At 35.1% G+C, this 143,214-nt stretch overlaps 13 protein-coding genes across 14 annotated transcripts; 8 read left to right on the forward strand and 5 right to left on the reverse strand.

Annotated features, from left to right (window-relative positions):
- Positions 1-7,002: 7,002 nt before the first annotated feature.
- Positions 7,003-7,599, reverse strand: LOC130963540 (uncharacterized). The gene has a single exon (XM_057889644.1). It carries the CDS (start codon positions 7,597-7,599, stop codon positions 7,003-7,005), a length of 597 nt encoding a protein of 198 aa, XP_057745627.1.
- A 6,772-nt stretch (positions 7,600-14,371) lies between these two features.
- On the forward strand, positions 14,372-23,585 carry LOC130960432 (uncharacterized). Its single transcript, XM_057885826.1, has 27 exons — positions 14,372-14,685; positions 14,823-15,051; positions 15,182-15,327; positions 16,377-16,493; positions 16,706-16,852; positions 17,015-17,697; positions 17,931-18,052; positions 18,134-18,225; positions 18,354-18,573; positions 18,681-18,744; positions 19,304-19,452; positions 19,542-19,615; positions 19,699-19,863; positions 19,953-20,024; positions 20,229-20,330; positions 20,417-20,506; positions 20,751-20,826; positions 20,948-21,044; positions 21,154-21,223; positions 21,360-21,539; positions 21,649-21,771; positions 21,847-21,930; positions 22,050-22,234; positions 22,329-22,467; positions 22,570-22,629; positions 22,823-22,927; positions 23,080-23,585. The coding sequence occupies exons 1-27, from the start codon at positions 14,596-14,598 to the stop codon at positions 23,191-23,193; spliced, it is 3,795 nt and encodes a 1,264-aa protein (XP_057741809.1). The 5' UTR covers positions 14,372-14,595; the 3' UTR covers positions 23,194-23,585.
- A 3,414-nt stretch (positions 23,586-26,999) lies between these two features.
- Positions 27,000-29,724, forward strand: LOC130961563 (thiamine pyrophosphokinase 1-like). Its single transcript, XM_057887508.1, has 6 exons — positions 27,000-27,205; positions 27,296-27,392; positions 27,836-27,908; positions 28,102-28,203; positions 28,380-28,629; positions 29,285-29,724. The coding sequence occupies exons 1-6, from the start codon at positions 27,064-27,066 to the stop codon at positions 29,404-29,406; spliced, it is 786 nt and encodes a 261-aa protein (XP_057743491.1). The 5' UTR covers positions 27,000-27,063; the 3' UTR covers positions 29,407-29,724.
- Positions 29,725-33,900: 4,176 nt separating this feature from the next.
- LOC130962265 (DNA mismatch repair protein PMS1) lies at positions 33,901-40,273 on the forward strand. Its single transcript, XM_057888433.1, has 11 exons — positions 33,901-34,228; positions 34,675-34,998; positions 35,469-36,746; positions 37,116-37,378; positions 37,450-37,576; positions 38,102-38,170; positions 38,321-38,394; positions 38,597-38,662; positions 38,923-39,026; positions 39,459-39,640; positions 39,818-40,273. The coding sequence occupies exons 1-11, from the start codon at positions 33,968-33,970 to the stop codon at positions 39,956-39,958; spliced, it is 2,889 nt and encodes a 962-aa protein (XP_057744416.1). The 5' UTR covers positions 33,901-33,967; the 3' UTR covers positions 39,959-40,273.
- A 347-nt stretch (positions 40,274-40,620) lies between these two features.
- LOC130963541 (transcription factor MYB44-like) lies at positions 40,621-43,964 on the forward strand. The gene is made up of 2 exons (XM_057889645.1): positions 40,621-40,663; positions 43,636-43,964. The coding sequence occupies exons 1-2, from the start codon at positions 40,621-40,623 to the stop codon at positions 43,962-43,964; spliced, it is 372 nt and encodes a 123-aa protein (XP_057745628.1).
- A 3,483-nt stretch (positions 43,965-47,447) lies between these two features.
- On the forward strand, positions 47,448-49,735 carry LOC130961507 (sm-like protein LSM4). The gene is made up of 7 exons (XM_057887437.1): positions 47,448-47,648; positions 47,928-47,969; positions 48,169-48,267; positions 48,363-48,440; positions 48,545-48,584; positions 48,811-48,978; positions 49,374-49,735. Exons 1-7 carry the CDS (start codon positions 47,646-47,648, stop codon positions 49,394-49,396), a joined length of 453 nt encoding a protein of 150 aa, XP_057743420.1. The 5' UTR covers positions 47,448-47,645; the 3' UTR covers positions 49,397-49,735.
- Positions 49,736-50,552: 817 nt separating this feature from the next.
- Positions 50,553-53,377, reverse strand: LOC130961535 (uncharacterized protein OsI_027940-like). The gene is made up of 6 exons (XM_057887471.1): positions 53,171-53,377; positions 52,312-52,498; positions 51,775-51,931; positions 51,642-51,679; positions 51,491-51,548; positions 50,553-51,003 (listed from the first exon to the last, which is right to left on the reverse strand). The coding sequence occupies exons 1-6, from the start codon at positions 53,173-53,175 to the stop codon at positions 50,876-50,878; spliced, it is 573 nt and encodes a 190-aa protein (XP_057743454.1). The 5' UTR covers positions 53,176-53,377; the 3' UTR covers positions 50,553-50,875.
- Positions 53,378-67,838: 14,461 nt separating this feature from the next.
- On the reverse strand, positions 67,839-69,289 carry LOC130963542 (uncharacterized). The gene is made up of 3 exons (XM_057889646.1): positions 68,726-69,289; positions 68,243-68,620; positions 67,839-67,853 (listed from the first exon to the last, which is right to left on the reverse strand). The coding sequence occupies exons 1-3, from the start codon at positions 69,287-69,289 to the stop codon at positions 67,839-67,841; spliced, it is 957 nt and encodes a 318-aa protein (XP_057745629.1).
- A 6-nt stretch (positions 69,290-69,295) lies between these two features.
- Positions 69,296-70,590, reverse strand: LOC130963543 (uncharacterized). The gene is made up of 2 exons (XM_057889647.1): positions 70,419-70,590; positions 69,296-70,314 (listed from the first exon to the last, which is right to left on the reverse strand). Exons 1-2 carry the CDS (start codon positions 70,588-70,590, stop codon positions 69,296-69,298), a joined length of 1,191 nt encoding a protein of 396 aa, XP_057745630.1.
- A 3,821-nt stretch (positions 70,591-74,411) lies between these two features.
- On the forward strand, positions 74,412-75,005 carry LOC130963545 (uncharacterized). Its single transcript, XM_057889648.1, has one exon. The coding sequence runs from the start codon at positions 74,412-74,414 to the stop codon at positions 75,003-75,005; it is 594 nt and encodes a 197-aa protein (XP_057745631.1).
- A 39,066-nt stretch (positions 75,006-114,071) lies between these two features.
- On the forward strand, positions 114,072-115,717 carry LOC130963546 (uncharacterized). The gene is made up of 2 exons (XM_057889649.1): positions 114,072-115,531; positions 115,663-115,717. The coding sequence occupies exons 1-2, from the start codon at positions 114,072-114,074 to the stop codon at positions 115,715-115,717; spliced, it is 1,515 nt and encodes a 504-aa protein (XP_057745632.1).
- A 6,831-nt stretch (positions 115,718-122,548) lies between these two features.
- LOC130960879 (ABC transporter C family member 4-like) lies at positions 122,549-135,702 on the forward strand. 2 transcript variants are annotated; one of them, XM_057886378.1, is made up of 12 exons: positions 122,550-122,797; positions 123,012-125,237; positions 125,340-125,660; positions 125,831-125,917; positions 126,093-126,722; positions 126,867-127,031; positions 127,484-127,778; positions 128,416-128,630; positions 129,048-129,353; positions 134,759-134,822; positions 134,937-135,176; positions 135,287-135,702. In XM_057886378.1, the coding sequence occupies exons 2-12, from the start codon at positions 123,123-123,125 to the stop codon at positions 135,385-135,387; spliced, it is 4,539 nt and encodes a 1,512-aa protein (XP_057742361.1). In that variant the 5' UTR covers positions 122,550-122,797; positions 123,012-123,122; the 3' UTR covers positions 135,388-135,702. The 2 variants fall into 2 exon arrangements, with proteins under 2 accessions (XP_057742362.1, XP_057742361.1); XM_057886379.1 differs by lacking the exons at positions 134,759-134,822; positions 134,937-135,176; positions 135,287-135,702 and adding an exon at positions 131,399-131,645 and having other exon boundaries at positions 122,549-122,797.
- A 455-nt stretch (positions 135,703-136,157) lies between these two features.
- Positions 136,158-140,127, reverse strand: LOC130960880 (probable E3 ubiquitin-protein ligase BAH1-like 1). The gene is made up of 6 exons (XM_057886380.1): positions 139,938-140,127; positions 138,553-138,794; positions 137,273-137,515; positions 136,678-136,815; positions 136,372-136,430; positions 136,158-136,263 (listed from the first exon to the last, which is right to left on the reverse strand). The coding sequence occupies exons 1-6, from the start codon at positions 140,125-140,127 to the stop codon at positions 136,158-136,160; spliced, it is 978 nt and encodes a 325-aa protein (XP_057742363.1).
- Between the last annotated feature and the right edge of the window lie 3,087 nt (positions 140,128-143,214).

Genomic DNA, 143,214 nt, shown 5'->3' on the forward strand with positions numbered 1-143,214 from the left:
TTCAGTGCAGGGCATTAAATGCCCCATCATTTCGAAGTTTGTGAAAAGACAGGTATGCCCCTGCCTTTTGGTGCTTTTTCTTCGATGGTTACATTTCTCTCCCTATTTTTGTTTTGCAAGCCCTTCACAGTCCCATTGTCTCTCTTTTGTTTTCCTGCGCCACTGCTGTTTCCTTTTCTTTCTTCTTGCTGCTCTTAATCCTCCTCCTGCTTTGAGTACTCCCGCTCTTGCTTGGACTCTTCTTTGTTGCTGATATTTTTCGAGATTCTTCATTTTTGGTACATCTTTTTTACGGTTTTCTATCCTTTCTTAGTTGCTTTCCTCGATTTTATGTGTTTCGTGCGTTTTTCTTGTGTGCACGTTTGGGTTTTGTTCTTGCTTTCTTTTCTTTTTAGAGGGGGCGCCACTAAATTTTGCTGGGGAGTTTCATGTTCTGGGTTAGTGTAGGGTTATTTGAAAGAGGTGTTTTGAGGGACCTTAGTTTTGCTTTTGCTTTGTGTGGGTTCCCGATCTTCCGTTCTGACTGAGTGGTGCCCCCGCTGTAGGTATGGCCGAGCGTCCTATTCTCCCGAGCCCGGCTCAGCGACCACTAGCCGACTTCATCGATCATTACGCTTGGGTGTCCTCTGACGTGAGGGACACCCCTCCCAGGTTACGAAGGAGGGTCTTCAAAATTTGCGCCAGGCAGAGCTCTTATGTGGGGGTGGTCCCGAGGAGGAGCTCTACCAGGTTTATGTTCCTGCTGCTCGGGAGCGCGTATGCCAAAAAATCTTGATGGCCCCCGAGTTGCTGATTGGATGTGGGTCTATGAACCCATGTTCACGACTTTAGAGGTTCGACTGCCCTTCACCCCTTTTGTCATGGGTTTGCTTAACCACTGCGATGTTGCTCCATCACAATTGTATCCAAACAGTTGGGCTACCATCCGCTGTTTCGAGATGGTCTGCGAATATTTGGAGCTGCCGACCCCTGTAAATGTCTTCCTCTATCTTTTTCTCCTCACAAACCCTTCTCGCCAGAAGGCGAAAAAGGGATACATGTCATTTAGGGCCCAACAAGGTCGCAGGATTTTTGTCCTCTTCGAGGATTCTTATCATGGCTTCAAGTCCACCTTTTTTAAGGTTAGGCCCATTGAAGGTCATCAACCCTTCTGGTTAACCCTTGAGAGGGATAGACGGATCCCGATGTACTGGAGTTTCGGAGCGGGATCTGATTACTTGATTAAGATTTCTTATGATGGACTGAGTCTAGAGGATCGTAATATCGCTGACATCTTGTTGGCAATTTTTGGCGAGAGAAACCTTAACCCCCGTATAGTTATAGGGGATCGGGAGGCCGATCAGTCTTATGTTGGTGAGTTTTTTACTTTTTATTTCTTATGCCTTCGTTTTCCTATTGCTTATACCTTTTCCTTTGCTTCTTTCAGTTTCTATGGCTGGCAGGAAGAAAACTTTGGCCAACTTGATGAGCCTTATTCAAGGGAGTGAGGAAGGTGGTGAGGACTCGTCGGTGACCCCTTCGGCGAGCTAGGACCATGAGGTTGTTGGGGATGGCAGTGGTCCGGCCGTCGTGGTTGACCAAGGTCAGCCTGCTAAGGTTGAAACCTCTATTCTGAACCCCCCCGGGGAAGGCGAGTGTGGAGGCAGAGGAGATTCTTAATGATGATTTGGGGTTTGGTGATGACTTGCAAGCCGCTGACAATTCAAAGAAGAGGAAACGGGACTCTGGAAAGGCGCTTTCGATCATGGAGAAAAATTTCGATGCTGGGGGTTTTATTGAATCTCAGCTGCTCCCTGGCACGGAAGAGTTCTTCCACAAAGCTGACCTTTCTGGGCAAGCGAGGTGGATTTATCGTAGCCTTCTCCGAGTAGCTGCCATTGCCAAGAAGGTGGAGCCCGTCTTGGGGAATTATCACGCTATGGAGGTGAAGCTTCAGGATTCCCAGAAAGATTTGACGGACTCGAGATCTCGAGAGGAGTCTTTGAAGAAGAAGTTATCTGAGTTGGAAGGGAAGTCCAAAGAGCACTATGAAGAAATGAGTAGCTTGATGGAGCGGGATATTGCTTTGATGAAGGATCTGAACACTTCTCGCGATGAGACTGTCGAGGCTAAGAAAAGGGTGTAGGAGCTGGAGGAAAAACTTAAGTTGGCGGAGAGCTCGGCAGAGGCTGCCCGCAAGGAGATGATTGTTTTGAAGAAGAAAAATAGGGAGCTTGCACAGGGGTCTCGGGAGGCCGTGAAGCTGACCGAATAGGGGGATTAAGCTTCAGGTGACTGTGCTTGCTCCCGACCTTGATCTTACTCAGGTGGGTGCCCTCAAGATTGTTGAGGGCGGGAAGATCGTCGATCTCTTGAAGCCTTGAGGTGGTGGTTTCTCCTGTTTCTTACTTTGTAGTTTATGTTTTTTGGTGTCTGGGCCTGTATAAGTGCCTTTGCTTGTAATGAACATTTTCCTTTTTATGAATGGTTTTGTTAACGCTTTATCGCTTGCTCGGACCGTCGCGGCCTTGTTTTTGTTTGTTGTTTTCGTTTATCCGGGCCGTCATGGCTTTTCTCTTGCCTATTTTTCCTATATATATATTTTGCCATGTTGGTTCTTAAACTCGGGTCCCTTTGGTTGTCGGGGTGATCAGTCTCGAGCTTCCGTTAGGTCGACCGTTCGTTTATTGTCATTATGCTGCTTCGAAAATCTTGAAAAAACAAAGTTCATTGTGTATATTCATGCAAAACTTTAAAACATAATAAGGATGCAAAATGTACATATGCGTAAAATGGGAAAGAAACTTAGAGGGGTTGAGGCGGATATGGTCGTGTTGTCGGACCGCTCCGTTACTTCCCTTACGAGTAGAACCTTTTTAGGTTTGCCATGTTCCATGTTCTTGGGACCTCCTTTCCGTCGAGTTTTTCTAGCTTTTATGCGCCTTTGCCGAGTTCTTCCTTTACCCTGTAGGGTCCTTCCCAATTCGCAGCCAATTTGCTTTCTCCTGGGGTCGGTGGCCCTATGTCGTTTTGTAGTAAGACCAGGTCACCCCGAGGTTCCTTTTCATGACTCTGCCGTTGTATCTTAGGGCTATCCTTTGCTTTATTGCTGCCTCTGTTAGGTGCGCCATTTTCCTTATTTCATCGATTAGGTCTTTCTCAACTGCTTCGCTTCCTCCTCCTAAAAGTAGCCTCGGATTTGGCTCCCCTATCTCGACTGGGATGACTGCGTCGACCCCATATGTGAGTCGGAAGGGGGTTTTGCCGGTAGATGACTGGGGAGAGGTTTTGTAGGACCATAAGACTGATGCTAACTCGTCTGTCCATGAGCCTTTTTTTCCTTCGAGTCGTTTCTTCATCCCCTTCAGGATGACTTTGTTGGCTGCTTCCACTTGCCCGTTGATTTGAGGGTGTTCGACGGAGGAGAACTTTTGCTTAATTCCTAGTCCTGAGAGGAACTCCTTTAACTTTTTGTCGGTGAACTGTGTTCCGTTATCCGATATGACGGACTTCGGAATCCCGAACCTTGTGATAACTTACCTCCAGAAAAATTTTTGACAATTCGCTACAGATATACTGGCTAGTGTCTCTGCTTCTACCCATTTGGTGTAATAATCTATGGCCACTATTAGGTACTTCACTTGCCCTAGCCCTGGTGGGAATGGCCCTAAGAGGTCGACTCCCCATTGGGCGAAAGGTCGGGGAGCCATCATTAGGCTGAGTTCCTCGAGAGGTGCTTTGTGGAAGTTGGCATTTTCTTGACATTTTTTGCATTCTTTCACGAACTCTTGGGCGTCCGACATCATTGTGGGCCAGTAGTATCCTGTCTGGATGATCTTTCTTGCTAAGAATCTCCCCCCGATGTGGTGGCCACAGCATCCTTCGTGAACTTCTCTTAAGACATAGTCCGTCTGGTCAGGGTGCAGGCATTTGAGTAAAGGCTGGTGAAGTCCTTGTTTGTACAACTGGCCTTGTATGATTGTATATTTGGGGGCTTTCCTCTTAATAGTTTGTGCTTCCTTCTCATCTGGGGGTGTTTTCGCATGCTCCAAATATCGGGAGATGGGGTCTATCCATGAGGGTGGGTTTGGTGCCTGGGTTGTGCACATGACGATTGCAGGTTTCGTCACCAGCCCTTGGATTAGGGATCTGTTCCCTGTTCCGGGTTTGGTGCTCGCAAGCTTGGAAAGGAGATCGGCTCGGGCGTTTCTCTCTCTTGGGACGTGCTGGATTGTGACTTCTTTGAAGCTTTTGCATAGTTCTCTCACCTTTTCTAAGTATTTTTGTAGCAACGCGTCTCTGGCTTGGTAGTTGCTGTTTACTTAGGAGGTGACGACTTAAGAGTCGCTGCTGACTTCAACTTTTGATGCGCCGACTTCTTTGGCTAGTATCAATCCTCCTATCAGTTCTTCGTATTCAGCTTGGTTATTGGAGACCAGAAACTCGAACTTGATGGATTGCTTGTAGACTATCCCTGCCGAGTTTTCGAGGATGATTCCGGTGCCTCTGAACGTTTGGTTGGATGCTCCGTCAACGTGGGGCTTCCACCGTGCGTTCGGTGTGTCGGGAGTTTCCCCTGTGACTTCTACAAGGAAGTCTTTCATAGCTTGGGCTTTGATTACTTGCCTTGGCTCGTATCGCAGGTCATATTAGGACAGCTCTATTGCCCACGTCATCATTCTCCCTGCCAGGTCGGGTTTTTGGAGAACTTGTTGGATGGCTTGGTCAGTTCTCAAAATGACTGTGTGCCCTTGGAAGTATTGTTTTAGCCTTCTGGATGAGATTAGTAGGGCGTAGGCTAACTTTTCCAACTTGGTGTACCTCATCTCTGCCCCTCGAAATATTTTGCTGATGAAGTATATTGGCCGCTGGGTCTTGTCCTCCTCCCGTACTAGGACTGGCGCCATTACTTGCGTTGTCACGGCCAGGTACAGGTATAGGGGTTCACCCTCTCTGGGTTTGCTAAGTCAGGAGGTTCTGAGAGTATCCTCTTGAAATGGCCGAACGCTTCTTCACATTCCGGGGTCCATTTGAAGGTGATTCGTTTCTTCATTAGATTGAAGAATGGGATGGCCCTTTCAGCTGAGGCCCCGAGGAACCGAGATAGTGCCGTGAGTTTCTCGGTGAGTCGCTGCACATCTTTGATGCATCCTGGGCTTGCCATTTTGAGGACGGCTTCGCACTTGTCTGGGTTGGCTTCTACCCCTCTCTGTGTGATCATGAACCCCATGAATTTACCTGCTTCCATGGCGAATGCGCATTTAAGCGGATTAAGTCTCATGTTGAATTTTCTTAGTGCTTTGAAGACAGCCTGGAGATCGTCCATTAACTTGCTCGGCTCTGCGGTTTTTACCAGGATATCATCAACATACACCTCTACCGTTTTGCCGATGAGGTCATGGTAGACTTTGCTCATTAGCCTTTGGTAGGTGGCTCCTCCGTTCTTCAGTCCGAAGGGCATCACCTTGTAGTAATAGGTGCCCCCGGGTGTTATAAATGTTGTTTTATCTTCGTCAGGTCGGTGCATCAGGATTTGGTTGTTGCCGGAATAGGCATCCATGAAATTGAGGAAACGATACCCCGCTGCCGAGTCAACTAGGGTGTCAATGTTTGGGAGGGGAAAGGAGTCTTTTGGACATGCCTTGTTCAGGTCGGAGTAGTCGACGCACATCCTCCATTTTCCAGTGGCCTTTTTGACTTGGACGACATTGGATAGCCACGTTGAGTACTCAAGTTCCTTGATGAACCCTGCTTCAAGCAGTCCTGCTGTTTGTTTTGCGACTTCTTCTGCTCTTTCTTGCGACATCTTCCTTCGCCGCTGGGCTACCGGTTTGGCCTCGGGTTTTATGGCCAACCGGTGAGACATGACCTCGGATCTAATCTCGGCATGTCTGATGGGGTCCATGCGAAGAGGTCGCTGTTTACCCTTACGATCTCTATGAGGGGCCCTTGAGTTCATGGGGTAGGTTCCTGTTTATGAAAGTGAATTGATCTGCCAACTTCCCTATTTGGAACTTTTCCATGTCCCCTTCTGGTTCAGGTCTTGGTTTGTCCTCCACCCTGACATCCAGCTCTGCCAGGAACATGCCAGCTGCCTTCTTAGATTCTTTTTTTAAGGAGAGACTGGCGCTGTCGCAGGCGACTGCCGTCTCTAGGTCTCCCCTTATGGAACCGACTGTTCCTTTGTCCGTTATGAACTTCATTATTAGGAACTTGGTGCATATCACAGCTGAGAATTCATTGATAGTTTTCCTCCCTATGATGATGTTATAAGCGGTGGAGTCTCTAAGGACTACGAAGTCTGCCATAACCGATTTCCTGGTGTCACCAGTTCCCAGGCTGATTGGGAGAGAGATCGTCCCGTCAGGTTTGATATAGTTGTCACCTAGTCCCATGACCCCGTATTGGTAGTTTTTGAGGTCAGATTCCTTGAGTCCCATGGCGTCGAAGACATTTCTAAATAGGATATTAGAGTCTGCTCCTGTGTCAACGAGGATGCACCTAACCAGCCCTGTCCCGACCATGGCTGTAACCATTTATCTTCTGAGCCAAAGGATATTGTGGGGTGCCTTTTGCAGGTGGCAAGGCCATCTGTCGATATGGAGAGCACCCGGGTGTCTCTTCTTGCTGCCGACTTGGATTTGGGGGGGTTGTCCCGTCTGACTACGATGTTGACCACAAAAGTTGAGGGGTTAGTGGCATCCCCTGGGGGTTCTTGCCTTGGCTTGACAGTTCGGCTCTGATCTTCCTCGAAGCGCTCTCTTTCCCGCCTCCTCGGCTCTCTGATGAGCTGGGAGAATTCGCTCAGTTTTTCTTCTCTGATGGCTTGTTCCAAGGCATCTCTGAGGTCAAAGCAGTCTTGTGTTTTGTGACCAAACCCCTTGTGGTAGTCAAAATAAAAGTTTTTGTTGCCTCCCATTCTCTCTTTCAGGGGTCTAGGTTTGGATAGGATTCCTTTGTCTGCAATTTGTTGGTAGACTTCTACTATGGGCGCTGTAAGTGGCGTGTAGTTTGTGAACCTTCCTACTCATGGAGGTTGCTTGTGCTGTTTGGCTGAAGTTCCGTCCTGGGGGGCTCCTTATATCTGTCGACCTGGGGGGTTTGCCGAGGTGGTGGGTTAGGGGGCGGTCGTTTGTTGGCTGCTATGACCTGACTTACTTCCTCATCATTGATGTATTCCTTGGCGACACTCTGGATTTCCTGCATGGTCCACACAGGCTTGGTCGTGAGGTGTTTCCTGAAATCCTCGTTTAGCAAGCCGTTTGTCAGGCAGAGGCTGGCGACCGAGTTCGTGAGACCGTCAATTTCCAAGCATTCGTTATTGAACCTGTCTAAGAACTTTCTGGTCAGTTCCCCGGGTTTCTGGGTGACTCCTAACAAGTTGATCGGGTGTTTGGTCTTAGCTATACATGATGTGAACCGGGCTAGGAAGCTTTGGGAGATATCTGCGAAAGCCGTGATGGACTCTTGCGGGAGGGCATTAAACCACCAGATCACTGGGCCGGCTAGCGTTACAGGGAATGCCCGGCATCTCACTACGTCGCCTACCCCTTCTAAATTCATTCTTGCTTCAAAGGCGGTGAGGTGTTCCTGAGGGTCTTTGGTCCCGTCATACCTCATGTTCGTTGGCTTATCGAAGTTTTTCGGAAGCCGGACCTTGAGGAATGAGGGATGGAAAGGGGGTGTATCCCATGATGATAGGTTCTTGCCGTCTCTTGGCTTTCCCCTTCTGGGATTCCCCCCGCCCTTCGGACTTGTCCTGGTGGGGTCGGGAGGTCGCCTGCGTGTATGTCTTATCACGCTTCGTTGGACTCCCTTCCCGGCTTTCCTGTCCTCGGGGGGGAGATCGGGTTCGCATGCGAGATCGGCTGGCTTCGCCACGGGAGCGACTGGCGTCTCCGTGGGGTTGGCTTCTCGCTGCTAGCTCTCGCTCTAAGTTTTGTACTCTGTGCCTGAGTTCTTGCATAATCTTGGCGCTATCAGCTCCTGTTCCTCTGAAAGGACGCATTTCGGGGGTCTTGGTGTAAATTTGTTGGTCGGGCTAAACGGAGGAGCGGGGGCATTCGGCGGTGCGGGCCGTCGAACTTGCCCGGCTCAGGCGAGCCCCGCCACCTTCGCGAAGCTCCTTCAACGTGGGGAGTCGCTCCATATCTACAGGGTCCCCACAGACGGCGCCAATGTTCGTCACCTGGAGACTTCGGGTCCTGGGTAGGTCGGGTGCTTAGACACGGGGGAATGGATGAGACCCTGGATTGAAGTGGAGCGAGGATTCGGATGTCGATGACGCCAGAGGAACCGTGTGGAGCGAGGAGGGGGCGGCCACCTGCAAGGACACTCCATTGAGCAAGTCAGTGTTCGTACGAGTTGGTAGCCAAATTAGGTAAAATGATGTGTACCTTGGGAGGAGTGCTGTCCTCTCCCCTTATATACCGTGCTGGGTGGGTCTAAAGGTGACCTGGCCTACTGTCCAGGATACTTTGTGCTATTCCTACTCACGTGGGGAAGCGTTGGCAGTCCTAACCGTCGGGTCCGGTTCCGATGACTCCGTCCCGACCGTTTTAGCTAGGTGGGGGTTTGGTCCGCACAGGAAGTGTGGCCGTACGCCGCCCGGGTCGGGTATCCGAGAGCCAACCTGTCGGGTTCCCTTATTAATGGTTTAGGTTTGGGTCGGAGGTGCTTCTCCGACCCGGCGAGTAGGTGGATTGGGCCTAGAGCGGTCCGTAAAATTTTGCTTTGGGAACAATATTTATAATTATGTTTTGGATGAAAACTTGGTTTATAATTATATTTATTAGATATTATAATTACAAAGACTTTAATGTTTGTGAATATAAAAATTATAATTTGTTTATACTTTTAGAAATTATAATAATTAAAAGTAAAAAATAGGAAAGATTTTTTTATGCCTTTATATATATTATTTAATAGTTAAAAATAAAAAAAAGAGGTTATTTGGCGGGCTTAGCCCGCTGGCCCGCTAGCCCGCCGTTAGACGAAGGGGGCTAAAATTCTAAAATTGCCTCATTAGGCGGAGCGGGGCAAGTCAGCCCGCCAGACGGGCTTTTCCGCTTGCCACCCCTACATCTACATGTCCTCACATGGTATAAATAATAAATATAAATAATTAATGTATAGAGTATGCAATAATTTTGTATAACAAATTTAAAATCTTATGGAAACGTCAACACTAATGATCACTGCACTTATTGAACCATAAATTAAAAGTATTAACTAATGAGAATCTACAAATTGCTTTTGAAATGACTTAATATATTATTATCCAAAAGAGAATTACACTTAATAAACATACTCATCATTGCATGGTACTAATGTTGGTAGGTTAAGGAAATTAAAATACTTTAATATAAGATGAAAGAAATGAAATTACCCTTTTGCCCAGATCCTTGGCATTTTCCACACCTGCTCTAAAAACTCTGCATGTGTGACTCCTGTAAGTTTATATATGCATTTCAAGACACATGCATATTTCATCTATATTCACAAGATAGACTTGAAGATTCCCATGCATATAACATTTTTCAATAAAAACCAAATAAACGTTTTGTTTTATTTCCCAATTCACCCACTAATTCACTTTTACCACTTCTAACATTCTCTTATTTATATGTCCACTTAATGTCATAATAGGGAATGGTTCTTTTTAGGGGTAAAGAATGAGATATGTTGTTTTCATTCTCATATTTAATTAATTTTCAGTATTTCACATCCATTTCCAAGGTTATTAGCATTTAAATTTAAATTAACATTGACAATTTATTGGCATTGATGTATTAAATGAATTTTTTTCTATTTTTTACTAAACTAAAAAGAATCTTTATTTTTAATTATTTTTTTAATAACTTGTTGGTATTATTTTTATGTATTTTATTTTGTTCAGTCAATCATATATTAAATGCCACTCAGATATGTTCTGAAAACTTGTCTAAAATTATCTATAGGCCCTAGAGATTGAGTTATTGATATAAGATGGATTTAAGAAAAAAAAGCTTCCAATTATAATCCAAAAATTATTAGAATATATACTTTATGAAAAAACTTATAGTTACTATTTTATATGATTTATTGGAAGCCACGGTTTAATTTTTAGTTTTTATACTGAAAAAATTTAAATAATATTTATGTTATGCAAGAATATATATTATAACTATTTGAGAAAAAAAAAACATTTTGGGATTACTAAAGAATGAAATAATAAAGCAATTGAACGAATAAAAAAAGGTGATATCGATAAAAAAAATTAACTCATCACCTGTAATAATTATCCATCCTATAGTTTAAAATTAACAGATTTTTTTAATAACTTGTAAGTTGAGTAAAATAATCCAAAAAAAATTTCAAATACTTTTTTCTATTTCTAGTTTTTATAATATTTTTATTTCTTCTTTTTATTTTAAAATAAAATATTTATTCAATTTTATTTTGACATATTTAATAACTTAAATAAAAAATCAAAAAATATATTAATAAAATAATAAAAATTATAATAAAAAATTTTATTGTTTAACTTAATTCATGATATCTATATAATATCTTATTTATATATTTATTTTTATATGATGTTAAAAACATTTTACATATACATTACATATATATAACATATTCACAAAATTATTTTAGCCTTTTTTTGTTACTTTTAAAGTTTAACATACAATGGTACGTGATGATTGCAAAATAATATAAATATTCTAATATTGTATATATTATTTAATTTTTAAATGAAATATATATAAAATATCATAAATAAAATTAAAATAAAAATAACTTAGATATATTTTTTAAATTTTTCAAAAATTCAGAGATAAAAAATTATATTTTTTTACCCAATATAATAATATGTTTCTCATGAAATAATTAAACACTAAAAAAATGCATTTATAATATCGAGAATTTAAAGGATGAATTTTGACTCTTTTAATATTCTTACCAATTTAAGAAAGATTGCCCATTTGAGGATTTCTTTTTTTTTTAATGAAAAGTAATGCTGGATGATAAAAAATAAATAGTATAATTAATTTTTTGAAAAAATGTATATATTGTATATGATGTTTTTATCTTTTAATATAAATTTTTTTTACAACTTTTATTTTAACATTATTTTATTAATTTCATGCTAATGGAAGAGTAAGTAGAGTGAGTACATGTAGCTTTTACTATTTATCTGACTTTTTAACATAAAAGATTAAAAAAAAACTAATTAAAACCTCTTATCAAAGACAAATAATTAATTATATGTTTTTAAATTATAAAATTTTAATTGTATTCTTAGTGTTCACAATATAAAAATGGTAACACTAAGAATACAAATTAATGATTTTATTGTATATTTGTATTATTTGTTATCTGACTCAATTGAGTTTGTATTACAGTAATTTGATTAAAAAATAAGCAATATTCTGTAAATTACAGTTACTGCATTAAGTGAATTTTAGTTGTTACGATTAGGTTCTGTTATTGATATTCCAAATCAGTGTTAGATGTGCACAATTCATCAGACACTGAAATCTCTGGATTGTAGTGAGATATAGCAACAAGCCAACAAGACATTCTTCTCTCTCAACTCTTTTGTTAAACCTACGCTTTATCAGAATCAACGCTCACCGCACCATGATAAATGGTGCAGTGTTTGCAGCAAAAGCATGTAAAATGTTGTAATATTATTGATTAATTTGGTTAACTGGTTTTCTTACGAGTCAGTAAACATTATTGGTTGACAGCATAATAATAACCAAACTGGTTTCCTTATGAGTCAGATAACATTATTGGTTGACAGCATAATAATTTATGCCCTAAAAACCTTGCACCGAAAATACTTCAATAATCATGTATACCATTCTATGAATAGATTTAGAGTGTATTTGACAAAAACGTTGAGGAGGAAAGAAGCGCATTTGAGTTTGAAAATATCATTTTTATGTTTGATAATTTTTATCTTTCTGAACGCAGTAGAAATAATTCTGCCTCTGATATAGAAAAAGTTAAAATTTGTAACTTTTGCGTTTCACTTTATAGTTGCTAATTATCTTTAAAAAATTAGGTGGAAGTTTTATTTTTTTTTGTCAACCCTACCCTTTTTTTTCTTCTATACAAAGAATATTAGTAACTATTATCTTCACAGTAGTTTTTTGTAGTTCTTCCTACTTTTTTCATAGTTTTTAGTTCCAATTTTTTTCATCAAAATTGTTCAGATTTGTTTCAATCGTTAGCAAATTGAATATTTTAATTTTTTTATTATTTTTAGTACTCATTTTTATATTTTAATTTTTATATTTTTTATTATATTTTTTATTTATATGATAAATATTTTTATATTATTTATGTAGTGTTCTGATTTCTCTTGTTATATTTTTATGAGTTTTTTTTATCATTTATCGTACTATTTTTTATATGTATATTTTTTATGATTTTTTATTTATTTTATTGTATTTCTTTTATTCATACGACAAATGTTGTTAACTTTTTTATATGATATTTTTATTATTTTTTGTTCATATAAATTCTTTTTTTCTATCATTTACTGGATTGTATTTATGCTGTGTATGGATTTTTTATTTTTTTATTTGATTTTATTCCTATGAATTTTATTTATTTTTTTTGTTCATACGATATATGTTGTTGGTTTTATGAATTTTTTATTATTTCTTATCTATATAATTTTTTTTATTCTTTGATGTACTCTATTTTTATTTTGTATTAATTTTTTATTTTTTATTTTGACTTTGTAAAATTTATAATTGTAATTATTATATACTACGTTTATTAATAAAATTTTATATAATATAAACTATGATCCTATAAAAAAAGGACAAAATAAATAAGAAATTAATTATAAGTAATAATAGGGCCATAAATAATGAAAATTTATAGTCCAAAATAATATTAAATTAAAGAGTACTAACAGTACTAGAAAAATTATAGAATATTTTTTTTGTTTGACATTATAAAATTTATAGTACTCTATTTCATATTTTTATTTTTTATTGTATTTATTTTATTTATATGATAAATATTTTTATATTATTTTTGTTAGTGTTCTGATTTTGCATGTATATAAAAAATTATTTAAATTGATGTTTCTTTTAGTAATTTTCCATCTAGAAGTGATTTTGAGTAGTATAATTCAATTAATATTTATTTTGTTATAATCAATTTTAACATAAAAATTGTCAAATATAAATTATATTAACCCAAACTTACTTTTTATCAAAATCAATTTTACAAAATCAATTTTATGAAAGTTCCCATTTACAAACTATAATTCAAACACATACTTAATTTTAACATTAAATATTTCGATTAAATTCGTTCTCATTTTTCGTTTTGTGTTAAATAAAAGGCTTGACTATTAAAGGAAGAATAATATAGACACACAAAAAAAAAAATATTCACCTGGCTATGAAATATACTAATACTAATATAAAACTGATTTTGTTAAAGAAAATTTTTTCCAATTTTAATTTCTTCATTTATAAAGTTAAACTTAAAAATTGTTAAGGACCTAATTCAGAATAATCTCCCGACTTAGATATTCGAGGCCGACTTCTTTCTAATGGTTCAAATCGGTTCCTATAATTTTTAACTTGTATTTTAATTCAAATATTTTTCTGTCTTAACCAAATAAGGTAAGATTATCAAAAGCTATATGAAGGGGAGCCAAAGACTCTTTTATATATGTTACTTCTTTTATACGCTCTGTACCTCTCAAATCTATTTTAATTTGGGGTCGAAATATCTTTATAAATACCACCCGTTTCAAGAAAATGATCCAACAGCGGTTTGGACTTGCAAATCCTTGATCCATCACAATTTATATAAAAAATTTCTAGTACAAAATTTATGCTTATAAAAAACAAATGCAAATATATTTTTCTGGTTATATTATATTATATTATGTTATATTATATTATATTATATTTTTATTGACAATAATGGGAGGTTTAAAATTTTAGGTACATTGTAAAATATTCACTATTAAAGTATTACCCACTCTTAATAATTTTTATATTTAGTTAAATTAATTAAAATATATAAAAAATATTATATATACACCAAAAAAAACTATTATATGTTTATATATAAACAAATATATTGTTTAATTTTTTAATATATATTTTATATTATATAATATATAATATATATAGATAACTGATTGATTGTAAATATAAAAAGTGACAATAATTATGGTCAAAATGTAACAAAATAAAAATGATAATAGCAGAAAAAAAAATTGAGGAATAAGGAAAAAATTAATTGCAAGAGTTAATGATATACCATGTTTGCTTCATCTTGAATTTCTTCGTTCACTATGCCTCTTCATTCACCATATAAAATAACCACAGATACAATCACACCCAAACTCTCTTTTTGATAACATTTTCTCTCTCTTTCTTTCTTTCTTTCTCTTCTTTCTTCTCAATCATTCTTTTCCTCCAACAACAACAATAACAACAAACACAAAGTCATAACCCCAATTCTCTCTTTCTCTCTCTCTCTCTCTTGGATCACAGAAACCAAACACACACAACACATCGCAGAAACAACAACTTCGTCGATACCAGAAAGGGTGAATCACCACCCTCTCAAACCCAACCCAAAACCATGGTTGAAACTAGACGCAGTTCTTCCCAATCCTCAACCAAACGCACCCTCTCTTCGCCTTCTCCTTCTAACCCCAACAAACGATCAAAGGTCTCCCCTTTTTCTTCAATCTGATTCATAGCAGAATTTTCAATTCCACCCTTTTAATTTTCTTTTCCCTTGATTACAAAATTATATTAAAAAAGATATTTTTTTTTTGTTGGGTCTGAATTTTCGTGATTATTTAGGTTTCTACCAACACCACAGAGGATGCATCGTCCACGACACTTCCTGTTGCTGCTGCTCCTCCTGTGAACGAATCTGGACCCGGGAATGATGATCTACCCGAGACGGCGTCGTTGAAGGCCGTTGATGCTTGCAGCGATGATGTTTTGCCAGAAACTTTGTCGTTGAAGGCCACGCCTCCTTCTGTGCCGGCGGCAGAAGGGGATGATTTGGTGACGCCTCAGTCCATAGGTTAGAAAGTTGCAACCTTTTGGTTTCTTTCGTGGGAAGTGAATGATTCTTTTGCATGCATGTGGCTATTGGATAATGAATCTGTGGTAGAATTTGGAGTGAATTTTGTGTTGAATTTTGTTAATTTTAGGTGAGGATGCGGTGGATGGAGAGAAATCAAGTGCTGCGGCGGCTTTGGCGGCGGCTGCTGCTGCCGGCCGAATGAAGAAGCGGTCAGTGAAATCGAAATCAGGACCTAAGACAGCATGGGGGAAGCTCCTTTCTCAGTGTTCTCAGGTTTGGTTCTTCGCTGTGAATTGAGTGTGCAAATTTTGCTATGTATCTTTTTTTTTTTTTTTGTCTCTTGGAGTACTTGAATGGTTTTTGCATTGTGGAATTGGAATGCATGGTTAAAGTTGATCTATTGGAGTGATTTTAACGGATATAGAACTGCTTTGTCTTGAAATTTTACACTTGACCTGCAAATTTGAATGATTGGTTGATTTTGCAAGATACTTTCTGCATTATGGGAACTGATGACTGAAGTTTCAAAAAATGCTTCTAATGCTGCATGCTCAATTGCACTGACCGTGGTGCTTATTGCTCCTCAATCACATGTTGTTTGTGAAACTATACCTGCTTTCCTTGTTTTGTTATATTTAGTATGCATAAAGTAAGGAAGGTAGTGCAACTTTGTAGATAAAAGAGGGTATCTGGTGTAAGAGCAACAGATAGAGAGACAGGAAGTAATTATCCCAAAGTGGAAGGGGTGTTGTTGTATGTACTAAGAACTAACAAGGTCAGTGTAGTTATCCATAGGTTATAAGATTGGAAAGGCTGGTGTTGTTTGTAACTAGTAATGGCTAGAAAAGGTAAGGGCTTAAATTTGATCCTTGGTGCAGTCCTATAATGTTGAGAAAAATCCTTTGTTAAACTACTTTAAAGTTCTATGCAGATATGATCTATGATAAGGACACTATGGATGGCAATGTTTGATCTATTTAGTGCACCCTACCTAATGAGATATGGCTTGGTTGTTGTTGTATTGTCCTGGCTAGAGAAAATTTTGTTTCTTGCAATATCATGCCACAGTTAGTCAATACTATGTAGGATGGAATCAATGTCAACTTTGCGCCAAAGATTTTGCATTACTTGATAAAAGCAATGTTGCGTGTGATTTCACCATAAAATATATAGGTGCTAGACATGAGTAAGTGAGACATCTACTTTGAAGATAGTATCTTCTGCTTTTTTGGGCTTAAAATGTGGAGAATTCTGAGCTGATTGTGTTTTCATTAGTCATGTCAATCTAGAACTAATCATATTTGTTTTTCATTCTTCTCCAGATTCCTCACCAGCCTATGTGTGATCCTATCTTCACCATTGGCCAAGGTCGTCAGTGCAATTTATGGCTTAAAGATCCAACTGTTGGCAATATTTTGTGCAAGTTGAGCAACATCGAGGTAGAGGTTCCACTTTCTGTTTTGTGCAATTTAAAACAGGCGGCTAAGTTGCTAATGATCTATCTGCTTTGCATTTTGGTTATAGAAAATGAGTCATTTGTATGATGCAAAAATTCCATTTCATATATCGGGAGGGAAGAATGATTTGTGTAATTATGTTAGATGGGTAATTACTATTTTAGATTACTGATCATGGTTGTTACTCTACACAGCGTGGAGGTTCACCTGTTGCATTACTGGAAATCACAGGAGGCAAAGGTGCTGTTCAAGTTAATGGTAAGACCTATCGCAAGAATGCACGCCTTATATTAAGTGGAGGTGATGAGGTGGTCTTCGGTTCTTCTGGCAAGCATGCTTATGTATCCTGTTCATATGGTTCCTATGAATTATATATCTGTTTTTGCCTCTTATACTTTGCACCTTCACTTACAATGCTCTATATCATTTTATATAACTGCCTTGTTTCTGTCATTCTTGAAGATATTCTATTGTGTTTTATGCGTTCCTTAGCGTGAATTCAGATCTTTCAGCAGCTCACAAATAATAATGTTGCTACCACTGGCATACCTTCTCCTGTGAGTATTTTAGAAGCTCGGAGTACTCCAGTGAATGGAATGCAAGTTGAAGCTAGATCTGGGGACCCTTCCGCTGTTGCTGGAGCATCAATATTAGCCTCATTATCTAATCTTCATAAAGATTTAGCTCGCCTTCCGCCTGCTGCTAAAGCTGGCAAGAATGTCCAACAAAACACGGATGCTTCATCACTACCTTCTGGCAATGGGGATGGTGTTCGAGACAATGAAGTGAAGGATACCACCAATACCGACGAGCAAACTGGAGCTGTTTCTGCTGAGAAAACTGTTCTTGCATCTTCTGCTATTGGTAATGAAAATCCTAGTGTTGACACCATGGAGGTTGATGCCAATGTGGATACAGATGCTGGGAAGATGGCTGCTGCTGCTACCTGTGAATTAAGGCCGTTGCTGCGCATGCTTGCTGGTTCATATCCTGATTTTGATCTAACTAGTAGCATTACAAAGATATTGGAGGAGCGAAGGGAATTAAGAGAACTTCTTAAAGATGTTGATACCCCAGCAATATTGGCATCAACCAGGCGGCAAGCTTTTAAGGAGAGTTTACAACAAAGAGTTCTTAGTGCTGACAATATTGATGTCTCATTTGAAAGTTTCCCATACTATCTAAGGTGCATCGTTGCTTCTCGTTATTAACTTTTCTCTCATTTGATTTCCTAATATTTTTTCAATCTTAACTGGATTATACTTTTACTCTGGTCACTTCTTAGATGTTGGCTAACAGCTTGAATAATCTATATTTACTCTTATATTCTTTTATAGCCTGTAGTTGCTGCTTAAAGATAGATGAGATCATAAGAAAATAAATTATGCATTCTTAGTTATGATGTTTCTATTTTTATAGCGACACGACAAAGACCGTTTTGATTGCTTCGACATATATTCATTTGAAGTGTAATGGCTTTGGAAAATTTGCCTCAGACCTCCCCTCAGTGTCCCCACGGATATTGTTATCTGGACCTGCAGGTAGTTCCTTCATTCTTGTTAATGCTTTGTTTTCCCCTTTCTGCAATCAAGAAGTGCTCTCATTATGCGATTCCTGTGCAGGTTCGGATATATATCAGGAGACTCTTGCCAAGGCACTTGCAAAGCATTTTGGTGCGAGGCTACTAATTGTTGATTCTCTTTCACTACCTGGTGTACGTTTTCTCAGATATTCTTTTGCTACTTCTTATTATCTGTTTGTATTGTTGAGATGATTTCTTCCTAAATCGCTGTTAATATAAACAGAATAATAATAGTTTTTGTTATGTGATTGATATTTCAGGGAACTCCATCAAAGGAAGTTGATTCTGCTAAAGAAAGTTCAAAGCCTGAACGACCATCTGTGTTGGGTAAGAGAAGTACACATGCTGCTTCTTTAAAACATAGTAAACCAGCTTCTAGTGTTGATGCTGAAATTGTGGGTGGATCCACAATAAGTTCTCAGGCTATGCTGAAGCAGGAGGTTTCTACTGCTTCATCAAAAGGCACTACTATTAAAACAGGTGTGCGGTTTTGTTGTTAAAAATTGAGCAACTATCTCCAAATTTACTTCCTATTGTACATATTGCATAGCACCTAAAGGTTAACATGAGGCTTAAATAATTTGCAGGTGATCGAGTAAAATTTGTTGGTAACTTCCCTTCTGCTGTCTCATCAATACAAACTTATTCAAGGTACTTTGTCTGATGGAAGAATTATTCTGAATACAATTTCAGTCAATCTGCATTTGATCTGAACTTGTGGAGAAGAGAGATCTTTTTTATCCTTTTTGTTGAGGAGGCTATAACCATTGAAAATCATTCAAAAGAGGATTAAAGGAAGAATATTGAATTTCTGATTGACAGCAATTTGTTTTGAGTGGCATGAGTGTACTTTTCTCTTTTGTGGATATTATTGCTTCTGAATTTGAAATCACTTTGAAGTGGTATCTCTCAGTTCAGTTGCAGCTTTGATATATATATATATATTCCCAACCCGGGGGGGGGGGGGGGTGTTGAGTTGGGTTATACTTTTGTTTGTGGCATTGCGTGATCATTTCACGGGGTTTGTGATTTATTCTGAATGCATAGTATTGGGGATGTTTGTTTACCTAAGGATTTCAGTTTCCATTTTTAAATTTCTTGTTTGGTGCACCCCTAGTTGTCCTTATCTAGAAAAACATTTTTTAAATATTTAGTTTAAAATTGTGTTGCGTTTGAAAATTAAGACTTAAGACTTTGCTATGTTGGACAGGGGACCAAGCTATGGCTCCCGCGGAAAAGTTATGCTTGCATTTGAAGATAATGGGTCTTCGAAGATTGGGGTTAGGTTTGATAAATCAATTCCTGATGGCAATGATCTTGGTGGTCTTTGTGAAGATGATCGCGGGTTCTTTTGTTCTGGTATTTCAATCTGCTTTTTTGAACTTATGATCCTTTAGCTACGTATTGGCTCTTGTGCATTAAAATTCCATTGGTGATTTATACTGCAGCAAATCATTTGTTGAGAGTAGATGGTTCAGGGGGCGATGACGTTGACAAGATTGCAGTTCAAGAAATCTTTGAGGTGAGCCTGGTTCTATGCTTGTTCCATTGTTTTTCTCAATGCCTGGTGAAATAATGACATCCATTTTGATGTCGTTTACATAGGTTGTTACCAGTCAGAGTCAAAACGGAGCAGTGGTGTTATTCATTAAAGACATAGAGAAGGCAATGGTTGGGTACACCGAGATGTTGAAAATTAAATTTGAAAGCTTGCCACAGAATGTGGTGGTAATTGCCTCTCATACCCAGCTGGACAATCGAAAGGAGAAGGTACACTTTTTTGCTGATGTTTGGTTGTATTGATCTCATGTTCAAGAAATCTTGTTTGCTGATTTTATTTCTGTCTTCTATGCTTTCAGACACAACCTGGTGGCCTTCTATTTACGAAGTTTGGGAGCAATCAGACAGCACTACTAGATCTTGCTTTTCCGGTAAATAATAGTAACCATTTCGCTTCATATAATTCTTTAAATAATGATGTAATTCTTTCTTGGAAGTTGCCAGTCTTGTCTGGGCTATGCCCTTGAATATTTTTTTTTGTGGCTTTATATATATATATATTAGCTTTTTGTCATGGCTCCTTCAGGAATTATTGATTATTGAACTTCTGTAATTTGGTATTTAACTTTGTACAGGATAATTTTGGTAGACTGCATGATAGGAGCAAAGAAACACCCAAAGTAATGAAGCAACTTGGTCGCCTCTTCCCAAACAGAGTGACTATACAGCTGCCTCAGGTATCACCATAGATTAATATTATTGTACGATTTGTTTCGTTGCCATCAACAGTTCATGGATCAGTTCTAATTTGAAACTTGTACAGGATGAGACCTTGCTTTCTGATTGGAAGCAGCAGCTAGAGCGTGATGTTGAGACTATGAAAGCTCAGTCTAATGTTGTCAGCATTCGCACGGTGAGCCTTCCAACATCTTCTGTCCTTTATTTAATATGCCTTTATATATTTATTTTGTTTTGTTTTGCTATTCTCCTTTTCTTGATTGAATTTGTTCAATGACTAGTATGTTGATTGTCGCTGTACACTAGATGCTCTGGCTTACCAAACAATCTGGATATTTTTTACTTGGTTTTATATAAATACCAAGTGTCATGTGTTACTATTTGCTATACTTACAATGTGATTCCTTTGTTGATATCAGGTTCTCAGCAGAGTTGGATTGGAATGTCCTGACTTGGAGACTGTCTGCATCAAAGATCAAGCCCTAACAACCGAAAGTCAGCATTCTTTTTAACCTTTTCCCCACCATTTTTATTTGAAGCAAATGTAGCATCTAAGTATGGAAATTTTAGATTTGCTGCCAAAATGCTGATTTTATGCTATTGTTCCTTTTACTAGGTGTGGAAAAGATCATTGGTTGGGCAATAAGTTACCAGCTTATGCACTCATCTGAATCCTTATCCAAAGATTCTAAGCTTGTGCTGTCTGCAGAAAGGTGTCATGACTTCTTTCCATCTTGATCCTGCCATCCTAAAATTTTGAGTAATGAGAAATATAACAAAATCTTTTAATTTCTAACCCTTATTCACACTTCATCGGTGCAGCATTAATTATGGGCTGAACATTCTGCATGGCATTCAAAATGAAAACAAGAGCTTAAAGAAATCATTGAAGGTAATTTAACACATTCTGTTGCAAATTTATACATTTTATCAACTTAATTGTGCGCAACTTGCTTTGCATTGTAACTTTTTCCAAAATATGCGATTGCCTATACTTAGTCTCTCTTGTATTTGTTCTTCCATGTTAGGATGTGGTTACCGAGAATGAATTTGAGAAAAAATTGCTTGGTGATGTTATTCCACCAACCGATATTGGGGTGACATTCGATGATATTGGAGCTTTGGAAAATGTGAAGGACACCTTGAAGGAATTGGTCATGCTTCCTCTTCAGAGGCCGGAATTGTTTTGCAAAGGGCAGCTGACTAAGGTAGAAGATTCTCTTTAGTTGCATCTAATGATTTGTCAAATACTTTTTTATGTAGATTATGTAATGTCTTCAGCATCTGATACAATTAATTTGTTATTTGTATATTTAGCCTTGCAAAGGAATATTGCTTTTTGGCCCCCCTGGCACAGGAAAAACTATGCTCGCAAAAGCTGTAGCAACCGAAGCTGGAGCGAATTTTATCAACATTTCAATGTCCAGCATTACTTCGAAGGTATTTGACAAATTGAAACTTCTATGTTCCTTTTGTGCTTAAGCAACACGGTGATATCATTTTTGTTGGTTGCAGTGGTTTGGCGAAGGAGAAAAATATGTCAAAGCAGTCTTTTCACTGGCCAGCAAGATTGCTCCAAGTGTTATTTTCGTCGATGAGGTTTGTATATGCCATGTGTATATTCCGTTGAAATTTTTCTTTCCTTTAGAGTAATTGTTTTATTTCTTTAAATATGAGCTATCCATGGTTATTTTTTATTTTATTTATGTTTTTGCCAGGTTGATAGTATGTTGGGAAGACGTGAAAATCCAGGTGAGCATGAGGCTATGCGTAAAATGAAGAATGAGTTTATGGTTAATTGGGATGGTCTGCGTACAAAGGATAAAGAACGCATACTTGTTCTCGCTGCTACGAATAGGCCATTTGATCTTGATGAAGCTGTTATTAGGAGGCTTCCACGAAGGTAAACATGTTATTTGTTATGTCAACATCTTTTTCATGTTGATGGTATGTGATCTGTGCTGAACTAACACAAGCTTTCGTAAAAAACTCTGTAGATTGATGGTTAATTTGCCAGATGCTCCAAACAGAGAAAAAATTCTCAAAGTCATTTTAGCAAAGGAAGATTTAGCATCGGACGTTGATTTGGATGCGTTGGCAAATATGACTGATGGATATTCAGGGAGCGATCTAAAGGTTATCTTTCTATCTGTCAATCGCGCCTCTCCTTGGTTTTCAGAGAAGTTATCAGATCTGGTTTTGTGTAAAATATTCTGATGGTTATGTTTTCAATGACAGAATCTTTGTGTCACAGCGGCTCACTGCCCAATAAGAGAGATCTTGGAGAAGGAGAAGAAGGTAGGCTCTTTTAAAATCTTTGTTGTCTTTCTTCCTTGTTCATAAATTGCTTTAGGCTCTATATTCTTTCACATGACTCGGTTATTTGAATATTTAGAACAACAGTTCTTGATAGCTCAAAAAGGACAATAAGTCTACATGTTTAACAAATTGTACTGGTATTTGACATGCTAATATGAAATTCAATTTTCAGGAGAGAAGTGTAGCACAAGCTGAGAACAAACCTTTGCCGAGATTGTGTAGCAGTGCCGATATTCGACCCTTAAAGATGGAAGATTTTAAATATGCGCATGAGCAGGTATGTTATACGAAATCGGTTACTTGATCTTTCTACAGTGATCACGATCCATCTGGATCATATGTCCTTGGCTTGCAAAGTCTCTTGGCCTGCAAAGGCTCTTGGCCTGCAAAGGCTATGTTATTTAACGTTTCGTTTATGCATTCATGAAGGTGTGCGCGAGTGTGTCATCGGAATCAAACAATATGAATGAGCTCCTCCAATGGAATGACCTTTACGGAGAAGGCGGCTCGAGAAAAATGAGATCATTGAGCTATTTCATGTGAAAGCCTCTCTGTATAGCTGCACTCCTTGCTTTAGGCTAATTCTTCTATCACACCTAAATGGTGGAGCAAGGTCAGTGACCAGTTGTAATGGAATTTTCCATCATTTTGGTCCTGCCCCCTTTTGTATTATATCATAGGTTTTGTTCTTTATTTTTTGCTTTCATCCCTCATCACCATTCTCTATTTTACCTATTCAAATTTTTTCATACTTAATTAGAATTATTTGACAATTTTCATTGGAGATAAAGCTTTACTTTTAGGTCCCTTTGCTGATCCAACTCTTCTCTCTTCCCCTTGTTCTTCCTCCCTAAAGGCTTTGTGGGGTGTTCTGTTTGTACATAGCAAACTTTTTTTTTTTCTTTTAAGGAATAAAGTTCTTATTTTTCATGATACTTGTGGTTTGAAGTGTGAAACCCCAATCCCCCAATGCAGAATCAAACACTAATCATTGTGCCTTGTGCTTATTCTTATGCAAATCCATGATGAAGGGTGAATATGATTTTTTTCTTCAATATTATTGGTGTAAAGCCAAATGCAAATTCAGACACTAATAATAGTGCATTATGCTTATTATTTTGCAAATCCATGATGGAAGGTGAATGTGGTGTTCTTCAATTTGATTTGAATGTTCTCAGTCTCTGTTCCTTGAGTGGATTTAGTGGGATGTGGCATAAATATATTATACGATTCTTTCTGTTTTGAAAGGTAAATATTAAGAATTAGTTAAGGCACTTGCTAAGGATATACTAAAGATAGTTTTTATATAAACAATTTTTGCGGTGGACTTGCTATGTAAGCTGGTTTTCCTTCATCATAGAAATTTGTGACTGATGAAACATGATGCTTGATTCCATTATTCTTGATATATTGATATCCCCATGTTACATTGAAAAAAGAAGTGTTTTTTCTACACTACTCGAAGAGTGAGATCTCAAAAAATGTGTCATCTCAACACAACTCATACTAAATTGTGCAAGACTAAAGTCTGTTATAATTTGTATAACGAAACCAAGATGGGCTGGTCGAGTGTTAGCTTACTAATCTATTTAACCAAGTGTTGAGGATTCAAACTTCATCTTGCATATGGAACAATTCTTTGGCCCCTTAAATGGAGTTTAGATTTGGAATTTCCAATGGATTAGCTTTTGACTTGGTAGGTTGGAAAATACTATAGGAAATCAAAAAATAATTTGTATAATGAAATTGGTTATTTGTGTTGTTTAAGTGTTTAACTAGTATTTTCAATTGTTAGAAAAAGGATGTAAGTCAATAAAGATAAATTTATAATAATGGATTTGAATATTTGATGGTTATTTTTTGTGTAAAAAAATATTTTTAAAATTACGTGTATCATATCATTAAAAAATAGGTATAATTAAATAAATATGTAAAATTATATTATTAGTTTATCAAAATTAATTTAAAAAAAGGGGTGATTAAAATGAATAGAAGACTGATGGATCATAGATAGCAATTGGCACATGGGATGGGAGATGGCATAATACGATAAATTCCAAAACAATGATTGGTTTACATCACTATATCAAAGAAAAAAGAAGCAAGTCTTAGAGGACCAACCGTTCCTAGTTATGAATGTCCCTTCAAAAGGGAGCATACCAAATCCTCAATAATGCAACAATACAAGTACAGCTATATCCACACAAAAAATCCTTATTTTATTTTATTTAATTTGATCATGCCAAATACAAAAATACTAATATAAAATAAACCATGTTTTTGGTACTTTAGTTTTTAAAATACTTAAGAATTTGAGTACTTTAAACTTTCATATATAAATATATAAATACCGTGTGAAAACTATTAAAGATGTGAGAGTTATAAATATCTAGCATTCCATCAAAAAATGTTATATATATATACACGTTATATACAAAAAATGTTAACTATAAGCTAAGAGTTTTATTATTACCAAAATAATTTACCAAAAAGTTACAGGTAAAATAAAAGTAAAAGTTTATCCCTATTATGTAACTATTTCCTTACGCTTACCAGGTTAAACTTTTAAGTTGTATTTACTTATGTTCATTTATACATGTCACTTTTAACGAGAATTAGTAGATTAATCTGCATTATTAATCCATCCTTCATTAATTATGTATAAACAATAAATATAAAATTAATCAAGATATTATATACTTTATCTTTTTAGTAAATAGTCTTAAGTTTAAATCTTATAAATCACAAGTTTTTTTATTTTAATAAATACCTATATAAAATAAAGATACCTTTTAAAAAGAAATGTGAATTAAAGGCTTGTTTAGGTGAGCTTTTAAAAAAAGATTTTTTTTCGAGTTATCTTTTTTTAAAAGATCTTATGAAAAAGTAAAAATAATTTTATGTTTGGATATCTCATATAAAAAGATCTTTTTATCTATCAATTATGTTTGGGTATAACAATATAAAATAACTTATTTATTTATTTATTACATGAAAAATATTTTTTTAAAAAAAAAAAGTAAATTACAGCTTTTCAAAAAAGATATATATTTTTTTATTTTTCTAGTGCTTTTACTTTTACTATTAGAAATTTGCCAAACACGCTAAAAAAAAAAAAAAAAAATTTTCATTGAAAAAATATCTTTTTTTATCAAAATAATGGCACCCAAACAAACACTAAATTAGCTCACAAATCACAATACTCAAAAAAAATTTATACACACAAAGTCAGTGAAGTTAAATGCTAATGGACTTCAGAAAAATTAAGAAATATAGCACTTCTTAATCTCTAAAGTTTAAATTTTTATTTTTTATTTTTATTTTTATTTTTTTATCAAATATAGGGAGACTCGAACCTGAGACTTTTTAAGTGAGTATAGAAAGACTATACCAATGAGTTATAGTTCAAATGACATAATCTTCCCATATTTATCTAAATTTTTTTATTTTTAATTGAAACTTTAAACACTAAATCTATACTAAACTTTAAATATGAGCCATTAATATAAAATATAATAAATAAAAAACTAAAATTATTTAATTAATAAAAAATATAACTCTCTATATTTAATAAAAAATATTTAATGGCCTAGAAGTAAAAGATTTCCATTCAATACAATGGGCTTGTTTGGGTGAGCTTCTAAGAAAAGATCTTTTTTTGAGTTATCTTTTTTTAAAAGATCTTATAGAGAAGTAAAAGTAATTTTATGTTTGGATATCTCATGTAAAAAAGTCTTTTTATCTATCAATTATGTTTGGGTATAACAATATAAAAGTATTTTTTTATTTATTTATTACATAAAAAACATCTTTTTTTTAAGGAAAAAAGATCTTTTAAAAAAAGATGTAAATTACAACTTCTCAAAAAAGATCTTTTTTTTATTTTACTGGTACTTTTACTTTTACTACTAGAAATTTGCCAAACACGTTAAAAAATAAAATAAGATCTTTTTTCATTGAAAAAAGATCCTTTTTAACAAAATAATGGCGCCCAAACATGCACAATAAATATAATATTAAAGTAATTTTGACTTTTGTAGATAAAGTATAACAATTATATTAGTTATATATTATTATCAGCTACTAAAATAATTATTAATATAAAATATATATTAAAAATAAATTAAATATTAATAATATTTAAAAAATAATATAAAATAATTAAAATATTTTAAATTTATATTATTTAAAATTTATTAATTATTAATTAAATAAAATAAGTTAAAAAAAATTTTATCTTATTAACTTTTTTTTTATCTTATTAACTTTTTTTTTTTAATCTTACTATCATACCTTTAAACAACACGTATAAATACATTGTTAACTAACTTTGATGGCTACCAATTTTGAAATTCAACACGTGAATGTGAGAGCTGAAAGAGAAGCCAGCGTAGAGAGAGAGGAAGAAAGAAGATGGAGGATTCTTTCATGTCTCACCGTTCAACGTTCCTTCTTCCACCGCAGAATAAAGACAACACCTCTTCTGTAACTAACTATGCTCTCGTCATTCTCAATCAGCGCCTTCCTACCTACGCACCTCTTCTTTGGGACCACGGTACTCTCTCTCTCTTTCTCTCTCTCTTCTTATTCCATTGTCGTTTTGTTTGTGTTTCTTTATTTCTCTGTGTCGTTTTGCGTGCTACAGCGAAGCTGAGAGTGTGTGCTGACGGTGGTGCCAATCGCCTGTTCGATGAAATGACTCAGCTTTTGCATTCTGAACAGCCATCTCTTCTTCAATCCAGGTTTCCCTTTTTTTTTTCCAAAATTTTTTGCTTGCATGAGTGTTTTGTTCAATTCAGAAAAGAGGGTATCCGAATTCAGAATCAAAATTGAAAATTGTAACTTTTTTTTATTTTTTTTCATGACACTTGCTTGCTCCAAAATAGTTAGGTACTTATTCTTCCTTTAAAGTGAGGTTTTATGTTCAGAGTCTTGTTAGTAACTTTGAGAGTTAAAAATGGAAATAAAATTGGAGTATTGATTTTTAAGAAAAATGGAAAATTGTAACCTTGTTTTGTCCTTTTATGTACTTCTGGCTACTGTGTCACTATTTTATTGGGGTAATAATTTCATTTTCTAACTATATGTATTTGGATGTAGTCATCAGTTCTATTCTAAGTGGTTTTTTGAGGTGTTTTGTTATATATTCTTTAGTCGGAGATTTAGGTTGCTGAGTTTTATATAGGTACAAGCCTGATGTAATCAAAGGTGACATGGATTCAATCCGGACAGAAGTACTCGAATATTATAAAAAGCTGGTATTTTGCTCTGTCTATTTGTTCTATTCTGCATTGGTCTTTTTGCCTTAGCTTTTATATGCATGTGAAGTAGTGGAATATGGTTTTAATGGTTCAACAAATTCCCATTTAAATTGGTCCTACTTATTACTTCCTTATATGTGATCTTTCCATAAATCATTCCAAGGGTCTTATGTTTGTATCCTGTCTGCAGGGAACTAAGATAATAGATGAATCTCACGATCAGGATACCACAGATTTACACAAATGTATATCGTACATACTTGACCAAACACCAGATATTGATAAATCAAAAGTAAGTTGCTCATCTGGACAGTTTTTTTTTTATACTTTTTAATGGTGCTTGGTGATTTTTCTGTTGCCAAATCGATAAGCAACTATTGCAATAATTGAGACTTATTAATTTTATGGGATTAGTCCAGCTGAGCACTCTTGACTTTTTCCCCACTTTTCCACTTGACATAATCACAGCTTTGCATTCTTGTTACCGGAGCACTTGGCGGGCGATTTGATCATGAAATGGGAAACATCAATGTTCTATGCCGTTTCTCTAACACTCGAATTGTCCTTCTGTCTGAGGATTGCCTCATTCACCTTCTTCCACGGAGTCACTGTCATAAGATCTTTGTTCAATCTTCCATTGAGGGTCCACATTGCGGACTGATTCCCATTGGAATGCCATCTGCGAAGTCTACAACCACCGGCCTCCGGTGGGACCTTAGTAAGTATATCGTTGTAATCATCAATACTCTTCCATGGTTTCTGCCTGATGACATGCTGATACAAAAGTCCGATTCTTCTATAGTCAATTCAAATTACTAGATTAGGTGGACTTTGCATATCCTGTATTTCTTGTGAATAACTTAATAAACACATACTGTATCTAACTTAAAGCGATCGGGCAGTTGTTGTCCACTTGTCCTTAAAGGCAGATCCTGAATGCAAACTTTGTGAATAAAATGGATTGGTATGGGGAGCTAACTTGGTTTTTTAAACCAGATATATGTAGTTAGTGTTAGGGTGTGTCTTGTTTTAACACATGTAAATGGTGATTCTACAACTAAAATTTTTTTATATAATTGCAAAAGCTGGAAACTATTTTATGAGAAGCTATTATTATCAGTTTCCACTTAATGGCATATATATTTGTTTCAAGTTGGATTAATCTATCTGGATTAGTTTTGAAATTTTATCCAAATTTGTGTAAATGCAAAAACAGCAAATATATTATAAATTTGATTTTTTGTTGTTGGATACTTAGATATGGCTGTGATGGTTCTGATTAATTAATATAGTCTTTTTTAATCACTGTTGTTAACTTGTTTGATAGTGGAAGCAGATGATAACTAACTAATATCTTATTTTGTCTATTTCAGATAACACAGAGATGAGATTTGGTGGCTTAGTAAGCACATCAAATATAGTAAAAGGAGATATAGTGACAGTTCAGTCTGATTCAGATCTTCTTTGGACCATTTCCATCAAGAGGAAACCCTAGTCAATGTTACTCATTCCACTGAAGCCAATTACACTTATATGAGCAGAGAAAATTCATGGATGAATTTTCTGACAAGCATAGAGATGAGTATTTACCAAGATGCCAAGGGGCATTGGGCATGTACTACTAATTAATGAGCATTATGGAAGCGAGCAATGTACTAAAGAAGATGAAGCAACTTTAGGTTGCCTTCTGATTTTCCACTTCAAGCTGTAAGTTTATTAAGCTATCAAATGTTAATTTCCATTCATTTGTGTCAATACCATTATTTTAGAAATTTGATCACCTTATATAAGGTCATTCAACTTTGTTTCATAACGGATTAATCCGATTTGATAGTTGATACAAATATACACGGGCATTAAGTATGCCACTTTTTGTTTTTGATATTGGTGTGGCAACGGGGATAATTAGAGAAGTAGAGGTTTAATTAGAGAAGTAGATATTAGACTGTCCAATTTGTAGAGGTACAGGAATCGGATTGTCCGATTTGTGTTAAAAAAATTAAAAATTGAGGTACAGAAATTGGATTTTTCAATTTGTGCACTTTTCACAATTTTAAAAAACATAAAAAAATTAAGATATTATGGTATATCACTACTTTTGCTTTCATATCCAAAAAATAAGCCTTAAGTATGCTTTGAATATTAGTGAATACTAAGATAAAATAAAAAATGAGAAAAAATTCAAAATTTTCAAACAAATTTCAAGATATTTTGTCAATAAAATTTTCGATTATGTTATGTGTACATCAAAATCAGTTAGCTATCAATATAAAATATATGTTGAAATACAAATACACATTAAAAATAAATTAAATAACATATTTATTATTTTAAATTTTTTTGTAAAATTTTATTACTTGAAAAGTTTTTGAATTTTTTTTGTCAAATAAATTAATTCTTCTATGGTTTTTAATAAAATATTTAATATGTATATTTAATAAATAAATTTTTCATAATTTTTATTAGAAGATAAATAGGTTTTTTTAAAAATATCATTATAATAGTTTGGTTTGATATTTTTTAGAATTAATTGACATGCTTACTCAATAAAAATTATAAGGCAAATGATGATACAAGTTTAATATATTGGATATATATATATTATTTTGTATTAAAAATATTTTTTTATTAAAATATTATATTTATACAAAATATTATTCATAAAATAAAGTATCCTATATTTGTATATATGTAAATGTGTTATGTGCCGTTGAGTTAACTCTAACTTGTATAACGAAACATGTCCAGATCGTAATCTAAATATAGTTATATTTTACTCTTTAGGGTATTTTGGATATTTTCTTTTAAAAAGATAGAATCATAATGTGATTAATCTAGTCACGTTAACTAAAATAAATCTTTTATTCGGTCTCATAAATTTTAATGTTGAATAATCTTGTCTTTCACTATTTTTTTTTTCCATTATAATTGAAGTCATCAACCATATAAACTATTAGATAAAATAGGTTAGGATTTAAGAATGATTAATATATAATATAACTCATCATCTTTTTTAATTACTATAAAAGTAGACATATTAGTCATTCAAATTTGTATATATAAAGTAATCAATTTGTTGACAATAGTTTTTTTAATGATAGTTTTAATAAAAGAGAGATTTGATAGCAAATGTAAATACGTTTTGGAATAAATAGAACAGTGTAATGTTATTGAAAATTAACTTGTTATTAAAAATTTGAAAAATAAAATATAAAATATTCTAAATGTATAATTCTAAATTTTAAATTTTAAATTTGAATTATTTATATAAAATTTATTTAATTAATTAATTAATAAAAAATGTTTAACTATGAATCCATTTTGATAATTATCAAAACCAAATAAGATAATTTTGTGTTATTTTTTGCTCCTTTTTAAAAGTTTTGTACAAATTGATGAATATAAGATAATGAATGAGTGTTTCGTCTAATTTGAACAAAGCATTTAAATATGTCTTTAGATTTTTTGCATTTAGTACAAGTTTGTCAAATACTTTCTTAAAAAAAATATCAGTTGAACTGTCTTAGTCAACTAAAGTTCTGTGCAAGTTGATGTTTACTAGGATAATTGTGATTATTACTAGATCGTCATAACAGGATAATATACTTATAGCATCTATTTTAACGAAGGTGATCTTAGATAGATAAAGGGTCTTGCTTCCTAGCTCCGACCTAGAATACCTCTTTCAGGTGTCTTTTTTGGAGAGATTTTTTAGACTTCTACTTGTAAACTCTCCTGCAATCATATGGCGGTGATGCTTAGTAGTTTTCTAGGTTTATTCAATCCTTCTTTTTTTAATCTTTTAATTTTTTTTGAATGTCTTGTATTTCTTGTATGACTTATTAGTTTCCATATATTTATCAAATTTGTCATCTTATGTAAGTTTTTCAATAACATTTTTTAAGATTATAACAATCATTAGTGTGATGGTCATAAATACAATGGTATTTGTAATATTCTGACTTGTCTCTTTTCTTATTTTGGATAATTCGTAGAGGTGGTAACTTTTCAACTATTAGACAAATATCTTTATAAACTTTACCTGAAAACATTCTTAACAAAATGTAAGAGTGGTGCCTCTTTGTCTTATTAGTATAGTCTTCGTTCTTTATTTGTTCTTCCTTTTTATCAATCTAGCCGGCCTCTTTGTTTTGATGAGGTTTTTTTAGTTGGTCAGTTTTTTTTACATTAATGTATTTTTCTGTCTTTTTTGGACCTCGTGAAGAGAGGTTAGATGTTTCTGTTAAATTAGTTATAAGAAGGGTGCATCTTTGATACCGTTTACTAATTCAATTATGGCTACTTCTGTTGGTACTTGGTAGGATCTAGATTTTTAGGCAGACTTTATTGAACAATTTCATATAGATTCTAAGGGACTCCTTAGATTTCTGTTTTATCCCTAGTAAACTTAGAACATGCTTAATTTTGTCTTTTGAATGAAAAAAGTGGGTAAAAAAATTTTTGGCCAAGTCATCGAAACATGTTACCGCTTTTGGAAATAGATTATCAAACCATTTTATGGTTGCTTTGATTAATGTGGTCGGGAATACCTTACACTTAGTTACATCAAACGCATCTGCTAAATACATACAACTCTTAAAATTGCTGAGATGGTGTCGGAGATCAGTTGTACCATTGTAAAGGTCTATGTCAAGGCTCTTGAAGTTTTTGGAGACTTTAGCGCGCATGATTTCTTTGAAAAAGGGATCACTCCCAAAGAAAATTGGATCCTTTTTCTCTCGATCTCTTTACAGTTGCAGCTCATATTCTCGCTGTCGTTCTAACTCGATTTCTAATTATTCGAATAGTCCTTGGTGCCATGAATATAATGAGGGTCATAATCTTTGCAGCATTTCTTCGAAAACTATAAATCTGAAAAAGCTTATTCTTTGTCCTCCTTGCTCCTATTTATCTCTTTCATCAGCAAAATCTTTATCTTTTTCAAAATATCGAGGTAAAAAAAAGTGTTCGATCATAATTGTAGTGATCTTTACGTTGTGATCCTGAGTCAGATGCCGTACATCCATCTTTTGGATGAACGTTTGTTATGGTTGATGGTTGATCTTCAGGTTTTCGGCAATGACGCCAGTCTTTTGAACATAACAAAATTTTAAAAAATTACAATTGAAAAATACTTTAAGATTGATGAATAACGAGGTATTTATAAAAAGAAGTGATCACTTAGTCATCACTCTTAAATTTATTCACTAGAAATAATAGATAGTTTCTTCTTTAGCCTTTGGGAAGTTTTTTTTTTTTTGTTTTTCATGATATTTCCCAATCCGGCAGGTCAAGTATTAATCCATTGCAGTACTGAACTCTATTTAAAGATTTGTCACTGGCCAATTAGTTTAGCCTCTGGAAAGTTATCCTATGAAATAGTAGTTGAACTGTAAGGTAGTGTTTGTTTTCAGGTACTGAGACAGAGACTGAGAGACTGAGACTCAGTATCGTGTTTGTTAGTTCAGAGACTGGTACTAAAATTTCTGTCTCTGTCTCGAAAATTTCAGTATTTCAGTACCTCCAAAAAGTAGGGACACAGGGGACTGAAATTTTTAGAGATGGAAACTGAAACTTTAATAACATTTTATATCTAAAATACTTTCATTTCAATTAATTAATTCTAATTTTACCTTTTGTGCAAATTAAATTAGAGTTTAATTCTTGTTTCAATTTCTGTCTCTCATTTTGCACCAAACAAAATACTGAAATTTGTTTCAATCCCTGTCTTCTAATCTCTGTCTCTCAGTCTCAGTCTTTCTGTCTCTGTCTCTCCACCAAACGCTACCTAAGTATCTGAAGTAAAGAATGACAAGCCAGGTCCACAAATCGACCGTGGATATCAAATAGATTAACCCATGTAGTTTTGGGATTGACCTTTTTGAATTTGAACCGCTTTAACCTTTGAGGCCCACTAAAAATAGACTAGCTCTTTTTGGATTATGACTCCAATTATTTAGACCACAGTATGAATAAGTCTCATGTCTATTTTATTATTTTCTTCAATTTCCCTGTCACTCACTCAGGTTTCATTCCCGCTGCAATTTTGGCGGCAAATGTTGAAGGAGCTTCATGCGACTGGAACATCGTCATCAATGGCGGATGAACCGCAACTCATCAAGCCCATAGGGAAGTCCGTCGTGCACAGAATCTGCGCCGGCCAAGTCATCCTCGACCTCTCCTCCGCCGTCAAGGAGCTCGTTGAGAACAGCCTCGACGCCGGCGCCACCGCCGTCGAGATAGTTCTCAAGGACTTCGGCGAAGATTCTTTCCAGGTCATCGATAATGGTTCCGGCATTTCCCCAAACAATTTCAAGGTGACAAGCTGCTTTTTGGTCTGGAGGTTTTGGGAGCTAGGGTTTTAAATGAAATTGAATTAGCCTTCGGATTGGTTTCTAATGTGAAATGATAATTCAAACTTAACTAATCCTGAAAATTAACATCTTCCCATCATGTTAATACTTTTTTTTTTTGGAGATAGATTACTGCAAATCGTTAGTCGAAAGGTGGTAACTTCTTTCAATACTGCTAGCCTTTCTATGTATGCAAATTTCGAGTTTTAAAGAGAGTAGCAAGGTGCCATGGTACTCTATGAAAAACAAGATTAAAGGATTGTGAGGAGTTAAATATTCTAAATATGGCAAATGTGTTAACTTTTGATAAAGCTAACGTTTTGTATGCATGTAACTTTTCAAGTGAAGGATTATGAGTTGTTTTGGATTTGAAGTAAGCTAATTTCAATGTACATGTTTAATGGTTGCAGGTTCTTGCTTTGAAGCATCATACTTCAAAATTGGCAGATTTTCCTGATCTTGAGTCTTTGACTACTTTTGGATTCAGAGGTGAGGCACTGAGTTCGCTATGTGCTTTGGGGAATTTGAGCGTCGAGACAAGAACGAAGAATGAGACAGTTGCAACGCACTTGACTTTTGACCATTCCGGTCTGTTAGTTGCTGAGAAGAAGACTGCTCGCCAAGTTGGAACCACTGTCACAGTTAAGAAGTTGTTCTCGAATCTTCCAGTTCGAAGCAAGGAATTTAGCCGTAACATACGCAAGGAATATGGCAAGCTGGTTTCTCTGTTGAATGTAAGTTTCTGTTTTCTGTGCGAAAAGAGTTGAAACAAACTTCAATTCATTTTCTTTTTATAAAGTCACTTATTTACTGAAAATAAATAAAACTTGGGTGGTGTTTGGCTTGTCATCTATTTTCATTTCTTATCTCAGCTAAAAACAAATCAAAAATACTGCTAGAGAACTACTTTAAGGATCTAGTAAGTATTAACTAGTGTGGTCGAATTAAAGGCACCAAGGCTAAAAACTGTAATGGTTAGGTGAAGTTTTCTGGTTGAGGTGAGACATGCCTTTAGCTTCTATTGTTAACTATAAAAAACTTAAAATGTTCGGTCATCTAACTTTCATGCCCTTTGTACCTTTTCATGCTTTTGGATTTTCTCTATAGTTTATATCTCCAGATTTCCTTCCATGTTTTGCTTGCCACGTTTTTCTTGATTCATTGAGTTTACTAATATGGTCTACTTCTAACAAGTACTCTTCAGGCATATGCCCTTATTGCAAAAGGCGTTCGCTTTGTCTGCACCAATACAACTGGGAAAAATGTAAGGTCTGTGGTGCTTAAGACACAAGGAAGTAACTCTCTTAAAGATAACATCATCACAGTGCTTGGCATGAATACTTTCAGCTGCTTAGAACCATTGACAATATGTATATCAGATGGTTGCAAAGTTGATGGTTTCATCTCTAGGCCTGGGCAGGGTAGTGGACGGAATTTGGGAGATAGGCAGTATCTTTTTGTGAATGGTAGACCGGTGGATATGCCTAAAATCAGCAAACTTGTCAACGAGTTATATAAAGGTGCAAACCCTAAACAATATCCCATTGCAATATTGAATTTTACCATTCCTACAAGAGCATATGATGTCAATGTAACTCCTGATAAAAGAAAAATATTTTTTTCTAAAGAAAGTGCCATACTGCAAGCCCTGCGAGAGGGATTACAACAAACTTATTCTCCAAGTAATGTCTCTTATTCTGTTAATAAAGTTGAGAAGCCGGATGGCAAAGAAGACTGCATTGAGTTGGGTTCTTCTCATAGGAAATCTCTTATCATAACAAAACCGTCATCTCCAAATAATAGTCTTCCTGAGGAAGAACATAATATTGATTGTGATGATGATGGTACTTCCCAGGATGGGCACAAGGAGAAGAATAATACTGAGTGCAACAATGATAAAATTTCTAATGATGAGTGTGAGGCTAGGCATATTACCGATTCCAACAATTTTGCTCAATCTGTTAGTGGTGGTCAGGGGTCTCATGTTGAAGCACTGAAAATTCCTAACACTGATAGAAGTATAGTGCGCCAAGAATTTACCCTCAGAGCACACATCTCTTTAAAGGATGACAAGAGTAGAAGACAGTTGACACACACTGGTAGTATTATGCCTGATCAAGTTGCGGATGTCTCAAGGCGAGTTGAGAGTGGGACCACTTCTAACAAATATTCGGCCAACCAATCAAGATATGTTCAGTCAACTCTTAACAAATTTGTTTCTGTGAATAAAAGAAGTCATGATGACATCATTACAGCCTTATCTGAAGTACCTGTTCTTAGAAATAAAGCTCCTCAGTGTCACCTCAGGACTGCAAATGCTGAAACAAATGACTCTATTCCTAGATCTGTTTATTTTGATCAAATTGATGGAAATGCTAAGGAGATTGAGATTGACTCTTTGCAGAAACTTAATCCTGATGACGTCATGCACAAAAGTGAAAATTCTGTTAGAGGTGACTGTACTGACGGAGTGTGTAAAATGGTATGTGGGTTTGCGGTCAAATTTCCAGCATTGCTCCAATTTCGTATGTCTAGACTTTTTAGTTCTTGAAGAATAGTATTGCATGTGATACTATATATTGATATTGATGTAGAAATTTCTATTTGGAGCACTTACGTTGAAGTTTCCTGATATATACTCCACACAGTATTAATGTCTTTGCCTCATATTCATTATGCATTTTTATGCTGCTTTGTCTAGGGGGAAGTTCTTTACTTTGATTGCTTTCTTTCTTTCCAATAAAATTTCTATTCTTATCCAATAAGAAAGGTAAAGATATAAGTAACTGAAAATAAAATTTTGTGATTCTCTTTTGATGTGATATTCATATATGCATGTGCTGATTTACAGGAATTAGATCAAGAGAATAATAAAGCTGAAAAAGCACCAATAGCTCCTTCTAGCTATGATTTGATCAAGACTACAGATCATACTTTAAACTCAGATCCTCCATTATGTTCAGCTTCTGTACGGTTAGATTCTTCTAAGTCTTCTCCTAAGAAGTTGTTCTCCAGCCTGCAATTTTCCTTTCAGGACATTAAGAAAAAGAGAGAGAAGAGGCTTGCTATGTTGCAATCCAGTGAATATAGATGCAGAAAAAATAGCAGCAAAAGGTAGAATGGTGGTATCCTTGTATGAAATATTAAGCTAATCTTGTACTGACTGTGTCTCATAATTATTCTAGTTGCTATGCCGCTGCAACTTTAGAGCTTTCACAACCAGAAATTGAAGATCAGAAAGAAAGGGTTTTAGCTGCAGCAACTATTGAGTTGGAAAGATTTTTCAAGAAGGAAGACTTCAGTAGAATGAAGGTTGTTACCGTACTTCATATTATTATTTTATATGGTTGTAATACTAATTACATGGATAGGTTGTTTGTCTTTTCTTTCTAGGAGGCTTGTCTTTTATTATACCAATCGATGATGTCATTAATTTAAAGGGTTTTGCCAAACGCACTTGTTTGGATTACTAAAGTAGAAATTTTGTATGCTTTTAATGTCAAAATCTTATTTTATTCCTATAAAAAGCTTTTCTAGTTTAGTATTCTTAACAACTGCTCTTAGAAAACTTGTCAGTAAAACCATTTTTTAAATGTGCTAGTGGGTTTTTTTTGGCTGTTTTCTATCTTCTAACTAGTGAAGTTTAACTGCTTGTTAAGTTTTTCCCACGATATTCGACCCAAGTCATTTTTGTATTTGGAGCATAAAGGGCTGCATGTCTATCCTGACCATGGCAAAATATTACATTTATTCTTCAGCTGCTCAGCCATACAAGCACTCTCAGATTAAATATATAATGTAGTTATTGATGATGTCTTGGACGTAATGCTTTGATAGGTGATCGGCCAATTCAATCTTGGATTTATCATAGCTAAATTGGATCAAGATTTATTTATTGTAGACCAGGTAATTTCTAAACCCTTTTTTTACCTTCAAATTGTTGAATCTGCTGTTCTTCGCATCCCCTTGAATGGTAAATCTTATGTTGATGATTCTTTTGCTATAATCGAAATTTCACTTTAGAAATCATAGTTTGTAATGAAAGCTTATTTTCAGCATGCTGCTGATGAGAAATACAATTTTGAGCGTCTCTCACAGTCAACCATCTTGAACCAGCAGCCTTTACTTAGGTGAGGAGTGTGAAGGTGATTTTAAAGTTAGAGAGTTTGATTCGGGTTGAAATATCATTTTTCAAGCACTACTTCTGCGAATGTGACTGAGGATATATTTCTTCACGTACACTACTCAGATTCCACAAAATAGAGTACTGTATTTCTTCTCTGTTCATTATCTAAATTTTTCCAAGGTCTGAACCACTTTGTCACTATGTAGGCCAATCCAATTGGAGCTATCCCCTGAAGAAGAAATAGTTGCTACAATGCATATGGACATAATCAGGTATAAATTGTCATGTTGATTCAATGATGATAAGCTGATTTTACTTCCTTCAGGTTTTTGTCAGAAGCCATAATTCATTAATAGAATCCTGATATCAATCCTGCATTAAACAGATTATGCTTTCAGTTTAATATAGCCAGTCTTGCTGCTCTATTGTCTCTTACCACCTACTCATTTAATTTTGATTGTCACGAGTTGCTGATGGAGTTGAGCTTTAGAAAAATTGTTTTGGTATTCTCTCATCAGTTACTCATTTTCAGGAAGAATGGCTTTACTTTGATAGAAGATCTAAATGCACCACCTGGCTGCCGTTATAAATTAAAGTCCATCCCTTTCAGTAAAAATATAGCCTTTGGAGTTGAAGGTAGGTTCTTTGGATTTTTTTTTTTTTTTGGATTTTAACCATGTCTATTGATTTATACGTTCGAAGGTAGGTCAAGGAAGCCTCAGCCCTAAAATCCTGTGTGCATTTGATATGTGATTCTCAGTCTGTGATATCATGATCATCATAATACTGTACTGATATTAGGAGATGGTTCATCCCAATCTGGAAATTTTTGCCTAATTAAAATGGCTTAAATTGATACTTGATTCAATTTGAGGGCATTTCTTCTTGTGCATACGTATTCTTTTTAGAGATTTCGATTAATCACAGTGAATTATATACTCTATGACATGATTTATAGACTGCATTTATTATTACTATTATTATTTTCATAGATAAAAAGAAAACAAAACAGAAAAATAAGGATAATGTTACTTGAGGTGATAACTGATAAGTGTTTTTTCCCAACAGATGTGAAGGAGCTGATTTCTACCCTGTCTGATGATCACGGGGAATGTGACATTGTTGGTAGTTATAAAATGGATACATCAGATTCTCTTTGCCCGTCAAGAGTTCGCGCAATGTTGGCATCGCGTGCTTGTCGATCATCAATCATGATTGGTGATTCACTTGGAAGAAATGAAATGCAGAAGGTACTAATAAGTGTTATTTTAGGCACTGCCCCTTCCTCTTCATGAAAAATTCACAAGCACACATTGGAGTAGCATGAGTAGGTTTAATGGGACACCAAATCAAAACAAAATAGAACTTTCAAATCTTTTCACACTGACAAACTGAGTCTGAATCTTGTAATAACTGTGTTTTTTCAGATACTTGAGCATTTGGCTGAGCTGAAATCTCCATGGAATTGTCCCCATGGCCGGCCAACGATGCGGCATCTAGTCGACTTGACAACAGTTCATAAAAGGTCAGAAGTCAGAACTGAAAATGCAGACTTAACAATGGACTGAATCTCTAAACTCCCATTGCCATATTGGTTTAGTTCAGGGAGTTATGTAACTTATTTTTTGTACAAAATACTTGTTTACTAATCTTTACTGTAAAATTTAATGAGGGGTCTATCTCGAGTTTTTTTTTTCTTTTTCTTTTTCTTTTTGACATTAGCATGCTTGATGCTATGCTTCTTAGTTCTTTGATGATAGTTTCTGCAGTAGCTGCATAACTTCTCAATTGGCATCTGTAAATGTTATGTTAGCTCTTCTGGCTTCTTTAAATCAAGCCGAGAGTTTATACAAACTAGAATGAGACCCACCCATGCGCGGGATGGGACGGTAAATTAATAATAATATATAATAAATATTAAAAATTATTATATTTTGTAGAATTAAATTAAATGTGTAAACTAAAGTTAAATTTAAAAGGTATTTTATTTAAAATAATTTGTAATACAAAAGATTTGAATGTTAGAGTTGTACAAAGTGATATATATTTTATTTGGTGATTTGATTTTTGCATTTGTTTTAGTTGATGGACTTGGTTTTTTTATGTGGCGCTTGTTCTCTTTTTTTTTTTATTGGTGGTTGTTAGAGTTGTTGCTTTCTTCTTTCTATCGTAGGTTATTAAGTTGTATGCACTTTTTATTATGTTGTTTGTTCCATCTTTGCATGTTGTAATGGGTGTTGAGATTCAGTGTTTTTTGTTGGAACAAATGTTTGGTAACACTGTGTTGTTGATAACTTTTTTTGAAGTTAAAATCATTTACTTTAACTTTAAATATAAGTGTAAGGTTGCACAAACTTTTCGATTGAGGTGGTGCTTCAATGTCATTACTTTTCTGGAATGTTATTAGATTCGAAACAGTTGTGCCTAACAATTTTTTTCTTTGCCATCAAATAGTACAAAAATTATTGTAATACTTTGATATGAAATAAGTATTGAGTTAGTAATTAATAATTTGATAGATGAGATTATGAAAAGTATATATAGAGTTACCTTATTGTTGGATATTGTGGTGTTTGATTACATGTGCCACAAATATAGTTGTCTCCTCTTCATTTAATATAATCATTTCTAAGGAAAGAGGTTCCTCTTCATTTGTGTGGTCGTTAATGTTTTTCATAGACGAACCACGCAAATTTTGATAAACCAATTGTCTGTTTGTTTGGTAATATTGTCCAAAGAATGAAGCTCCATTGAGTAAGTTTGAGATGTGTAATTCGGAAATAAATTTCTTGTGCTAAATTTGATGTTATTCGAAGGAATAGTGATAAGAGACTTATATAAGTAGGTCAAATAATATGGAATTTGAATATTTGTAACGTAAAATTTATTATGATTAATAATATTATTATGACATTTGTAATATGGATGTTGATTACATTTAATGAGTTATTTATAGAAATTAATTATTAGGGGTAATAAATTTATTGTATTGTTTATAACGGTAAGATATAATAAATATAGGGATATAGATTCAATGTCTTTGTAAGTTACAAATTTGATTAGACATTATTAATTTCTAATTATAGTTGTTTTTTATTTTTTTCTATATATATTTTGCTGATTTGGAAATAATAGGTGATTCGACAAAAATTGAGTGATTGATTCTAAAATTTTACCAAGTAAGCGACGTGGATAACATGACATTAGTAAGAGGAGAAACATGTCTTAAAAGTAACGTGGCTAAACTTATCCATCTATATTAAGAATAGATTCTTCGAAATTAGTTAAATTTAAATAATGAATTTTTTAACAGCCAAACTTATACAAGTTAATAAATATGATAACTCAAGATTTTGTACTGATGGAATAAATTTAAGAGTAAAATGTTGCTCCAACCCCTAATCATTGTTCTAAATAACAATTCATTCCTTATGATTGGAAAATAATAATGCAATTCTTCTGATGAAATTTTCATCCAAAATTAACGAACTTTATCTATGTGTAATGTTAACTAATTAAATAATTATATTTTAATGAACCATTCCAAGAAATAAAATACTTTTTGTTATGTTAGCAATATATTGTCGTAAAATAAAATAAGTAAATCTAAAAATATTTTAATGAAATATAGATACATAAATCTATAATAAATCATAAAATAGGATAAATAATTCTAAATTTTAATAAGTCATTATACCTACGATTAAATTGGTTGCTAGTTTTAGATGGTAGCAACCTCAGTTCTTTGATTTTTCTTAGAAGCTTAACCAACAAGTACCATACAATCCCATTTGCAGCCTAATATATAGAAACACAATCCCTAAAATTTAAAACTTGATCCTCAAATGTAGATACCCAGAAGCTGAAGTACCTACTGGAGAAGAACAATCCGGTACAAAAGCTTCCCACACAAAAAGGAAAAGCCCATTTAAGGTTTATTATGAATTTATGTATTTATGTTTATAATTAGTTAAGAGTTTAAATGTCTCAATAAAATTTTTTCAAGGGTTTATTTGTGCTACTGTACCGTAGCATATTACTATAAAGAGAAAAAAAATTGAATAAAAAAAAATTAATCAACTAGGGAGAAATTAGAGAGAATCAAAAGAGAGAGAATAATTTTATTGATGAAATTTCAAAAAAAAAAAGATACAAATTACTCAATTCATCGTTACCTAATTCTATCATAATTATACTATTTATAATAAATTATTCTCCTAATAAAAATTTTTTAATTGAACTATAGGCACATTTTTTACTCATTATAATTACTGACACAACAGGAGACATTTTGTTCCTTGAAATGATTCTTTAATATGTAATCAATTAATATTACACATAGACAAAATACGCTAACTCTAGATGAGAGTTTAATAGAAGAATAAAAAAGTCTAATGAAATTAATGGTTAAGAATTATATTGTCATTTTTAAATCACTTAGGAGTGAATGGTTATTTAGAGCAATGATTAGAGACTCATATGATATTTTACTCTATATTTAATTTTAAGGTATTGAGTTTAATTAATAAGTAATTTCAGTTCAATTGATATTTTTAAAAAATAATAAATTAATTTTTTAATCCATTAAATGTAATATTTATTCTACTATTTGAAAATCCAAATCCTAATTGCATATTGTTATAATGTTATATAATATTATTTTCCATTGTTAAATTTATATTTTTATTAAAAAATTCCTTTTATTTTTTTTGTTTATCTATTTCTCTCACTTGAATAATATTTTATAAATATCAAGAGACTTATTTTATTTCAAAAAGAAAAATTAAACTACCATTTCTATCTACAAAAGTTGAAAACGCTGATATATCTACCCATAAAAGACAAAAATTACCATTTGTATCCATAAAAAATAGTTTTTACAAGCAAAATTATCCAAACCCTAAAAAATTAAATAAAATTCATAAATTACCCTTCTTTCCACCACTATCATCTCCTCCTCCTCTCTCTCTCTCTCTCTCTCTCTCTCTCTCTCTCTCTCAGGAGCACCGCGCCAGCTTCTCCTCGCCACCATCACCATCGGCCTCGAACCAGAGCCTACTGCGTCAGAGACCCTCCTCTTCACGCTACCTTATCGCCGCCATAGCCAACCCTCTTCACTCTTTCCGCGTCGTAGAACCACCACCGTCGCTGCCTGATCCCTGCCGTTGTTATATCTACCTCTCCCCTAATTTCTTTTTGCTTTGTTCTTCATTACAGGTTCATGAACCAACCCATTTTTTTGCAGGCTCCGATGGTGCAACCAGCTCTCCCCACAGGTGGAGCATCAGGCCTTCACCCCCCGAAGAGGACGACACCATAATCAGAGCTCAAGCTCAGTTCGGCAACAAGTGGACCACCATATCCCGACTCCTCTCCGGCAAAACCGACAAAGCCATTAAGTACTACTGGAACTCCACCCTCAAACGCAAGTGCGCTTCCATGGGCTCCATCGATGATCCTCACTTTGCGCAACCACTGAAACGCTCCGTCAGCGTTTGCGCCGTCGTACCTGTGTCAATGAGGTCAATGGCGGTGTTGGAGAAAGCTTGGAGGATTTTAGGGTTAGAGTCATAGATCTTAACCTTGTTGCTTAGTGTTTTCGATCAACCCTTGAAGAAGTTGCAGCCTAGAGTGTGTGCAGAGAAAACCCAATCCATTCAGGCGGTGAAGTTAACGGTAGTGATGGCTGATGGTAATGGTGGTACTGTTGAGTCGCGATTAACACCGATAGAGGAGTGTGCGGCAAAAGGGTTAAGGTGACGGTTGAGGGGGAGGGTGAGACGGTGGTATGTGGTTGATGTTGGGATTGGGTGGTTGAGAACATTGAGAGAGAGAGAAGAAGGAAGGAGAAGATGATAGTGGTGGAGAAAAGGGTAGTTTAGGAATTTTATTCAATTTTTTAGGGTTTGGATAATTTTGCTTGCAAAAACTATTTTTTATGGATACAAATGGTAATTTTCATCTTCTATGGATAAATATGTCAGCGTTTTCAACTTTTGTGGATAGAAATGGTAGTTTACTCTTAAACCAAAATCAAATTTAAACTGCTAAAAATTGTACAAGATTGAATTAAGTTAAAGACTTAAATTAAGTCTCGGATCTTTTTCTTTTGAGATAAATACCAAATTGGTACCCGAAAGATTCTGGCACTAACAAAATGGTACCTCACTATTGTTATTGACAAAATGGTACCTGAATAATTTTAAAAATTGACAAGTGTGTCCTCATGCTCGTCGGACCACAGCTCCAGTGAGGACAATACTGAGCTGGCAACCGGTTTTTGCTGACAAGGTAAGTTTAATTTTAACTGGAATTTTGAATTACATAAATCATCATCCTAGGTGAAAAATTCCTAATTCATCAGATTCATTTTTCCCTCAATCAAATTGTTTCTCCTAGTCCCTAAACTGCTCTCTTCGTTCATGCGTACTCCAGGTTGCAAAATTGAAAGATGCATACAGTTACGATTCGTGAAAAATCTGCAACGGAGAGAAAGCAGCCATCAATGCAAGCATTCGACGTGGATGGTGGTTCAGATATAGTGAGCAAAGTCTACAAGGGAACATGCTTTTGTCCCATTCCAGTGGTTCCGTTGAAGTCGAAGACAACTAGCAACCCTGATAGATGGTTTCTACGATACCCTATGTGGAAGGTAAGCTTGGAATGCTGATAGATATGTAACGAAGTAATCCAATAGCTCTCCTTATTCGTCGTCTCTGGTTATTCAATTTTAGTGTTGAATCATTCTTTGATGAATGAATTTTTTTCGTTTCATGCTAAAACACACAAATGCGATGCGAGTATTTTCAATGGTTAGAAGAAATACAAGAGCAATGTGTGGAAGGAGAAGTATCTTCGGAGAATAGTAACATGGTGGGCAATTCAAAACCAAAAAAGAAAAGCAGAATCAATGTCAAGTGTGGGGATGGGCTAGAAATTGATAGGATGATGATGGTGATATCTATGGTTAATGAAATGAAGGAGCATCTTAGGAGGGTTGAATTGTTCCAGATTTTCATTTGTATGTTGATTGGGTTAAATCTGGCTTTGAGTGTGTTTTATTTGGCTAAGTAAGTAGACAGTGGACAATTTTAAGAGTATAACAATGACTGTCTTTTGCTTTGTAATGTTGAAAACATTGTAATTGAGATAATTCAATGGATGCTATTTTATTCTTGTTTTGTGACTGAATTATTATTGTTGTGATGTGAGCAAGCTATATAGAACATATGTAAACATTTAAAAATAGTTGTACACTTGTACCAACAGAAGCTGAATGTAGTCAAATTACTATGTGTTCATAACACGCAACAGAAGAAAAAAATATTCATAATGATCTAATAGAGAAAGAAGAAAGAAGATGAAGGTGAGAACGAATCCGTTTTCAATTTTTTATTACAAATTAATGTAAGAGTGACGCGTGGCTTCAGAGGCACGGTCATTATACAAGTAGTAGATAAAGATGTTTGGAATATTAGCATTAGTTTTTGGAAAAATTATTTTAAAAGGCTGTTAGAAAGATTTAATTATTAAAAAAGATTTTTAATACCAAAATTATTAAGAAGAGCTAAATTTTTTTTATAATATTTAAGAAGAAGAACCAAATCCTTTTATAAGAAGATAAATATATTCTTAACTATTTTTTTATTTTTTATAATCTTTAATATATACTATTTGATTCTCAACGCTAAATAAATATGTATGAATTTTCACTTGGGATTAATTAGTTGATTAATTTAGAAAAGGTTACTCTAAAAGACCGTTAGGGAGATTTAATTATTAAAAAGAATCTTTAATATTAAAATTATTAACAACGACCAAATTTTTTTATAATATTTAAAAAAAAGACCAAATCTTTTTATAAAGAGACAAATATATCTTTAATTAATTTTTATAATTTTTATATTAACAATTTTTATTTTTTCTAAAATTTTAGTAATTTTTATTATTTATTTATTTATTTATTTATTTTTTACTTTTCTAATCTTTTGTCCTTTTTTTCATTGGATAAAGATAAAAAAATAAAAATAAATAATTAATTAATAAAAATTACTAAAATTTTAAGAGAAATAAACTTTATCAACACAAAAATTATAAAAAATAAATAAATAAATAATTAAAGATATATTTATTTTTTTATAAAAAAATTTGATTCTTTTTCTTAAATATTATAAAAATGTAATTCTTTTTAATAATTTTAATATTAATTTTTTTAATAATTAAATCCTTCTAATGATCTTTTAAAATACTTTTTTTTAGTTTTTTTAGTGTACTCATAATCTATTGGCCTTTTTCTAAAAAATATATATATAAATTTTTTTTGAATCGTAAGATAATAAGATTTGAATTGAAGATTGACTTTATATATATGTACACACATGATCACTTACTGAAATTACAAATAATAACTTTGCATTCATATAATTTTTTATAAAAATCATTGTTAAATGTCATTTTATTTTTTTAAATAAACTTATGTCATATTAGTATATTACAGAATCCAAACAAATATATTTTTAAAGAAAAATAAGTGAAATAGTATCAAAATTATAAATAATCATGTCATATATAAAAAAACATAATAAATCAAATTGGATAATTTTATTTGAGTTAGAAAAGTAAATTATAATAATGTATCCTTGTCATGTTTGTAATCTTGGATTTTAAATCTTTATAAGTTTAATAATTCATGCTATGAATAGGTAAGATTAAAATTTATCATTCTAATTTTGATTTTTTTTAATTGTGTCGATTACATGAACTATAACTTCACAAATGTAAGAAAAAAATATAAAAATATATATATATATATATATATATATATATATATATATATATATAATACGTGTTATTCTTTTCATTAATTTATTAAGACTTAAAAATATTGGTTTGCTGTAATCTTATATAAATTATGAGATTTTTGTTTGTTTTAGTCCTAAACTTCATAAATTATGGAATTCTCAAATATTTTATTCTATTTTATTTAAAAGTATTCTTTATCTTATATTTTATTTTTTACCTAAAAAGAAAAGGTTGCCAAAGTCAAATCGGCATTGACAGATTTTTTTTTTTTTGGTGAAGTTTCAAATTGATGCTCAGAAACTCTGTTCCAAAAAAAACTTTCTTTTTAGCATCTCAAATTCAACAGCTTCATCCAACTCTCTCCTCCTTCGCTTGTTCAGCTCCTCGTATATTCAAAACCTTCAAAGCGCTCTCTGTTGCATAATCAAACCTTAAACCACAACCACCGTCGACATGGTAATTCACTCTCCCCTTTTTCTCTCTCTCACACTCTCTCAATATGTTTTCCAAAGTTCTTATTTTTATTATGGTATAAACCCTTTTCCGTAAACCCATTAACCCAGATCTCATTCTTTGATTCCCACATCCCAAGATCATAACTTGTACTTAAAAATCTAATCTTTCACCGAAAAACTCAATTGGGTCACTGTTATTAGGGTTGCATTCTGCGGTCTACTAATTTATTTTGCCTCTCGTTTTCTGATTGTTTTCTTTTCTTCTCCTTTTTTTTTTCAGCTGCCCCTTTCTCTTCTGAAGACTGCCCAAGGTCACCCAATGGTGAGTGTCTGCGAGGCCTTTGCTCTATGTTTACCTAATTCATGTGATACAGTGTAAATTGCAGAGATACTGTTTGATTTTGATACACTATCATGTTAGCGTTTGTGTCAGCAAATCATGTATCATTGTATATATGAGTTCTGAAGTAGTTATTTATGTTTTATATTTTGATTTTTACTATATGTTTCTGTTGGAACAGTTGGTGGAGCTGAAAAATGGAGAGACTTACAACGGGCATTTGGTGAATTGTGATACATGGATGAACATCCATCTAAGAGAAGTCATTTGTACCTCTAAAGTATTGTTCTTTTGCCCTTAGTTCTTGTATATTCATCGTGATATGTTGTGTGCTGTGAAATCTTTTATAATGTGTCATTGGAATTGGTTATGTAGGACGGAGATAGATTTTGGCGAATGCCGGAATGCTACATTCGTGGAAACACAATCAAGTATCTTCGAGTTCCTGATGAGGTTTGTAGCAGTGATTTTCACGTTATGTTGGAATTCGTGATCATGATGACATGATTCATGCATATGTTCATCCCCTGATGTTGCTGTATTGCCTGTTGTTTTAGGTTATTGACAAAGTTCAGGAAGAAACCAAGAGCCGTGGAGGTGAGCCTTTTTTTCCACATCTAGCTCATTTTTTGTAGTGATATTTAAGTCGTACGGGTGATCAAAGTGGGGAATAAACAAGAAATAAAGATAATTATCACTTCAAAGTTTAAACAAGTTATATTTACACATATAGAATGAGTTGAATAAGCTATTCATGTAGTCCTCTAGGTTTCTTCTAAAGAAAAATATGCTGGAAACTCCTTAATGTGATCACCTTTTTCAGATCGCAAACCGCCTGGTGTTGGACGTGGAAGGGGAAGGGGGAGAGAGGATGGTCCTGGTGGACGGCCAGCAAAAGGAATGGGCCGTGGCCTTGACGAAGGTGGAGCTAAAGGGCCAGGAGGAGGCCGAGGCAGGGGGGGCCCAGGTGGAAAGCCTGGTGGTAACAGAGGTAAATCATCCCTTACATCATTCCAAACTCTCTGCATTTCATGTAGCAACTTTTCATTATCTCACTTGTATCCCTCAAATTCGCCATGAACGAGTTCATGGGATCTGTGGTATTATCTGTTTACCTTATACTACTTCCACATATATGCTTACAAATCTTGCTTTCCCTTGTCTGGATGGTCAAGGAAAACATGATTTTTAGCGATCAAGTCATAATAGAGTGAAGTTAATGCATGTTTGATTATGGTGTATTTTGGTTAAATACAACTTATGATTGAAAGCTTAAACTATGTCTAAAATTCCTGAAACTTTCAGATATCAGATTAGGATCAGTTATAATACAAATTTCGGTATAGTCCTTGTTATCTTAATTTATGTTTCTTCTTCTTCCGACAGGTGCAGGGAGAGGTAGAGGTTGATACAACTGTTACATGGAACTACTTCATATGGTCCAGTTGCTAGTTTTAGAGGCATCGGATCCCTGCTCAACAGATTGCTGTTTGTGATTCCCTTGCATTCTTGGTGTAGGTTTCCAGTGTTTTTTGTTCTTGCATTTAGAGTCGCAAAAATGCAGATATTACAACTCACCAAAGTGATGATGGTGATAATGTTAATTGTTGAAATAGAATACATCCACCCCCATCATTCATATGCTTAGAAATGCTCCTTCCGATTGTACACTAAATGTTTGGGTGGTCCAACTTAAATTGTTTGTTCTAGTGATTTTGAGGCATGGTATGGATAAGTTCTTGAATTGATGTTCTACTTCTCTCATACTTTTGAGGCATTGCATGGAGATAAATTACACATTTTTCATATTAAAGAATACCTCAAAAGTTGATTTTATGGTACTTGATAAAAGTCACTCGTTTACAAACTATTTCATTATAAAACTAATATTTTGAGGATTAAAACGATGAATGAAAGTGAAACATGGTAATATTCAGACATGATTTTCGAGTTAATACCCTTATAATTTGAGGGACGATTTAGTTTGACTCTTAAAACTTCGATAGAACCAAATTGAACTCCAAAATTTGTAATCATAACTTGCATTAATTTATTGCGGTTTGAAATTCTTTGCTCATATTCCATGTGATTGAGGTCTGTTAGAGCAAACTGAAGTTTACCTTATATGGTCGTTTTCTTTCGTGAGAATATAAGAGGTCTAGTACGTTTCAGTCACATAAAACTTAAACAAAAAATTTAAATCTTGACAAGTTAACAATATGCTATTCATGAAAATTAATTCAGGAACTAACAAAAGTTATTATAAATTTTACCATTCAAATTAAACCAATTATAATTTTAAATCAATTTAAATTCAACCTCAAATTTTGAGTTAAATTGAATATCAACTCTTCTTAATAGCCACAAAATTTTTCTTGCGGTATGTTCTATCGAGTATTAAATTAGCATAATATCGAGAGTAAGATGATAAAGCAGATATCAAATCCTATTTCTGTTGAAAATGTTCAAAATTTTCCTATCCTAGAATCCAATTAATATCGGCCTTAAAAACATTTATAAACAATATGGTCATTGACTATTAGAGAAATAATAAACACACTCGGCTCCATCAACAGTTGCCATGAAAATTAATAGGCAGCATGATGAATAATATTATATAGATATTCTGATACCAAATTCCTTCATGAAATAAAAAAAAAGTCTCACTTGTACAATATCCTACTTCAGCTAGAGAGAATGAATGTTAAGTCGTTAACTATGCCAATAGCACTCACTACTCACCAAGACACCAATGTTTTAGGGTCAAGAAACAGGGGTAATATGATGTCTCTACTTCAAGAACTATCAATTCACACTACAATACTGAAATAATCTACTGCATGCTTATAAGCATCATCAGGTGTTGAAGATCTTGAACTGAAAGGGTATTATGTGCTTGGAGCAGCTTCTTTTTTCTCTGTTGAAGCCTCCCCGGCAGCATCTAGATCTCCGGCGGTGGAAGCTCCCTCTTTCTCAGTACTAGTCTCCTGTCCTCCAGGCTTCGACACTTCTTGCTCTATTATAATTGGCAAACAAATATATTTCAGTCGGCCAAATAAACGAATCCTAAAGCACAAAAACCCTAAAGTACCATACTTGAGGCCTTAAGAATGGGAGAACAATGCTACAATGCACCTTCTACAGCAATTGATCATGTTGGTTCATTTAGGACACTCCCTAAATGATACTAAAAATGACCATATTCTGCGGCCGATGAAAAAAGGTAGATCCACCAGTTTAAATCCTAAACGGCAACTGATTTCGGCCTCAAATATAGTATCATATGCATCAAAGTTATAAAACCAACAAAACCTTTTCTTCCCAGATGAATTAGGCAATTCAATCAGTTAATTCAAGTTAGTTTCATGATTCATTGGCTTCCCCTCTAGGGGATTAATACTAGTGAGTAAAGTTCACACATACCCATGATTTCTAAAATGATGATGTATAATAAGTACTTCACACGCACCAAATATCAAATGCCAATTTTGCAGCATACTTACCATCATCATCGTCATCATCGAAATCACCCATTGCATCATCGCCCATCCCACCAAATTTCTGCAGCATTCAACAGAATTAGAATTTAGAACAGATTACATCAAACAAGAACGGGTGTACAAACAAATGAATTCATCAAAACACATTGCATACCGAGAAATCCATCCCTCCCAAGTCTAGATCACCAAGACCTAAGCAAACAAACGGGATAGTCGGTCAGAAAACCACAGCCAATGAAACAGAGAATTTCAAAATTGCTAATAACATGATTTAGGCACGTCCATACCACCATCATCGTCATCTTCATCAACCCATTTATCCCAATCTACCTTCACATAATGCGGAGGCTTTCCTTTTCCTCGTAGTAACCTTTTCCACCATCCTTTCTCTGCCTTCTCCACCACACAGAATATGCCTCTCACCCCTACATTAATCTTGCTCTCCTGAAACCAATAGAATATGCATTGAAAAACAAAATTAGTTCTAGTGCAATTAACAAAACACTAAATTTCTTAGACAAATTTCAAAAACATTAAAGAGACTTAAACATGTTACATGTACTCCATGGAGATTACATCAACAACAAACATCATCCTAAAGTGCAAGCACATCATGGATAATGCAATACTTTAGTTTAGTTTCTTAAACTAATATCTAAGTAGATGATGATGCATAGACAAAAAGAATCAACTTCCACATCAACCATTTCAAAGAAAACTACTTTAACCTACATGGTCACACCTGATTATCATAAAAGAATTTTACACGGTAAATTTTATAGATATGTCATTGCTATCTATAAATAGGAAAATTTGAGTCTCACCTCTACATTAACCTTGTCAAAGAGATCCAACTTCAAGTCATACAGATGATCTTCGGCACCAGCAGTAGCCGAAAAGGTGAAAGTACCATCTGGAGTTAGGTCCACTTTCGCATTCTTCGAATCCGGCAACTGAACCGTTATATAAACCTTGTCCAGCCTTTGAGCCCACTTAACCTCAGGATGACGGCTGCACACAGCAAATGATGTAAAAAACACGATCAGAACACAAAAATCAAAAGGATTTAATTTGTATTTACTAAAAGTATAAATTCCTTTACAGTATCAATCACAATACTCAACTTTCTGATTCACTACACGAATGCTGATGCAAATGGAAGAATTTGATCCCTAAAAATGAAAATTCCCAAAATGCATGCAAGAAACCTAGATAGTATACTATAAATTGAACTACCAAAAAAGCTATTCATCCCAATAACATAAATTGCAGCACAACAAATTAAGATTAAAATTTAACTAACATCAACAAAAATCAAAATTATCAATATCAATGTTCAGCAACTTGACAATGCAAAAAAGGCATGTATAGCTGCTAGTAATTGAAAAACCATAATCCTATTTTTCCACACTCTTCATAGAAAATCACACTTCCTAAACTTGCCAATGAGTTATAATAAGAGAAAACTTTTACAATATAATAAAAAATAAACAAAGTAATGCAAACTTCAGTGGTATAAACCATTAACTAACATGTGTCCTGTTTCCATTTCAAAAACTATGATTACTCAACATAATCACTAATCATAATCAAACTTAAGATGCTAAGTTCAGAGGATTAACACTTTTAAACATACATATGAACATAAAAAGTAAATAAATAAAATTGAAATGAAAAAAGTACCTCATGGTTTTGTTAGAGAGAGACAAAAACCCTACGTTTGAGAAGAATTAAGAGTAAGGTAGATTTTGATGACAGAAGAAGGAACACAGAAAGTGTGTTTATGTTGTTTGTTGAGCGACACTTCTAGACTTTACTACACCTTCTTTCTCTTTCTTCTTCTTCTTCTCTCTCGGGTTAAGTACCTTCTAGAATATGCTCCTTGTGCTTACCAAATTTATTTATTATTATTATTATTATTATTATTATTTTCAAAAAAGGTATGTCTAGAACTAGATTGTTTTTTTCTTTCAGTAATGAAAGTTTTTTTTGATATCTCCTAATCCGACGTGACAAACACTAATTCGTCGAAACTCCATTTAAAAAAAAATTATTATTTATTTATTTACTTATTATTATTTTTTCTTTCAGTAATGGAAATTATTGTTGTATCATCGTTGGTCATGGATGACGGAATGTTTCAATTTAATATGGAAGTGATTTTTTTTTAATTGTAAAAATTAAATCTGAGATTTAAATTTGAGACTAGACAAAATTTTAATTAAAATCTGAGGGTCAGGAGTGATAAGTTCAAATTCTATAGTGTATAAATTGAAGGATTTAATTTATAAGTGGTTAATTTTTTATTTTAATAGTAAAATAAATTAGTGGGCCAGATTTATAAATAAAAAATTTAAATTTAAAATTAAAAAATTTGTGGGTCAGATTTATAAAATTTAAAAAATTAATATTCTAATTTCATGTGAACGAAAATTAACTTTTCGATTTTTTGGAATGTAATCTCCACGGCCGAGTGAAACACATTCATTTTTAATAAGTAATAACAATGTAAAATATAATTATCTTTTTAATATTAAAATTAAAAACTGCTAGAGCTACAATGATAGGTGTTACGGTAGGTAACCGGAGATTGACTGAATGGATGGCGTTGGCTGGCCCAAATGTGTGAAGGAGGAGGTTGCCGAATGAATATGCAACTCGGGAGGCTCCATCCGACTTGTTTGTACGAGGAGAGGGGGTGGTACCTGCAAAGACACTCCGATGCCTAAGTTAGCAAGAGTATGAGCAGGTCTAGAGAGTATTGGGCTTAGAGATACCTGAGGGATGTCAGTGTATTTATAGTGGTGAGCCAATAACCACCGTTGGAGTAGTGCCATATCTTTAGGGTGTTAACCGTCCCACTATCTTAGGGAGGTTAAGATATGGCTTTACGAAGTGGTTAGAGAGATTTTAGGGGCGGTTACTCATTTGAATGAGTGTTTATCTGCCAGCTAATCTCATGTCCAACTTCTTTAGAGTAAGTCGTAGTTGACACCGACTTCTTATATGAAGGTCGGTGTTTTGGTTAGGCTTAATCCTTCGGATTAGGCCTTTTATTTGGACATGGGCCTTTGTCATTGGGCCATGGTATGAACAGTGCCCCTACTTGAGCCCAAGATCTTCCTTAGGGCTTGGGTTCAAGTATTTAATTCGGGTTCGTAGCCGACTTTCTTAGAGAAAGCGCAGGTTTTATAAACCGACGTGATTTTCGTGACCTTTTGTTTCTGACAGTTACGTCAATTCAAGCGTCGTGTCCGTTGGGGAGGCATTTAGGGATTGATGGCTTTGGTAACGGTGCAATCTCATTAATGACTGCTCCGCTTTTACCATTATGCCCCTTAGCATGTTTATAAATACTTTCCCTCCCTTTCATTTTTCCGTTTCTGCAATCTTTCAAACTTCTTCTTTCCTTGTTCGTGCTGCATTCTTGTACTCGGAGATTTCTGCTTTTTCCAACCTTCACTTTTCGGATAAAGGTTAGCTTTGCTTCTTTCATGTCATGCCTTGTGTTTGCATGCTTTTGTTTTGTGGGTGGATAGGTTAGTCTGTAGATTTTGACTTCGTATCTCCTCTCTTTAGGGACCGTGTTTTTTGATTTTCTTTTTCTTTTTTCTTTTGTAGGTTTCTGTCACCTTTCATTGTATAAAGAAAAATGGCTTCTGTAGAGGTTCTTTCTCAGTGGGTTGATGTCACGGTCCTTGGGGAGGAGCCCTTGGTCGACGATGAGTTTATTACTCATCTTCGTACTCACCACAGGCTTTGTACTTCGGAGGAGGACGAGCCAAAATATGAGTTGATAGTCCCGGGTCCGGAAGACCGGGTTTGTTTTGGGAGGGCCAATTAGGCGGCTCCTCATTTTTTCTTTATGTATGAATGTATGATCACCCGCTTGGGTGTTTTTCTTCCTTTTTCGGATTTTGAAATATCTGTTTTGCACCACTGTCGAGTTGCTCCTACCCAACTTCACCCCAATTCTTGGGGTTTTCTGAAAATTTATCAGTTTGTTAGTCACGCTTTGGACTTCCCGACCTCTTTGAGGGTTTTCTTCTTTCTCTTTCACATGACTAAGCCCTTTAGTGGGCTAAATAACAAACAACAATGGGTGTCTTTCCGAGCCATACAAGGTCGGAAGATTTTCACCCTTTTTGACGAATCCTTTCATGACTTCAAAAATTATTTTTTCAAAGTGCAAACCGTGGAGGGTCACCACCCCTTTTTTCTGGATGAGCATTATTCCCCTCGCTTTCCCCTTTATTGGCTGGAGGCCTCCCCTTGTGAGAAGTATGGTCTAGATGACCTGGACGAGGTGGAGGCGGCCATTGTGGGATTTTTCCGAGAAGCGTGGGGGAGGGCCCCGTACCTGGATACGAGAAAATTCCTCCAGGGAACGCCGACCTTTGTGCGGTCACAACTAGGTAGTGCATGCATTCCCCATTTCCGACTTGTTTCTGCCGACTTGAGGTTTACCGACTTGTAACTTTGCTAACTGTTTCTTTTGCAGATATGGCAAGAAAGAATGCTCAGGAATCTTACCAGAGAGTTCAGGAGGCTAAGGCAAAGTCCCGGGCCAGGTCCGGTGGTGCCAGGGCGATCATCTCTCCTCCTCCTCCTCCTCCTCCTCCTAAGATCGTGGGCACTCCCTCTCAGCCCATTGTGATTTCTTCTTCAACCTTGTCTCGGCCACTCCCTTCTGCCCAACTTCTTCCTGAGCCAGAGAAGAAGAAGCGCAAGACTTCAGAGTCTGGCTCTTCCTTTGATGGTGGGGTTAAGGCGGATGCTCTTGCATTCGTCCGAAAGAACATCTATCCTTATATAAGTATGGATGATGTTTCTGTTCGAAACCACCTCACCACTCTGGCTGAGGAGAGTTTTAGGGCGGCGGGTGTTTGTGGCAAACTTTTGGACATCTTTGAGAAGACTCCCCTCAGCTCTTTGGGGGCAACCTCGAAGGTCGAGGAGTTGGAGGGGAGGCTTCTTGCTTACCAAGACCAGGAGAGGGAGTTGAAGGAGGAGGTAGCTAAGCTGAGGGCGGAGAGAGAGAGCCTTCGGGAGAAGGAGAGCAAGCTGTGGGCCCAATGCACTATGGAGGCAAGCTTGAGGAAGACAGCACAGGATAGTTATCAGAGTCTATTTCAAGATCTTGTGTCTGTGAAGAAGGATTTGCTGAATTCTCGGAATGCGTACGCCGAGTTGGAGCACTCTATCGCTGATGGTGCCGAGGAGTCTTGGAGAATTTTCCTGGAGCAAGTCAGAGTTATCGCTCCCGACTTGGATCTTTCTCCTTTACATTCTGATAAAGTCGTTATTGATGGTGCCATCGTGGATCCTCCTGTCCCCGTGGTTGTTTCCGAGTCAGAATTGAAGACTCGGGGGCAGAGGATTATTGAGTCCCCTCCTCGTTCTAAAGATGCTCCGAGCTCTTCAGTTGTTCCTCCGACTTCCTCTTCAACTTCTCTTCCTGGTCCCGATGGCGCTCCTCCTGACTCTGGTGGTGGTGATCCGTCTACTCCTCTGCAGAAATGACTTTTTTATGGCTATATAGGGGCTCGGCCTGTGAGTCCCCCCCTTTTTTAAACTCATTTATATGTTGTTTGGTGACGCTTTGAACAATTTCTTTTGGCCTTTTAAGGCCGTAAACAAAATATTTCGGTGAGTGCCCTTTTTGAATAAGGGTTTAGATTAATAAATACCCTTTTTTGGATAAGGGTTTAAGTTACCTTATGCGTGTATGCTTTTCTAATTTTGATTTTTCAAAACCCTCTTTGATCTTTCTCTGAAAACCTTTCCTATTGGCTTGTCTTGTTTTTCCGGGCCTTTTTGTTTAAGGGCTTTTAGGCAGCCTTTAAACTTTTTCTCAGGTTTTCCAATCTTTTTTTGTTATCCCTTATACTCGACTTTGCTTTAATGAGTTTTTTTGACTTAGGTTATTTTTGTGATGCGTTTTTCTTCTACTCGGAGTACTTCCGAGTTTGTTTTACTCGGGCTCTCATTTCGACTTATGAGTCGGATTGTTCCCGAGTTTTTACAATAAACTCATACAACCTCTTTACGCCGACTTGTACCTCGTCGTTTTATCCTGACGACCATCTAGGTCGGTTCATGGGATTTTCACGTTTTGTCGAGCTTAAGTCGGCGCGTTTCGTAGAAAGACTTAGAAAAATAAAAAAGGATATTATAAGAGATATTGCAAATGAAAAAGATCTTTATTAATTGGAGAGGTACCTTCTTGCTACTAAGGGTCTTGATAGCCTATTTTCCCTTAGTCTCTACTATGATGCCTCGTTAAAAACCCTTCTCCAGAAAAAAAAACCCTTTTGGGAAAAAATCATGAAGTTGGGAAAAGAGTACATCAGGGAGTAGAGTTCGCTTTTAACTGTAGTACCTTTTCATATTACAAGCATGCCACGACCTTGGTAGCTCAGTGCCGTTCAGGTCGGTTACTTTATAATAACCTTTTCCTAAAACTTCCTTGATTTTGTATGGTCCCTTCCAATTTGCGGCGAGCTTTCCTTCTCCTGATTTGTTGACTCCAATGTCGTTTCTGATTAAGACCAAGTCATCCGGGGCAAATGTTCTTCGAATGACTTTCTTGTTGTACCTGGTAGTCATCCTTTGTTTCAATGCCGCTTCTCTTATCTGGGCACCTTCTCGGACTTCGGGGAGCAAGTCGAGCTCCTCTTTGTGTCCCCGTACATTTCCGACCTCGTCATGGAGAATTACCCTTGGGCTTTGCTCATTGATTTCTATTGGAATCATGGCTTCTACACCATAGACTAGTCGGAAAGGTGTTTCTCCCGTGGCGGATTGGGGGGTTGTCCTATAAGCCCATAGCACCTGAGGGAGCTCTTCAGCCCAAGCTCCTTTTGCTTCCTGTAGTCTCTTTTTTAGTCCTGCCAGTATAATTTTGTTGGCTGCCTCGGCTTGCCCATTGGCTTGTGGGTGCTCTACCGAGGTGAACTGATGTTTGATTTTCATACCGGCTACTAAGCTTCTGAAGGTAGCGTCGGTGAATTGGGTTCCATTATCCGTAGTAATGGAATAAGGTATCCCATATCTTGTGATGATATTTTTGTAGAGGAACCTGCGACTTCTTTGAGCGGTGATAGTGGCTAATGGTTCTGCTTCTATCCACTTTGTGAAGTAATCTATTCCCACGATCAAGTATTTGACTTGTCCTGGCGCTTGGGGAAAAGGACCTAACAAATCCATTCCCCATTTTGCAAAAGGCCATGGAGAAGTGATACTAATGAGCTCTTCTGGTGGAGCCACGTGGAAATTTGCATGCATCTGACATGGTTGGCATTTTTTCACAAATTCTGTGGCATCTTTCTGCAAGGTCGGCCAATAGAATCCTGCTCGGATTACTTTCCTGGCGAGTGACCTTGCTCCGAGATGGTTTCCGCAGATCCCACTATGTACTTCCTCCAATACCTCGGCAGTTCTTGAGGTCGGTACACACTTTAGCAATGGTGTCGATATCCCTCTTCTGTAGAGGATGTTTCTCACCAAGGTATAGTGTTGTGCTTCCCTTCGGATCTTTTTAGCTTCTTTCTCCTCTTTAGGGAGGATGTCGAATTTCATGTATTCGACGAAAGGGTTCATCCATCCGAGGTTTAAACCAACTACCTCAAGTACCTCTTGCTTATCTTCTGTTTTTGCTACCGAGGGCTCTTGGAGGGTTTCTTGAATCAGGCTTCTGTTGTTCCCTCCTGGTTTGGTACTTGCTAACTTGGATAGGGCATCCGCTCTGCTGTTTAGATCCCGAGTTATATGTTTGACCTCAGTTTCTGCAAAGCGCCCAAGGTGCTCCAAAGTTTTTTCCAAGTACCTCTTCATATTAGGGTCCTTTGCCTGGTATTCTCTGCTTATTTGGGAGGTTACCACCTGTGAGTCGCTGTATATCATCACCTTTGTAGCACCGACTTCTTCTGCCAACTTTAATCTGGCGATCAAGGCTTCATATTCTGCCTGATTATTTGAGGCCGGAAATTCAAAATTTAAGGAAACCTCTATCTGGGTTCCTCTTTCATCTACCAAGATTATGCCTGCGCCGCTTCCCGCTTTGTTGGTGGATCCGTCTACATAGAGTTCCCATGTAGTTGGCTTTTCCTCTTGATCCCCTGCGTATTCTGCCACGAAGTCGGCGAGGCATTGGGCTTTGATTGCTGTCCGAGTTTCATATCTCAGATCAAACTCGGAGAGCTCTATTGCCCATTGAACCATTCTCCCTGCAACATCCGTCTTTTGGAGGATTTGCTTCATGGGTTAGTTCGTACGGACTCTTACTGTGTGAGCTTGAAAGTAAGGTCGTAGCCTTCGTGAGGCTATTACTAAGGAGTAGGCAAACTTTTCTAGCTTGTGGTATCTTAGTTCAGGGCCTTGTAGGACCTTACTGGTGAAGTAGACTGGGTGTTGTCCGACCTCGTCTTCTTTTATCAGGGCTGACGAGACAGCCCTATTTGCTACAGATAAGTACAGGACGAGGTCTTTTCCTGGTGTTGGTCGGGTGAGGATAGGAGGTTGGCTTAAAAACTTTTTGAACTCTTGGAACGCCTCCTCGCATTCCGGAGTCCATTCGAATTGGCATCCCTTGCTTAATAAGGAAAATAGTGGAAGGGATTTTAGTACCGATCCTGCCAGAAATCTGGAGAGGGCTGCAAGTCGGCCATTGAGCTGCTGGACTTCTTTCACACAAGTCGGACTTTTCATTTCTAGGATGGCTCTACATTTATCGGGATTGGCTTCAATCCCTCTTTGTGTTAGCATAAACCCTAGAAATTTTCCTGCCTCTACCGCGAAGGCGCACTTTGCGGGATTTAATCTCATCCCATGCAGCCTTATGGTGCTAAAGACTTGTGAGAGGTCGGATAAGAGGTCGACTTCTTTCTTGGTTTTTACTAGCATGTCGTCGACGTATACTTCCATCAGGGCCCCCAGGTGAGAGGAAAACACTTTATTCATCAACCTTCGATATGTGGCTCCTGCATTCTTTAATCCGAATGGCATGACCACGTAACAATAGTTAGCTCTGGGTGTGATGAATGATGTTTTCTCCTGGTCGGGCTCATACATCGGGATTTAATTGTATCCCGAGTAGGCGTCCATGAATGACAAGTATTGGTACCCCGAGCTGGAGTCTACTAGGGTATCAATACTTGGTAGGGGATAGGGGTCCTTAGGACATGCCCTATTTAGATCAGTATAGTCGACGCACATTCTCCATTTACTATTTTGTTTTTTGACTAGCACTACATTGGCTAGCCATGTTGGGTACTTGACCTCTCTAATAAAGCCGGCTTCCAGGAGCGCCTGTACTTGCTCTTCTACTATTAGGGCTCGTTCTGTGCCGAGCTTGTGTCTTCTTTGTTGTACAGGTCGGGACCCTGGATAAACCGAGAGTTTGTGGGACATGAGCTCGGGGTCAATCCCAGGCATGTCGGAGGCCTTCCATGCGAAGAGGTCGGAATTATCTCTTAGGAGTTCAGCCAGCCCTTGTTTTAGAGTTTCCCCTAGGTTGGCTCCTATATAAGTGTTTTTTCCTTCCTCTTTACCGATCTGTATCTCCTCGGTTTTTCCTCCCGGTTGTGGTCGCAGCTCTTCTCTGGCTCTTGTGCCGCCGAGCTCTATTGTGTGAACTTCTTTGCCCTTTCCTCTCAGATTTAGGCTTTCGTTATAGCATTTCCTTGCCAGCTTTTGATCTCCCCTTACCGTTGCTATTCCCGCTGAGGTCGGGAACTTCATGCAAAGGTGGGAAGTAGATACCACCGCTCCGAGTCGATTAAGGGTAGCTCTGCCGATCAAAGCATTGTATGCTGACCCTACATCTATGACTATGAAGTCTATGCTCAGAGTATTTGATTTTTCCCCTTTTCCAAAAGTGGTGTGGAGGGGCAAAAATCCCAGTGGCTTTATTGGCGTGTCCCCTAATCCATATAGGGTGTCGGGGTAGGCTCTTAATGCTTTCTCGTCTAACCCTAGCTTGTCGAAAGCAGGCTTGAAGAGAATGTCCGCCGAGCTTCCTTGGTCTACTAGGGTTCTGTGGAGATGGGCATTTGCTAGGATCATAGTTATTACCACTGGATCATCGTGTCCAGGGATTATTCCTTGCCCATCTTCTTTTGTGAATGAAATGGTAGGAAGGTCGGGTGACTCTTCCCCGACCTGGTAGACTCTTTTGAGATGTCTTTTGCGAGATGATTTGGTGAGTCCCCCTCCCGCAAATCCTCCTGAGATCATATGGATATGTCTCTCTGGGGTCTGCGGTGGTGAGTCTCTTCTATCCATATCATCCCGCTTTCTCTTTCCGTGACTATCCGACCTTTCTATGAGATACCTATCAAGCCGACCTTCTCTGGCCAGCTTTTCTATCACATTCTTGAGGTCGTAACAGTCGTTAGTGGTGTGACCATATATCTTGTGGTACTCGCAGTAATCGCTGCGGCTCCCCCCTTTTTTATTTTTAATGGGTCTAGGGGGTGGCAGTCTTTCAGTGTTGCAAATCTCTCTGTATACATCCACTATAGAAACTTTCAGGGGAGTATAAGAGTGATATTTCCTTGGTCTCTCGAGACCGAGTTCTTCCTTTTTCTTGGCTTCCCTCTCCATCTCTTTAGTCGAGGGAGGGGGTCCAGGTCGCCAACTCAGGTCTCTTAGCTTGGCATTTTCTTTCATATTGATGTACTTTTCAGCTCTTTCTTGTACATCACTTAGAGAAACGGGGTGCCTTTTAGATATGGACTGTGAGAAGGGACCTTCTCTGAGCCCATTGACTAACCCCATTATGACTGCCTCTGTGGGCAGGTCTTGGATCTCCAAACAAGCTTTGTTGAACCTTTCCATATAGGCTCGTAAAGATTCTCCGACCTCCTGTTTTACTCCCAGGAGGCTCGGTGCATGTTTCACCTTGTCTTTCTGAATTGAGAACCTCATCAAAAACTTCCTTGAGAGGTCTTTAAAGCTAGTGATCAATCTCGGGGGAAGGCTATCGAACCACTTCATCGCTGCTTTCGATAAAGTGGTCGGGAAAGCTTTGCATCGCGTAGCGTCGGAAGCATCAGCTAGGTACATCCGACTTTTGAAGTTGCTTAGGTGATGCTTTGGATCCGTGGTTCCGTCGTAGAGGTCCATATCCGGGCTTTTGAAGTTTCTCGGAACTTTTGCCCTCATTATGTCCTCGCTGAAAGGATCCTCTTCACCCAAGAGCGGCTCTTCTTGTTCGTCGCGGGAGTTGTGACTCTTGAGGGAAGATTCCAGCTTTAAGAGTTTCCTTTCTAACTCTTTTCGCCGTTCCATCTCCTCTTTTAGGTACTTTTCAGTTTCCTTTTGCCGCTCCCGCTCTTGTTCTAGTTGTTCCAGGCGGCTGTGGACTAACCCCATGAGTTCAGTTACATGGGATGGTCCTTCTTTTTCTGATGCGCGCCCATCTGAGGAATTTACCTTCGGGTTTTTTACCCCGGAGGTGCCCTCTCTATGCTGATTGTTAACTTCCTGGTGTAGGGCTAGGTCCACATCGTTATTGCCCGTGTCCAGATTCTCTTGTTCAGAATCCGTTTCCACATGACCTTCTTCGTGGGATCTGTCCACCATCAATGGATGATCTCTCGGGTCCCCGGCAACGGCGCCAATGTTACGGTGGGTAACTGGAGATTGACTGAATGGATGGCGTTGGCTGGCCCAAATGTGTGAAGGAGGAGGTTGCCGAATGAATATGCAACTCGGGAGGCTCCGTCCGACTTGTTTGTACGAGGAGAGGGGGTGGTACCTGCAAAGACACTCCGATGCCTAAGTTAGCAAGAGTATGAGCAGGTCTAGAGAGTATTGGGCTTAGAGATACCTGAGGGATGTCAGTGTATTTATAGTGGTGAGCCAATAACCACCGTTGGAGTAGTGCCATATCTTTAGGGTGTTAACCGTCCCACTATCTTAGGGAGGTTAAGATATGGCTTTACAAAGTGGTTAGAGAGATTTTAGGGGCGGTTACTCATTTGAATGAGTGTTTATCTGCCAGCTAATCTCATGTCTGACTTCTTTAGAGTAAGTCGTAGTTGACACCGACTTCTTATATGAAGGTCGGTGTTTTGGTTAGGCTTAATCCTTCGGATTAGGCCTTTTATTTGGACCTGGGCCTTTGTCATTGGGCCAGGGTATGAACAATAGGTAATGGTATTTTCTGTGAACAGAAAGCTAAAATTTAAAAAAACGAATTGATTCGTATTTTAAACAAGTTGGGAATACATCAATTTTTTTTGGTGACTAAACAAAAAGAAAAAAAAAAAAGAGATTATCCTAAATCAACAAGTATAAGATACTGAAGCTCATCACAAGGTTCTGACCAAATAACATGAGTTGGATTGGTCTTGACCGCATATCTCGCCAGTCAATCTGCCACAGCGTTAACATCACGGATAATCCATTTAAAATCCACAACCCAAGGTCTTGATAGAAGCTCCTGTATCTTCTGAAGAATATCAACCACATCACAATTTAGCCCATTTGCCGGATTTTTTAAAATGTGCAAAATGTCAAAAGAATCTGTTTCGCACACAATATCTTTCAAGCCATAATCCCAAGCTAAAATCAAACCACTCCAAACAACAAAAAGCTCACATCTGACGATAGGCCCTGGAGGATAGCTACTAGAACAACCCGAAATCCAACACCCATTAGAATCTCTAATAACACAACCAATTCCTGCTAGGTTCCAATCAGAAAACAGACTCGCATCACAATTAACTTTAAAAGTGTCACCTGTTGGAGGTTTCCACCTCCTTCGATCCTTGAAAGTTATACACTTGGTACTGGCAGACTTTCTTAAATCATTAGCAGTAATCCGAGCCATAGCAACAACCTTATAGTTTGACCACTAATCTCCATTATTGAAAATATCATTGCAACGATGCCTCCACACCCACCAAAGACCCGCCCCTACAATTGCCTCATTGCCTGGCATGACCTTCCGAATCCAAAATTCCAAGGGAGTACCTTCAAATGAATCAATAAGCAAATGATCCAACATTTGCCAAATGCATCTTGATTTCTCACAATCCTTAAGACAATGCTCCATTATTTCTAGATCTGCATTGCATCTCGAACATCTGTCCGAATCAGTTAAATGACGCTTGAACCGGAAGGCATTTGTTGGAAGCGCATTTTGTAGACCCAACCACATCATCATCTTTATCTTCTCTGACAAATTAAGGCACCAAATCCACCCACAGTTGCTATTTTCGATCGAATTCACTTTCTTTATCAGGAGCCAACGATAACCTTCTCGAGAGCTATAGGCTTTTAGTGATGCGGGCCACCAAATCCATCCGGACTCCAATTTTGACATTAAAGAAGGCCCAAGACTGTGAAGAAACTGTTTGATCTCATGAGAAATTGGCGTTACGTCTTATGTTCACATATTGGGAATACATCAATTTAATTTGACTCATTCGAATTAACGAATTAAACGAGTTGATTCGTTTGATTCTCTTTTTATAATTTATTTTTTGTTTAAAAATTATTATATAATTTTAGCAATTCTTTTTACTTGATATCCATACGAATAAAAAAAATTGTTATGCATTCATATACTTTGATAATAAATTATTTAAAGTTTAAAAAATTAATTAATTAAAAAAACATTATATATGAACCAAAAGAAATTTTATATACAAAAAATAAATAACTAATATCGTACCCATTTACTATGGAGCTGTAAATTAAGTCAAATTAATCTACTTCTAAACAAGTCCTAATTTTAGTGGTTCGATTCATCTATTTTTATGAGCAATTTGAATCGACTCGCGAATTGCAGTTCATGTTGAAGACTGTAATCATATAATAAAGATTTTATTTAATTCACTTTTGAATATTCTAAAAATCAATTTTTTAAAACTAAATTGACCCTAAAGATATGTTTTGTTCATTTTCTTTTCCAATTGTTCCTTATGAGTCCAATTTCAATCATATATATATATATAAACTAGACTTTCAGAAAACCTACGACAGAGTGAGGTGAAGCTTTGTGGATATAGTGCTGTAAAAGATAGGCTTTGGTCTTAGATGGAGAACTTGGGTGAAGGAATGTGTGACTACAGCGTCTATGTCAGTGTAGATTAATGGGTCACCATCCAAGCCGTTCAAAATGGAGAGATGACTCAGACAAAGAGACCCTCTATCTCCTTTTCTGTTCGTTTTTGTCGTTGACGTTCTGCACAGGATGGTGGGGGAGGCTGTAAGGAATGGACGAATTTTTTCATTGCTGGTGGGAAGGGACAATATAGAATTGTTGCATCTCCAATTTGCAGATGACACAATCTTATTCTGTCCGCAGGAAATAATAAAATCCGTTCTCAATAGTCTGCCGGTTTACTACTTGAGCTTGTACAAGATGCCAAAAGCGGTTGCAGAAAAGATAATTGGACTTTAGAGAAGGTTCATGTGGAGTAAAGAGGATGGGAATTATGGTATACCACTGGTGAAATGGGAGGTAGTTCAAGCTCCGAAAAAGCTAGGTGGCTTGGAGGTGGGAGATGCTCTAATTAATTAGAAATGCATCGCTTCTGTTCAAGTGGTGGTGGCGCTTCTCAAAGGAGGACTGTCTGCTGTGGAAGAAGGTTTTATGCTATTGTAATCAGTTGGACCCAACTGTAATGTTGTCAAGCCAGACCTTGCCATCAAGAGGGGCCCTTGGAAAGATATCTGCCAGCTTAATATCAAGGAACAACAGGAAAGAGACAAGATGATCAGTGGTTTGTCTATGGAGATGGAAAACGGCAGGAGCACTCGTTTTTGGAAGGATGCTTGGTTACAAGGTGGCTCTTTGAAAGATAGTTTTTCGAGACTCTTCTCTGTTTCAAATCAACAAGGTTTCGTAATAGGGGACTGTGGCTTTTGGGATGTGGTAGAGTGGGTATGGAACTTCCAGTGGAGGAGAGAACTATTCCAATGGGAGTTAGAGTTACTCAACCAACTTCACGACCGGTTACGGGTGTACGATTATCGAGTGATAGAGAGGACTGAGTTGTATGAAAATTTGACAAAAAAGGTATTTTTTCTACTAATTCTTTTGTGCAGGTGCTGCAGAAAGAGATTCTTTCAGAAGATATCATGAGTTACAGCTTCACTAGTTCGATTTGGCATGGCTTGGTTCCTCCAAGAGTTGAACTATTTGCATGGTTTGTTTTAGTAGGCAAGGTCAACACGAAGAAGAGGCTGAGTAGACTGGGCATTATTAATCATAATGACAATATATGTGTTTTGTGTAAAAAGGATATATAATTTGTACATCATTTATTTTTTGCCTGTGAGTTTACGTGGCAGGTGTGGTGTGCTTGGTTGAAGTATGCTGATAGAGCATGGGCCATTATTCCGGGACCGTTAAAGAATTCTTCGAGAGTTGGACTGGAGTACCAGGCAGAAAGTCGGAGCACCAGAAATGGCTAATAGGCTTTTTTGCGGTCATTTAGAACATTTGGTTGGAGCGGAATAGCAGAGTGTTTCAGAGATCAGAGACAAGTGTTGAAGGTGTAAAGATTATGTCATTTTCGAGTTATAGGGAATGGTGTGGAGTTGATCCATTTGGTTGTTGATGGCAATGCTAGAGATGACAACGGATTATACTTGTTATCTGTGTTTTATGTCTTGTTTTTATTGTGCTTGAATCCTTGTTGCTCCACTTTATTGTGTTGAGCTCCCTTTGTTCAATATATATACATATATATGGATTTGGATCTTCTAAATTTTAAATTTTATTTTAGAGGATAAAATGTGATATCTCACCATTTATTTTATAGGTGGAACAAAAAAAATATAAAAAAATCTCATTTAAAGGTGAGATATCACTTTATTCTCTAAAGTAAAAATTTAAAATTTAGAGAATCTAATAGGGCAAAAAACAGAAATAAACCAAGGGAGCAAAAAAATTACCTGAATCAGCCAAACTGAAAATTACTTCACGAATCTAAAAATTGCTTCACGAATCAGCCAAAGCACATTACTATGTATTTCGAACTAGTTTGGTTCGAACTACGTTAACATATAAATCGAACCAACTTGATTTGAACTACAAATTGCATAATTCGAACTAGCTTGGTTCGAATTACACACGTGAACCACTCCCCAAGTAATTCGAACCGACTTGGTTCGAATTACTCTCAAATTGCATCAAATAGTAATTCGAACCAGGTTGGTTCGAATTACTCACAATTCGTTCAAAACACTAATTTCTGTTACTAGCATAGTTTCTGCGTCATGTCTTAATTTAACTCGTAGAGTTTGTTATTCCGGTGTGCATTCAATATACATTTCATTTAAAACTCTGGAAACAAAACATATTCATCAATTACATCAATTATGATCCCATTCACAATACATCGCACTAACATTAACAAATGTTATCACTTACCAACTACAAGTAAGAAAACCGATAATATTGGAATCTAAATGCGAAATTGAAATAACAAAAGTATCAAAGCTAGCAATACACCTAATCATGTCCCCGTGTGTGCTCTGCTCCTCGGAGCTGTGGGCAACTCCGACGTGTGTGGCCGAGCTGCCGACAAAGCCCACATCTCTTTGGCCGGTTCGGGTCTGCCTCGTCCATATTGGTCCGTATCCGAGTGGACCTCGGACGACCCTCTCTCGCACGCCTCTTATTCGGGTTTGGGATGACAGTCGGCCCATCATATGGTGGCCAGAAACCCTCTGGAATGGGAGATGTGAAACCCATCCGATACACACTAAAGACCGAACTAAGACGATACACACCTGGTGGACGTAAGGCTCCCATGTAAGCCGTGAATAGGCACAGCATGCCAGTGCGTGGGGACACGGAAAATGAAGGGCCTGGAAGTATCTGCAGTCACATGTCTGAGATGCAAGCGAGACTCTGTAGCTACCCAGTGAGAAAGAACCAGTAGGAGTTGTCTCTGCGACGGTGAACTCGGAGTTATCCCTGTCATCCAAAGTCACCGTGAAGCACCGAGCCGTATTCAAGTTGGCCTCTATACACTTTACCAAGTGCTGACTAAATTGTTGTCCGGTTCCCTGCTGTGCCTCAACCTCTCTCCCTTTGCGAACAAATAATTCGGCCAACCTTCCGTATGTTGCCTTCACTAGCGAGTACACAGGAAGGTTTCTGACACCCTATCAGATTGAGTTCACACACTCAGAGATATTCGTCGTCATGTGTCCAAATCTACGCCCCTCATCACAATGTTGTGTCCACAATGAATACTCAATCCGGTTCGCCCAGTCACACATCGCCGGGTCTTTAGACCTCAGAATATCAAACCAGTAATGGAACTCGACCTCGGTCTTAACGTATGCCACATTCACAAGTAGCCTCCTTGCGTCTTTGCCCTTGAAGGTTAGGGCAAAATTTGCCGCTACATGTCGAATGCAGAATGTCTGGTATGCAGACGGAGGTAACCATCCTCCGTCAGGAGCCTCAAGCGCGGCCTTGATGCCGTTATGCCTGTCCGATATAACCAGCAGACCCGGCTGCAGTGTCACATGCTCACGCAGGTGGGAGAGAAAGAAGGCCCACGACTCAGCATTCTCACCCTCGACTAATGCGAATGCCACAGGGAGTATGTTGGAGTTTCCGTCCTGTGCAATCGCGACAAGCAACGTTTCCCCATACTTGCCATAGAGATGGGTGCCGTCAATACTAACTAGGGGCTTGCAATGACGGAATGCCTCGATACATGGTGGAAACGTCCAAAATAGTCTGTGAAAATAAGCTTGAGACTCGTCCAGCTGTGCACCGATACGAACAGGACTCGTCCTAAGGACTGCAACAGTACCAGGCATCGTCAACTAGACTCCTAACACCCACCTTGGGAGCTCGTTGTACGACTCATCCCAGTTACCATAGATGAGGGCAACAGCCTTCTGCTTGGCTAACCAGACCCTCCTATACGTCGGCCTAAACCCAAAGTGTGCGGCGGTGGCATTTAGGAGCACCTTGATGCTGACGGATGCATCAGCCCTAACCATTGGCATAATGAATGCCGATATCATATGGTAATCCAAAGTCCTGTGGTCGCTGGAGATGGAGGTGGCGAGACACATATGCGGTCCGTTGTAGCGTTTGACTTCCCAAAGGCCCTTGCGCTGTCGGAGACTCAGGCAAATCAACCATGTGCACCCATTCCCGAACTCAGAACACTTGCCCACATACCGGTGATAGTCAGACTCCACGACCTTGTACTGTACCCCTCGACGGATGCTGTAAGTCTTCACACTTAACAGGGCCTCATCTTTATCCTGAAATTGCTGACCAACCTGAAATTCTGTCAGACCTGCAGACCCTTCACCATCTCTAGCGCCAAATCTAGCCGGCTGCCCAGGAACCCCCTCCTGCCTCATGGCATCTAAGTACAAAGAGGAAAAATATGGAGGGTACTGCTGTGTGCCAGAGCTAGAATCACCGCTCGCCCCAGCAGGCTCACTTGCTCCGACATCATCGCCACTGTCATCAACAATCATATTCGACTCGACATCATCGTCCTCTGGATCATCCAAAAATCCATTTCCAACCCCAGCCGGTGCAGCACAATGTAAAGAGGTTCGTGGAAATTCCCCTGTTCCGACCTCGTCGCCTACACTGCCGTTGAGATCAAAAGCGAACGAAGGGGAGGCAATAGGTTGGACGGGTGGCTCGTATGCAGGGACGGAGGAAGAAGCAACGGCAGGTCTGGAGCTAGAACCGGCTAACGTGGCTAAAGTGGTGGTATTCCGGTTCGAACCCCTCGAGCTGGATACCACGTCAACCAACTTTGCCAACAGTTCTGTGTCCTCACCTCTGGAAACTGCCGGCGACAATGAAATATGACCTGCAAGTCCTCATCACTCCCGATCGTGAAACAATCATACGTAATGGTTTCCTAGAGCAACGTGATTGGAATGTGATAGAAAAACTTCTTAACCCGTTTCACACCTTCGAGACCAAGTTTCAGCAGTACAGAGCTAACAAGGTCCTCATACCTAGTTGTAGGCCTGACGATCATACACAGAGGATCCTTATCAGTGAACTTCACACCAGAACGAGTTTTCCTCTTAATGGATCCTCTGTGGTGAACCAACACTACGAAACTCTCCTCACTAGCCATCTTACCCCTCTAATGAGAGATACTCACGTTCACACCATATATATACAGGTCTGGTTCTAACTAATTCGAACCAGCCTGGTTCGAATTAGTTATTAGTAATTCGAACCTACTTGGTTCGAATTACTTTAGTTAGCTTCCACCTATATAATTCGAACTCATCTAGTTCGAATTATGTATGTTTTAAGTTCGAACCAACCTGGTTCGAATTAGTGTGAATGTTGCCAAGTAATTCGAGCTGATTCGGTTCGAATTATATATAAATGAAATTCGAACTAAGCTGGTTCGAATTGTATAGAAAAGTGCTTTGGTTGATTGATGAAGCAATTTTTAACTTGGCGGATTCACGTAATTTCTGGCTACCCTTGGCTTATATATGTTTTTTGCCCAATCTAATATATAATAAAATGTTTTTATGAATTTAACTATCATAGAACTTCAATAATTTTGTATATGATTTTGCCAGGGAGTTCCTATGAATACTGCCCTGAAGTTCTTCCAACTATAAAGTGCAAATTCGGTATAGAATTAGATAAATTTTATGACCCTAGCAAAGGGTTTGTTGTGAATGATACTTGCATTGTTGTTGCCGAGGTTTTGGATACTAAGGAGGATTTCAAGAATTTATGCAAATACAAAAGTATTTTGTTCAACAATTGGAGGAACTATTTTTAACTACCGTTATGGTATCAAATATCATGAGAAGAGTAAGAGAAGTCGAGACTCAAGAGTATATTGAATGGTCGTTCATAGCTTTGGGAAGAGTTTTGCATTTTTTTAAGAGTAATAGTGTGAAGGATATGAATGATGATGCATGTAAGGAGCTTCATATGATTATATTATTAGGAGAAAGATAATATTCTCATTTATTACTAATTATATCTTTTTTAAATTATATAAATTATATTATAATTTTACAAATTATTTATTTTTAAATTAGAAAATCAAATTATTATATTATTAATAATAATTTATTTTCTAATTTTAAAAATATTAAGCAATTATTTTATAAAAGTTAGTTAAAATTTTTTATAGAAAATATTTTTATAAAAAAGTTAGCAACTTAGCATACAACTTTATATATGTATGTGCGAGTATATTATTTTCTAAATTTAGTTCATTATCAACATGCTTAAATAAATGGTAGTATTTGTTTTACCTTAACTGTGGCTAACTGAATAATTTTAATACATTAAAACCATCACAACTAAATTATATTGTTCATTCATGATTATAATATTTTTTAAAAAAAGATAATATAATAAAAAAATCTATTATTTTAAAAACTGAAATACTAACGATTTCCTTTCTTAATTATCTTGAAGCAATTTTGCGACCTTGGCTAATTAGCAACTTTACCCTACCATGTGCTATTGAACAAAAGATTCAACATCTAATTACGTCAAGATTATTAAGCGTCATTAACTTAGGGTGTCACTAAATTTCAACTATCACGGACTTAAGCATAACTGATGACAAAACTATAATTTTTACTTCCTTTAAGTTACTTACACATTTAACATAAAGACTTGAGTCCATTATAGGCCAACAGATGAAAATGTTGTTACAATTAAATTTTAAGAAAAAAACATTGACCATATAAAGCTAATATAACAGAATTCCATTGACAAAGTTAGCCGATAAATTCAAATTTATGAATATGTGGCGTTTATTGATCAATTATTTGTTGCTTATCACACTAACCCAGAAGATTTTATGTAGCTGATGATTAAGATGGCTTAATCGTTTGCAATGATCTTATAATTGCATTTGGTTACAAGTAATTAGACTCTACTAAATAATACAAAGTATAGAAGCTAAGAATAAAAGAGGGGTTAAGATTTCTTAAAATAAGAGGTGTATTTTTACATAAGCTAACACAATTAAACAAGAGGTTGATACAGTAAAATTTTTGATAAACTTTCTTTTTTCCTTTTTGTATAAAAAGAGAAAGACCCAGATTAGAGAAACATATACAAAAAATTTAAAGTATCTGATCTCATCTTCAGCTTGCACACCTCAAGACTCAAGTCAAGTAAGTTTAAGTAAAATGTTCATCAGAACATTAATTCAACTAGAAAAATTCATATCAAAGAACGATAATGTTATCAAGATGATCCGATCCTGTTGACTGTTGATATTTATCTTTAAGAAAAAGTTTAGGGACTGTTAGGAAATTATTTAATTTCCTAATTTATTTGTGGGCAATACATATATCAATTATAATCACAAATGATGCTATTTTAAATTAAATGACTTATATAATGATGATCTCATTTATTGTTATAAATGCTAATTGAATAAGTCATTATTACTTTTGATTTGGAATTAAATGAGAATAAAACCGGATATTATCTTTTGTTCCTTAGATAATTATCTTTTTTGGATTTTAGATATATTATCTTTTGGGTTTTAGATACTATTTTATTTGGGCTTAAGGGTTTAATGGGTGCCATGCTCAAATATAAATAGAACTTCAGGGTTTCGGTCCCCAATATACCAAAGCCGCCTTTGTTGCTCTTTCCCCATCAAAAGAGTTGCAGTTCAGCCTCCTAGGAATACAGAAGGCTTTGGTTGAGGAAGATCGAAAGAACCACAAGATCCAAAATCTTCCAATCATAATTCATGTTTATGAATTCAGGTACGCTTTCGCATTATGTTATTTTTTGGTGATTCAATATGGATGATCTGGGTTATTGAAAATTAATTTATTCCAACAAGTGGTATCAGAGCCATCCATAATTTAATCATCGAAAATATTCGATTTTATTTTTAATTACTGAATTGATATATGGATCGATGTATATATGTTTTTTTTATTACGTTACGATGTTATATATATTTGTGCGACTGTGTTTGTTAGTGTATATGTATTTAGTATTGTTCCACATATACAACGTAACATATCGCCGTTTTGGTTGCTTTTGAATATATACGTCGTATGTATATAGCTGCTACTGTTGGACGAACAGGAGATTAAAATTTTTTATGCCAATGGCGTTGATTGCAATTCCTTATATGCATATATATGTGTATCATTATGTATGGATATTTGTATATATATTATCATTATTTGGTTATGCCTTAAGGTATACTTATATACATATATATATTTTATACGAGACTGATTTGGCATTTAATTTATATAATGATTAATTTTAATTTTAATGAATTATTCTTTTGAGATATAAAAGATTATTATACCTATTAATTTTATAAAGATTTAGTTTTGGAATAAATTGATTGAACATTATGCTGCCAAAGTAGCCTCTTTTGTGAAAATTAATTTATTCAAAAACATTAGGAATATGGTGATATGTAATTCATGCGAATATTGGTCGGCCCAAAAGAAGGTCTATATTTGGCCGAATTACATACACATATTGATGGTAAATACATGTTTGGGTAACTAATTAAGAATAAAGTAATACTTATTATTTATGCGAACAATAATCGGCCCAAAGGAAGTTTATTGTTTGGCCAAATGATAAGCATTGCACACTTTTGTTTATTTTCTATTAATTATGCGGTCAATAATCGGCCCAAAGGAAGGTTATTGTTTGGCCAATTAATAGAAAATATATGCGGTAATAAATAGGTTGCGAAGTTTAAGTTTCCATGTGCGCATTAAGTCGGTCCAAAGAAAGGCTTAATGTGTGACATGAATTTTGACAATATTTGATTACTGCAATGAAAGTATCACTTACAGTTAATTTTTATATCCAAAGATTGAAAATTAATGTTGTGCTAGATATCTCAATATGGTTTTTTACCCATTAATATCTAATATTTACTACATGTTCTTTTGTTCTAATCCAGAAACTATGGCTTTAGCTACCAATGTTTCTGCGCAAATTAGCAGTATTCCTATGCTGAATGGTTCAAACTTTAAAGTTTGGAAGGATACCGTGGAGATTGTCCTCGGTTGTATGGATCTAGACACAACTCTTCGAGAGGAGAAACCCACTTCCACTCCGAAAAATCTCAATGAGGTTAAAATAGAGAAGTGGGAGAGATCCAATCGAATGAGCATTATGATCATGAAACGGTCAATTCCTGAGGCGTTTCGGAGCACAATTACTGAGGATAAAGATGCCAAAAAGTTCCTAAAAGATGTTGAAAAATTCTTTACTAAGAATGAAAAAGCGGAGGCAAGTAGTCTTTTGAGCAAACTTGTCTCCATGAGGTATAAAGGTACAAGGAACATAAGGGAGTACATTATGGAAATGTCTCATCTTGCTTCAAAGTTGAAAGCACTAAAGTTAGAGTTGTCTGAAGACTTACTCGTGCATTTCATTTTGATTTCCCTTCCTACACACTTTGGGCAATTCAACCGTGGAGATTGTCCTCGATTGTATGGATCTAGACACAGCTCTTTGAGAGGAGAAACCCACTTCCACTCCGGAAAATCTCAATGAGGTTAAAATAGAGAAGTGGGAGAGATCCAATCGAATGAGCATTATGATCATGAAACGGTCAATTCCTGAGGCGTTTCGGGGCTCAATTACTGAGGATAAAGATGCCAAAAAGTTCCTAAAAGATGTTGAAAAATTCTTTACTAAGAATGAAAAAGCGGAGGCAAGTAGTCTTTTGAGCAAATTTGTCTCCATGAGGTATAAAGGTACAAGGAACATAAGGGAGTACATTATGGAAATGTCTCATCTTGCTTCAAAGTTGAAAGCACTAAAGTTAGAGTTGTCTGAAGACTTACTCGTGCATTTCATTTTGATTTCCCTTCCTACACACTTTGGGCAATTCAACCGTGGAGATTGTCCTCGGTTGTATGGATCTAGACACAGCTCTTCGAGAGGAGAAACCCACTTCCACTCCGGAAAATCTCAATGAGGTTAAAATAGAGAAGTGGGAGAGATCCAATCGAATGAGCATTATGATCATGAAACGGTCAATTCCTGAGGCGTTTCGGGGCTCAATTACTGAGGATAAAGATGCCAAAAAGTTCCTAAAAGATGTTGAAAAATTCTTTACTAAGAATGAAAAAGCGGAGGCAAGTAGTCTTTTGAACAAACTTGTCTCCATGAGGTATAAAGGTACAGGGAACATAAGGGAGTACATTATGGAAATGTCTCATCTTGCTTCAAAGTTGAAAGCACTAAAGTTAGAGTTGTCTGAAGACTTACTCGTGCATTTCATTTTGATTTCCCTTCCTACACACTTTGGGCAATTCAAAGTGAGTTATAACACTCTGAAGGACACTTGGTCCTTAAATGAGCTTATATCTCACTGTGTGCAAGAAGAAGAGAGGCTACAGCAAGATAAGACTGAAAGTGCTCACATGATTTCATCTTCTCAGTATAAAAGAAAGCGTGATACTACTGCGGATATACCTTCTCAGCAGAAAAAGGCTAAGAAACAGGATCAAGTTTCAACCTGTTTTTTCTGTAAGAAGGCGGGACACATGAAGAGCGATTGTACCAAATATGCCACTTGGCGTGTAAAGAAGGGGTTGCCTGTGGAGCCGACCGCCAAGTGATGCTGAAAGATACATCTATGTGGCAGACGGCAATATAGTTGCAGTCGAAGCTATAGGAACCTTTAGATTATGTTCCACGAGTGGATTTTATTTGGATTTATTAGAGACATTTTATGTACCGTCATTTAGACGAAATTTGGTTTCTATTTCTCGTTTGGACAAATCAGGTTATTTTGTTCATTCGGAGACAATAAAGTCAGTCTCTTTTATAATTCAAATAATATTTGCTCTGGTCATTTGGTGGATAATCTATATAGGCTTGACTTAAAATAATAATGAAATACTGCAAACGGGTACAAAACAAAAACTAAATGAGAATTCGGCATCATTATGGCACAAACGCCTAGGTCACATCTCTAAACAGAGAATTCAGAGGTTTGTGTCGGATGGAATTCTTGGACCCCTAAAATTGGCGGACTTTGAAGTCTACATTGAGTGCATAAAGGGGGAAAAGGACAAACGAAAGGAAATTAGGTGCCGAGAGAGCTAAAGATGTCTTAGAACTAATACATACCGATATATGTGGCCTATTCTCTACTGTCTCTTGGAATGGACAACGGTACTTTATTACGTTCATAGATGATTACTCTCGTTATGGGTATCTATATTTAATTCATGAAAAGTCCCAAGCCTTGGATGTTTTCAAGTCTTTCAAAGCTGAAGTTGAACTTCAACTTAGAAAGAAAATTAAAGCTGTCAAATCTGATCGTGGTGGTAAATACTACGGAAGATATGACGGTTCAGGTGAGCAACGTCCCGGGCCTTTTGCTCTTTTCCTAGAGGAGTGTGGTATTGTTCCGTAATACACCATGCCAGGCAAACCTAGCATGAATGGTGTTGCAGAGCGACGGAACCGAACTCTTAAGGACATGGTGAGAAGTATGATTAGTCATTCTTCCTTACCTGAATCACTCTGGAGAGAAGCATTAAAGACCGCAGTGTACATCCTTAATAGGGTGCCAAGCAAAGCAGTTAACAAAACCCCATATGAAATTTGGACTGGAAAAAGGCCCAGTATAGAGCATCTGCATATTTGGGGATGTCCAGCTGAGGCGCGACCTTATAGGCCGCATGAAAGAAACTTGGACTCAAGGACAATTAGTTGCTACTTTGTTGGTTACGCTGAGCGCTCACGGGGGTACAAGTTTTACAATCCTGCATCAAGGTCTATTTTGAAACAGGAAATACGAGATTTCTTGAGGATGTTGAGTTTGGGGGGAAGGAGATATTAGAAATGTTGCTTTTGATGAGGATTCTGTAACTGACAATGATCAGGTCTTTGTACCTATTATTGTTCAAGACACAGTTATAGTACAAAAGCACAATGAGAATCCTACTGTAGATCCAGTTACAGTACAAGAGAACAATGAGAATATCGTTGTTGCTCAAGATACTGCTACAGCACAGAAAAATAATGAGAATCCTCCTCAATCCCAATCCATACAGCAAGTTCAACAACCTCAAGAAGTGTCATTAAGTAGATCCAATAGAGAAAAGAGAAAATCCATCTATGATCTCAAACAAGCTTCCTGTTAAATGGTATCACAAGTTTAATCAAGTCATTACCTCATATGATTTTGAGGTAAATATTATAGATGAATGTGTATACCGCAAGTTCAGTGGGAGTAAATATATCCTTTTGGTCTTATATGTTGATGACATTCTACTTGCTAGTAACGATATAGGCTTGTTTCATGAAACTAAGAAATTTCTATCGGACAAATTCGAAATGAAAGATTTTGGTGATGCCTCTTTTGTATTAAGAATCGAGATACTAAGAGATTGCTCTCAAGGTATTCTTGGATTATCACAAAAGAACTATATCGAAAAGATTTTAAGTAGATATGGCATGGAAAGTTGTAGACCAATGGACACACCCGTAACTAAAGGAGACAAGTTCAGTCTCAAACAATGCCCTGAAAATGATCTTGAGAGGACAGCAATGCATGATAAACCTTATGCATTAGCACTAGGGAATTTAATGTATGCTCAAGTCTACATACATCCTGATATATCATTTATAGTGGGAGTGTTAGGTAGATACTTGAGCAATCCGGATATGGATCATTGGATAGCTGTTGAACGCGTAATGCGTTGTTTAAAGAGAACAAAGGATTACATGCTTATTTATCGGAGATCAGAAAATTTGGAGATCATTAGGTACGCTGATTCCGATTTCATGGCATATGATTGCGAAACTTTGTCACTAAGCTTCATATAGTATATGACATTGAAAGGCCATTAAAGATATTTTGTGACAATAAGTCAGCAGTATTATACTCCAACAACAATAAGAGCTTGACAAAATTGAAGCATACAGACATCAAGTTCTTAGTTGTCAAGGAGGAAGGTTAAGAAAAATAGATTTCCATAGGACATATAGAAACAGAGTATATGCTAGCAGACCCATTACCAAGGGATTGAACCCTAAAGTTTTTCATGAGCACACTGCTCGGATGGGTGTCAATATTTATGATGCCTTGGTTTAGTGGGAGTTTATTTCATGCTATATGTCCTATGACAGATATTGAGTTATTTTTCTGCAGAATTAAGTTGATGGTTTATTTCATGTTATATGAAATGTTCATTTTGCAATATTTGTATTGTGTTTGATCTCAATAAAGTTGGACCAGCTGGAAATAGACATGCATGAGATCACTTGGCATGTAATTTCCATATTACTCATCCAAATTTGATCTATGTCGTTGAGTATATTAGGATGGTGATTGGCGTGGTTTAGTCACGGCATTTAATGTGATAAAAGCTGCGGTAGTTCCATATCTAATGTATGAGACGGACCAGATTGTTAAAGTAATGAAAGAAATAGCATTCAGATGCGCGCATAAAGTTTATAAAATGTGATTATGTCAAGAAAGAATATATGTATAGCCCAAGTGGGAGATTGTTAGGAAATTATTTAATTTCCTAACTTATTTGTGGGCAATATATATATCAATTATAATCACAAATGATGCTATTTCAAATTAAATGACTTATATAATGATGATCTCATTTATTGTTATAAATGCTAATTGAATAAATCATTATTACTTTTGATTTGGAATTAAATGAGAATAAAACCGGATATTATCTTTTGTTCCTTAGATAATTATCTTTTTGGATTTTAGATATATTATCTTTTGGGCTTTAGATACTATTTTATTTGGGCTTAAGGGTTTAATGGGTGCCATGCTCAAATATAAATAGAACTTCAGGGTTTCGGTCCCCAATATACCAAAGCCGCCTTTGTTGCTCTTTCCCCATCAAAAGAGTTGCAGTTCAGCCTCCTAGGAATACAGAAGGCTTTGGTTGAGGAAGATCGAAAGAACCACAAGATCCAAAATCTTCCAATCATAATTCATGTTTATGAATTCAGATACGCTTCCGCATTATGTTATTTTTTGGTGATTCAATATGGATGATCTGGGTTATTGAAAATTAATTTATTCCAACAGGGACTACCACTTTTATTAAAATCTGGCCAGCACTTAACCATCAAAAGAAAAATGAGTAATCCTACACCGTTAGATGTCATTTCATACCATTAAAAATGTTGATTATAGCTAATTGATGGTTATATATCACAAATTTTGCTGGCTCCCTAACATTCCTCTATTTTTAAATTTGATCAAACCTCATTTTTTTCATCATAACCTGATCAAACCCAGAAAAAACATCATCCATCATAATTTTTAAACCACCATAAAGATTATAATATAAGAATTAAAAAGAGGCAATATAGTCAACGTAATTAGCCAATTGCCACTCAATCATTATATCTTAGGATCACTTGCTGCAAACAATTTTTTCTCAAACTCAATTACATCCATAGTTCAAATCTCTTTAGAAATTCAGGTACTAACTAATTTCAAATATTTTAGCCAATGAATCATATCTATTTAGCTAATGTTTGTAGTAACCAAAGACATATCACAAATAGTAAATTATCGAAAAAAATGAACAATAATGCAAATCGGTCCTGCTCTAAGCATAACTAAGCATGATATTAAACAGTAAATTTTCAAAAAAAGAAGAAATAATAATAATATATAGCAGAGATCTCCTTTTAATATTCATTTTCATATACAAGTGATTATTCAGCAAGACAACAACAAATTTAAAGTTCAGTTACTAATAAATTCAACTCAATAATAATTTTCAACAACAAAAATATTTAGTTAAGTAATTATTTGAGCAAGACAGCAACAAATTTAAGGTTCACTAATGATAATTAGTAAAAAAATTCATCTTAGTGATGATTTTAAGCAACAAAGAAACTAGTTCAGTGATAATTTTAACAACAAATTATTCAAGATTCAGTGGTGATAATTAGTAACAAATTCATGTTAATGATAATTTTCAGCAAAACAAAAAAAAAACTACATCATTAATATTTTCAGCAACAAATTGCAGCAACAAAGATGAATTACAACAACAAAACTGAAAAAGAAAGAACAGAAAAATTTATTGGAACTCACCAAATTGAGGACCAGCTTCTGGTTGCACGAAGGGAGCTCTCGGCGAGACTCAAAGTAAGAAGACGAAAATGACGACCAGCCTCGGGAATGGCTGTTTCTGCCGCCGGCGACGACGAGCGCAAAAAGGTGTGCGATTAAGTGCGAGACAGTGACGAGACATGGAGCGACAACAACGATCAATCTCGAGACCTGCTTCTGCCATCGGCGACAACGAGCTTAGGAAAGGTGTGCGAATGAGACTACGTGTGAGACGATGACCACTGGCGACGCAGACAGCGATGACGACTTTGAGTGCGAGACTAGAGACGAGAGAAGGAGAGAGCTTGAGATTGCGAGAGCTAGCGAGTAAGAGATGAGAGAGCTCGAGCTTTAATGAAGAAAGAGAGAGGAAGCTAAGGAGACGTTGAGGGCTAGGATTTTTTTTTTTTTTTTTGTCAGATTGGGAGATTAGTGAGAGGTTGGACTAGGACTTAGGGGTAGGGTATTTTTTTGTCCGGAATCTAATTGTATTTTTAAATTTTTAAGAATTTAAATGTCTACAAAATAAAAAATTAGGGATATATTTATCTTTTTCTAAAGAATTTAAGTATGATTCGATTCAGATTATATAAATCAATTGAATCGAATCGGATCTAATAATTATAATATGAATAATTGAATTTATTATTGTTAATATAATAAACCAATTTTATTTTAATTTTTTAAAAAATAAATTATTAATCGATTTAATAAATATATTTATTAACAACCTGACACGTAAACAACTTTAAAAAAAATATTTTATATATCTTTATCAGAATGGTTGCCAAAAATATTTATTCCAGGCATGTGGTTAGTAGTGTTCACTACTTTGGCTTAGTCCACTGGAAATTGTTAAACAAAGGAGGTTTGAGAAAATCAACGGGAGAGATTTGAGGAGACGATATTCCACATCAGCCACCAGAATAATTATATATATATATATATATATATATAGTGCTTCAAACAATACAGTGCCAACCTCGAAATGGAAGGCAAGTAATGCAAAAAAAAAAAAAAATTGCAATGTTTTCTTCTCTTTTTTATTAACATTCCCTTATGCTAACTAATTTCAACCACAGAGAAGATGGAGTTACCGGAGTATGTTGATGACAAAGAAGGAAGGATCGAAAGAACTATGAGGGAACGTGTGACGTTCACTTGGACAATCATCAACTTCTCAAAATTGAATTGCGAAAAGTTGTACTCCCAGACATTCTTGGTTGACAACACTCCATGGTATACTTATACATATCTATGAGAAGCGTTTTAAATATTTCAGAAATTATGATGTTTTAGTGGTTTTAGTCATTGATTTTAATCATATATATTTTATTATACGAATGTATATTAAAATCAGTTATTAGTATAGAATATATATTAAAATATAAAATACATTATGTTAAACTACACAAATATTTAATTATTAATTCAATTCTTTTAATTTAACAATCTAAAAATATATTTTTAGTTTACACTTTTAAATAATATTAATTAATCACTTATCAAAAGTAATAATTTTTACTGATTCTCTAATATTTCTGTTTTTGATAATCTGTTTGATTTGATTTTAGGCGAATTCTTTTGTATCCACGAGGACAAGGGTACATGCCAAAACGCTTAACAATGTACCTGTGTGTTGGGGACAGTCATAGTTTATCTGGTGGTTGCTACACTAATCCTACTAACTTCCGACTTACTATACTTAATCATCACCATGACCAGTACTCCCATCGTATTGGTACTTTCTATGTACACTCTCAATAATATTAAATTGAAAACATTTATATTGTAATTTTTAATACTATAATATAAAATATATTTTTTAATATTTATTAATTAATTTTAAAAATAATAAAATTTTAAAAGAATAAAAAAAATAAATTTTTTTATATGTTGTTGTTTTATTATATGAAAGAATAATATTATTTATTTATACTAATTACTAAACTGATTTTAAATTTTAAAATAAAATAAAAAAAATTAGAATCTCTAGATCTGTTAGAGAAAAATAAATATAACTAATTTAAAAAAAGAACAAATATAACAAAATTTCTTTCTAGAAAAAAAAGATGAGATAACAAATAAAAACAACAGAAAAAGATTCTTATATTTATGTATATATATTTTGTAACACGTAATAATAAGAATTGAGAAATATATAAATATCTAACCATTTTATTTGTACAGAAAAATCAATTATAAAATATATACTTCAATAATAAATCCTTAATTAATATTTTTATTTTTTATTTTATCATTATATAAATAATTTATCAGCTGATTTTTTGACTTACTCCTTAATTTTCAGTAAATGAATCATATTATGAAATATGAACAACCCTAAATTATATATATATATAAATAATAAAAATGTTTAATAACAAAAAGATATTAATAAAAAAATTATCTTATAATATATAAATGTTAAATAAGATAAATTTAGATTGTTTGATCCATTGTTTTTTGTTTAACAATAATGTATATAAGACATTGTAAGAACTTTATCAGAGTAAACATTCAATCTGGTCCTCGTCCATTTTTACGAAGAACAAAGCGATTCCTATCTAAATAAAAGGACACTTCGACCCTCAACCTTTTTATTATGGGATAATACGGTCCCTCTATTAAAAAATTTATTAAATAATAATAAAAATTAATTTTGTCGAAATTTTATTTGTATTTTATGGGAATTTTAAACTTTCACAAACTATTAATAACTTTGTTTTTAAAAAATTCCTTCATCAATGGTGGTTAAGTGAAGAAAAACCATTGATAAAAATGATGCCACAAAATAAAAGTAATTATAGTATAATACCTTTTAAAGGAAAAAATAACATGGAATAAGAAATGAAAGAAGAGAACTTTAAAGTTGATAATATTGGTATTGGTGATGATGATGGTAGAGGAGATAATGATGATGATAAAATATGGTTACACAATAAAAATAATAGAAGTAAGTGATAATAATGAAGATGAAAAAGATAATGGTAGTAGTGGTAGTAATTGGTTATATTGTTAAAAAGATTTTTGTGGGGATTTAAAACCCCCACAAAACTAATTTTTATTATTATTTAATGAATTTTTTAACAAAAAGACTGTATTGTCCTAAAATAAAAAGGTTGAGGATCGAAGTGTCCATTTTTTTTTGGACAGATGGCTTTGTCCTTCGTGAAAATAGATAAGGACCGGCAACTTTATCATTTTAATTAGAGCAATGCTAGGGGGCCAGCAATTTTTGTGATTGTTAGCCATCAACTAGCCATCAATGATGATTTGATGGTGTGAGATTGATGTGAGATTTCATCCAATGGCTTATCTTTCTCTGCTGGTTACATGCTGGCCAACATTCAATAAAACTGCTGGTCCCTAGACTTTTCCTTTTAATTATCATATGACTTCACTTTTGGCAGAGGATTATGAGTATGGAAAATACAACCGCGAAAATCTTCCTTCCTTTCATCACAAGCAATTCATGAATTTATATTGCTTTCATGATAATGGGTATCTTGTGAATGATAGTTGCACTATTGTTGCTAAGGCTTCAGTCAAGAAGCATGGTACTGATCACAGTCACTTGATTGCGAAGGGTATCATGTCTTCTTTAGAGTTAGTGGATTTCAGGGATCTATGCAAAGTAGAGAAAAGATTTGTTCAACTATTGGAGGAAGCGTGTTCATATCACCCTATTCTTATTGAAAATCAGAAGAAGAGGAATAGAACTGAGAGGTTCATTGGATGGTCGTTCAGAGCTTTGGGAAGAGTTTTGCATTTTCTTGACACCAAGAGTGTGGAGGATATGAATGATGATGCATGTAATGAGCTTCAGAATCTATGGGAGGAACTTAAGACTTTTGGATTTGATGATTTGACTTGGTTGGAGCTTCATGTTCTAGATGCATTGTCTATGAGACACCATATGGAGGTTGATCTTCATGCAGCTAAAATGGAGGAATCGGTAAAGACATAATTTCATCATAATCTTTTTTCGTTGACAGTTAAAAATAGTTAAATAATAATTTAGTCAAACATATCAAATTATCGAACAATTTTCAGCTATCAATTTAACATAAAAGCATCTGTATAAGCAGCTTTTTATTTCTTATCAGTCATTTTTAACATAAAAAAAAGTGTATACAAGATTGTGCATATGATGACCATGAGTTTTCATGATGCTCAGCGAATGGCAGCCAATGGAGGAATAATAGAAAGCGTTGTCAAAGGCCTTATAACGTGCTGCCAACCGAAAGGCAAGCAATAAATACATCACTAGTTTTCTGATTTTCCTTTTTTAAAATATTGCTGCTTTATTTTGTGAAGAGTGCTAAGGGACAGCAATTTTTGTGAATTGTGTAGTCATCAAATAGCCATTAATAATGATTTTAATGGTGTAAAATTGATGTGAAATTTCATCCAATGACTCACTTTTCTTTGCTGGTTATATGTTTGCTGGCCCCTTAGATCTTTTCTTATTTTGTTGTTAGATGATAAGGCAATGTAAGCAAGCTTCATGTTCACAAATGTGAAATTGAGATGAAGAAAGTGAAAAATTCTTAAAACTTTTATGTAATATTTTAAAAATATATTATTAATTACTAAATCAATTACATTATCTGTATAAAATATATATTAAAATATAAAATATATATTAAAAATAAATTAGACCATATACTTGCTAGCACTCCTCATGCACTTTGAACCACAGAAATGAAGATTGATGAAGAAGGAACGGTTGAAACAAAAAATTGCATTGGTGAGGATGTGACGTACACATGGACCATTAAAAATTTCTCTAAATGGAATGGGTGCAAGGATCTGAAGCTTTCCTCCAATGAATTTTCAGTTGGCATTTACTCAGGGTATACTTGCAATTGAATCAACTTTTATATCATGCAATAATATACTAACTTTGATGTGTGGTTTTAACCCATTTTTTCTTTGGATTCCGTTTTAGGCGAATTGTTATGCAGCGAGAAAGGTGGTATCAAAAAGAATGCTTGACCATTAAAATGTGTCGTGGGAAATATCCTTGTTGCTGGCAGATGCCTTCATCTACAGCAATTTCTGTACTTAATCAATTTGACAACATGAAGAAAACACGTGGTACGTACTTATTTTCCATACTATGGATTTGGAAGCTCTTATCAATAAATGGATCATTATTTTAGATATAATAAACATATCATTATAAACGTTACATATATAAAATTATATATATTAAATTAAATAAAATAATTGTGTGTTTTATCTTCTTAGTATTATATATTTTTTATGCAGTGTCGTTTGGCTTAATTATTAATAACTAAATTCATCATGATTGATTATTTAAAAAAAGGAGTTAGTTCGATAAAGACGGCTAAAACGTCTTTTTTTTTTAATATTTTTTAATAATTAAAATTTAATACATATAATCGATTAAATCGTATTACTTTTATTAAAATTAGGTCAGATAAATTAATTTGACCGAAAAATGATGAATCAAATTTTGAATCGGTCTAAATTATTATTATTTTTTTATAAAAAATTACTACAATACTCATAATATAGAAAATGGTTCTTATTATATATATTAATTTTGATAATCCTAAATCTTAGTCATTTTCTTTTCTGTCTCATAGGATTTGGATTTAGAGTTTTCAATATATATATATAATAAGGGTATTTTAGTTATTTTTTTATAATAGAGATATTGTAGTTTTTTTTATAAAAAATATTAATTTAGATCAATTCAAAATTTAATTTATCATTTTTTTGGCTAAATTGATTTGTCTAATCTAATTTTAATAAAAATAACACAGTTTAATTAATTATATGAGATTAAATTTTAATTTTTAAAAAACATCTTTAAAAAAATGTTTTTGACATCTTTATCTAAGTGGTTCCCATTTAAAAATAGACTTAATTATTTTGTCATATGTTATATCTAAAGTTGTTAAACAAGTGAATAGGTAAGCTTCGAGTCGACTCATTATGAGTGGTGAGCAAAAATATAAAAAAAAAAAAAAAACAGATTGATCTGTATTTTAAACGAAATGTCAATCCAATTCAACTCATCTGAATCAACGAGTTAAACATATTGATTCCTTTGACTTTCTTTTTATAATTTTTTATTTAAAAAATTATTACATAATTTTAACAATTTTTTTTATTTGATACACATACGAATAAAAAATTTATTATGCATTCATATACTTTGATAAAAAAAAAATTTTTATTATCCACTTCCAAACAAATCCTAACTTTGATCCTAAAGATATGTTTTGTTTCTTTTCTTCCCTAATTATTCCTTATGAGTTCAAATTACAAAATCTCATATATATATATATATATATATATATATTAACAACAATTGTATGTTTTTATGAATTTAATTATCATGGAACTTCAATAATTTTGTATATAATTTTGCCAGGGAGTTCAACTATTGGGGGCGAATTCGAAATAGGATTAGATGAATTTTATAACCCTAGCAAAGGGTATGTTGTGAATGATACTTGCATTGTTGTTGCCGAGGTTTGGGATGATAAACACCTGAACCAGCACTATTATAATCCCATTTTGGTTAAGCGGATCATCAGGTCTCATTCAGTTCACATTTATGGTTCAATATCGGATTTCAAGAATTTATGCAAAACAGAAAAGCTTTCTGTTCAACAATTGGAGGAGCTATTTAAGCAACTATTTGTAACATGGCGTGATGGTATCAAACATCTTGAGAAGAGTAAGAGAAGTCAAAAGTATATTGAATGGTCGATGCATGCTTTGTATAGAGTTTCGAATTTTCTTGAGAGTCACAGTGTGAAGGATATGAATGATGATGCATGTAAGGAGCTTCAGATTTTATTGGAGGAACTTAAGACTTTTGGATTTGATGAGTTTAGTTGGATGAACTTTGATCATTCATTGGGTATGAAAATAAAACCTGAGAGTTTTATCATCAGTATTCCTTATTTTCTTTAAATATTTATAAAGTATTTAATTTTGGATTTAATATTTAAGACAGTGTGTGTTAGATTTTTCAATAAAAATATGTATTATTTAAGATTTAGCATGAATATTTATATCACAATTTTATATGGTATCACATTGGTCTTTTTTTGTTAACAGAGAAACAAAATTATTTAACAATTGAATATTTTTATTGATGTTTTAAATCTTTTACGAATTTTTTTTGTCTTTTTTTTTTTTTTAAGATTATGCTTATAGGTCTCAATCTTTTACATTTTTTACCAATTTATTCTTAAACCTTTTAATTAAAAATAAACCTTTTGATAAAAATGCTTAATGGGATACAGTTATAAATCTCATAAAATCTTCTTTCAATAGAGAATTTTAACACAATAACTCTAGGAATTGATGGAATTATCACCTTGACTAATCTTTGATTAAGATGTTAACAAAACTATTCAAAATAACAATAATCTACTAATCTTTAGGATTAGAAATTTAGAATTCAGTTAGATTAAAAGAAGATAATTAAAAAAAATTATACTTTTTTAAGATTTAGATAATTTTATTAACCTAAATCTATCTTTTATATATACAAACTTAATTTTATTTTATTTTTTTGGTAAATAGATTTATCAACCTTCTTAACTTTTGCGGGTAAAAACGTACTTTTCTCAATTTTTGACAAACTTTTTCATTTTTCCTACAATTTTATTTAGTGGGTGGCATAACTCATAAGAAGGAAAAATAACATCATATAGCAGATTAGCAGCACAAAACTCCTTTTTTTATTCCTATTGGGCTCAAGCTTTTAGGCCCAGTCTTATTCTTCCTTGAACTTGGAAAGTAAAAACTGATAACCACATTCTACATGACCAAAAAGTATATATATATATAAAAAAAATCACATTCTAAGAATCCATTATTTATACCAAAGGTCAGCAATATTTGCCAAAATAATCATAATTTTTTTAACCAAGTTGTCATCTATTAGTTAATTTATTAGTTCGTTTAAATAAATATCGAAGGTTTGAATTTCACCTTATGTATGCAATAATTCATTGGTCAACGACAAACCCTTATTGCAACAAATTAGTCTTTAACCTGTCAACGTAGGAAATAAACCAAAAAAAAAATTGATAATCTTTTCTATTATTTTTAGCAATTATTTATTTTATTTTAACTATAATAAAAATAATCACTAATATATTTATCTGTAATTAAATATTAACCATCTTGTGTTTTGTCGCTACAAAATTTTAATAGTAATTATAAAATTATTATAAATAAAGACTATTTAATAGTAGTAGAAAGTATATCATTATTATTATAATAATATATAATGATAATAGTTGATATATAATTATTATAAAAATATAAATTAAATAAAATATAGAATGACTATTATATTATTGTCATTAAATATTTTTTATTAAAATTTTTAAAAAGTTTTTTTTCCGTAGTGAATTAAGAATATTTTATATTTTATATTATTACTTTACGAACCACTAATACTACGCTAACAAAATTCAGCATTAGTCGCTTTTATTATTTTACTGTATTTTCATGTCGTGGGGACAAAGGAAACAATTGACTCTTTTGCTACGCATTTTAATTTAATTGTTTTTATCATTAATTATATACATGATATATGATGCCGAATTATTGCTGATATATCTCTTTCTTGGAGAGCACACCATTTTCGTATATGATATTTCTTCTTCTTCTTCTCGTGTGTGGACCTTTGCATTAAAAATTAAAATATGGATGAAATTTAAAAAAATAAAAATAAAAATACAAGCTGTGCAGGTTGACCTAACCAACTTGTGGGGTAAGTTTGAAACTTCTAAGTGTATAATATTTAATAGCCAATTATATTAACTAGTATTTAGTTGAATATTCAGTTTTTTATAACATGTATGTGGAGGAAAAGATTTTGTGACCAAATGTATGTTTCTCTTTTGAAAAAAAAAAAAGTAAAATAGAATTATTATTTTTTTGGGTTGAACTGGTCATTATTTATTTATTTTATATTTTTAATTTTAATTTCTTAGGCACGCAGTTTGAGTTTGAGGGGGAAAAATGAAAGTGATTGATGGAGAAAAACTATAAGTCACATGACGTGCATGCATGTATAATAATATTCATGGTTGATTTGACTCCATGATTATTATATCACCAATTTCATTTTTCTATATATTTTCGGTTAGAATAACATCATGCTATCAATTATAAACATTTTTCTAGATATGGTTAAGTGAAAGGATCTCATATTTCTCTTAATCAGGCATTGAGAAAAATTAATGCTCAATAATGAATTATAAATTATGAGATCATTATTATTACCATAACTTAATGGTTATGTTCAACTTATATAGTAGCAACATATAATTAAATATTAATATTAATATTAATATACATCTACTACTTTACTTTATAATGGAATTATATTTAACTTAATTTCAACAATAATAAATTTAGAGAATATATAAATATAATATATCAGTTGCTTACATATAACATATACATAATAATATATATTAAAATTATTTCAAACGAAGAGTTATACATAAACTTATGGGTCGAGGAAATTTTTCTTAAATATATAAGTTGTTACGGTGGGTAACCGGAGATAAACGAGATGGATGGCGTTGAGTGGCCCAAACGTATGAAGGAGGAGAACTCCGAGTGGATCTGCAACTCGGGAGGCCCCGTCCGACTTGCGCGCGTGAGCAAATGGGGGGTGGTACCTACAAAGACACTCCGATGCCTAAGTTAGCAAGGGTGTGAGCAGGTCTAGAGAGTATTGGGCTTAGAGATACCTGAGGAGTGTCAGGGTACTTATAGTGGTGAGCCAATAACCACCGTTGGAGTAGTGCCGTATCTTTAGGATATTAACCGTCCCATTATCTTAGGGAGGTTAAGATATGGCTTTAGAAAGTGGTTAGAGAGATTTTAGGGGCGGTTACTCATTTGAATGAGTGTTTATCTGCCAGCTAATCTCATATCCGACTTCTTCATACTAAGTCGTGGTCGACACCGACTTCTTAAGTGGAGGTCGGTGCATTGCTAGGCTTAATCTATTGGATCAGGCCTTTTAGTTGGACCTGGGCCCATATTACATTGGGCCAGGGTATGAACAGTGCCCCTACTTGAGCCTAAGATCCTTTTAAGGCTTGGGTTCAAGTATGTAACTCGGGTCCGTAGCCGACTTTCACGGGTTTTGAAACCGACGTGATTTTCGCGACCCTTTGTTTCTGACAGTTACGTCAATTCAAGCGTCGTGTCCGTTGAGGAGTCATTTAGGGATTGAGGGCTTTGGTAACGGTGCAACCTCATTAATGACTGCCTCGTTTTTACCATTATGCCCCTTAGCCTATTTATAAATACTTTCCCTCTCTTTCATTTTTCCGTTTCTGCAATCTTTCAAACTTCCTCTTTCTTTGTTCGTGCCGTGTTTAGACGTACTATACTTTCGGGCTTCGGAGACTTCTGCTTCTTCATTTTCAGAAAGAGGTTAGTTTCTTTTCTTCATCTTTGAATGACTCGACTTCGTAGAGGAATAGTTTTGTAGTTTTTGCTTGGCTCTTTTTCTCCTCTCTAGAGACCTTTTTTGATTTTTTCTTTTTCTTTTTCCCTTTGTAGGTTTTCTTCATTTATCTTTAGAGAAAGAAAAATGGCCTCCGTAGATTGGGTTGACGTTACAGTTTTGGGGGAAGAGCCGTTGGTGGATGCGGAGTTTATTACTCACCTCCGCACTCATCATCGGCTCTGTACTTCGGAGGAAGATTAGCCTAAATATGAGTTGCTAGTTCCCAGTTTAGAGGACCGGGTTTGCCATGGGAGAGCCAACGAAACGGCCCCCCACTTCTTCTTCATGTATGAATGCATGATCACCCGTCTGGGCGTCTTTCTGCCCTTTTCGGAATTTGAGATGTCTGTCCTACAGCATTGCCGTGTTGCCCCTACCCAACTTCATCCCAACTCCTGGGGTTTCTTGAAGATTTACCAATTTATTAGCCATGCTCTGGATTTCCCGACTACTCTGAAAATCTTTTTCCATCTTTTTCATATGACCAAGCCTTTTAGCGGACTGAATAATAAACAACAATGGGTTTCCTTCCGTGCCATACAAGGTCGGAGGATTTTTACCCTTTTTGATGAATCTTTTCATGACTTTAAGAATTTCTTTTTCAAAGTGCAAGCTGTAGAGGGTCACCATCCCTTTTTCTTAGATGATAACTCTTTTCCTCGCTTTCCTTTGTATTGGCTGGAGGCCACCCCTTGCGAGAAATATAGTTTAGATGATCTGGATGAGGTAGAAGCTGCCGTCGTGGGGTTCCTCCGAGAAGTGTGGGGGAGGGCTCCTTATTTGGATACTAAAAAATTTCTCCAAGGGTCTCCGAGCTTTATCCAATCTCAACTAGGTAGTTATTTGATAGTATGTTGAATTTCCGACTTGTTACCGTAATATTCCGACTTGTTTGATTCTTTAGCTATTTGTTTTTCCCTTTCAGAAATGGCAAAGAAAAACGCCCAAGAATCTTTTCAAAGGGTCCAGGAGGCCAAAGCTAAGTCTCGCGCTCGATCGGGTGATGCCAGGGTTATCTCTCCTCCTCCTCCTCCTCGTAATGTTGGAACTCTTTCCAATCCTATGGTGATTTCTTCTTCAACTCCCTCTCAGCCGTCCCTCGTCGTCCGACCTACCCCCGATCCCAAGAAGCGCAAGCTCCTAGAGTCTGGCTCTTCCGGGGAGGTTAAGGCGGATGCTCTCGCCTTTGTCCGGAAGAATATCTATCCTTACGCCCGCATAGGCATGGATGACATGTCCGTTCGGAACCACCTTACCACCATGGTCGAGGAGAGTCTTAAGGTGGCGGGGGTCTGCGGCAAGCTCTTAGATATCTTTGATAGGGCTCCTCTCAGCTCCTTAGGGGCGTCCTCGAAGGTCGAGGAGCTGGAGGGGAGGCTCCGTATATATGAAGAGCATGAAGGGAAGTTGAAGAAAGAGATTGCCAAGTTAAAGGAGGAGAGGGATACCCTTCGGGAGAAAGGAAAAACTTTGCAGGCCCAATGTAATATGGAAGCAGAATTGAGGAAGACGGCACAGGCCAGCTACCAAAGCCTATTCAAGGATCATGTGTCTGTGAAAACTGACCTATTTAATTCTCGGAAGGCATATGAGGAGTTAGAAGACTCTATTGCCGATGGCGCCGAGGAATCTTGGAGGATTTTTCTGGAGCAGGTCAGAGTTATTGCTCCTGACTTGGATCTGTCTCCTTTGCATCCTGATAAAGTTGTTATTGACGGTGCCATCGTCGATCCTCCTGTTCCCGAGGTTGTATCTGAGTCGGATTTGAAGACTCGGGGATAGAGGATTATTGAGTCTCCTCCTCGTCCCAAAGATGCCCCGAGTTCTTCGGTCGTTCCTCCGTCTTCCTCTTTGGCTTCTCTTCCGGGTCCTAGTGGCGCTCCTCCTGAGTCTGGCGGTGGTGATTCCTCTACTCCTTTGAGAAAATGACTTTTATTATTTCTTTTTTATGGCTATATGGGGGCTCGGCCTGTGGGTCCCCCCTTTTTTAAACTTATTTATGTGTTTGTGTTGGCGACCTGTGAACAATTTCTCTTGGCCTTTTAAGGCTGTAAACAAAATATTTCTGGTGGGTGTCCTTTTTGAATAAGGGTGTAGAAAAATAAATGCCCTTTTTTGGATAAGGGTTTTTAAGTTACCTTATGCGTGTATGCTTTTCTGTTTTTGATATTTCAAAAACCCTTTCGATCTTTCTTCTAAAAACCTTTTCTTTGGCTTGTCTCGTTTTTTCGAGCCTTTTAACTTGAGGGCTTTTATGCAGCCTTCAATCCTAGGTTTTTTCAATCTCTTTTCATTATCCTTTATACTCAACTTTGCTTTAGTAAGTTTTTGTGACTTAGGTTATTTTTGCGATGCGTTTTCCTTCTACTCGGGGAACTTCCGAGTTCATTTTACTCGGATTCTTATTTCGACTTAAGAGTCGGATTGTTCCCGAGTTTTTACGATCAACTCGTATAACCTCTTTACGCCGACTTGTACCTCGTCGTTTGATCCTGACGACCATCTAGGTCGGTTCATGGGATTTTTACGTTTTGTCGAGCTTAAGTCGGCGCGTTTCGTAGAAAAACTTAGAAAAATAAGGAAGGATACTATAAGAGATATTGTAAATGAAAAAGATTTTTATTAATTGGGAAGGTACCTTCTTTGCTACTAAGGGTCTTGGTAGCCTATTTTCCCTTAGTCTCTACTATGATGCCTCGTTAAAAACCCATCTCCAGAAAAAACCCTTTTTTGGGAAAAAATCATGAAGTTGGGAAAAGAGTACATTAGGGAGTAGAGTTCGCTTTTAACTGTAGTACCTTTTCATATTACAAGCATGCCACGACCTTGGTAGCTCAGTGCTATTCAGGTCGGTTACTTTATAATAACCTTTCCCTAACACTTCCTTGATTTTGTATGGCCCCTTCCAATTTGCGGCGAGCTTTCCTTCTCCTGATTTGTTGACTCTAATGTCGTTTCTGATGAGGACCAAGTCCTCCGGGACAAATGTTCTTCGAATGACTTTCTTGTTGTATCTGGTAGTCATCCTTTGCTTTAATGCCGCTTCTCTTATCTGGGCACCTTCTCGGACTTCGGGGAGCAAGTCGAGCTCCTCTTTGTGCCCCTGTATACTTCCGACTTCGTCATGGAGAATTACCCTTGGGCTTTGCTCGTTGATTTCTATTGGAATCATGGCTTCTACTCCGTAGACTAGTCGGAAGGGTGTTTCTCCTGTAGCGGATTGGGGGGTTGTCCTATAAGCCCAGAGCACCTGAGGGAGCTCTTCAGCCCAAGCTCCCTTTGCTTCCTGTAATCTCTTCTTTAATCCTGCCAGTATGACCTTGTTGGCTGCCTCGGCTTGCCCATTCGCTTGTGGGTGTTCCACCGAGGTGAACTGATGTTTTATTTTCATACTGGCTACTAAGCTTCGGAAAGTGGCGTCGGTGAATTGGGTTCCGTTATCCGTAGTAATGGAATAAGGTATCCCATATCTTGTGATGATATTTTTGTAGAGGAACCTGCGACTTCTTTGGGCGGTGATGGTGGCTAGTGGTTCCGCTTCTATCCACTTTGTGAAGTAATCTATTCCCACGATCAAGTATTTGACTTGTCCTGATGCTTGGGGAAAAGGACCTAATAAATCCATTCCCCATTTTGCAAAGGGCCAGGGAGAAGTGATACTGATGAGTTCTTCTGGTGGAGCTACGTGGAAATTTGCATGCATCTGACATGGTTGGCACTTTTTCACAAAGTCTGTGGCATCTTTTTGCAAGGTCGGCCAATAGAATCCTGCTCGGATTATTTTCCTGGCGAGTGACCTTGCTCCGAGATGGTTTCCGCAGATCCCACTGTGCACTTCCTCCAATACTTCGGTGGTTCTTGAGGTCGGTACGCATTTTAACAATGGCGCTGATATCCCTCTTCTGTAGAGGACATTTCTTACCAAAGTATAATGTTGTGCTTCTCTTCGGATCTTTTTGGCTTCTTTTTTCTCTTTAGGGAGGATGTCGAATTTCAGGTATTCGACTAAGGGGTTCATCCATCCGAGGTTTAGACCGACTACCTCAAGTACCTCCTGCTGATCTTCTGTTTTTGCAACTGAGGGTTCTTGGAGGGTTTCTTGAATCAAGCTTCTGTTGTTTTCTCCTGGTTTGGTGCTCGTCAACTTGGATAGGGCATCCGCTCTGCTATTTAGATCCCGAGTTATGTGTTTGACCTCGGTCTCCACAAAGTGCCCAAGGTGCTCCAAGGTTTTTTCTAAGTACCTTTTCATATTGGGGTCTTTTGCTTGATACTCTCCGCTTATTTGGGAGGTCACCACCTGTGAGTCGCTGTAGATCATCACCTTTGTAGCACCAACTTCTTTTGCTAATTTTAATCCGGCGATCAAGGCTTCATATTCTGCCTGATTATTTGAAGCCGGAAATTCAAATTTTAAGGAGACCTCTATTTGGGTTCCTTTTTCATCTACCAATATTATGCCTGCGCCGCTCCCTGTTTTGTTGGAGGATCCGTCTACATATAGTTCCCATGTAGTAGGCTTTTCCTCTTGTTCTCCTGCATATTCTGCAACGAAGTCGGCGAGGCATTGGGCTTTAATTGCTGTCCGAGTTTCATATCTCAAGTCAAACTCGGAGAGCTCTATCGCCCATTGAACCATTCTCCCTGCAACATCCGTCTTTTGGAGGATTTGCTTCATGGGTTGGTTTGTGCGGACTCTTATTGTATGAGCCTGGAAGTAAGGTCGTAGCCTTCGTGAGGCTATCACTAAGGAGTAGGCAAACTTTTCTAGTTTGTGGTACCTTAGTTCAGGGCCTTGTAGGACCTTACTAATGAAGTAGACCGGGTGTTGTCCGACTTCATCTTCTTTTATCAGGGCTGACGAGACAGCCCTGTTTGCTACGGACAGATATAGAACTAGGTCTTTTCCCGGTATTGGTCGGGTTAAGATAGGAGGTTGGCTTAAGAACTTTTTGAACTCTTGGAACGCCTCCTCGCATTCCGGAGTCCATTCGAATTGGCATCCCTTCCTTAATAAGGAAAATAGTGGAAGGGATTTTAGTGCCGATCCTGCCAAAAATCTGGAGAGGGCTGCAAGTCGGCCATTGAGTTGTTGAACTTCTCTCAAACAAGTCGGGCTTTTCATTTCTAGGATAGCTCTGCATTTATCGGGATTGGCCTCAATCCCCCTCTGTGTTAGCATGAACCCTAGAAATTTTCCTGCCTCGACCGCGAAGGCGCACTTTGCAGGATTTAGCCTCATCCCATGCAACCTTATAGCGTCAAAGACTTGTGAGAGGTCGGTTAAGAGGTCGACCTCTTCCTTGGTTTTTACTAGCATGTCGTCGACGTATACTTCCATCAAGCTCCCTAGGTGGGGAGAAAACACTTTATTCATCAATCTTTGATATGTGGCTCCCGCATTCTTTAATCCGAATGGCATGACCACGTAGCAGTAGTTGGCTTTGGGTGTGATGAACGATGTTTTCTCCTGGTCGGGTTCGTGCATCGGGATTTGGTTATACCCCGAGTAAGCGTCCATGAACGATAAGTATTGGTACCCCGAGCTGGAATCTACCAGGGTATCAATACTTGGTAAGGGATAAGGGTCCTTAGGACATGCCTTATTCAAGTCGGTATAGTCGACGCACATTCTCCATTTACCATTCTGTTTTTTGACTAGCACTACATTGGCTAGCCATGTTGGGTACTTGACCTCTCTGATAAAGCCGGCTTCCAGGAGCGCCTGTACTTGTTCTTCTACTATTAGGGCTCGTTCTGGGCCGAGCTTGCGTCTTCTTTGCTGGACAGGTCGGGACCCTGGATAAACCGAGAGTTTGTGGGACATGAACTCGGGGTCAATCCCAGGCATGTCGGAAGCTTTCCATGCGAAGAGGTCGGAATTAGTTCTCAGGAGTTTAGTCAACCTTTGTTTTAGGGTTTCCCCTAGGTTGGCTCCTATGTAAGTGTTTTTTCCTTCCTCTTTACCTACTTGTACCTCCTCGGTTTTTCCTCCCGGTTGTGGTCGCAGCTCTTCTCTGGCCCTTGTGCCGCCGAGCTCTATGGTGTGGACTTCTTTGCCTTTTCCTCTCAGATTTAGGCTTTCATTGTAGCATTTTCTTGTCAATTTCTGGTCTCCCCTCACCGTTGCTATTCCCGCTGGGGTTGGGAATTTCATGCAAAGGTGGGGAGTAGATACCACTGCCCCGAGGCGATTAAGGGTGGTTCTGCCAATTAAGGCATTATAGGCTGACCCTTCACTAATGACTATGAAGTCTATGCTCAGAGTCCTTGATTTTTCCCCTCTTCTAAAGGTGGTGTGAAGGGGCAAGAATCCCAGTGGCTTTATTGGCGTATCCCCCAATCCATATAAGGTGTCGGGGTAGGCTCTCAACTCTTTTTCATCTAACCCTAGCTTGTCGAAGGCGGGCTTGAAAAGGATGTCCGCCGAGCTTCCTTGGTCTACTAGGGTTCTGTGGAGATGGGCATTGGCTAGGATCATGGTTATCACCACAGGATCATCGTGCCCGGGGATTATCCCTTGCCCATCTTCTTTTGTGAATGATATGGTGGGGAGGTCGGATGACTCCTCCCCGACTTGATAGACTCTTTTGAGATGTCTTTTGCGAGAGGATTTTGTGAGCCCCCCTCCCGCAAATCCTCCTGAGATCATGTGGATATGTCTCTCTGGAGTCTGTGGCGGTGGATCTCTTCTATCCATATCATCTCGCTTTCTCTTTCCATGGGTGTCCGACCTTTCCATGAGATATCTATCAAGCCGACCTTCCCTAGCCAGCTTTTCTATCACATTTTTGAGGTCGTAACAATCGTTGGTGGAGTGACCATATATTTTATGGTACTCGCAGTAGTTGCTGCGGCTTCCCCCTTTTTTGTTTTTAATAGGTCTAGGGGGTGGCAGCCTTTCAGTGTGGCAAATCTCTCTGTATACATCCACTATAGAAGTTTTTAGAGGAGTATAAGAGTGATATTTCCTGGGCCTCTCGAGACCGAGTTCTTCTTTTTTCTTGGCTTCCCTTTCCCTCTCTTTAGATGAGGGAGGGGGTCCAGGTCGCCAACTCAGGTCTCTTAACTTTGCATTCTCTTCCATATTGATGTACTTTTCGGCCCTTTCTTGTACATCGCTTAGAGAAACGGGGTGTCTTTTAGATATGGACTGCGAGAAGGGACCTTCTCTAAGTCCATTGACTAACCCCATTATGACTGCCTCTGTGGGCAGGTCTTAGATCTCTAGACATGCTTTGTTGAACCTTTCCATATAGGCTCGTAAAGACTCTCCGACCTCCTGTTTTATTCCCAGGAGGCTCGGTGCATGTTTCACCTTATCTTTCTGAATTGAGAACCTCATCAGAAACTTCCTTGAGAGGTCTTCAAAACTAGTGATGGATCTCGGGGGGAGGCTATCGAACCACTTCATCGCCGCTTTTGACAAAGTGGTCGGAAAAGCTTTGCATCGAGTAGCGTCGGAGGCATCAGCTAGATACATCCGGCTTTTGAAGTTGCTTAAGTGATGCTTTGGATCTGTGGTCCCATCGTAGAGATCCATATCAGGGCTTTTAAAGTTTCTCGAAACTTTTGCCCTCATTATGTCCTCGCTGAAAGGATCCTCTCCGCCCGGGAATTGATCTTCTTGGTCGTCGCGGGAGTTATGACCCTTGAGGGAGGATTCTAGCTGTAAGAGCTTTCTTTCTAACTCTTTTCGCCGTTCCATCTCCTCTTTGAGGTACCTTTCAGTTTCCTTCTGCTTTTCCCGCTCTTGCTCCAATTGTTCTAGGCGGCTGTGGACTAACCCCATTAGTTCAGTTATGTGGGATGGTCCACCTTTTTCCGATTCTCGCTCGTCTGAGGGGTTTGCCTTCGGGTTTTTTACCCCGGAGGTGCCCTCTCTATGCTGATCATTAACTTCTTGGTGGAGGGTTAAATCCACATTGTCGTTACCTGCGTTCAGATTCTCTTCTTCGGAATCCGTTTCCGCATGGACTTCCTCGTGGGATCTATCCGCCATCGATGGATGATCTCTCGGGTCCCCGGCAACGGCGCCAATGTTACGGTGGGTAACCGGAGATAAACGAGATGGATGGCGTTGAGTGGCCCAAACGTATGAAGGAGGAGAACTCCGAGTGGATCTGCAACTCGGGAGGCCCCGTCCGACTTGCGCGCGTGAGCAAATGGGGGGTGGTACCTGCAAAGACACTCCGATGCCTAAGTTAGCAAGGGTGTGAGCAGGTCTAGAGAGTATTGGGCTTAGAGATACCTGAGGAGTGTCAGGGTACTTATAGTGGTGAGCCAATAACCACCGTTGGAGTAGTGCCGTATCTTTAGGATATTAACCGTCCCATTATCTTAGGGAGGTTAAGATATGGCTTTAGGAAGTGGTTAGAGAGATTTTAGGGGCGGTTACTCATTTGAATGAGTGTTTATCTGCCAGCTAATCTCATATCCGACTTCTTCATACTAAGTCGTGGTCGACACCGACTTCTTAAGTGGAGGTCGGTGCATTGCTAGGCTTAATCTATTGGATCAGGCCTTTTAGTTGGACCTGGGCCCATATTACATTGGGCCAGGGTATGAACATAAGTTAAGAAATTAATATTCCTAAAAACAAATTAAAATATTCCTTTATATATATATATATATATATATATATATATATAGGTGAATTCTATCCAACCCTCTCTAAAATAACATGTAAGTTATCCTTCATGATGTGTCACACTTTAATTGGTTATTATCTTAACTATAGTTAGGTTATTTTGTAATTTATTATTTTAGATGGGTAATTGTATAATTTCTTAAAATATTAAAATTCTACCCAGTAAGCATCGCTGACTTAGTTGCACACAATCTCTTTCTACACTGCATCATTCCTTAACGAGTCGTTGAATTCCCATGGCTTGTAACTTTCCCGTTCTTCCCAGTATAGCCAGCCAGCGCCGACGTCATTGCTATCTCTTGTCCTCTCACTCAATCCAATATTTTAAAAAATTATATAATTACCCATCTAAAATAATAAATTACAAAATAACTCAACTATAATTAAGATAATGACCAATTAAAGTGTGACACATCATGAAGGATAACTTACATGTTATTTCAGAGAGGGTTGAGTAGAATTCACCATATATATATATATGGACTGAAATGCAATAATGCAAATATAAATTAATTCAATTATTATTACTCCTAGAGAACTTAATATATACATATATATAGACATAGTAATAGCTTGATATATTAAATTTTTAATGTATGAATAAAAAGTAAGAATAATGATAATCAATTTAAAAAGAGAATAAGCTAAGTACTGGTTAACCCTTCTTATAATTTAGTAGTAACTAGTAAGTACTAATTAGTGATTAACCAGTTGTCCATGCATATTGGTATTTTCGTTAAAGTGATAATAAAAAATGATGCGATGTTCAAATATTAATGGTGTGGAAGCATTCAATATATGCAATTATATGCAATCACATGGATTAATGTTCTTCCAAGATTGTCACTATCATTATTATTGTACTTAGACAGACACGTGAAAATTATAAAGATATCATTTCTAGTTCGAGGAAAATAGCAATGGGGATTATTATGACTAGTTTTGATTAGTATTGTTTGATTAATAATAAAGAGAGGACATCATGCTGACATCATGCATGACGAAAATTCAAATGTACATAATAGATAATACCCTTAAATTCAATTTAATTTTAATAATATGTTAATGTAAAATAATTTTATATATGTGTATTTATATATATATATAATTATATTAATAAAAATAATTATTTTTAATATTAACTGTGTGAATAATAATCTAAAAAAATAAATATAATTAAATGGATATATAAAATATTTACACGGTTAATACATTAAAATTAAATTTTTTAATTTAATTTGTCATGATTTGAATGCATAGAAATTTAAAAAATATTTTTTCATTATTTAAATTAATTTTTAATATTCGTTAGTATTCAATACCTAATAAAAATAATTTAGATAATTCATTTTTACTTATTAAATTATTATTTGTTGTTATTACAATAATATTTTTAAAAAATTAAAAAGAAACAAAAAAAGGCACTACTTCAGAAACTACTCTACATATATAGAGTATAGTACTCTATAAATAATTAAGTGCAGTGAATTCCACTTTTGATGATTTTGGTATAAGTTATTTTTACCTTTTTAATGTTTAATGCTAAAATTGAAATGAGATTTTAATTAGCAAAATAGTATGTTTTTGAATGGTAGAAATTGGTGTCAAATTTCTAGTTATAACTTATAACTCTTATCTTCTTCTTTAATTAAATTGTTGGTTGTTCGCAACTTGACGAAGTCACACCAAATAACACTTTAAAGTTTAAAGTTTAAGGTGAGGAAAAAATCCTAAAACAACTAATCATGATTCTCCTTTATATTCAGAGAACGGTAATGTTTTTGATAAAAACAATAAAAAAATAGTTCAAAACAGTAAAATTTTATTTTATTTAATATTTATTAATTTTAGTGATAATTAATAAATATTAAATACGATAAATTTAGACGGTTTGAACAAATTTTTTATATTGTTCAACTAAATTATCTTATCAAGTCGTTTTATAGAATTAATAATTTTTTATTTTAAATATTTTTAGCCTAACTTAAATTGTTTTCTTTTATCATACAAAATACTATATATATATATATATATATATATATATATATATATATAATATATATATTATTTTTCCTAAATGTTGGATGGAGAAGAATCACTTTTTTTTACTCATATATATATATATATATATATATATATATATATATTCTTTTTTTACTAATTTATGTTTTTACTCCTTCTCCAAATAAATTTAATATTTTACATTATAATTTTTACACAATTATTAATTATCAAAATATATTTAATTTTTATTTTTATATCATATAAAAAACATTAAAATACATTTGATAAACACGTAATTAGGGGTGAACACAGGTAACGGATATCCAATTATCAGTCTAAATTCGAACCGAATTAATTAAATTGATTTTGGAACTAACGGGTATTCAGGTCTGATCCGAATCAAACTAATTGTTCTCTCTAGTAATTGATTTGGGTAACAGTTATGGGGTGCGGAATCCGAACCAACCCGTGGATCAGATTATATATTAATTAAATGAAAAATTTAAAATATATATGCTTTTTAATGATTTTGAGTTTCTCTCTATTGCACTCTTGTATTTAGCTTTTAATGTGTTTGGTATTTAACATGTTTAGATTTTAATGTGTATAGTATTTAATATGTTTTGATTTTAATGTGTTTAGTTTTTAATGTGTTTTATGTTTAATATGTTTAAATTTTAATGTCTTTAGTATTTAATATGTTGAGATTTTAATGTGTTTTAATTTTAATATGTTTGATGTTTAATATGTTTAGATTATTTTTATTGATTTCACATGTTTATTGTACTTACAGAATTTTTAAAATAAAAAATTCATTTTTTTTTATAAATTTTTATTTCATCGGATACCTAATTATCCGAATTGAATCCGCTCATTTTTAATCAATTTGATTTCTTTTAAATATATACAAAAAAAACATAAATTCAAATCAAACTGAACTAATTATAATTTATTTAGTTTGATTCTAATTTTATTGTAAATCCAAACCCATATGACCCGTATTGATTCCTACACGTAATGCTCAACAAAAAATGCTAATTATTTTTCATACAACGAATAAAGTTATGTAATGAGTAGTGCTAGGGAGCCAATGATCTAAGTGTACAATGTGTATAATGGACTAAATCTATGAATAAACTGAACATTACTCATACTATTCAGAATAACCATCACTCGTGACTTTTCAGTTCTAGAGCTTTAATACCATGTCATGTACCACTCATCCCAAAAGCTTCAACTGATGAAAAAAGATAACATTAATGATTATATCTCTAATATTTCCTAAACCTCTATTGTATATATTGTATAAATATACCATTGGCTCTCTAAACTTTCTCTTATGTAATACGTTAATACGAGTCTAAATTGATAAATTCAACACTAGTGTGATAACATTAAGTCAGATAACACAAATTGTGGATACCAATTTATATATCACAATCTTATAAATTATAAGTTTCTTTTAATTAAAAATTGAAATGATAGTAGCTAGTACTGACTAGTGACTAATGAGAAAGATACGGTTCATTATTTAGTGCACAGTTCTTAATCGAAGAAATACGGTCTGCATCAAATATTGACTTAGCTTCACATATCACGTGCTTAAGAGTTAAGACGTATCATATTAGGGAAAAAATTGAAAAAGAAAAAAAGAAATAGTTACTTTTTATTTTTCAATGATATTTTTTTAGACTTTTAATCTCACACGCACCTGCACAGAAACTGAAAGTGTAATCCTTTTTGTATCGTCGAATTCTCAAATTGATCTTCAAATAATGAAGTCATTTCTATTTATAATATATAGCATGCCAAGAAATGGGGAAGAAAATGAAAGGGGAATGGTGTGGTATGGAGATTAGAAAAAGCATATGAATTTGTGCGCAAAAAATCATTAGCAAACAAACAGGACAATGAATATCTTTTTGAAGAATAATATATAGAGAATTTGATACCAAATAGAAAAGCTTCACATTCACATCAAAATGAAAAAGATGGAATAAATAAACCTATAGAAAGAAGATAAAGCAACCAAAGAGATAGGTTTAATTTCTTCATGTGTTGGAGAATTAAAGAAGGGTCATCATTCAACTATACTTAGGTTTGTTTTAATAATTTGTATGTATCTTTATCTTTATAGATTCACTCTCCTTCTCTTTTGGAGATGCGTTTGGATTTTGATAACATATCATCTTTTTTTTGTATTATTTATTTAGCTCTACTACATTCTTGTTAATATATGCATGAAGAAATTTGTACCATGCAACTAAGGAGATTTTTTTTTTTTCTTTTCCAGAACCTGATTGAAGAGTGAAAATTGTGATTAAAATTTTTAAGAGAATATGTGTATATTGTATATAATATCTTTTTTGTTATGAGAAAGAACAATTTTTTTTTTATTTTAACCTACATGTGTATAAAAATTTAACTATTAAATTAGTGACTTATATAAAATGTATATTATTGACGTATAAAATATACATTAAAAATGAGTTGAACAATATATATATTTATACAATAAATATTATTTTTCGTGTACATATAACATTTTTCTTTAAAAAAATAAGTAATCTTCAACCTTAGATGTAAGTAATGAATATTGAAAAAAGTTTTGTTAATTAATAAATATTCTAAAAACATTAGTTAAAATGTTTAATATAAAAAGTTCTTATAAAAACTTAAGTAATTGTGTCAAATAAATGAGAGGCGAATTTGAGTTAACTTGTTACGAGCAGCGAGTCAAAATTAAAAAAAACGAATTGGTTCATATTTTAAACAAGTCAAAAAAATATCAACCCACTACAATAGAAATGGAAGATAGTGGCCAATTATTAGTGTTTATTTTGACCGCCGCTAATCATAAAAAAAAACCGCCACAAAACCACGCTTCTCTTGTAGGTACCTGACTTGACTCATCCGAATCAATGAATTAGACGAATCAATTCGTTTGACTCATTGTTTTAATTGTTTTTTAAATCTTCATAATTTTAGTTATTTTTAACTTGATATCCATACAAATAAAAAAATTATATAAATAAAAATTAAAATTATTATACATTCATATATTTTATATTATAGTAAATTATTTAAATAAAAAAATATTTTGTATTCTAGAAGAGATTTTATATATCCAAAAAGAAAAAAAATAAAATGAGAAGAAAAAGAGCTAAACAAATAACTACTCGTTCGACCCAAACCCATTTATCTCATGAGTTATACTGGCCGAGTTAACTTGTTTCTAATAAACAGTTGTGATTTTACTGATTTGACTCCTTTATTTTTACGAGTGATTTAAGTTGATTGACGATTCATAACTTATTTTGATAATTGTAAAATTAAGTAGTTGAAATTTTTATATACTTATAATATATTTTAAAAAAGGTTTAAAAATTTTGACTAGTGATATAACCTTAAACAATTTCCTAAGAACAGTACTTAACGCAAAATCTTTTAAAAAAATTATAACTCCTAAAAAATATTGAATGTTCAAGAAATAAATTACATAAGAGAAAGGAAAATAATAACACTATATGGATAGATAGTATAAGAATGTCCTTTTAAAAAAATATATATATTTTTTTATAATATTTTTTAAGTATAAATAACTTTATTACATACATAATACATAATAAGATATAATAATATTATTTGATCTATATTGTTAACTCACTGAATAGATCAGAATAAGATTTTGTTATTATTATTCTTTTAACAAGATTCTTAAAGACAATTATTAATAAATTTTTTTAATATTTTTTAAATATCATCATGTATAAGATCAGACCTTTTAATTCAATTTTTTGTATGTGTGAATATTTTATTAATAGTAGATCAAATATCTTGTAAGATAATTTTTGATAATATTTTTTATTTTGAAATGTATTCAAAGAAATAATACAAATTATATCATGTGTGGTTTCACATAATATTTTTAGGGTAATGTTAGAGAGACAAAAGAAATACTTAGAATTTATCTTATTTAGCATTTATTAATTGTCGTAACAACTAATAAATGTTAAATAAGACAAATTATAGCTATTTTTAGCTTATTTTCTTTGGTTACTAAACATTTCTGGTATTTTTAATATGTATTATATATACAAATAGTTAATTTTAATATATATATATATATATATATATATATATATATATATATAAATTGATAATATATAATTACTATATTTAAGAATAATAATGAATATATAATAAATCAGTAAAAATAAAAAAAGATACATGTGATATTGTACACCAAAAAGTGTTTCTACATTTCCATATAAAGATAAAGAGCCATAATTAAATATAGTCTAAGAAAAAAGTTTGGTAACAAAAATTTTTCAATTATAATTAGCCAAAATTTTTTATAATTTACTTTATTTATATAATTTAATAATATTTTAATTTTTTATTTTTTTTAAAGATAAATTATTTTATTCAACTGGATAAAATAGACATTGTCTATTACTAAGACAGCAATACATGAATTGGGGATCTCCCAAAAGTTCTTTAACGAGTAAAAATGCAAAAGCTTAGGAAAAGAAGATGAAACACTCCAATAGAAAAATTAAGGTATGTGACCTTGCATGTCTTGAAAAAGGTTGCTAGCTCAAGTAAGAATTTGTTCTATTCTTTTAGTATCATTTTCAAAGATGAACCGATTTCTTGATTTCCGAATTTGCCAACACATAATTGCCAGCATCTGAAAGTCACGCTTGTTGCTTCTCCACCTCTTGAGCTTGTTTACACTTTCCGACTATGTTTGTCAGAAGGTGAAGGACCCATCTCCACAAACCAATCCAGGTAATGAACTTCTATTTCAGGCCTCCTTCGATTTTTGGCAGAAGATTAAACAGTGACTAATAGTTTCTAGGCTGAGATTGCAGCACCTACAAAGAGGAGATATTGTGTGGATGCGACGGTGGAGGTTCTCCAGAACTGGGAGCTTCTCGTGCAAATATCGTCAGAAAAAAAAAATTGATTTTTGGGAGTAGAGGCATTTTTCAGAGCTCCAACCATGTGTCTTTGTGCTGCATCAATTCGGGGCAGCAATCAATTGGAGAGTGATAGAACAGGTAGGCAATTTGGTAACCTGAGCTGACTTCATATTTTTTGCTTTTGGTTATGGCCCAAAATAAGTGATCATCACCTTCCTCAATTTTTATTAGCGAAATATGATTAGCCATGTCTGAAGAAAAAATATTGTTGATTAATTTCAAGTTTTATTGTTTGCTAGGCATGATTAGCTCATTCACCCATGCTACTTCCATAATTTGATTGCTGATGACTGAGCTGTGTGGGACAAGGAAAGGTTGGGATGTAGCTACCTACGGATCCTGAAAAACGTGAATGCTGTTACCATTGCCCACCTTTCAACATATGTCTTTTTCTAGAACTTTGCGGTCCTCCAAAAGGCTTCTCCAGTCCTAAGAAGATTGGTTTCCTGTCTTTGCTCTCATGATATTGCTGTAACGGTAGTACTTGCCTTTGAAAATTTTGGACAATAATGATTGAGGTTGCATAGCTAGTTTCCAGCATTGTTTAGCAAGTAGCGCTAGGTTCTGAGCTCGCAGGTCTTTAAAACCAAGGTCACCCTCCTTCTTTGGTCTAGATATGGTGTCTCAACTAATCCACGCTATCTTTCTTTCTTCTCCTTTTTGCCCCACCAAAATTGGATGAGAATACTACGAATCTCGTAAATTAAAGTATCTAGAAGTCTGAAGCAAGAGAGTGTGTAAATAGGAATGGCCTCTCCGACTGCCTTAATTAGTACATGTCTACCTAACGTAGATAGTAAATGTCGTTTCTACCCCTAAATCTTTTTTCTCACTTTTTCTTTAATAGCCCCAAATGTCTCTTTTTTCGGCCGATTAACCGTTGAAGGGAGTCCCAAATATTTGTCCTGTACTCCTATGTGTCTAATGTTGAGCCTGTTTGCCAAGACAGTTCTCATTTTTTTCGGGGTATTGTTGCTAAAAAAACACAGCTGATTTAGATAAGTTTACTTTCTGACCACTAAAGTTTTCATATAGATTAAGGATATTCAGGATATTATAACAGCTGATTTAGATAAGTTTACTACTTTCTGACCACTAAAACTTTCTTGTAATCACTATTTAATATTTCTTTTTATAATTTGAATATTATAATGTCATATGATTCTCTCTCCCATGCTTAATAAATAGATACCAATGGAATGACATTTTTAGAGAGAGATTCAAATCTTAGTTTTAAGAATACAATAATCACTAATAACAATTAAAAACGGTAATAATATTAATTAAATAATTTTAATTGTAACTGATTTTTATTTTTTTAATTCATTTATTATTATTGCAAACATTGACAAATGTGAAAGCTTGGTTTAATAGTTTTTCATTGTTAATTTGGATCATAAAGGTTGTTATTCCCTCCGACTAAAAATCACAACTCTATTTCAATTACAAGCACAATTGGAATAGGACAAGGAAATTTACAAGAAGGAGTTGAAGAATAAACTCTATTTCAATTACAAGCACAATTGGAATAGGACAAGGAAATTTACAAGAAGGAGTTGAAGAATAATTTGAACAACAGACAAACTCACCCAATTCACCCAATGAGATTATTGTCCGTCAATCAATTTTCGAAAATATGAAAGATTACACTAGCTTTGATGAGGTATGGTAATAAACTGATTTAATTTTTTTTATGTGCATCTATAATTATACTGAACTAACTAAGTCCATACACATAGCATTCATAAGTTCATATACATAACATGCATAATTACATACAAATAACATCTAAAAATTAAATTTATGTTTATTAGATATTACATCCATACACATATTAATTTTTAGTTATTGCATAAGTAACTATCAAATTAACACAAATGTTTTTAAATTTTTTCATAATTGAATTTGAAAAATGTCAAATTCTTAAATTAATTTATTCAATTGATAAATTTACTCATAACATCCATAAATTCATATGCATAACATTGATAATTTCATATTAATAACATCCATAATTTTGTACTCATAATATTCATAATTTCATACATTTGATGTCTATAATTAATAAATTTTTATAATTAATATTACCAAATTTTAAACTATGCGTCGTATTTTTCAAATTATCTCATATATGTACTAATAGGTCATGATTTTAATTATTTTAATATTTTTTTATTTATATGTATACTTATTTATTGATTTTAATATGACGAGTTAATAATTATTTTTAAAAATTTATTTTTTAATTTTTTTATATCTTATCTTTTATTTTTTATTTTTTAATAGTTTATATGTAAAATATAAATTGTGCAGTAGAAGTTGTTAAAATTTTTAAATTTAATCTCTATAATTTTTGCAGAAAAATTATATTTTAATGAGTAATAATGTGAGTGAAGAATTTTAGGGATTTAATTTGGAAGAAACTGAAATTAATTTTAAAAAAAATATTAATAACTCTAAAAAAACAAAAAAAAATAATAGGTGATAAGAATAATAAATAATAAAAAAATATATATCACTTATTTATCATGAGAATAAAAATTTTTATATAATAATTTTATATTATAATTAATTTTCAGCTACTTAGCATTGTGGCTAAGATAATTACAATTGAATATTTGAATTCATTTTGATAATTTTGAAAAAATAGATTATATATTATCTATCTTACTAAGAAATATATAGTCCGAATCTTCATCACGATTCAGGGTAGGTTCCACTGAATTGATATACCGAAATACTAGTATTTTAATAAATTTTAATTATCGATATACTTAAACAAATTTTAAATTGATTATTAAAGAGTACAAACCTTAACTTTTATGCTTTTTTATCCATTAATTATTAGAAATTTAGAACTGCAAGAGACAATCAAGCTGCTATATATAGATAGAGATAAAAGACCACAGATATTTTATGTTCATAGTTTTCCAAATAATAAATCATACTACTACTACTACCTGGTCACATTCTGATTGGCTTATTTGGAATGTAATTATTGAAAAGCAGATTCCCTCATAGAAGAAGATGCAAGTTGTTTACAGTTCATCAATCAATTTTTTAATGCATGCAAAGATAAGCATGATATATTAATTAGTTATTAATATTACATTATTACTTGTTACTGTTATTTAGATTCCTGAAACTTGAAATACATTCCGTGCGTGTAAATTAAAAAATATTGGGTATATTATTATTATTATTATTATTATTATTATTATTATTATTATTATTATGAATAAAATGACAATTAAATTTTTGAATATTTTAAATTCAAACTAATTAATTTTTTAAAAAAATATCAATTTAATTTTTATAATAACAAACATAGACACGTAATATTGTATCATTATTATTTATATAATATATTTATTTATAAAAAATTATCATGCATATAATAATTGTTGAAGCAAAATTTTATCCATTTTAATAGGATTCAGATAAATAGATTCGAGAATTTAATAAATGTTACATAAAAGTTCAAAAGATAATAAATGTCTCAATTTTTAAAATTATATCGTTTTTATACTCACGTGATAATAATGAAACACGCACTAATATAAATAACAAAATACATGAACAATTCTACTTTATTTCACGTTATCCATTGATAAAAACACATATATGTCCACCATTTATTATCGTAGAGGTTCTACTTAATACTTTTTTTAAAAAAAAAATTAGTTCAAATTAAAATTTTTGAATATCTAAATATAAGTTTACTCTATTATTATTATAACATTTATATTGTCATCTCATCAATTTTTAGATTTTATTTTTTTGAATTTTTTAGATAAACAAATCACTTGCTAATGTTATTATTAATAAAATATTTTAATAAATATATTATAATTTTTGAATTAATAATAATTTAAAAAAAATTAAATATATTGATATATTAATATTTTAATAAATTTTAAACATTAATTTTAATTATATATATTTAATTAAATTAATAATTAAAAATTACTGAAATATTAATGTATTGATATATTTAAATTTTTTTTTATTTTAATATAGAGATTATCGTTTCTAGAATGTATTCGCCTCCAGAAGTGCTGTCTTTTTGCGTATCCCAATTCACCTCTTTTTTCACACAGCTACCTCATGTTTTATATATGCATGTACACCACGGTGTAAATTTTTTTAATAAAATTATTAAGAATATTTTTAAAAGAATTTCTATAATATATTGGTGATAAAACATTGTAAAGTTAAAATCTCATGGTTTCTATCTAAACATCTTATTATTAGATTAGTTTTTTTCTTAATAGCAAAATAAGAAAGTACTTTTAGAAAACCTTAAAAAGAAGATAGAAGTCTAAAAAAAAAATCTCAATATTAAATGTTAATATTATCCTACCTATTAAATAAATAAAGAAATTCTCTTACTGGTTAACATAGATTCCAACAATGATAAAGTCATGAATGACATTTTTTATTAATTTCAATATTCTTAGTGTTTTGCACTAGAGAATAGAGATTCATCATATCACCCATTAGCCGTTCCTACTTCCTAGGTAATTCCGTGAAAGACTTATTTTATATATATATATATATATATATATTATTTGCACTTTAAAATAAATCCACTACTAAAATTAAGTAAGATAAAATATATTTTTTTATTTTTAAATTTTGTTACAAATTTTAAAAATATTTTTGAATTTTATTTTATTTTAATTTTATCTTAAAAATTTTCGATTTGTATTATATATATTTTTAATAACTAAATTTTAAAAAATTTAGAATTAATTTAACAATAATACATGATAAATATATTTGATTTACTTATGTTAAAGGTTGTTTTTGTAGATTTATTCCTAAATTAATCATAAATTTTTTAAAAAATTAGTCGTTAGAAATAAATTTGATGTAAATAAAAAAATTTTAAAATAAAATTAAAACAAATAAAATTTAAAAATATTTTTAAAATTTTTATCGAATTTTAAGAATAAAAAATATATTTTACTAAATTAATTATTATATATTTATATATAAATATATATACTTTAATTTATTTTTAATATATATTTTATATTTTAATGTAATCGATTTTAATGGCTAATTTTTTTTATTAATTTTATTATATATGTAGCATAGTTATATATATATATTTGGTCAAGATGAATGTGGTTCAACCTTGGTGTGCAATATTATTATTATTATTTTGATATTGATATGGAAACTTTGTTTTCTTGATGATAGTTTCCTTGCACTTTCATGAAAGGGTCATTTTCAATTCAGTGCAATTTCTTATAGACAAATTATTGCTTACTTTTGACTTTTAGTTTGACCTGAGGCATGTGAACCTCTCAGGCTGTTTCCTCAGTAGCAAAGTTAATATCCTTTACAAGTTATTATTGTATAATTTTTTAGATAGTAATTAAAGTGTTAAAATTGTTTATTATAAACTTTCTAATGTTGATATTGTATCAAAATGGTAAGTATTTTGATTTATTATACATGTAATAATTAAGTCTCAATTATCACTTTTCGATCCCATATGCTTACAAACAAGCAAAAATAAATATAGCTTTTGTATGAAAATCGGAGACTTCTTCAGTATTTAATTTCACAATACTAGCCACATATATTACATATAAATATAATATAAAATGAAAAATAGTAAAATAGAAAAAAAAAAAAAAAGTAGCATGTGGCATGCTCATGGGTTTGTGGGGTAGATTTGCACCTCCCTAGATACAATAGAACACAAGCCTACTCTTCTTTTATTTTTCTTTCCAATTTGTTAATTATTTTAATAAAATTATACTGTTTACAATTTTTTATTAAAATATATTTTGTAGATCAAATCATATATATATATATATATATATATATATATATATATATATTATATGAGAAGTAATTCATTTATATTGGGTGTAAATTTTTCACTTACACTGTTTAATAATTTCTTATGTATAATGAATTTTATTAATATAATAAGGTGAGTTTTATGGTGTAGAAAGAAAAAAATTTCTACACCTATAGATATGTGTTGGCTCATTGGAGAGTTTGACAAGTGTTTAAAGAAGGAGACAAAGTTTATACTCTTTGTAAGAATGATATAAAAAAATTCTCTTTTTTATATAGAATTTAAGTGAGTAATTATTTTCATTATGACTAATTATGTTGACATAATAATAGACCTCATCATAAATTGGATTTCTGTTTTATTATTGTTCGAAAAATAACGACTCAGTTTAAGCTATTAACCATTTAATCTAAATTTATTTTTTATTTACAAAATATATAGTAAATTATTTTATATGGCAATATTGTTTAAAAATAAAGGGTTGTATGATATCTAATAAAAAAAATATTTGTGTCATAAGTTTTATATTATTAAATTGTCTTAAAAGTATGTTTACCGTCACAAAATTTAAAAATTGTAAATAACAATATAATAAATAATATTTTTTATTGTTAACTTTTAATTTAATTAAACGTATTTAGTGAATTTAGATGCTAGCAAAAATTAGTGTGATTTATTTTATTTTAATAATAAAAAGATCATTAAGTATGTATTGCTCATAATATAAAAAAAATTAATTACAAATGGATATTGTTAGTATGACTAATTATGTAATATGTGAGTCATATTTCTGGAATACATTACAATTGTATTTTGGCTTACAATATAACACAATAAATATATTTTTTATTTGGAGCTTATTTATTTCATTGATTTCTATAATTTTATGAAATTTTTTGTTACGGCCTGGCCCAGGATTCGCACGGGTCGATCCGGCCCAAGCTTCACCCGACCCGGTTACGCGCCCTCCAACCGACCCGGACACGCGTCCTGTACGGCTCACATGCGGCTAAAGGACAACGTCCTTGAGAATATGGGCCTGTCCCCATGAGGGGCCCGCTACTGACATGTATATAAAGGGAAGATTGGCTCTTCCCCCGAGGTAAGTCACCTTTCCGTATCATTTTCTCCCGCCTGCATACTAGCTGACTAGAGCGTCGGAGTGTCTTTGCAGGTGGCACCCCCCCTCATCCTCTCTCCAAGACAAGTGCTCGTCTACTCGGCAAACCCGCAACCAGCGCGACCAAAGCTAAGGCGTCCTCACCCCTTCACCTGTACACCCGATCTGTCCGGAGCCCGACAACCGAACATTGGCGCCGTCTGTGGGGACCCCTGCCTAAATGGAAGTCGCGCTGGGTCCCGGCGACCGAGCTCGAGCAGCCGGAGCGGAGGGGGCAGCCTCCGTCGCCTCGCAAAGGGGGGGGGCGGAGATCCCCCCAACAACACACGAGAACACGACCGTTCGGGGGAACGGGCGGCGATAGCGCCATAATAATGCAGGAGCTACGCCACAGAGTCCAGAACCTAGAACGACAGCTGGCCGACCGGGAGCGGGATGGACGGTCTACCGATCCCAGCTATACCCCATCTCCCGGGAGCGAAGAGGAAGACTCTCACCGAAGCCGCCCGCGGCGTACATCCGCATCCCGGACGGAAGCGGAGAGCACGCGGGAGGAGTCACCCATAATGAGAAGACGAAATGACACGATCATCTACTCCCGCGGCAGACCAACCCGCCGAGCGGCAAGAGGCCACGAAGACGGGGAAGGAAGATCCGAGAGAACACGACAACCCGTGATAATGGGCGTTACCCCGTTCCACCGATCTATCCTCGAGGTCCGGTTGCCGAAACACTTCGACAAACCAACGGACATGAGGTACGACGGAACTCAAGACCCTCTAGAACACCTCACGGCCTTTGAGGCCAGGATGAATCTGGAGGGAGTTGGGGACGAAGTAAGATGCCGCGCCTTCCCGGTAACCCTAGCAGGGCCAGCGATCAGATGGTTTAACGGCCTCCCACAAGGTTCCATATACAGTTTCTCAGACATCAGCCGTACATTCCTGGCCCAATTTACAACGCGGATCGTGAAGGCCAAGCACCCTATCAACCTTCTAGGGGTAACCCAGAGACAAGGAGAACCGACGAGGAGGTACTTAGATCGGTTCAACGACGAATGCTTAGAAATCGACGGCTTGACCGACTCGGTGGCCAGTCTTTGCCTAACAAACGGCCTCCTCAACGAGAACTTCCAAAAACACCTTACCACGAAACCAGTTTGGACGATGCACGAGATCCAGACGGTAGCCAAGGAGTATATAAACGACGAAGAAGTCAGCCGAGTCGTGGCTGCCAATAAGCAGCAGTCCGGTTACAGCCAAGCTCGGCAACCAGGTGACGGAGAAAGAGCAAAAGAAAAAGCCAGGGAGGAGGCATCAAACAAGGCACCTAGACCGTTCCCTCGGGTCGGGAAATTCACTAACTACACTCCACTCACTCTCCCCATTGTGGAAGTCTATCAGCAAATAGCTGAGAAGGGAATTCTACCGAAGCCCCGACCACTTAAGGACCGTACGGGAGGAAACAAGAACCTCTATTGTGATTATCATAAGGGTTATGGCCATCAAACACAGGACTGTTTTGACCTGAAGGATGCACTAGAACAAGCGATAAGGGAAGGAAAGCTAGCCGCGTTCTCCCACCTCATCAGGGAGCCGAGAAGATGTTATCGCGACCAAGATGAAGAAGGCAAAACCCGTTCGGCCAAACGGCGACAAGAACCCGAAGACAGGGACCACGGCCTCACTGTGATAAACGTGGTAACGGCCAAAAACGCCGCGCCAAAATCCCGGTCGGCACACAGGAAAGACGCTAAGGTTTTGACGGTCTCATCCCCGCCAGTGCAAAACTCTAAGAAGCCTCCCTCCATTTCTTTCGGCCCGGAAGACCAATGGTTCAACGACGCCCCGGAAAACCCCCCCATGGTCATTACGGCCAGAGTGGGAACCGGCCTCGTCAAAAGGATCCTTGTCGACACAGGAGCTGATTCAAATATCATGTTCCGCAACGTGTTCGACGCATTAGGGCTAAAGGATGCCGACCTGACGACTCACCAGCACGGGGTTATCGGGTTGGGTGACCACTTCATCAAACCAGACGGAGTAATATCCCTACCAATCTCGGTGGGGCAAGCCCAAGGCCGAAGATCGGCGATGGCCGAGTTCGTAATCCTCCGAGATTCCACTGCCTACAACATTATCCTGGGAAGAAAAACAATCAACGATTTCGAAGCCGTAATCAACACAAAGCTGCTAGTCATGAAGTTTGTTACCGATGACGGATCCATAGGGACCATAAGGGGAGACCTCGAGACGGCGGTCGCTTGTGACAACGCCAGCCTCTCCCTTAGAAAGAAGTCCAAGGAAGCATCCGGTGTGTTCCTAGCCGACCTTGATGCCAGAGTGGACGACAAGCCGAGGCCAGAACCAGAAGGGGATCTGGAGAAATTTAGAATCGGTGACGAAGTGGAAAAGTTCACATTCGTTAACAAGAACCTCCCACATGAGTTGAAGGAGCCCTTGATCGAAATGATAAGAGCCAACAGGGACTTGTTCGCCTGGACTCCAGCCGACATGCCGGGCATAGACCCAAAAATCATCTCACATCATCTGGCCGTCAAGGCGGAAGCACGCCCAGTGGCCCAACGGAGGAGAAAGATGTCGGCGGAAAGAGCGGAGGAGGTAGCCAGGCAGACGGCCAGCCTCCTAGAAGCAGGCTTCATACGGGAAGTGGACTACTCGACATGGCTCTCGAATGTGGTATTGGTGAGAAAACACAACGGCAAGTGGAGAATGTGCGTGGACTATTCTGACCTTAACAAAGCATGCCCCAAAGATTGCTTCCCCCTCCCTAACATAGATGCACTCGTCGATGCCGCGGCGGGATATCGGTATCTAAGTTTCATGGACGCCTACTCCGGTTACAATCAGATACCGATGCACCGTCCTGACGAAGACAAGACGGCGTTCATAACGGCAGGAGGAACTTTCTGCTACAAGGTAATGCCATTCGGCCTGAAAAATGCGGGGGCAACATATCAAAGGCTGATGAACAGGATATTCCACGACCTCATAGGGAAAACAGTTGAAGTCTACGTGGACGACATCCTGGCAAAAACAACACGACCTGACGACCTCTTGGACGACCTGGCAAGCGTATTCGCGTCCCTCCGTCAACACGGTATGAGGCTGAATCCCCTCAAGTGCGCCTTCGCCATGGAAGCCGGCAAGTTCCTGGGATTCATGATAACTCAGAGAGGGGTAGAAGCTAACCCGGAGAAATGCCAGGCAATACTCCAGATGAAGAGCCCGGGTTGCATCAAGGACGTCCAAAGGTTGGCGGGGCGGTTGACCTCATTATCCCGATTTCTCGGAGCTTCGGCAACAAAGGCCCTACCATTCTTTAACCTCATGAAGAAAGGGATGGCGTTTGAGTGGACGCCCGCGTGTGAAGAAGCCTTTCGGCACTTCAAGGAAATCCTGGCGGCACCACCCGTCCTCGGGAAGCCAAAGGACGGGGAACCACTATACCTATACCTCGCCATAACGAGTGAAGCCCTGGCCGCAGTTCTGGTACGGGAGGACGGAAAAGCTCAACAGCCAGTCTATTTCGTAAGCAGGGCCTTGCAAGGGGCAGAATTAAGGTATAGCAAGTTGGAAAAGCTAGCCCTAGCACTCCTAACTTCCTCACAAAGGTTAAAGCAGTACTTCCAGAGTCACCAAGTTGTCGTCAGAACGGACCAAGGGATCCGGCAAGTACTCCAAAAACCCGATCTGGCGGGTAGAATGATGACTTGGTCCATCGAACTCTCCCAGTATGACATACGATACGAACCCCGGCAAGCCATCAAGGCGCAGGCGATGGCGGATTTTTTAGTAGAAGTAACGGGGGATCCAAGCGAAGAAATGAGTACACGGTGGAAGCTCCATGTGGACGGAGCCTCCAACCAGACCTTCGGAGGTGCCGGGATCATCCTGGAAAGCCCGATGGGGGTTGTATACGAACAGTCGGTCAGATTCGAGTTCCCCATCTCGAACAACCAGGCAGAATATGAAGCCCTTATAGGAGGCCTAACCCTAGTAGCAGAAGTCGGCGCAAGAAGACTAGAAATATGCAGCGATTCCCAAGTCGTCACCTCCCAAGTAAACGGTAGATACCAAGCCAAAGACCCTTTGCTACAGAAGTACTTGGAAAAGGTTAAAAGCTTGAGCCAAAAGTTCGAAGAGGTCACGGTCCACCACGTACCTAGAGAAAGGAACACACGGGCAGACCTCCTATCAAAGTTAGCCAGCACAAAGCCGGGAGAAGGAAACCGGTCTCTCATCCAAGGCATGACGAGAGAACCAGCAATCACACTGCACATGACAAGCCTAGGTTCTTCATGGCTAGACCCCATCACCGACTTCCTAGAACACGGCAAACTCCCTAGTGATGAAAAGGACGCGGCGAAATTGAGAAGGGAAGCGGCCAAATACGCCGTCATCCAAGGACAGCTGTTCAGGAAAGGGCTCAACCAACCCCTACTGAAGTGCCTACACCCCGACCAGACGGACTACGTCCTCAGGGAAGTCCATGAGGGCTGCTGTGGGCACCACATCGGAGGCAAGGCCCTAGCGAGGAAACTAATCCGAGCCGGATACTATTGGCCGTCGATGATGGCGGACTCCAAAGAGTTTGTCAAAAAATGCGTGAAGTGCCAACAGAACGCCAACTTTGCCAGGGCGCCGGCCTCCGAGTTAAGCTTGCTGACGACCTCCCGGCCATTCTCTCAATGGGGAGTCGACCTCTTAGGGCCCTTCCCAGTCGGCCCTGGGCAAGTCAAATACCTCATAGTTGCAATTGACTACTACACCAAATGGATAGAAGCCGAACCACTAGCTAGCATATCCTCGTCCAATTGCAGGAAATTCATGTGGAGGCAGGTGATAACGCGATTCGGGATACCGGAAGTCGTCATCTCGGACAACGGCACGCAATTTACTGACAAAAAGTTCACGGAATTTCTCAATGGCCTGGGTATAAGGCAAAGGTTCTCTTCGGTAGAACACCCTCAGACGAACGGACAAGTGGAGTCCGCCAACAAGGTTATCCTTTCAGGACTAAAAAAGAGGTTGGACAATAAAAAGGGTGCTTGGGCCGACGAACTAGCAGCGGTTCTCTGGTCCTACCGAACAACTGAACAATCCTCCACTAAGGAAACTCCTTTCCGACTAACGTACGGGGTGGACGCAGTAATACCCGTAGAGATCGGTGAACCGAGCCCACGGTTACTTTTGAAAGGAGTGGAGGAAACCGTAGAAAAAGACCTGATAGATGAAGCCAGGGAAATGGCCCATTTGACAGAAACAGCGCTGAAACAAAGAATGGCTCTGCGCTACAACGCCAAAGTGCTCAAGAGGGAATTCGAGCCAAACGACCTCGTTCTGAGGCGAAACGATATCGGCCTACCGACCCCCGGAGAAGGCAAGCTAGCGGCGAACTGGGAAGGCCCCTACAGAGTCAAAAAAGTGATGGGAAAAGGAGCCTTCAAGTTAGAAAGGCTTGACGGCAAAGAAGTCCCGAGAACATGGAACGCGGACAACCTAAGAAGATTCTACTCCTAGAGGATGACTCGACAAACCGACCAATCTAGCTAAGAAGTTAATTTGCAAATTTAAATTTTGAACTTTTCATAAGTAACCTATGAGTCCTTTATGCGATTACCGAATAAGATATACTTGTGCAAATTTCCTCTCGTGTATTGTTCCCTTTCCCTTTTTCCAGGCAAATTACCCCACCACAACCCGACGACAATGCGCGGCCCCGGGATTGATCACCCCGGGAGCCCGTCAACCATCGCGGTTGAAAACGGCCACGCAAAAGGCCACGACCTACTAATATAAGCGACGACTATAAGCCAATAACGGTTAATTGAGACGGTAGCACGACCAGACGAATAAGAAAAAGCTAATCACATTAAAGCGGACAAACGATTATGAAGTCAAATTGTTCACAAGCCAAAACAAAACGGCCACATTACAAATGCTAATCATAAAGTTCATTTCTTAGGGACATCAACGATCTTGCCGTCCTTAATGACCTTAAAAACACTGATTGCTGACGTGTCGAACTCGGGGGCAACAATTTTGACTTGAGCTTTGAGGGCCTCCTCGGTAGCCAAAATCGCACCCTTGCCCTGTTTGACGACGTCTTTATACTTCGCCTTCCATGTTGCCAGTTCGGCCTCCACGGCCTGCTTCTCTTTCTCGACTTCGGCCACACGCTTCTGCGCCGCGCCGACCTGACTCTCCAAAGCCATTTCGCGCTCGACCAAACGTGCAACCGTCGCGTCTGACTCTTCCTATTTTTTCTCAGCAGTGGTGGCCTTCTTCTCGGCAGCAGTAGCTTTCTGCTCGGCAGCAGCGGCTTTCTTCTCGGCGGCATCCAGTTTTTCCGCAGATTGGGTCAATTGCTCCCGAAGGGTCTCAACTTCACTTTTTAGCTCGTTGTTAGCCTTCCCGGCAGAATCCAACCTCCTGCGTAGAGACTCCATTCCGGACAATTCAAACTCGGCCTTCCGAGCTATCACCGCGCCGCGCAGGAGGGTGCGATACATCCACCTCGCCTGCCCGGCAAGGGATGACTCATGAAAATACTCTTCAGTACCAGGAATCAGCTGGGAGTCTATGAAATTCCCGGCGTCAAAATTCCTTTCCATAACAGTAAGGACCCCCTCAGGGCTGGACGACGCCTTCCTTTTCCTCTTCAAGTTGGGAACCTCTTCCACCTCATCATCAGCATCCGGATTAGGTGTGGAACCCCCAGTGCCAATGACCTCGCGAAATGGAGAGGCATGAACCGCCTGGTCACCTTCGGTCGTGGCGCCTTGAGCCGAGGTGCCGGCCTCGGGAACCGATGCCGTCTGCTCGGGAGCAGCCTTGTCCTCCGGAGGGGCAGCAGGCTCCCCAGCGGCGGATTTCTCGTTACCCTCCTCTTCGTCACTTCCACCTAGGAAGGTTTGGAACAAGTCAGGGAGACCCGTTACCTCGGCAGACATTTCCACTGTGAAAAAGTGAGGGAGAGAGGACGTAAAGCCGGTTAGTCACAACAAACTATTAATAAAAGCAAGGAAATATAAGACAAGACGAGCGGAGGTTCTCACAAATATAATTACGACCGGCCTCCCGATCACCCATGAGACCGGCGGATTTTTAATTAAGTTTTTATATTTTTTTTAATTGAGTCTTTGCTCTAAAGTTTTTTTAATTGAGTCTCTATACGGTAAAAAAGGACCTAATTAAAAAAAATTAATGCAGAAACCAAATTAAAAAAATATAAAGACCTAATTAAAAATTTTGCAAAATTATAGAAACCAACAAAATAATTAAACTTTTATTTGGATTTAACAAAGTTTACTATAATAGTAATAACAATAATAAATATGGATTAAAAATAAAAATAATAAGTTAGTTTATTAAAAGATTAAAATGATTCAAAGTTCAAACAAAATAAAATATATAAACTGAAGCCTTTTATCGTAATTGTTAAAGATCGATAAAAAAATAATTTTGTGGTGAGGTTTATCATCTTACTAAATTTAATTTTAATTAGTATAATTAGTCAATCAAAATTTTGACCTAACCACTTGCAGAAAAAATAAGGCCCTTGTACTTCTCTTGCAAAGAGTACAGATTTTGTCCCCCTTTAAACACTTGTCAAACTCTCCAATGAACCAACACATATCTATAGGTATAAAAATTTTTTTCTTTCTACACCATAAAACTCACCATATAATTATTATATTACATGTCATATTATCATGATAATTAAATTTACTAAATTTTTGTAAAATTCGAACATTAGTACATACTTAAAAATAAAATATTATGATGATACATCAAATTAATCTTAAATTTTATGAAAATTTCTTAAACGAATTTATTTAGTAAAATGTTAATATTTAACGATTAAATAAAATTCATTACACATAACAAATTATTCAATAAAATTAAGTTCCTTACTTATATTATTGAAACAAAAGTTTAAGTAGATCAACAATTTTAGTTCATCAAGACCAAGATGCAGAGAAAGAATCTTCCTAATAGTAGAAAGGACTCTTTCCTTCAGAATAAATCTCCAATAATTTATATCTCGATCATGTTAATTTTTATATAATCAAAATCTAAGCACAAAATATGGTCTAATCTTATAATTCAAATTTAATAAATTTTTAGGAGGCCTCTTAAATATTTACTTTCTGTGTGAATTCTTATTTATCAATCTCTTTAATTCTTATTCTTAATATTAATGATTAAATAAGTCAAATTATAGTTTGTAGATCTTTACCATTTTAAGATGCATATTTAGCATTTAACACTTAACCAATTTGGTTTGAGAATATTTCAATGCAAAAATAGAATCATTCTCTTTCAAAATAAAAAATGGTAAAATAAAAAAAATTAATCACTTTTAAATCAAAATTATAAGATTTATATATGATAAAAATAATAAATTTACAATAATTAAATTTTATTTTAGTACTTTACAAATTTTATTACTTTAGAACATTTTTTTTGCCAAAATAAAATTATATTTTATAATTTTGTTTCAAACATACATAATTCAAAAATACTCATATAATACCAAATAAAAAAATTTATTTAATATTTTTATATTTTAAATAAATAAAAATTAATTTTTTTAAATATTTTTAAAATATTAATATTTCAATAATTTTAAATGTTAATTTTAATTTATATATATTATATATATTTTATAATTAAAATCAACGAATAAAACTATTGAAATATCAATATTTCATAGGCATCGAAATTCTTCCTACAAGATATAGAAAGAATTTGTGGTAGACTTTGCCGCCTTGTTCTTTGTAAAAGAAAACATCAAATCAAACCAAACCAAAATACTTTTCCTTTTAATTATTTTAAAATTCAACATTATTTTAAACACAAAGAAAGTTTAAACTTTAAAAGTGTTTTAAACAAGTAACGCTTCTGACAGAGGAAAACAAGGGAAACAGACACACTCAAGTTGTGTCAAGAGCACGGTTATCTTGTTGCTCAGGACCACCTTGTTTTTCTTGTTCTGGCTTCAATCTTTGGAGCTTTAGCTTTTCTGGGTTGTGATCATGTAATAGAAACTCTCTAGTTTTAGTATTCAAAAGGTAAACTTGTTTATGCATGTTAGCATGTCACACAAAAGAAAACAGTGAATAAAAGCACTTGTTTTGATCATTTTCTGCTTTTGGTTCCTTGTAATGTTGTCTTTTCTTTCATATTCATCTCAAAAAGTGTCCATTTGTAGCAATTCAGTAATTTTTGTTTTTTTTTTTTTTTTTTTGTAACCATGTTCATCAACTGTTTGATGATTTTTTGCAGAGAAGAAAAAGAAGAGGGAGGTTTGTGAAGTTTTGAGTTATATATAACAATTAACAAACTCAATTTCATTGCAATAGAGCTGCAAAAGGAAAAAAAATATAGAGAAAAAACATGTCCTCTGCTTGGATCACTTCCCTTTCATGTTCTTCAGCATCATCATCACTCTCAAGTCCACCTCAATGGTTAAGATTTGTGTTCCTTTCACCATGTCCTCAGAGAGCTTTGTTTTCTGCTGTTGATGTTCTTCTCTTGTTCACCTTCTCTGTGTTTGCCATAATAAAGCTTTACCAAAGGTTCTTTTCAAATGGCAACAACAACAACAGCAGCAGCATCACTTCCAACGGCCACAATAACCACCATAACAATGAGCTCAACAAGCCCCTTATCAGAAACAACAGGAGTTTCACCAAAATAACAACCTTATGGTTCAAGCTAACTCTCATTGCAACATCTGTTTTGGCTGCACTTTTCATTGTTGCTTCCATCTTGGTGTTCAGCAGTTCTATAATTCAGGCTCCATGGAAGGTACTTGATGGAGTGTTTTGGTTGGTTCAGGCAATAACACAAATTGTGCTTGCAATCTTGATCATCCATGAGAAGAGATTTGAAGCTGTTAATCATCCTGTGTCACTTAGAATCTATTGGATTGCAAGTTTCATTGTTGTTTCTTTGTTTACAGCTTCCGGGGTTATACGTTTCTCCACTTTAGATGTTGACACTTTCATGGTGGATGACATAGTTTCTTTCATTTCCTTCCCTATATCACTTTTTCTTCTTTGTGTTGGGATCAAAGGGTCAACTGGGATTAAGTCCAGTGAAGACTCACAAGTTCCTATTAATGGTGAAATCAAAGAATCTGAGACCATATCGAATGTCACTGGTTTCGCTTCGGCTTCTATTGTATCCAAGGCCTTTTGGATTTGGATAAACCCTTTATTGAATAAAGGGTATAAGTCACCACTTAAGATTGATGAAATTCCATCACTTTCTCCTCAGCATAGAGCTGAGAGGATGTCAGTAATATTCGAATCGAAATGGCCTAAATCACATGAGAGATCGAAGCATCCAGTTCGGACTGCATTGCTCCGTTGTTTCTGGAAAGAGATACTATTCACTGCTTTCCTTGCTGTTGTGAGACTATGTGTCATGTTTGTAGGGCCAGTTCTCATACAAAGCTTTGTTGATTACACATCCGGGAAAGGAAGCTCTATATATGAAGGCTACTACCTTGTTTTGATTCTCCTCTGTTCGAAATTCGTGGAAGTTTTAACCACTCACCATTTCAATTTCAACTCTCAGAAGCTTGGAATGCTTATAAGATGCACCCTCATCACTTCTCTTTACAAAAAGGGACTGAGGCTAACTTGCTCAGCAAGGCAAGACCATGGTGTTGGTCCAATTGTGAATTACATGGCTGTGGACACTCAGCAACTCTCTGATATGATGCTTCAGCTGCACGCCGTGTGGATGATGCCATTCCAAGTTGGCATCGGCCTGTTCTTGCTCTACAACTGTTTAGGTGCTTCAGTGGTCACTGCCCTACTTGGACTTCTTCTTGTTCTGATTTTCATTGTGATAACCACTAGAAACAACAAGCAATACCAGTTTAAGGCCATGATGAATCGTGATTCGCGTATGAAGGCTGTCAATGAGATGCTTAATTACATGCGTGTGATCAAGTTCCAGGCCTGGGAAGAGCATTTCAATGATAGGATCTTGAAATTTCGTGGCTCGGAGTTTGGGTGGCTTTCAAAGTTCTTATACTCAATTTGTGGCAACATCATTGTGTTGTGGAGCACTCCTTTAGTTATATCAACACTCACATTTGGCACAGCTATTCTTCTTGGAGTTCCACTCGATGCAGGCACGGTTTTCACCACTACAACTGTGTTTAAGATCCTGCAGGAGCCTCTAAGGACCTTTCCACAATCCATGATTTCACTTTCACAGGCAATGGTGTCACTTGGAAGGTTGGATAGGTACATGTCTAGTAGGGAATTGGCAGAAGATTCGGTCGAAAGAGACGAAGGGTGCAGCGGAAACATTGCTGTGGTGGTTAGAGATGGAACATTTAGCTGGGATGATGATGCCAAAGAGCAAGACTTGAAGAACATCAATTTGGAGATCAACAAGGGAGAACTCACAGCTATTGTTGGGACTGTAGGGTCTGGAAAATCTTCTCTCCTTGCATCAATTCTTGGTGAGATGCACAAAGTTTCTGGAAAGGTATATATCTAAGTCTTTGGTTCAGCAATGAGAAGTTGAGAACTATACCAAAAAAGGTTTTGTTCCATGATGTTCATTTCTGACTGTATATTTTGGAAACAGGTTAAAGTTTGTGGAAGTGTTGCCTATGTTGCACAAACAGCTTGGATTCAAAATGGTACCATTGAAGAAAACATTCTCTTTGGTTTACCAATGGACAGACAGAAGTACAATGAAGTCATCAAGGTTTGTTGTTTGGAGAAAGACTTGGAAATGATGGACCATGGGGATCAAACAGAAATCGGAGAGCGTGGCATCAACCTGAGTGGTGGCCAGAAGCAGCGCATACAACTCGCCAGGGCCGTGTATCAAGACTCTGATATTTATCTTCTTGATGATGTCTTCAGTGCTGTTGATGCACATACTGGCTCTGAAATATTTAAGGTAATTGTTCTTATCATAAGTTATTCACTGGAGACAGTTAATTTTGTGAATTGTTTTGTTAAGAACTGATTTTTCAGAAAGAAAAGGAAAAGAATCAATTTGTTTAGTTACAAATTTAAATGTGTTGAGATCAATTCATAATGGAGTGTTTTGGTTTTCCTTTTATGCAGGAATGTGTGAGAGGAGTTCTAAAAGGCAAGACCATAATTCTTGTAACTCATCAAGTGGACTTCTTACACAATGTAGATCTTATAATGGTAAGTATCTTTAGAAATTTGGCACACTAAAAATTCAACATATTTAGATACAATTTATGTCATAAATGTTCTATATTTCGAAATTGACTGTAATTTTGGACCGGAGGGAGTACTGCTCATTCAGTATTTTATGTAACTTAGTGATTCTAATACACATATTTTCTTTGAATAAAAGGTGATGAGGGATGGTACCATAGTCCAATCAGGAAAGTACAATGATCTACTTGATTCTGGACTAGATTTTGGCGCTTTGGTAGCTGCACATGAGACCTCCATGGAGCTAGTCGAACAAGGCGCTGCCAATCCTGGCGAAAGTTCGAACAAACCATTGAAATCTCCAAAGGGTGTTTCCAATCACAGAGAGGCCAATGGTGAAAGCAATTCTCATGATGCACCAAATTCTAAGAAGGAAGGTTCTAAACTCATCAAAGAAGAGGAGAGGGAAACTGGGAAAGTTAGCTTACATATCTATAAACTCTACTGCACTGAGGCTTTTGGTTGGTGGGGAATTATTGGAGTAATTTTTCTCTCTGTGGTGTGGCAAGCATCTATGATGGCAAGTGATTATTGGCTGGCATATGAAACCTCGGCCGAGCGTGCTGAATTCTTTGATGCCTCTAATTTCATCTCTGTCTATGGAATTATTGTAGCAGTTTCAATTGTTCTGATAGTGCTAAGGTCCTACTCTGTCACAATCTTGGGACTAAGAACAGCACAGATTTTCTTCTCACAAATTCTTCATAGCATCTTGCATGCTCCCATGTCTTTCTTTGACACTACTCCATCTGGAAGAATTCTTAGTAGAGTAAGAATCTGAAGGCTCAAATATACTTTGTTAAACATTAAACCAAATAAATGTTCTATTCTGATATACATTTCTACATTTCTGCCATGTTTCCAGTGCATACTTCTAATGAGTTTTATTTATTTATTTTTTAACCTTGTACAGGCATCCACTGATCAGACCAATGTTGATATCTTTATCCCCTTGTTCCTCCAATTTGTTGTGGCAATGTACATTACAGTGATCAGCATCTTCATCATCACATGTCAAAATTCTTGGCCAACAGTTTTCTTGCTACTTCCTCTTCTTTGGCTGAACATCTGGTATCGGGTACGAATATAAATATGATTATTTTACCAAATGTGTTTCTGGAATAATTCTGATATATTTAGATTTGAGATATTTAAAGCATGAGCATGACTCAGAACCAATTGCATTTTGTTTCTTATTTTGACAATGCAATGTCCAAAACCAAAGCAGCTGGAAAAGATGAATGATTATGCTTACTCACTTTCTTGACACACAAAATCCATTGCACCTTTAGAATTTTACTTGTTCACAACTAAATATATCTCATATAAACTGTTGGCTTGGCCTTATTTGATCAGTGTCAGTGTGTCACCCTTTTAAGATTCAACAATTCTTTAAGATGCTAGCACTTAGTGCTTGTAATGGATGGAACAATTTTAGCAGTATTTTTTTGTTCTGTTTCACTTAAATGGTTAGAGCTTCATCTAACACTAAGAATTCTTGTGTTTCTTTCTTCTTGCTGGATCTTTCAGGGTTATTTCCTATCTACATCTCGCGAATTAACTCGCCTTGATTCGATTACAAAGGCACCAGTGATTCATCATTTCTCTGAAAGCATATCTGGGGTCATGACGATTCGAGCATTCGAAAAACAGAAAGAGTTTTGTGACGAAAATGTTAACAGGGTGAATGCTAATCTGAGAATGGATTTCCATAACTTTAGCTCCAATGCATGGTTAGGCTTCCGGTTAGAGTTGCTTGGAAGCTTAGTTTTTTGCATATCTGCTATGTTCATGATCATGTTACCAAGCAGTGTCATAAAGCCAGGTAAATTAAACTGACTATACTTTTTAAAAGTACTTGTACAATTTTCGCCTTCTCATGATTCCACAAATCTCACAATATGCATATGCAAACTTGATACATTCTATGTTTCTATCTTGCTGTCCTTTTAGTTGTATTGGTACAAAGAAGTGGGAAGGAAATTAGCAATAGTCAATAATTATTTTTAAGTGGATTTGGTTTAGTTGGGAATGGGACAAGGTTTGGTAATATTCCTTTCCCTTGGTTTAAAATAATGTCCTCCACATAAATAAAAATTACCAAGTGAAAAAATTAGTAAGAAACAGTAAAAGGGTTCCACTTTGTTGCACAAAGCACAAGAAATGGGGACACTCCCCTTGTTTGAAGCATACAAATTTCACACTTTTGTCTTCCTCACCTTTTTTGTTCCACTATCTTTGTATTTGTGTCTCAGATAATTTGCAAACATTACATATATACACATTCAAGAATGTACCAAGAAGTGATATATACAAAATACAAGTAGCTCCTGAAAATTATAATACTTATGTTTCAGTAAAAAAATTTCTTGAATAATAAACTGACTAAGATACTTATGTTTCAGTGAAAAAATTTCTTGAGATAATTAATAAACTGACTAAGGTTGTTACACTTGGCGCAGAAAATGTTGGTTTGTCTCTTTCATATGGATTGTCCTTGAACTCGGTGTTGTTTTGGGCAATATACATGAGCTGTTTCATAGAGAACAAAATGGTATCTGTTGAGAGGATAAAGCAGTTCACAAACATTCCTTCAGAAGCAACATGGAACATTAAGGATCGGTTGCCTCCTTCGAATTGGCCTGGTCAAGGAAATGTTGATATCAAAGACTTGCAGGTAATCTAGAACCCTCTGATGAAATCATAAGTTTACATTCTAGTTATTGGATTGAGTAATGCAACTAATGTTACATTTTCTGATAAAGAAAAGGGGTAAAGTTTGGTTTTGTGATATTTGTATGAAAGTCAAATTTGTTGTAGTCTAATCCCTTAAAGCTTTTTAACTTTGTGACTAATTCTTTCAGAAAAACGTATCGTATTCGATACTTGTATTTGTATTTGTGTGACATACATAGAACTATACAGACAAAATAGTTAACTTACCTAAATAGATCTCAGTGTAAAAGAGTGTTACAATGAGAGGCATAGAAATTTAACTCATAGCTGCTTAGAAAACAAGTTAATGACTATTTGTCTATGTAATAATTGATGATAATAATCTTATGATTGATAACTTGAAATTTTGTACAAACAGGTGAGATATAGACCAAACACTCCTTTGGTTCTTAAAGGCATAACTTTAAGCATTAGTGGAGGAGAAAAGATTGGTGTGGTTGGTAGAACCGGGAGTGGAAAATCAACTTTGATTCAAGTGTTCTTTAGGCTGGTGGAACCTACAGGAGGGAAAATAATCATTGATGGCATTGACATATCAGCATTAGGGCTTCATGATCTTAGATCAAGGTTTGGTATCATCCCTCAGGAGCCTGTTCTTTTTGAAGGCACAGTCAGAAGTAACATTGATCCAACTGGACAATACACAGATGAAGAGATTTGGAAGGTAGATATTCATTTTTCCATGCTATTTTTGTAGGGCCTATAGAATTATTTTGTGTTGAAATTCAAATATCATAAACCATATTTCCTAAGAGTTTAAGATTAGAAAAGAGAACATTTCTAACCAATTGAAGTGTTTGAAATGTATTGTATTATAAAATGTACAGGGAATCAGCCTCTTTATAGAGGAATTACAGAAATAGAAATAACTAGAAAATAGGAAAGAAAGGAAAAATACTAGCCTAAAATAAAGGAAAGATTTCTAATCATAAAATCCCTAAAATTAAGCTAAACCTAAAAAGGAAAAGATTTATAATTAATTCTATTTACATAAAAGATTCAAGAAAGGAATTAGGAATCTAATTTTGATTTGATTTAGTCAACACTCCCCCTCAAGCTGGCTTGAAGATATCATTCATTGACAGCTTGCTTATTATGCTATCAAAAGTCTTCTTGGGTAATCCTTTAGTTAGAACATCTGCTAATTGTTCCGTAGTTGGAACATAGGAGATGCAAATCTGTCCTCTCTCAATCTTTTCCCTGATAAAATGCTTGTCAACTTCAACATGTTTAGTTCTATCATGCAACACTGGATTATGAGAAATGGAAATTGCAGATTTGTTGTCACAATACAACCTCATTGGTGGAGAAATGGAAACTTTTAGTTCTTGTAGGATTTTCTCTACCCATAGTGCTTCACATATTCCATGAGCCACTGCTCTAAACTCAGCTTCTGCACTACTTCGTGCCACAACACTCTGTTTTTTACTCCTCCAACTAACCAGGTTTCCGCCAACAAAAGTACAATACCCAGATGTTGACCTTCTATCCATGACATTCCCAGCCCAATCTGCATCTGTATAAGCTTCTACTTGAAGATGTCCATGCTTTTTATAGAGTAACCCTTTCCCAGGCGACCCTTTCAAGTACCTTAGGATTCTAAAGACAGCATCCATGTGTTCTTGACCAGGTGAATGCATAAACTGGCTTACCATGCTCACAGCAAAGGCTATATCCGGGCGTGTATGGGATAAATAGATTAGCCTCCCTACCAACCGCTGATATCTCCCTTTGTCCATTACATTTTCTGGTTCAGCTGGCTTCAATTTTAAGTTGGGCTCTATAGGTGTTTCAGCAGCTTTACAACCAAGTAATCCCGTCTCTTTTAAAAGATCTAGGATGTACTTTCGTTGGTTCATAAAAATGCCTTCCTTAGACCTTGCAAATTCAATTCCAAGGAAATATTTTAATGAGCCAAGTTCTTTGATTTCAAATGCTTTGGCAAGCTTCTCCTTCAAGTCTTTTAGCTCCCAAAAATCATCACCTGTCAGAATAATGTCATCCACATATACAATTAAGATGGCAGTTTTATTAGCTGCTGAATGCTTATAGAAAAGTGTATGGTCAGCTTGGCTTTGAGTATAACCAAGTCCCTTCACCACCATTCCAAGTCGTTCAAACCAAGCTCTTGGGGATTGTTTCAATCCATAGAGAGATTTCTTTAGTTTGCACACTTTGTTCCTCCCTAGTTCAGCTTCAAATCCAGGTGGAAGTTTCATGAACACCTCTTCCTCTAGTTCCCCATTCAGGAAAGCATTCTTTATATCCAATTGATGTAAAGGCCAATTGTAATTCGCAGCAAGAGATAAGAGAATCCGCACAGAACTGAGTTTGGCAACTGGAGCAAAAGTCTCTCGATAGTCTACTCCATAGGTTTGTGTATATCCCCTAGCTACTAACCTAGCCTTATACCTCTCTATGCTTCCATCAGCATTGCACTTGATGGTAAAAACCCACCTGCAGCCAACCAATTTTGTATTCTGTGGCAGATCTACAATCTCCCAAGTTTCATTTTTCTTGAGTGCATGACACTCTTCCATCACTGCTAATTTCCAGTTGGGATCATCTAGTGCTTCCTCTATATTCCTAGGCTCAAACAGATTTGTAATTTTAGAAGTAAAAGCTCGATGTTTTTGAGAGAGATTTTGGTAAGAGACATAATTGGAAATAGGATGGTTGGTGCTGTTTTTGAGTACTTTTTTGGTGCAGGTTCTGGTTTCTTTCCTAAGGGCTATTGGCAAATTATTATTAGAAGTGACAATTTCAGATTTACCTGGAAGTTCCTGAAGTACTATAGTTGGGCCGTCTTCCGGGCTTTCAGATTGGGTTGGTACAGAGATGATGGGCTGTTCTCTAGTCTTCTTGGGATATTTCCGAACATAACACCGAAGCTCCTTTTCTTGTGGTATTTCTTTTCCTGTTTGGATTCCAACTAATTCTGGCACAATTTCAGAATTGGTTTTCACATCTTGTTTTGTAATTGTTTCAGAATTTACTTGATTAGTGGAAGTTGTATCCTCAATATGTAAGATAGGAGTGGGTAAAGGTTCATGCAAAAAATTTTCTTCCCTTAGACTCTCCCCCTGAAGAGAATTCTTTTGAAAAAAGGTTTCATGTTCCAAAAAAGTAACATCCATACTTACATGAAATTTCTTGGTGTGTGGATTGAAACATTTATAACCCTTTTGACTTGGGGAATAGCCAATAAAAATGCATTTTTTCTGCCCTTGGATCAAGTTTACTTCGATATGAAGGTGTATGTAAAAACACAGTGCAACCAAATACTTTTAAAGGTAAGTCAGAATGCAACCTACATGCTGGAAAATTCTTTTTGAAAGTATCCAACGGTGTGCAGTAATTTAACACACGTGTGGGCATTCGATTTATGAGATAGGCTGCTGTTAGAACAGCATCTCCCCATAAATACTTTGGAACATTACCCTCAAACATAATGGCACGTGCTACTTCAAGAAGGTGTTTATTCTTCCTTTCAGCAATGCCATTTTGTTGGGGTGTATTGGGCATGTAGATTGATGTTGAATACCTTTCTTTTGAAGAAATTCACCAAGATTTTATTAAAGTATTCAGTGCCATTATCACTTCTTAATATTGAAATTTTTGTGTCAAATTGTGTTTCTACCATTGTTGAAAAATACTGAAAAATTTTAGAAACCTCAGATTTTTCATACATGAGATAGATCCAACATAGTCGTGTGTGGTCATCGATAAAAGTTACAAACCATTTTTTTCCAAATTGAGTTGTTATTTTTGATGGACCCATACATCACTATAAATCAAGTGGAAAGGTTTAGATGCATGATAAGGTTGAGAGTAATAAGGAGCTCTATGGCTTTTTGAACGAATACAACTTTCACATTTAAGTAAGGAAGAATCAATATTTTTAAACAAACTTGGAAACAAATGTTTGAGATATGGAAAACTAGGGTGTCCTAATCTATTGTGCCAGAGAATTATTTGGTCCTTTATAGGCATAGAACTTATACCACTAAATCCTTGAGCTATTTTATCCTCCGAAATATCCTCAAAGTGATAAAGCCCATCCATCATCTTAGCACTGCCAATCATCTTCCCCGAAGTCCGGTCCTGAAAAATACCATGAGTGTCAAAGAATGTCACAGCACAATTGGAATCCTTACAGATCTTACTAATAGAGAGAAGATTACAAGAAAGCTTTGGTACATGTAGGACATTTCTTAGGTCAATGTTTTTGGACAGTTTAATTGTACCTTTTCCAGCAATAGATGAAAAACTACCATCAGCAACTCTAATTTTTTCATTTTCAAAGCAAGGAGAATAAGTTTTAAATAAAGGGGAGAGGCTGGTCATATGGTCAGATGCACCTTAATCGACAATCCATGGTGCATTCAAGTTTGAGGTGCAGTTAAGGGACATAGGAATACTAAAATTACCTGTTTGAGCCAAAGAACCACTAGGAGTACTAGACACAGAACTGGAATTTAACAGCCTTATGAGCTGCTCAACCTGTTCCTTACTCAATGATGATTTTTCAGCCTCATGAGCAGTTGGGGTAGAGCGTATTTTGGGACCAGGTTTGCTGCCTTTAAGATGTGCTGGTTTTCCATGAATCTTCCAGCAGGTTTCTCGGGTGTGACGGGGTTTATTGCAGTGGTCACACCAAAGATTGGAGGGGTGCTTCTGATTTGATGAACTTTTAAGTGCAGCAGGTGCCACTAAAAGTGCATTAGACTCCAAAGAGGTCTGTTCAGTCTTGCATTTTCCCATCATCACAGCTCTACGAGTTTCCTCTCTTCTAACTTCAGCAAATACTTCTCCAATTGAGGGTAGGATTGCTCTTCCAATAATTCTGCCACGAACTTCATCTAGCTCCACGTTGAGGCCTGCAAGAAACTGGAATATCCTCCCTTCTTCCACTGTTTGTTGGTGGTGTTTGGCATCAGCGGCTGAATTCCACTTGTAGTTATTGAAGTGGTCAAGATCCTGCCACACCCGCTTCAATGTGTGGAAATATTTGGTGACATTGTCACTCCCTTGTTGAATTTCTCTAGCTTTTAGAGTAAGTTCATAAATCTGGGATTTATTCCCAAGATCAGAGTACATCTCCTTGACACTATCCCACAATTCTTTGGCTGTAGTATAGTACATGTAGTTACTGCTGATATCCTCCTCCATTGAGTTCACCAGCCATGTCATCACCATGGAATTTTCGGTATCCCACACATGATATTGTGGGTCAGTGATGTTAGGCTGGCTTCGCTCACCAGTGAGATATCCAATCTTCCCTCTTCCACGGATATACATCTGAACTGATTGAGACCACCTAAGGTAATTTGACCCATTGAGTCGAAATGTGGTGATCTGAACTAAATGGGAGTCACCACTAACTAGTACCCGTTGCTCAGATTTTAAATCTGATGGAGTAGGAGTGGTGTTCTCCTTCTGTTCAGGATTAATGACTGAGGAACTGTCAGCCATAGCTATAAATCAGAGGCACAGTGCAGAGATCCTGCTCTGATACCAAATTGAAGTGTTTGAAATGTATTGTATTATAAAATGTACAGGGAATCAGCCTCTTTATAGAGGAATTACAGAAATAGAAATAACTAGAAAATAGGAAAGAAAGGAAAAATACTAGCCTAAAATAAAGGAAAGATTTCTAATCATAAAATCCCTAAAATTAAGCTAAACCTAAAAAGGAAAAGATTTATAATTAATTCTATTTACATAAAAGATTCAAGAAAGGAATTAGGAATCTGATTTTGATTTGATTTAGTCAACATAACATTTTCACTAAATATTAACATGGAAGCCAAAATATTCACTAAAAATTTGAAAGTGACAAATTTGTCCCTCATTGAACAAGTTGGTGTTTTGTGGAACAAGTTTATCTCTGGTCATTCAAAAGAAGTGAACATATTAGTCCAGTCGTACATGTACAAAAAGACTAATTTGTCACTCTTTTTGAATGGCGAGGAACGAGTTTGTCCCTCGTTTTTTTTGTTAGTGATGAGATTAGAGGTTTATGCTTTACACCAATAATGTCTAATAACATTTTTTTTCTTGCTATAGAGTTTGGACCGTTGTCAACTAAAAGAAGCAGTGGCTTCTAAGCCTGAGAAGCTTGAATCTTTAGGTAACACAAGAATGTCATCCACTATTTTCTTTTATGTTGCTTGAATATCACTTCCATTCCATTTTCTTCTTAACAAACATTGGCAATGTGTTTTTTTTTCCCTCTAAATTATAGTGGTTGATAATGGAGATAACTGGAGTGTTGGACAGAGGCAGTTGCTTTGTTTAGGGAGGGTGATGCTTAAGCAAAGCAGGCTTCTGTTCATGGATGAAGCAACAGCATCTGTTGATTCTCAAACAGATGCTGTTATCCAGAAGATCATCAGAGAGGACTTCGCGGCGCGCACCATAATCAGCATTGCTCATAGAATACCAACTGTCATGGACTGTGATAGAGTCCTAGTTGTAGATGCAGGTATGTATGAATATGACATTCACTTGCAATTTCCATCATTTTTCTCAATTTCTCAATGTAGTGAAATTTGTGAGCTAAGTTTTGTGCATTTTTTTTTCCCACCTTAACAGGGCTTGCTAAAGAATTTGACACACCCTCCAATTTGATTCAGAGGCCATCACTCTTTGGAGCATTAGTTCAAGAATATGCCAACCGTTCTAGTGGACTATAACAAACCCTTTAAATGCATCTCATCAATATAGATGTAGAGAGAGGGGAATGGAAGGGCAAGAATGAGATCAATTAAGATTTTTCTGCTTCATTCATCCTTGTGAAGCATTATGTTAGAGAATTGAAGCAGGAAGAATGCTTGTAAATTGGTATTCTAATTCAATTATTGCATTTGGCCTAAGTAGTGCCAGTATAGTATGCCAAATGCAGCTATGATAGGTCCTAATTTTTGGTGCTACAATAATAATATTGTAATGAATAATGAATTGATCCTTTGTATTTTGTTTAATTATGTAACATTAGAAAGCTTTGAATACATCTTTTCTAGCTGAGTATTTTTATTACAACATTAAATCTTGATTATTGCCTTCTTGAGTGTTAGTTGAGGCACTCTTATAATTAAATCCAAAAAGGCATTTAGAGGATTACTTTGATTATCTATTATCTAATGGAGAATTATGAAAGTTTTGGTACACAAATTTTTGTTCTTAAAATGTCATTTATCATATATATCCATAAAAATATTTTTTGTATAGGATCTAATTCGTCGAATATTTCCTTTAATTTATATATATGTACACTGTGCCCCCATTAAAAATAGTGGTTACTTTCATAAAGACATCTTTATGTGAAGATGATATTGTGAATCTTATGATGGTTTAGTCGAACATGTTCAGTTAAACATGTCAAACTATCTAACATTTCACAATATCTTCTTTTTATGAAGATAAAAACAAAATAAATCGCAATCCAAATAGTATCAAATTCAGATTAGATTCCCATGGCTGTCCTACAGACAGATTCCCAGTGCTCCTTGGCCTGCCTAACCCTTTCTACCCTCTCCATTCTAAGTCTTTCCTCCCAATATTCCTTGCATCTGTGAAAAAGATATTTGTTGAAATTATTAGGTTAAGACACATGCAAATTTTACATCTTATCAAACTCAAAAACTACAAATTATCAAATACTATAAATGGCATCATACCTTTGGCCTAACAAAATATTTAGTTCTTCCAAGTGCACAGCACCTTCATGAACTCCTTTCTACAATCATCAAAACAAAAAATCACAAAAGTTACCGGCGTGAACATTTTTCATTTCTAAAATTTAAATTCGAAACTTCTGATCAAGAAACTAAAAGGTAAAAATTTACATGCAGATGTTTTCATATAAAGTTGACAGTTGAGAATCATCAGATGATAATTCAGTTAAATATGTCAAATCATTTAAGAATTTTTAACTATTAATTTTATATGAAAACAACAGTAAGATTTCATCAACTAAAAAATACCTCGCGGCATAGAGGACACTTTTGTTTAGGATCTGCTGCCTTAAGTCCGTCAACAATGGTTACTGATGCAGCTGAGCAAGCACATGTGTAACAGAAAACATGGCCACAAGTCAACGCCACAGGATCAAACACTGTATCCTGTATAATGGAATATAATTGTCACATACATTAATTTTTCAATATACCAATTTTACCAAAGCGACAATTATTTTTGAATGGAAGAAGTGTATAATACAAAAAAATGATATTTGTACACTAAAATCAATCACCATGTATTTGTATCATTTATTGTTTAATTCACTTTCAATATGTATTTTATACTAATGGTTAATTTTAATGTATATCTAGGATACAATAACATTATTGGATTATCAAAAAAGCTACATGCGGTGTGCATACCAAAAATTAGCTATTAATCAGTCTTATATAAATATATATAGTTTAATTTATTTTTATATGTATTTTATATTTTATATTTTTATAGTATTCTATATTAGTAGCTGATTTCAATGGCTAATTTCGGTGTATACTTAATGTAGTTATGTTGCATTATTTGCGAAAAATGGTGAATTTATAGGCAAGTAAAGTATCTTACCAAGCATATAGAACAAGTCAAGTCAATATCAACTTTGTAGGGTTTAAAGATTTCACAAGTGAGTGATGGTTTTCCATCCTTAAAAGTGAGGCAGCATCCATCAAACAAAGAAGATGTAGGGTCTTTAGTGTTAGTGTTGATGTATAAGGCCATAACCTCAATAAGCCATGGACTCTGAAGAATTTCCTTGTGCATAGCCTGCACTTGTGACTTGAATAATTGCCCTTGTTTTGAATCATGTATCTGCGCTCATATATAGTAGTACTCTAATAATTAAATAATATAAGGAACAAATTTCATGCTCTAATTATTTAGTTCAATTTTCAATTGGCAAATGCTACGGTGTACATAACAAAAATTTTCTACACATGAAGAAAAACGGCACGGATAATATAAATCTAAGTAGATTTCTTAATATTTTGTGTACTGGGCCAATAGATTTGGCTAAAGCATTTTTCATCTTATGTCCAACCTTATGGAAATTGAGGGAATAAATAATCCTACAACATTGGATCCAAAAAGGAAAAAAATCCTTAGCAAAAACCATTGGCTCACTATAAAAAAAATTAATTATTTTGTTAGTTTTTATATTATTTTGAATTTTGTAATTATGTCATTGACAAATCAAAAACGTTAAAATTACTAAAATATTCTAAAAGTGAAAAGACATTTAAATTTAAAGATTTAACTTTTCAAGTGTGAATATATTTAATTTGAAGAAAAATATTTTGTTAATTTTAAAATTTTTTATATGATAAGAACTTAATTATAAAATTTAAAATAGTATAAAAAATTAATTAAAAAATTTTAAATTATAAAATTTAATTATAAATTTAATAAAATTATAAAAGCTAATAGAGTAATTTAACTAAAAAAATATTAACAAACCTATTTAAATTTACATCACCCTATTAATGTTCTGGTACATGCAATGTGGCAGTCCTTGCATGCCATCTCTAAATAGGTCAAAGAGGTGCAAAAGCACATAAGGTTATTATTATAGTTTTAAAAAATTAATATATATTGTTAAAAAACTTTAAAATTTTACTGATTATTAAATTTATAATAATTCCATATGACAAAGAGTTGTGTAAAATGTTTTTATATAGTATAAAAACATGATCACAGAACATTTAAGCTACATAGAGTTGAGACTTGAGAGATGATTACAAATTTGTTTATATGAAGTATATTTCAACTATAGTCTATATATAAGAAGCTAATTAAAATGTCATGTAAATGATGATCATATAGAAATAGAAATGCAAAGACAAACTAACCTTATCATATTTCTTTAGTATTTTTCGGATAGCGACAGCATTGATGAGTGCATAAGTGACAAGATCTTTGCCTTGTTGAATGATAGTATTATGATTGGATCTTGTCAAGCAAAGAAGGTACTTCTTGAAGCCAGAATTTGAAGAGAGGTGTAACTCTAGCAAATGTTGTGCACGCTTGTTGAAGCACCCTACTACTTCTGATACTTCATTCAGCAGAGAAGGGAAGAAAGTTCCATCACAAACTGAAATTAATTCATTCATTATGCTAAGTTAGCATATACAAATGTAATTGGAGTAGTTTAAGTAGCTATTCAATAAATTTCTTTTTTTTTTAAATAAATTGACAAATAAATTCTTAAAAATTTATACTTTTTGGATAAATTAGTTTTTGACAAAAAAATATATTAATAAAGTCTTTTACAATAACATACGTAGATAAATTACGTTTACATTAACATCTTTTATATTGATGATAGGAATTTATCTAGAGGTAATATATCACATTTGTTATCGTGGAGAACTTTATTAATATTTTTTTTAGAAACTAATTGATTTGAAATGTAAATTTTAGAGGCTTATTTATTACCTTTTTTTCTCCTTTAAATGGCTATCTAAGTAGGTACAAATAAAGAAAAAAATTATTTTGAAAAAATACGAAAGAAAATGACAAATAATTCTTGTATAGATATATATAACTAAGACTTGCATATCATATATATATATCTCCATCTAAGAATCAATAAATGTCACCCTATGAGTAAAATTCTTTTGAGTTTTGACACTATTTCCTTTTCTTTCTTTTGTTTTTTGTGCGTGCTTTTTTTTTTCTTTTTTGGACAATGTTGAAGTCAAGATTTTATTTATGAGGAAATTGAGGGCTAATAAATTACCAAACATCAAACCACTTGAACCAACCAAACGTTGAATTTTAATAGAATAAAAGAGTTTTCCTAAACAAAAATTTAAATAAAAATATAAAGTTTTTCTTGAAAACTAGAAGTTTAGAACATGTACCTTTATTAAATGTTCTACATTTTGGTAATAGTTATTACAAAAACTCAATCTATAATTAATTAAAGGTTCTACATACATGAACTAAACCCTTTGATTTTCAATTGATTCCTTAACAACTCAACTTGCTCCCTTCCCTTCGTTTCAAACAAATTATATTGTAGGGAATTAAAAAAAATTCATTGATCTCACTTTATTTGATATTAAAAAGGGACAAATATTATGAAATTTCAAACTCTTTGCAAAAAAACCATATATATATATATATATATATATATATATATATATATATATATATATATATATAAACCTTGCAATATGGAAAAGAAAAGTAAATTGAATAAAGAGAAAAACATTATGAAGATCATTATCACCTGGGCATTGAATAGGGCAACTTTTTGTGGCATTATTATTATTATTATTATTATGGTTCATCATGATAGGAGAATAACAACCTCCACTTCTACATTTCTTCATAATCTTTTTGTGATTTTTGAATTCAAGTCCAGGTAGCTTCTCCTCTTGCCCTTGCATGTACTTTTGGTATGTTTTGCAGAACTTCATCTCTTAATTAATAAAAACTTTCTAACAAGCTTCAATAATAATTGAGATTATTAACAAACAATCAAACCCTATCTAACATAATAATAATTTTTTTAAAAAAAAAAGGAAGAAAAACATAAAATTAAGGTTTTTCAACAAGGTTTCAATCTGAGGTTTTACATACATATGCTATATAAAACCCCTCTCCTCACAAAAAACAAAACCAAAAACAAAAGGGAAGAAAAAGAAAAAGAAAAAAGTTTTTATAGTATGGTAAAGTTATGAACCTTGTTATTATAATTAGTTACCAAAATCAACAGAAATTCAGTGGTAGTTATTAGGTATACCCTATTTGATTATTAATTAGTTATCCATATCTAATATGTCATTATTTTTTAACTATTAATTAGTTATCCATATCTAATATATATCACGATGAAAAAGTCAAACTAATGCAATCTAAATTCTCAATTAGAAAAAGTCTAATATAGTTCTTGATCTAATATAGATGCATGCATGTAACCCTCCTAAAAACAATAAAACATGATTCTAGTGAAGTTGCTTGCGGATAATTATTAGTATTATTTTAGAAAAAAAAAAGAGAATAGTTTGATCATTGATCAAAGCATTATATCAGCCATCCGATTGAGACAGTAAAAGGACATTCCAATTCCATACGAGGCTTATATCTATCTATACTTACTAAATAATAATAATAATAATAATAATAATAATAATAATAATAATAATAATAATAATAATACCCGCAGGGACAGAGTTTAATTGAGACAATGGAATCTCTCAAATTTTTTATAAAAAAATTAGTAATAATTTTTTAAAAATTAAAAAATAATTTTGTTAGCTCAAATATCTTATTATGATTTATAGTATCTAGGTTCAATTCTCATCTTTTATTTTTATTGTACAATAATTTTTAGTTTTAAACATTAAAAATATATTAGATTTGGACTGAAAGCAATACTTTTTTATCTTTAAGTTCAAATATAAAAAATTTGATAATTTTTATTTATTTAATTTAATATTATTTTATATTTTACTGTTTATTTAATTTAATTTTTTATATGATAAAAATATTAGAATATTTAAATAAGTATTGATATTATTGTATTTATATAAATTGATAAAAAAATTTAATAAATATTATAAATTATTAAAAATTTTAGTTCTGATTCAATTATTAAAGATTTTAAGTTATTAAAAACTTAAAAAATATTATTATAAATTATTTTATATTTTTTATTTGTAAAATTATTTATTTATTATTTTATTAGTAACAAACTTAAAAAATAATTATATTTATAAATTTTATTTTAATATAAATATTATTATTAAATTTTTATATTAAATTTTGGCCCCTAAAATTTTATTTTAAGCTTCGGTCACTGAATATCCGTATTATTTTCTAATTAAGTTTCGTCTGTCTTATCCCTAAAAGTAAAAGATATATATAACTGGATTTATTTTAGTTAACCAAAATTTTTTTGAGTATATATAATTAAGATAAACTTCAAGAAAAAATTGTATGTAATTTAATTTGTTTATTATTTTTATAGAATATTTTATTTTTGTTATATTTCTATTGTATATTTAAGTAATTATGCAATGATCAGTACAAAATATTAAAAAATTGACCCTAAAATTAATTAATTAATGAGTCAAATAATGCTTATCAATTAAAAAACTAAACAATGCTTAAGTAATAAATGAACTATATTACTTATATACAAAAGATAATTAATTACTAATTCCACTATTCGTAATCAATTTAAATTAGTCGAGTGATTAATATATAATTTATTCGTCCAATTTTTTTTATGTATGCACATAATATTTTTAGTTATAAGTATATAATAATTTTTTTTATGCTGATAGAGATAAATAATAATTAATATGATTTTAACATGTCACAGTTAATTATTTATTTATATTTTTAGTAATAAGTATATAATTTTTTTTATGCATCTATCATGTATATGTGTCCTTAGATTAGCTTCAAAAAAAAGATATGGATACTTATACACTTATACCTTTGGCGCAATAAGAGTTAAGAGCCAACAGAAAAACTTTCGCCATTGCCCATTGGTTTACCTAATAATGTTCTCATATATTCAGCCAACTAGCCAATTCAATCATGAAGAGCAATAATTGTTCATAAATTAGTTCCAAGAACTTAAACCAATTTTGTCATTGTTTTATTTATTTTTGTTACTTAAAGATCCCAATTTAATGAGACACGATAATATAACAAAAATCCGCGTGCCCAAGAAAACATACAAGATAAAGATGCATGAGACTGTTTGTGATGATTTTTATCTTTATCTTCTTTTACTTTTTGCATATTATTAAGCAATAATTAAATCTTCATATATTATTGATTTATTCATTATATTATTCAGCCATGATTCTTGTGCAACGTAACCAACGTATAAATAAGAAAAAGAACTTCCATTTTTTTTTCTTTTCAACAGCTAATTTTGGCGTAATATTAACCTTTTCTTCATATATATTTTCAACTAATAATCATATTAAATTTATACTGCTTAAAATAATTATAATAAATAATAAACTTTTTAACGACAAGATGCATAATTGGATGATTTTGTAAACAGATTTATATCGAAATTATTATTAATTAATTTTATTTTTTCAATGAAAATTGTAACACCCAACCTTACGTTTAAGTCGTAAAAAAAGAAGTAGTAAGGTATTATGACCTCTAAAAAAATTATAGATACATAAATATAGTTAAAAGAAATCAAATTTAAGAATAACCTTAAAGAATTAGCTAAAAAAAATAAAAAACAATAAACAAAAAATCGAGTTACATTCGTATGGAAAATAATATATTATTAATAACTCATATATATTCAACTTTATATATATTATTGCTATAATTATATTATTATTATCATTACTATTGCTAATATTATTATTATTAATCATAAAGTACGGAAATAAAAAGCAGTTTCGATTATGCATTAAGCTACATATATATTATTTACTATCATTATGCATTACGTTGCATTTATATATCGTAAGGCATATATACAATAAAGAAGCGAAGGTGGCTTACTAATTAATCATATA

This window comes from Arachis stenosperma, chromosome 2, assembly GCF_014773155.1.
Source record: "Arachis stenosperma cultivar V10309 chromosome 2, arast.V10309.gnm1.PFL2, whole genome shotgun sequence".
Lineage (NCBI taxonomy): Eukaryota > Viridiplantae > Streptophyta > Magnoliopsida > Fabales > Fabaceae > Arachis > Arachis stenosperma.

What these genes read in the sequence shown, in the direction of transcription:
- LOC130963540 (XM_057889644.1), bottom strand. Translation starts at nt 7,599, where the DNA reads ATGAGGTATGACGGGACCAAAGACCCTCAGGAACACCTCACCGCCTTT.
- LOC130960432 (XM_057885826.1), top strand. Translation starts at nt 14,596, where the DNA reads ATGGTTGAAACTAGACGCAGTTCTTCCCAATCCTCAACCAAACGCACC. An exon ending in AGTTTCCCATACTATCTAAG is followed by an intron (nt 17,698 to 17,930) that starts GTGCATCGTTGC and finishes CTATTTTTATAG; the next exon opens with CGACACGACAAAGACCGTTT. An exon ending in ATTGTTATCTGGACCTGCAG is followed by an intron (nt 18,053 to 18,133) that starts GTAGTTCCTTCA and finishes ATTCCTGTGCAG; the next exon opens with GTTCGGATATATATCAGGAG.
- LOC130961563 (XM_057887508.1), top strand. Translation starts at nt 27,064, where the DNA reads ATGGAGGATTCTTTCATGTCTCACCGTTCAACGTTCCTTCTTCCACCG. An exon ending in ACCTCTTCTTTGGGACCACG is followed by an intron (nt 27,206 to 27,295) that starts GTACTCTCTCTC and finishes TGCGTGCTACAG; the next exon opens with CGAAGCTGAGAGTGTGTGCT. An exon ending in CGGCCTCCGGTGGGACCTTA is followed by an intron (nt 28,630 to 29,284) that starts GTAAGTATATCG and finishes TGTCTATTTCAG; the next exon opens with ATAACACAGAGATGAGATTT.
- LOC130962265 (XM_057888433.1), top strand. Translation starts at nt 33,968, where the DNA reads ATGTTGAAGGAGCTTCATGCGACTGGAACATCGTCATCAATGGCGGAT. An exon ending in ATTTATTTATTGTAGACCAG is followed by an intron (nt 38,171 to 38,320) that starts GTAATTTCTAAA and finishes GCTTATTTTCAG; the next exon opens with CATGCTGCTGATGAGAAATA. An exon ending in ATGCATATGGACATAATCAG is followed by an intron (nt 38,663 to 38,922) that starts GTATAAATTGTC and finishes ACTCATTTTCAG; the next exon opens with GAAGAATGGCTTTACTTTGA.
- LOC130963541 (XM_057889645.1), top strand. Translation starts at nt 40,621, where the DNA reads ATGGGTGTTGAGATTCAGTGTTTTTTGTTGGAACAAATGTTTG. An exon ending in TTTGTTGGAACAAATGTTTG is followed by an intron (nt 40,664 to 43,635) that starts GTAACACTGTGT and finishes ATTTTTTTGCAG; the next exon opens with GCTCCGATGGTGCAACCAGC.
- LOC130961507 (XM_057887437.1), top strand. An exon ending in CTGCCCAAGGTCACCCAATG is followed by an intron (nt 47,970 to 48,168) that starts GTGAGTGTCTGC and finishes CTGTTGGAACAG; the next exon opens with TTGGTGGAGCTGAAAAATGG. An exon ending in ATCTTCGAGTTCCTGATGAG is followed by an intron (nt 48,441 to 48,544) that starts GTTTGTAGCAGT and finishes CTGTTGTTTTAG; the next exon opens with GTTATTGACAAAGTTCAGGA.
- LOC130961535 (XM_057887471.1), bottom strand. An exon ending in TTGACAAGGTTAATGTAGAG is followed by an intron (nt 51,932 to 52,311) that starts GTGAGACTCAAA and finishes TATTGGTTTCAG; the next exon opens with GAGAGCAAGATTAATGTAGG. An exon ending in TGAAGATGACGATGATGGTG is followed by an intron (nt 51,680 to 51,774) that starts GTATGGACGTGC and finishes TTGTTTGCTTAG; the next exon opens with GTCTTGGTGATCTAGACTTG.
- LOC130963542 (XM_057889646.1), bottom strand. Translation starts at nt 69,289, where the DNA reads ATGCCTGGTACTGTTGCAGTCCTTAGGACGAGTCCTGTTCGTATCGGT. An exon ending in ACCCGGCGATGTGTGACTGG is followed by an intron (nt 68,621 to 68,725) that starts GCGAACCGGATT and finishes TCAATCTGATAG; the next exon opens with GGTGTCAGAAACCTTCCTGT.
- LOC130963543 (XM_057889647.1), bottom strand. Translation starts at nt 70,590, where the DNA reads ATGGCTAGTGAGGAGAGTTTCGTAGTGTTGGTTCACCACAGAGGATCC. An exon ending in GCTGAAACTTGGTCTCGAAG is followed by an intron (nt 70,315 to 70,418) that starts GTGTGAAACGGG and finishes GAGGACTTGCAG; the next exon opens with GTCATATTTCATTGTCGCCG.
- LOC130963545 (XM_057889648.1), top strand. Translation starts at nt 74,412, where the DNA reads ATGGCTTTAGCTACCAATGTTTCTGCGCAAATTAGCAGTATTCCTATG.
- LOC130963546 (XM_057889649.1), top strand. Translation starts at nt 114,072, where the DNA reads ATGCAGGAGCTACGCCACAGAGTCCAGAACCTAGAACGACAGCTGGCC. An exon ending in TTCGGCCCGGAAGACCAATG is followed by an intron (nt 115,532 to 115,662) that starts GTTCAACGACGC and finishes TCGACGCATTAG; the next exon opens with GGCTAAAGGATGCCGACCTG.
- LOC130960879 (XM_057886378.1), top strand. Translation starts at nt 123,123, where the DNA reads ATGTCCTCTGCTTGGATCACTTCCCTTTCATGTTCTTCAGCATCATCA. An exon ending in CTGGAAGAATTCTTAGTAGA is followed by an intron (nt 126,723 to 126,866) that starts GTAAGAATCTGA and finishes AACCTTGTACAG; the next exon opens with GCATCCACTGATCAGACCAA. An exon ending in GGCTGAACATCTGGTATCGG is followed by an intron (nt 127,032 to 127,483) that starts GTACGAATATAA and finishes TGGATCTTTCAG; the next exon opens with GGTTATTTCCTATCTACATC.
- LOC130960880 (XM_057886380.1), bottom strand. Translation starts at nt 140,127, where the DNA reads ATGAAGTTCTGCAAAACATACCAAAAGTACATGCAAGGGCAAGAGGAG. An exon ending in TTGCCCTATTCAATGCCCAG is followed by an intron (nt 138,795 to 139,937) that starts GTGATAATGATC and finishes AATTAATTTCAG; the next exon opens with TTTGTGATGGAACTTTCTTC. An exon ending in TGACTTGTTCTATATGCTTG is followed by an intron (nt 136,816 to 137,272) that starts GTAAGATACTTT and finishes TCCATTATACAG; the next exon opens with GATACAGTGTTTGATCCTGT.